The sequence below is a fragment of the Vairimorpha necatrix genome, chromosome 11 (genome assembly GCF_036630325.1).
Source record: "Vairimorpha necatrix chromosome 11, complete sequence".
NCBI lineage: Eukaryota > Fungi > Microsporidia > Nosematidae > Vairimorpha > Vairimorpha necatrix.
In genome coordinates this window covers 690,687-809,322 of record NC_088826.1, presented here as the reverse complement: position 1 = coordinate 809,322, position 118,636 = coordinate 690,687, and the positions used below count along the sequence as shown (strand labels likewise).

The 118,636-nt window shown below is 28.0% G+C and overlaps 27 protein-coding genes and 3 non-coding genes across 31 annotated transcripts; 17 read left to right on the top strand and 13 right to left on the bottom strand.

The window, feature by feature from the left end:
• Positions 1–7,377: 7,377 nt before the first annotated feature.
• On the top strand, positions 7,378–11,535 carry VNE69_11146 (DNA-directed RNA polymerase I subunit RPA190 (RPA1); the record flags this gene model as incomplete). The annotated part of the gene is made up of 1 exon (XM_065475056.1): positions 7,378–11,535. The coding sequence occupies one exon, from the start codon at positions 7,378–7,380 to the stop codon at positions 11,533–11,535; it is 4,158 nt and encodes a 1,385-aa protein (XP_065331128.1).
• A 189-nt stretch (positions 11,536–11,724) lies between these two features.
• VNE69_11145 (putative chromatin-remodeling complex subunit IES6) lies at positions 11,725–12,174 on the top strand (the record flags this gene model as incomplete). Its single annotated transcript, XM_065475055.1, has 1 exon — positions 11,725–12,174. One exon carries the CDS (start codon positions 11,725–11,727, stop codon positions 12,172–12,174), a length of 450 nt encoding a protein of 149 aa, XP_065331127.1.
• Positions 12,175–12,182: 8 nt separating this feature from the next.
• Positions 12,183–13,082, bottom strand: VNE69_11144 (polycomb protein EED; the record flags this gene model as incomplete). The annotated part of the gene is made up of 1 exon (XM_065475054.1): positions 12,183–13,082. The coding sequence occupies one exon, from the start codon at positions 13,080–13,082 to the stop codon at positions 12,183–12,185; it is 900 nt and encodes a 299-aa protein (XP_065331126.1).
• Positions 13,083–13,389: 307 nt separating this feature from the next.
• On the top strand, positions 13,390–14,808 carry VNE69_11143 (histone-lysine N-methyltransferase EZH2; the record flags this gene model as incomplete). The annotated part of the gene is made up of 1 exon (XM_065475053.1): positions 13,390–14,808. One exon carries the CDS (start codon positions 13,390–13,392, stop codon positions 14,806–14,808), a length of 1,419 nt encoding a protein of 472 aa, XP_065331125.1.
• A 303-nt stretch (positions 14,809–15,111) lies between these two features.
• On the top strand, positions 15,112–16,404 carry VNE69_11142 (eukaryotic translation initiation factor 2-alpha kinase 1; the record flags this gene model as incomplete). Its single annotated transcript, XM_065475052.1, has 1 exon — positions 15,112–16,404. One exon carries the CDS (start codon positions 15,112–15,114, stop codon positions 16,402–16,404), a length of 1,293 nt encoding a protein of 430 aa, XP_065331124.1.
• A 40-nt stretch (positions 16,405–16,444) lies between these two features.
• Positions 16,445–17,311, bottom strand: VNE69_11141 (uncharacterized protein; the record flags this gene model as incomplete). Its single annotated transcript, XM_065475051.1, has 1 exon — positions 16,445–17,311. One exon carries the CDS (start codon positions 17,309–17,311, stop codon positions 16,445–16,447), a length of 867 nt encoding a protein of 288 aa, XP_065331123.1.
• Positions 17,312–17,737: 426 nt separating this feature from the next.
• Positions 17,738–18,157, top strand: VNE69_11140 (ribosomal protein eL32; the record flags this gene model as incomplete). Its single annotated transcript, XM_065475050.1, has 1 exon — positions 17,738–18,157. The coding sequence occupies one exon, from the start codon at positions 17,738–17,740 to the stop codon at positions 18,155–18,157; it is 420 nt and encodes a 139-aa protein (XP_065331122.1).
• A 108-nt stretch (positions 18,158–18,265) lies between these two features.
• Positions 18,266–18,565, bottom strand: VNE69_11139 (ribosomal protein eS10; the record flags this gene model as incomplete). The annotated part of the gene is made up of 1 exon (XM_065475049.1): positions 18,266–18,565. One exon carries the CDS (start codon positions 18,563–18,565, stop codon positions 18,266–18,268), a length of 300 nt encoding a protein of 99 aa, XP_065331121.1.
• A 310-nt stretch (positions 18,566–18,875) lies between these two features.
• On the bottom strand, positions 18,876–20,687 carry VNE69_11138 (gamma-glutamyltranspeptidase; the record flags this gene model as incomplete). Its single annotated transcript, XM_065475048.1, has 1 exon — positions 18,876–20,687. The coding sequence occupies one exon, from the start codon at positions 20,685–20,687 to the stop codon at positions 18,876–18,878; it is 1,812 nt and encodes a 603-aa protein (XP_065331120.1).
• Positions 20,688–21,859: 1,172 nt separating this feature from the next.
• VNE69_11137 (WD40 repeat domain-containing protein) lies at positions 21,860–22,549 on the top strand (the record flags this gene model as incomplete). The annotated part of the gene is made up of 1 exon (XM_065475047.1): positions 21,860–22,549. The coding sequence occupies one exon, from the start codon at positions 21,860–21,862 to the stop codon at positions 22,547–22,549; it is 690 nt and encodes a 229-aa protein (XP_065331119.1).
• A 126-nt stretch (positions 22,550–22,675) lies between these two features.
• Positions 22,676–22,748, bottom strand: VNE69_11902. Its single transcript has one exon. It is a non-coding gene; the product is annotated as a tRNA-Val (tRNA).
• A 2,847-nt stretch (positions 22,749–25,595) lies between these two features.
• VNE69_11136 (uncharacterized protein) lies at positions 25,596–26,468 on the bottom strand (the record flags this gene model as incomplete). The annotated part of the gene is made up of 1 exon (XM_065475046.1): positions 25,596–26,468. The coding sequence occupies one exon, from the start codon at positions 26,466–26,468 to the stop codon at positions 25,596–25,598; it is 873 nt and encodes a 290-aa protein (XP_065331118.1).
• A 4,676-nt stretch (positions 26,469–31,144) lies between these two features.
• VNE69_11135 (uncharacterized protein) lies at positions 31,145–32,020 on the bottom strand (the record flags this gene model as incomplete). The annotated part of the gene is made up of 1 exon (XM_065475045.1): positions 31,145–32,020. One exon carries the CDS (start codon positions 32,018–32,020, stop codon positions 31,145–31,147), a length of 876 nt encoding a protein of 291 aa, XP_065331117.1.
• A 6,005-nt stretch (positions 32,021–38,025) lies between these two features.
• Positions 38,026–40,188, top strand: VNE69_11134 (uncharacterized protein; the record flags this gene model as incomplete). The annotated part of the gene is made up of 1 exon (XM_065475044.1): positions 38,026–40,188. One exon carries the CDS (start codon positions 38,026–38,028, stop codon positions 40,186–40,188), a length of 2,163 nt encoding a protein of 720 aa, XP_065331116.1.
• Positions 40,189–42,584: 2,396 nt separating this feature from the next.
• Positions 42,585–44,291, top strand: VNE69_11133 (putative SP-containing protein; the record flags this gene model as incomplete). The annotated part of the gene is made up of 1 exon (XM_065475043.1): positions 42,585–44,291. One exon carries the CDS (start codon positions 42,585–42,587, stop codon positions 44,289–44,291), a length of 1,707 nt encoding a protein of 568 aa, XP_065331115.1.
• Positions 44,292–49,174: 4,883 nt separating this feature from the next.
• Positions 49,175–51,063, bottom strand: VNE69_11132 (SAC3 family protein; the record flags this gene model as incomplete). 2 transcript variants are annotated; one of them, XM_065475042.1, is made up of 3 exons in its annotated part: positions 50,103–50,111; positions 50,153–50,956; positions 50,998–51,063. In XM_065475042.1, 3 exons carry the CDS (start codon positions 51,061–51,063, stop codon positions 50,103–50,105), a joined length of 879 nt encoding a protein of 292 aa, XP_065331114.1. The 2 variants fall into 2 exon arrangements, with proteins under 2 accessions (XP_065331113.1, XP_065331114.1); XM_065475041.1 differs by having other exon boundaries at positions 49,175–50,956.
• A 223-nt stretch (positions 51,064–51,286) lies between these two features.
• VNE69_11131 (ribosomal protein uL13) lies at positions 51,287–51,865 on the top strand (the record flags this gene model as incomplete). Its single annotated transcript, XM_065475040.1, has 1 exon — positions 51,287–51,865. One exon carries the CDS (start codon positions 51,287–51,289, stop codon positions 51,863–51,865), a length of 579 nt encoding a protein of 192 aa, XP_065331112.1.
• Positions 51,866–52,147: 282 nt separating this feature from the next.
• On the top strand, positions 52,148–52,999 carry VNE69_11130 (1-acyl-Sn-glycerol-3-phosphate acyltransferase; the record flags this gene model as incomplete). The annotated part of the gene is made up of 1 exon (XM_065475039.1): positions 52,148–52,999. One exon carries the CDS (start codon positions 52,148–52,150, stop codon positions 52,997–52,999), a length of 852 nt encoding a protein of 283 aa, XP_065331111.1.
• Positions 53,000–53,036: 37 nt separating this feature from the next.
• Positions 53,037–53,768, top strand: VNE69_11129 (RNA-binding domain-containing protein; the record flags this gene model as incomplete). The annotated part of the gene is made up of 1 exon (XM_065475038.1): positions 53,037–53,768. One exon carries the CDS (start codon positions 53,037–53,039, stop codon positions 53,766–53,768), a length of 732 nt encoding a protein of 243 aa, XP_065331110.1.
• Positions 53,769–53,899: 131 nt separating this feature from the next.
• Positions 53,900–55,831, bottom strand: VNE69_11128 (putative SP-containing protein; the record flags this gene model as incomplete). Its single annotated transcript, XM_065475037.1, has 1 exon — positions 53,900–55,831. The coding sequence occupies one exon, from the start codon at positions 55,829–55,831 to the stop codon at positions 53,900–53,902; it is 1,932 nt and encodes a 643-aa protein (XP_065331109.1).
• Positions 55,832–56,725: 894 nt separating this feature from the next.
• VNE69_11127 (ribosome production factor 2 RPF2) lies at positions 56,726–57,412 on the bottom strand (the record flags this gene model as incomplete). The annotated part of the gene is made up of 1 exon (XM_065475036.1): positions 56,726–57,412. One exon carries the CDS (start codon positions 57,410–57,412, stop codon positions 56,726–56,728), a length of 687 nt encoding a protein of 228 aa, XP_065331108.1.
• Positions 57,413–58,173: 761 nt separating this feature from the next.
• On the top strand, positions 58,174–59,241 carry VNE69_11126 (WD40 repeat domain-containing protein; the record flags this gene model as incomplete). Its single annotated transcript, XM_065475035.1, has 1 exon — positions 58,174–59,241. One exon carries the CDS (start codon positions 58,174–58,176, stop codon positions 59,239–59,241), a length of 1,068 nt encoding a protein of 355 aa, XP_065331107.1.
• A 1,645-nt stretch (positions 59,242–60,886) lies between these two features.
• VNE69_11125 (uncharacterized protein) lies at positions 60,887–61,339 on the bottom strand (the record flags this gene model as incomplete). Its single annotated transcript, XM_065475034.1, has 1 exon — positions 60,887–61,339. One exon carries the CDS (start codon positions 61,337–61,339, stop codon positions 60,887–60,889), a length of 453 nt encoding a protein of 150 aa, XP_065331106.1.
• Positions 61,340–65,562: 4,223 nt separating this feature from the next.
• VNE69_11124 (putative SP-containing protein) lies at positions 65,563–66,039 on the top strand (the record flags this gene model as incomplete). The annotated part of the gene is made up of 1 exon (XM_065475033.1): positions 65,563–66,039. One exon carries the CDS (start codon positions 65,563–65,565, stop codon positions 66,037–66,039), a length of 477 nt encoding a protein of 158 aa, XP_065331105.1.
• Positions 66,040–67,916: 1,877 nt separating this feature from the next.
• Positions 67,917–68,366, top strand: VNE69_11123 (putative SP-containing protein; the record flags this gene model as incomplete). The annotated part of the gene is made up of 1 exon (XM_065475032.1): positions 67,917–68,366. One exon carries the CDS (start codon positions 67,917–67,919, stop codon positions 68,364–68,366), a length of 450 nt encoding a protein of 149 aa, XP_065331104.1.
• A 3,228-nt stretch (positions 68,367–71,594) lies between these two features.
• On the top strand, positions 71,595–72,278 carry VNE69_11122 (putative SP-containing protein; the record flags this gene model as incomplete). Its single annotated transcript, XM_065475031.1, has 1 exon — positions 71,595–72,278. One exon carries the CDS (start codon positions 71,595–71,597, stop codon positions 72,276–72,278), a length of 684 nt encoding a protein of 227 aa, XP_065331103.1.
• Positions 72,279–79,686: 7,408 nt separating this feature from the next.
• VNE69_11121 (uncharacterized protein) lies at positions 79,687–79,977 on the top strand (the record flags this gene model as incomplete). The annotated part of the gene is made up of 1 exon (XM_065475030.1): positions 79,687–79,977. The coding sequence occupies one exon, from the start codon at positions 79,687–79,689 to the stop codon at positions 79,975–79,977; it is 291 nt and encodes a 96-aa protein (XP_065331102.1).
• Positions 79,978–84,642: 4,665 nt separating this feature from the next.
• On the top strand, positions 84,643–85,740 carry VNE69_11120 (uncharacterized protein; the record flags this gene model as incomplete). Its single annotated transcript, XM_065475029.1, has 1 exon — positions 84,643–85,740. The coding sequence occupies one exon, from the start codon at positions 84,643–84,645 to the stop codon at positions 85,738–85,740; it is 1,098 nt and encodes a 365-aa protein (XP_065331101.1).
• A 12,269-nt stretch (positions 85,741–98,009) lies between these two features.
• On the bottom strand, positions 98,010–100,495 carry VNE69_11807. Its single transcript, XR_010574023.1, has one exon. It is a non-coding gene; the product is annotated as a 5.8S-23S ribosomal RNA (ribosomal RNA).
• Positions 100,496–100,529: 34 nt separating this feature from the next.
• Positions 100,530–101,774, bottom strand: VNE69_11806. Its single transcript, XR_010574022.1, has one exon. It is a non-coding gene; the product is annotated as an 18S ribosomal RNA (ribosomal RNA).
• Between the last annotated feature and the right edge of the window lie 16,862 nt (positions 101,775–118,636).

The following is a 118,636-nucleotide window of genomic DNA, read 5'->3' as shown; positions in this document are numbered from 1 at the left end:
ATTATATTTCAATTATTAAAGCATTAATTTTATTTTATACCTTTAGCACGTTTTATAACCTTTTTTTTATAATGCAATGCGTGTATTTCGAAATTTATAATTCTTAGAATTTAGGTAAGATGTATTTTTGTCTAAAAAATGAAAAGTAAATAATATTTTAATAAAAATGAATAACTAAAGTAAAAATTTTAATCTGTAATCGGCGAACAATATATATATATATATATATATATATATGAAAGCACTAACAGCATGTAAAGACAGCGGAGTCCTTAGCCAGGTCATAAAATATAACTAAATGAAAATGATTACAAAATATAAAAACCTAAACTTGTAGTAAGAGAATATACACTTACGATTTTATGATTTATATTTATTATAAATTAATTAAGTAATTGCAAAGATCGTGCTATTAGTATTTCCTTGATATTTATTCCTAAACTAATTTAGAGACTTTTATGTTTTTGTTATAAAGTAAATTCGTAAATCACATTAAAAAACATTTTATTAAATAAAAAAAACTTTTTTTTACTATATGATACTCAAATTTTATATAAGTCGTTCGTTAATGTCTGACAGTATGGTAAAGTGAATTTAAAGTAAATCAAAACTAGGTCGGCGTCTTTTGTTGGCCAAATGCATTTGAAGCTATATTATCGAGATTACTACTGTTTTGGTATGTTATTATCTTCTTAATTAATTTTTTGATTTTATTAAAAATATTCTATATTTTTAAGTGAAATGAGAGTGAATACTAGAAGATATGTGTAAAAAAACAGACTATTACAATGAAAATTTGTAATCTATTTAACTGGAAACGAGCAAAGAGAATATTAAAACGCTAAAGTAAGCATATAAAGGCCCAAATCTCAAACTATAACAAAATTAGATCGCATATTATCGTTAAATATATAAAAAAGTTGGTGTTGCATTACATATTGCAAATTGCTATGGCATATTGTGCAAATAAAATATTAACAACACTCTAGAAAATAATATGAAGTAAAAATACCTATTTGACTATGTTAAACACATATTCAAGAGGTTATTATTAAACATGAAATAAAAACTAAAAAAATATATGGCGAATGAAGAATTTGGTGTTACAGGTTGGTCGAGAGAACCAGCATTTAAGAGAACATCTGTCGCAATAGACAAAACAAATGTATAAATTTAGTTCATAATTTTAACACACTGATAACGTTTTTTAATTTCACTGACATTCCGAAAAAATATATTCAAAAAAAAACATCATAAGGATCATAAACTAGTAAAGCATAGGGTTTTGTTTGTAAACTATCGGCTAATTTTATCAAATACATGATTGAATAAAATTAGTGTGCTTTTGGACACAATGACTTATAGGTGCAGGACTTTATCTTCTATTGTCTCTTCTTTATATGATTTGAAAAATCGAAAATGATGCTAGTATATTAAAAATCATACTTTTTATATGGATTTGTTCAGGATAAAAAAAAGTTTCGTACTTAAGAGGTACAATGTATTTATTGCTGAACTATTAAAAGCCTGATAATTTTTTAGCTACCACGTGTGATAAAATGTTTAGAGTCGATCTTGTGAATGAATGAAACAAGATAGTTAGATATTTCTCTTCTAACATTATTATAATATATTTCTGATAGTCAAAAAAAGATACGTATGTAATTAATACCCAAATCCTAGTAAACTAATAAGCAGAACAATATTAGAGACGAATATAAATATCAATATAAAAACTGACCATAATTTGACCGATATTTTTTTATTTAAAAAGAAAGTATAAATATATATATAAAAGGTTTTTAAAATGTCCAGGACGACTTTTTGGGCGGTTAAAGTTTAAGACATGTATCTTTCTAGAAATTACTGAGTTGTTATCATAGATTCTGGAAAGTTGAAGTATCAATATATGATATAAAGTTACTAAATATCACATAAAATAAGTCGAGAATTTGGAAATACGACTCTTGTATGAAATATAAAACCAGTCATTGTTCTGAGAAAACTTAAAATTATGTCACTTTAGACCGAAGAGGAGAATACGTCCCAGAGAACAAAATGAAAAATGTCGAATGGGAAATGACTAGAGCCGTAAGTGCGTTGGCTGTGAATGCAACTGCTAAAATGAGGCATATATAGAAGAAAAAGCTATTAAATCTCGTTTATATGCCTTCCTTACACGGCCGTTTTATGTGTTACGAAACATATAAAAAGATAAAAACAAAATAAATTTCTAATATTCTTATAAAAACTTAAGATCGCTAATGGAGAAATAAAGAAACATCATTTGTTTATTACAATTTTCAAAAATAAAAATTTTATTTCTATATAAACCATTCATTTAATTGAAAAAATGAACAAACTAGAGTGCAAGTTACAATCTGCCATTTGTGAAATTTCGACAAAAGGCGGAATACTCTACAATATTTACTCTACCTGAGAGATTGATGATTTTAGGTAACGGTATTGATTGGATTGTCTTATGATGATTTTTCTTGATTTAGATAAATGAAAATGTCCTATTTTTATGAACTTTAAATATTTAATATCTTACAATTGATTTTCTTTTTTAAAATTTGAGCATAAAAAAAGATAATATCAATGTTGTTTTTATATTCTAATAAATTATACATATATTCATATTTAGTAAATTTCTTCTACATTTCTTAATGTTTCCTCTTAATTGTTTTCGTTAGATGTTATTATGGTTGATTTATATGAATTTTTTCGGTGTATTATTAAATTTTATCAGGGATTTTAATTAATCGTCGTCAATATATTTTTAAAAATATTTATTTCTTTAATTGTTTAATTCTAGCTTTTTTTACTACATATAATGATAGACTTTTAGCACTTGTTTTTTTTTGTCCGCTCACAAATCGAAACTTTTGCTATATATATATATCTATATGCAAATTTACTGCTTGTGATCGGCAGCTCAATTCATTTTTTCACATACGTTCTTATCATTGTTATAAAATCTTTATTATATGTTTTACAATTGTGAGCGGCATAAGATTCTCCATTTTAATGATAAATTAATTTTATCTTAATTATTTATCGGAATCAGAACAAGTTCTTTTTTAAAGGAAAAATTCTGAACAAATATTGGCCATCTTGCTATTATTTCTACATTACTAGTAGATAAATTAAAATGGCTAATTAATAACTGGGTATATAAATTTCAACATTTTACCCATATGAATCTTACATTTCTAATTACGCTCGCGATAGTTGCATGTCAAAAGGAATTAACCAAAATCGTCTTTTCACCACAAAATATATTTGCTATTGTACTTTATGTCTTTGTTTGCTTAATTTTAATATTTATATGCATTACTTATATATATGGGAAAAAATCATTGGGAACAGGAATATAGCAAATAAACCGACTTATTGTAATTAACTTGACTTTAAATTTGTTTTTACAATTTTGACTTCTTCTATCCGCTATTTAAAAAATTTGGTTTTAATTAATATTGTTAACCCTATACTTACTAGCAAAAATTGTGACATAACTTCAAATATATTCTTTTATAGTATTGCATATACATCAATAAGTATATTTTAAATAAGCCGTTGATCTAATCTATGTTTATTCAGTATTACCTTATACAGAACGTCTAAACATTTATTATGAAAAATATACGTAATACAACATCACCGTAAAAAAGAATTTTTGTCTATAGGGAGATTATTTCGTAAGATATAACTGTAAAAGGCATCAGATAATGTTTATACGGGAAACAAGTTGTCGGATTGCCAATTTGTGACTTTCAAACTCAACCATTTATTCTCAAGTACTTTCATATTGTTTCTATGCTAATGGTATAAGGTAATACTGCAACATTTGCGCATCTATAATACTATTCGTGCGAACACAAGCCCTTATGTTTTATTACACTTTTTCAGCCATTGACATAATCTCTATTCATACAAGTTGTTTTCTGAAACGACCTTAGCGGATTTTTGTTTTGAAAATTCCGTATAAATTTATTTTTGTATGAATCTATTTTAGTTATTAATTTTTTTTTTGTATTACACGACAATAATCATACATTAAAAAAAAGTAAATTTTGAACTAATTGTTTCGTATTATTTATATTGCTTTTTATGCCTAAAATTTTCTTATTTAGTAAGCATTTAATAGCTTAAATATTGCCTTTTTCTGTCTATGAAAAAACGAGGTAACGCACTGTTCACTACAAAAAAAACCATATCTAAATAAATCTCATCGTGTTTGTTTTATCAACTATAAGAAAGCAGTTTACCATATGTGAACAAAGTACGATAGAATGATTGCATAATTATATATGAGTTTAACGAGATAAGAAAAAGCATTTATGTTGTTGTTGAAATATCATCAAGAAAAATGTAGGTTACAAGAGGACTATTCAATCCTTAGTATTTGCAAAAAATACGAAGTGGAAAGTTATGACAGCAGAATTACGACTGAAGCAATAAAATATAATATAAGATAGCGTTGTTTAAGATATGAATTACGTTTGTTAAAATGGCAATCATATTGATCGATAAACTTACAGAATGTAAAAAAAATATTATATATTATGTAAGAAATTTGTTTTATGTTTAATCTATAACTGCGAGATTAATAATTTGTCATAATATCTACGCTAGATGATATTTTGCCTTTTATCACAAAAACAACGATAGGTGCTAAGTATCTGATCAAATAGAGGTCTAAATGGTTTAAATATTATTTAAATAAGCTGTCATACGTATTGTGGTGCATTATAGGCGTGTAGTAGATTTGATATAAAAAATAAAAATTACTTGTAACAAACTTTATGCAACCGGTGTGGCTTTTTTGATATTATAAAATCTTATACAAAAACGAATCAAAACAAAATATCGTTTTTAGGCATTTCTTTTTTGCTATATATTTTTTATGTAGTCATACTCATAGAAATATTAAATTAATTTAAGACATTACAGAGAATAGTTTAAAAGATGTCTCTTTTGCCTGGTCTAGGCTTTGAAAAGGATTTTTAATCTTTTATGTTGCCTTAAATTTTTTTTTTCGTACGAATAATTTTTAAATGTTTTTTCTATATAATATGAAGCTTGATTTCAATACATACTATTAATAAGATCGTTTCAAAAATATAAGATACCATTGAAATTTTCGCTTGTAAACAGGTATTGTGCTTTATTAACGTCTAAATTTTTATTTATGTCAAATAACAACATCAATGTAAGTAATGTATCAAGTTAATTACTGAGAATGTTCAGACGTTATATAAATATTTTCTTAGTTATTATAAATATTTTTTTGCAATATCAATCTAAAAAATATTATTTTTTTATTGAAAGTTACAACGATGGCTAACATCTTTTCTGAAAAAACACGTCTTTAAATGTATGACATTAATTTTATATGTTGTGAACTTTAGTCTCGCCGTAATATATATATTCAATAACTTGATTTTAATTACAACGTTTAAGTGATTATAAATATCTTTACAATTTTTGCAACTGATATTATAAAATGAGTTTGTCGTTATTTTATATGTGTAAAATTATGTATAAAAGTTTTCGGCAAAAAATATAACAGTATATAGTAATCAATAAAGTATGATTCTTAAAAATAGGTTATAAGACGGGAATAAAATCATTTTTACATATGATTAGATAATCTCGGATAAAACCGATCCGAGTTTCCAGTCTAAATATCTTACAACATTAAATATTACTTGCATTAGACGTAATTTTCTTAGCTATTATAATGAGGACTTTAATAAACATCTATATTCTGACATTTTTAAGCTTCAAACATCTCATTTTGTATTTAACACATCTTTTATGATCTATTCATATTTTTAATCAAATTTTAGGAATTTATTTTAAACCCAAATGTATTAATTGGTCTTCAAACCAAGGATAAATTGAAAGTGCATCTTATAAATTTCTTTCTGACATAGTAAATATAAAAATTAACTAAGACTTAAATTACAATCGAATTCATCAGGTTTATATTTTCCTGATTATTACTTTGAGAATATTCTCTAAATAAATTAATTTATTAGATGTAAAACATAAATTAATTTTATATATAACACCTGTTATTTTAAATGACTAATATGTAACATTTAAAATATACATAATTCTCATCATAATACATTACATTTGTAATACTAAATCGGTTTATACAGTTATTAATTAAATATTTTAGCCCCAATTTAGAAATGAAAGATGTACAAGAAGTAGATAATTTCTTCTTTAGTAATATTATTAATTATATATACATTATTTGTGTATGTATTTACTTCTCGCTTATGAGTGCTTTGGGAATTAGAGCATATAATAAATATAAAAAATTTAAGAACAGTAAAGAATTATCAGATGAAATCTATAAAACTGCGTCACTTGGCATAGTTTTCACACTTGTGTCAAGTTTTATATTCCTTACAATATATTTTATCAAATTTTTTATCTCTTAAATAAAAAATCTTTTTTTAACCATTTTTCTTATAATTACTTGTTGAAAGCAGTATGACTTGTATAAACTATATCATTCATATTTAAATCTCACTTTGCATCCAAGTTGTTATTTTAAAATTCAAACTATTTTTTTGATGGTCTAGCTTTTCTTATTAGGAGTTCCGATTAAAACAAAAAAAATACTTGGTTCCTTTACATCTTAAATCAGTTTTAATTGAATCATGTAGTTTTATTCCAAACATTTTTTCTATTAAATACTTGCGTTTATGATATTATGGCTACATATTATATTGTTTTCAATATCATTAAACCCCATAAATTAAAATAAAGTCATATTTTAATGCACTGAAAAACTAATTTAACTCGATATCTCATTGTGTCACATCACACAACAAAGACGTGAAAATAAACAAAACAAAGAATTATTAAAAAATACGTTTTTTATTTAATTTACCGTTTTTAATTTTACTGATATTGATATTTGTTTAAGACAACAATTTTATTTCGCCCATATGAAAATAATCATCTTTTGTATTTTGTATAGAATTTTAATGTCTATTGAAAGAAGAGAAATCACCAATAAACACGAAGAACAAGAAGAGGAAAGGGAAGAAGACATGTTTAACTTCTTAAAATTAACATTATTATCAGCCACGGGGCTCATAGGAATATTAGGAGGGACGTATGCCTTCTTAGTGTTTGTTATTATTTTTATGATTTATTCTATCAAATGATCTCAAGATTGATGTATAGTTATTAATCTTAATATAATATTGTAAATAGATATCGAAATATATCAGTTAATCTAGATCGATTTTTGTCCATCTGTAATATTTTTCATATTTTAATAAATTTGTTTTTTGTCCGTTATTTTCTTATTTAGCCGTTAAAAAATTAATATTTTTGACCCCTTTAATGTTCACGAGTTATATCCCAGACAAAATATCCTTTACATTCTATAAAGACGAAGAAATAGTAAAGATGAGTGTCATGGAAATAATACAGCCATTAAGTCTGGACGCCTTTGGGCATCCATTCCCAGATGGTCTATCTGATCCAAGAATGGGTCCCCATAATAACGAATTTTTATGTAAAACTTGTAATCTCTCATATTTGAGTTGTCCTGGTCATTTTGGCTATATAAAATTACGTAGTCCTGTTTTTAATCCTCTGTTATTTAATACTATGTACGCTTTATTAAGAAGTGTATGTCATAAATGTGGTTTATTAAAAATAACGAATAATCAAAGATTAATTCACTATTTAAAACTCAATTTACTGAAAAAAGGATTAAGTATTGATAATTTAGAATATCTTGATAGTTATAAAGACGAGACACAACTTTGTAAAAAAATAGCAGATATTTTACTAGATACTAAAAATACAAAAACAATATCATCAAATTACCACCACCAAGACTATGCTAATAAAATTTTGAAAAGTGCAATTATGAGAATGAAATGTGTCAAATGTAAAAATAAAAACCAAAAAGTAACTTTTAATAAAAATCTGAAAATTAGTCGTGTACAAGAAAATAATAGTCAAAAAATTTTTACAATTGAAGAAATTATAGAAATATTTCAAAAAACATTTAAAAATGAAAAAAATATAATGGAGGGAATGTTTTCAAGTTTAGACTATAAAATGTTTTTTATTTATAATATTTCAGTACCTCCTGTAAAATTTAGACCAGTTTCTTATTATAATGGGAAAGCTTATGAAAATCCACAAAATCTTCATTATATAAGAATATTAAAAATCAATCTAGAATTAGAAACTAATTCCGATTTTTGGCCCGAATTACAAGCTGCTGTTTTGGTATATTTTGATAGTTCAAAATCGTCATATGGTAGAAATGATAACGCGGCAGGTCACAAACAAATTTTAGAGAAAAAAGAAGGATTATTTAGAAGAAATATAATGGGAAAAAGAGTAAATTTTGCAGCTAGGTCTGTTATTTCACCAGATCCAAATTTGCATACTAGAGAAATGGGAATACCAAAAATTTTTGCGCAAAAATTAACATTTCCTGAAAAAGTTAATTCAAATAATTATGATAGACTAAGAAAATCAGTAATAAACGGCAAAGAATATCCTGGCGCAAATGCTATACAAGTTGGTAAAAATTTACAAAGTCTTGAACATATTGGTTATGATAAACGTGTAATTCTAGCAAATCAATTACTTAGCGGCAATAAAGTAGTATGGAGACATTTATCTACAGGTGATGTTGTATTAATAAATAGACAGCCGACACTTCATAAACAAAGTATAATGGGCCACAAAGTCAAAGTATTAGAAGGAGAAAAGACACTTAGAATGCATTATGTTAATTGTAAACCGTATAATGCGGATTTCGACGGAGATGAAATGAATGTTCATTTTCCTCAAAGTTATGTCGCGACTGCCGAAGCTGAAGATTTGGTTCTCAATGATAAAATGTATTTAGTACCTACGAATGGAGAACCGATTAGAGGATTAACACAAGATCATATTGTAGGAGCGTCTATTCTTACCTTAAAAGATTCATTTTATACTAGAGAACATTATATTGATTTATTACAAACAGCTCTACCCGACAGAAGACTTATATTAGATAATCCTTGTATTACAAAACCAGTTAGATTGTATTCAGGAAAGCAAATAGTTTCAGGATTGTTAAAGAATCTCAAATTAAATGTCAATTTATCTAATAAAGGAAAGATTGGACAAAGGACTTGGGTAGGCCACGAAGAAGAAGCTTTTGCAAATTTTTTAGATGGCGAAATGGTCACTGGAATTTTAGATAAAAATGTCATAGGGCCAACACAATTCTCTTTAGTACATGCATGTGGACAATTACATGGGTTTGATATTGCCAATGATCTTCTTACCTATTTTGGCCGAATCGTTAACCGTTATTTATTTATCTTTGGGTTTACTGTCAGAATAGATGATTTATTATTAGACGTAGAAGCTGATAAGATTAGGAATGATATAATCAAAGAAGGATGTGAATCTGCAAAAATAAAACAGAAAAAGTTTATTAATGAAAATGCTGATTATTATATTAATTCTACTAAAACTGCACAATTAGATTCTATTATTAGGGAAGAAATGAATAAAGTAACCACAAGTATTGTGGAGACTAGTGTACCAGAAGGACAATTAAAGAAGTTTCCACTTAATAATATGGGACTTATTATTATAACGGGAGCCAAAGGATCGATGGTCAATCTAAGCCAGATTTCTGGATCATTAGGTCAACAAGAATTAGAAGGAAAAAGAGTCGCGCACATGATCAGCGGAAAAACTTTGCCATGTTTCACTAAATTTGAATCTTCGCCTAATGCAGGCGGTTATGTTTTTCAGAGATTTTTGACAGGTGTAAATCCTCCTGAATTCTTTTTCCATTGTATGGCGGGTAGAGAAGGTTTGATAGACACTGCTGTGAAAACATCAAGATCTGGTTATTTACAAAGATGTTTAATAAAGCATTTAGAAGGATTAAAAGTAGAATATGATCTATCAGTAAGAATGGGCAGTAAAATTGTTCAATATGTTTATGGTGAAGATGGCCTAGATTGTACAAAATCTTCATATCTAAAGCAAATTGATTTTTTGAAAAAAAATAGAAAAAATTTTACAAATAAAAATATGGAAAATTTTTTCAAGTCGCTAAATTTTACAAATAAAGAATGGAGAGATCTAATTTATAATGAGGAAGAAGAAATTAAAAGTATTTGTAAGGAAGATTATGTTGATTCTCTTGTTGATCCTGGTGAAGCAGTTGGTGTTATTGCTGGTCAATCTATAGGAGAACCCTCTACACAGATGACACTAAACACTTTCCACTTGGCTGGGGTAGGTGCAAAGAACGTAACATTGGGTATTCCTAGATTACGAGAAATCGTCATGGTTGCTTCGAAAAAGATACAAACGCCACTTATATCTGTTCCTATCATAAAAGAAGTACCACAGGAAGCTATTGATGCTTTGCAGCGGATTACTTTAGATGAATGTATCAATGAAGTAACAGTGACTGAGAAGCTAATAACTAAACAAGGTACATTTATGAAAGAAATACGAATCAACATTAGTATTCTCAAACATGAAAAATACGCGGTGCCAGTTTTAGACTCACTATTTCTTTTCGAATTAGGTAAGAAAATCAGAAAGTTAAGTAAATTGTCGGGAGGAATAAACATATCAGAAATTACTACAAGAGAGACATCAATAAAAGAAAACCAAGAGGCAGCACCAACGAAGGAAACTGATTCTGATGAAGACGAAGATTCAGAACACGACGACGACAAGGAAACTGAGAAAATAGTAACTGAAAATTTAGTATTAGAAGAAGAAAAAGTAGAAAATGAAATTAACGAGGAAAATGAAGAAGAACAAGGCGAGGGAGAACAAGCTGAAGAAGAAAATGATAATACTGAGCCCGTTTTTAAAACTATAAATTTCAAGAAAGTGTCATCTAAATGTTACGAGTTCGTTTCGTATTATCCAGCCGATTTTAATTTTTTACTTTTGCCAATCATAGAATCAATTTTCCCAAAAATACTTGTGAAAGAACACAAAGACATTTTAAAGGCAACTGTGTCTAAAGAAAATATTTTTATAGAAGGATCAAATTTTTTAAGCTTGCTTTCTTTAATTAAAACGGAAAATGGGGTTATTGATCCACTAGAATATTTTGATATTTACAAATCTTCTAGTAATGACATTTATTCGATTTGTAATACATTTGGTATAGAAGCAGCCAGAGAAGCAATTATAAATGAAATTATAACAGTGTTCGACGTCTACGGCATTGAAATAGATATTCGTCATTTGATGTTAGTAGCCGATTACATGACCAGAACTGGGGAGTATTTGGCCTTTAATAGAATTGGGTTGGGAGTCTGTGACAGTCCATTACAAAAAATGAGTTTTGAGTCTTGTTTTGCAAATCTTAAAAAAGCTTCGGAATTTCATATGACAGATAATTTAGACAATCCTTCTGCGTCACTTACAGTTGGTACACCAGTGAAAGTTGGAACAAGTATATTTGATCTACTTTATGATATGAATGCCTATACAGTCTAGAAAAATAAAAAGCAATTTAATATTATTCAAAAAAAAGCAAAAAAAATTATGTAATGTCATAAAAAGCTAATTCTTAAACAAAAAACATCAAAATTTTCATCCTTAATGTTCTAAACGATTGTTCGTTCGATTCTAAATATTGTACAATTAATTTAAACTTTTGAAAAAAAAAATAAAATTTAGCCCCAAATGGTCAACAAAATCAATAAGAAAGTGCAAACTAGAAGACGTAACAAATCAATAGTCGATTCGTCTAGTACAAGTTCAGAAATAGTAGAAAACAAAACACAAAACAATTTTGATGGTATTAAACATTATGACACAATAAATGTCAAGAAATACGCCACCTATAAACAAAAAAACTACAAAAATAAAAATATGAAAACATTTGCAAAATCTTTAGATATTTTTAGTCTTAAATATACAGAAATAGCCAGTAGATTTTCAGTCAGACCCAAGAAAAAATTGTGCGTTATTACTGGTCTCCCTGCTATGTTTATATGCCCATATACAAGACTACCATATTTCGATTCATCTGTGTACAAACATTTTAAAACATTGACAAGCGAAGGTATAAATTTTATTTATGAAACTAAAGACATGTGTAAAAATTTCAATCCATTTATTAATAACAAATAAAAAATTTATTAATTAATTTGAAATGCCTCTATTAAATTATCTTCATATAAAACAAATATATTTTTTTTGTTTGATGTGACACACAGTCCCAAATCTGATGATTTTTCGATATGTTTTACTTTGACGGTGTCTAATATTGACAATAAATCTATCATAAACAGTCCAATACTTTGACTGAAGCATATTAAAGAATGTTCCATTATATCTATATCAACAATATCCGCATAGTGCAATGTTTTAATCAATAAAAAATTTCTATTAGAACTTTCTTTTCCTGTGTCGTTAATCCTGCAAATAGTTATCATATTGTCTTTAGTCAATGCAATAATTAAAGTACCATAAAAAAAAGTTTTTAGTATCAGTTCTTTGTGTAAATTTTCAATAATGAACATAGGTTCATAGCTGGGACTCTTTTTAATGTCCCAAATTAGGATCTTCTGATCCATGCCTGCACTAACTAAAAGGTCATCTTTCAAATCAAGTTTAAGAACAACTTCGTCGTGTCCTGTAAAAGTGTTTATACATTTGAATGTATTAAAATCCCAGATTTTTATTGATAAGTCAGTACCACAGGACGCTATTAATGTTCCCATGACTTTAATGTCTGTGATTTCTTCGTGTGCATCAATAAAACCATAAAATTTCCCAATGGTGAGATCTAAAATTTTTATAATACCACATTTACCACCAAAAACAACATAAAATTTATCATTATAGTCCAAAAAATCTAGACAAGAATAAAATTCTTTCTCGTTTTCATCTACAAAGCGCATTTTTATAACTAAGTTATTATTTATCATTTGTAGAATTACAATTGTACGTTGGCCCAAAGCAACTAAAATATTTTTTGTGGGATGAGAACGTATGACTTTTAAATTACATTCGGAAATATACAATTTGTTAGTCATCGGGGGTATGAATTTCATATTTTAATCAGAAAATTTATTAAAGTGCTTTGTCGGTTAAAAAACTTTATTTTTTATCAATTTTTCTTGGATAGATTTTAATCTTAAAAAATATTTGGTAGGCAATAATGTATTTTTTCTAAATTTGAAAATTTAGAAAAAATTGTAAAAAAATATTAATAACGGTTAATATTCTGAACTCCCTTAGATATTTGTGAATTAAACAACTTTACAAAAGTATTGATGATTATAATTGACATGTGTAATGTTTAATCTTAACACCAGTATACATATTTTAACTCCCCTCCACATGATCTATGAATTAAAGAAAGCCGTTAGAGAATATAACGACGAATGTAAAAAATCAATAGAAGAAAATAAATCAAAACTCGTCACAAAAATATATGAAGATGACATAAATTTAAGGACAGTCAATGGAATAATTCCATATTTACCATCTTCTTCCAAAAGTAGACATTATTATTTATCACATGTAAATTTACATACTTCCGACAAGAATGTGCTGGAATATACTCCATACGTCAAAGATATGCCCGTCTTAGACATTCAACATTACGAAGAAACCACGATATTTGATCAGCCACATAACCAATATAACGAAATATTTTATAAATTATTAAAAAACAATGATACAAACAAAATAGCAGACTTTCTTAAAGTTAAAACGTCACAATTGGACAAATTGTGCAATATTAAATTTCCAGAACCCAGTCAAGGCTTTTTTCTAGATCTTTGTAAAAATTTTTGCAGTATTTGTAAATTTTTTGGTTGTAAAATACATCCTCTTTATACTGAGACATGTTACAATACCAAGGAAAAAATGTTGTGCTATTGTAATTCTTTACAATTTCCTGTTTTAAAACACACTGATCATAATTTTCTGAAGTGTAAAATTCAAGAAATAAAAAAAATGTTAAAAATGTTCAATAACGACAAATGTATGACGTCATATAATATATTTATAAAATACAACAAGTTTATATCCTGTAAAGATCTAAAAGCAGGACAAATTCGCACTAAAAAGATTTTACAAAGTCAATATAGTCATTTTTTCGAAATATTAGATATTCCTTCTATATGTTTTCATAAGGGACGTTGCTATAACAACAAAGATTGTGTTTGTTTTATGAATGGCACAGGATGCGACACAAGATGCCTGTGCACTAGAAGTGATTTTAATTTTGTAGGTTGTAAATGTAAAAGAACTTGTAATCATCTTTGTAAATGTAAAATATTAGGTAGGCCATGTGGAGATTATTGTAAATATAAAGGCTGCTGTAGTTCCGAAGTAAAAAGTCAAGGCTTGGCGCTCAAAGCCAAATCCACTTTCATTTATGAAAGTCCCAAGGCCGGACTTGGATGCTTTGCTAATGAAACTATTAAGAAAGGTGATTTTGTAATTGAATACATAGGCGAGATAATTTCTGTCAGTGAAGGAGACAGAAGAGGCAATTTTTATGATGCAAACAAGAAATCTTATATATTTGAGTATAGTAGTAAACATTGTATAGATGCTAATAATATAGGAAATAATTCTAGATTTATAAATCATTCTAACAAACCCAACACATATATAAAAAAGGTAGAAATAGATAGAAAAATACGATTATGTTTTTTCGCCCTTCGTGATATAAAAATTGGCGAGGAATTATTTTTTAATTACAATTACACGGAGGAAGCGAAAGTCAAATTTAATTTAGTAGATTAAAATATAATTTGTTGATCGTCAAAGACTTCAAAAATGACACGAAATAAAAACCTTTCATGACCAGTGACCGTTTTTAATTTATTTTTATTTTATTCAGTTAAAATTTATTTAAAATTAATTATTAATTTTAGACTTATTTCATCCTTATTTTTGTTATTTCTTTCCTTTTTAAACTATTTAAAAATTTTCTTGACATTTTTAAAATATTCGTTAACTTTTTGTAATTTATCAGATTTTTAAGAATGTCTCTAAATATTTGTTTTAATTATTTGCTATAAAAAGAATAAATTATTTTTTATCCTTATGTTAGTGTTGAACAAAGAACATGAGAAATATTTCAAAAGATTTCATGTCAAATCTTTACTGGGAAAAGGATCATATGGGACTGTTTACAATGTACAGGATAAATTAACAAATGAAAACTTCGCACTCAAAGAAGTGCATATAAATCTTAAAAATCCAAATAATTTTATCAATGAACTGCTTCCGTTTAATACATCTCATCCTAATATCCTCTACTATTCTCCGCTGATGATATCTAAGAGACCAATAAAACTTAATAAAGAAAAATTGGATATTGAAAAAAAGTGGGAAACAAACAGACAGAATATTGATTTTTATGAACAATTGACAGTAAATAATTTGGAAAATAAAGATAAGAAATATGAACAATTTAGTTCGCCCGATATTCAATGTATTGAAAATATTAAATTAATAGACAAAGAAGATAAAAAATTTAGTAAAATGGATATTAAATGTCTAAATACAGAGGAAACAAGAATTGTTAGTAATCATTTTATATCGCAAAGACATTTAAATATCAAAAGAACGAGAAACTGGGGAATAAAAAAACAACTTGAAGGAAACTTAAAAGTCAAAAGAATCAAATCGGCAAATGATGAATATTTCTTGTATTTGAAAACTAAAATATGCTCGTTTAGCTTGAGAGATTTTTTAGATGTCAGAAATAAAATAATTTTTAATAAAGATACTAAAAATTATAAGAACATGAACATAACCTACGAAGGATTACTTGACACTAAAGTCGAAATACCAATATCATTTTATAATGAGAGCATTAAAAATGACAAAATATCGCGAGCTTTTTCGATGAGAATATTTAGATGTATTTTACTTGGTTTATTATTCCTGCACTCGTTGGGCATTTCTCATAATGATTTGAAATCTAGTAATATCTTCTTAGATGGGAATGATGGATACATTCCTAAAATAGGAGATTTTGGATCGAAAACAATTTGCAAAAAACATAAAGAATATAATAACAAACTATATGGGAATTCAGATTATTTTTACTATGATGATACGGAAAAAATAGAATGCGAACACCAAAATAATAACAAGGTACTCGACTGCAAAGCCCTTGTACCAATCTTGATTGAATTATTATTTCCATTCAAGACACACGCGGAGATGGTCAACGTAATTAGAACTCTAAAAGAAACATATGAAGTCCCGGATTTCATCAGAACAGAATTTCCAGAGGAATCAGAACTGATAGAAAGCATCTTAAAAGATAAAAATATAAGCGTAAAGACTATCTTAACTGCAACATATAAAATTTTAGATGTAATTTAGAATATTTAAGATGTAAATAAATTAATTAAGCTTTAGACATTTATTGTATACACTCGTAACTATCTTCACGATGGAATGTTGGTTTTACTATCACGGTTTTTTTATATTCATTTCTATTACCTTGTAAAATGCAGATCACATTATTACCAAGTTTCTTAATAAGATCTTCAATATGAGAAATGAATTTTCTAGTAGAATTATTAATTATTAAAGTTACTAAAGAAGCAGTTTCTATTCCCAATTCCTTGAAATAATTTTCAATTCTTCTTTCGAAATCACATAATAATTTTTCTATATCTCTAAGTTGATTATGAAGTTTGTCTTCTATTATTTTATTAGCAGCTGCTATTTCTTGTGCAGTAACACGTCTGAATAATCTTTCCAAATCCGTAATCAAATTTAGGACAAACGTATTAACTATTGGATTTCCAATAGTGACATCTATAACAAGTTGAATAGGTGCTACCACAGTTAATGTAGCGGCGGCAGTCAAAGAAGCGATCAACCCTGCGGTAGAAGTAGTCTCTAATTCAATAATTGAATCTTGAAGATCTGCATTGGTATTTGTAACTAGTTCTAATAATTCTCTTTCAATTTCTTCATTGTAGTGGCAGATAATTTTAATAATTCTCTTTTCTAATTCATGTGTGTCACATTTTATTCTTTCAAGTGTATGTTTGTTAGCTTTGCCAACTCCTGCTATTAATCTTTGTCTTATTTCCTCGGCAAACCATCTAGCATATTTTTCTATAGTCAAGTTTGTTTGCAATATTATACCTTGTACTAATTGTAGATATTGTTCTGTGTCTGGTCTATGTTTAGGATGAACTCTCTTTTCATAATGAGATTCATCGGACGATGAAGAAGATCTTGAATCACTACATTCTATGGGAATGCATTTTGGCATTCTCTTAACACACCGGTATTTTTCCTTTTTATAAGCCATAGAAAAGTCTAACATTGCTAAGAATACAACAACCCAATATAACATAATTATGCAACTTTCGTTTCCTTAAATATTTTTTTTTTGGAAAACGATCATGGAACGTTCTTTTAAAATATTTGTTTGTAAAATACCAACAAATTCAATAATTTACACCATGCGCATAAATATCATATAATCTAGTTCATCTGAAAACATAAAATATTGTACGTAAAACTGTTATTAGAAAACTTGGGTTGTTATTCATTGAGTTTATAGTCCAAATGACATTTTTAATGTTTTACTTTTAAGATAAAAATTTTTTAAGATGTTTTAATTTTCAATTATCTACTTAACTTTTATTCTTTGTTTTGCTTGAAATTTATTTTTTTCAAAATATTTTGCCCCAAAATGGAAGAACAGTTTACAGCACCAAATCCTTTGATTGCTATCAAAGAAGAATTCAGAAAAAAGATTAAGTTTGTAAGACACCATTCAGACAGATACAATAGAGTTAAACCATCCTGGAGAAAACCAAGAGGAATTGACTCCAATGTCAGAAAAGGCTTACACGGGCAGAGAAAAATGCCCAAGATCGGGTATAAGAAGCCAGACGTGGTAAGATATTTGCTACCTAATGGATTAAGAAAATTCATCATCCATAATGCCGATGATCTTGAGCCACTTATTTGCTTAAACAGAACTTATTGCGCTGAAATTGCTCACTCTGTAGGAGCTAAAAAAAGAATTGCGATTGTTAACAGGGCCAAGGAACTAGGAATTCACGTAACAAATGAAAAGGCCAGATTGGTAGAAGCCATTCCTGAATAAATTAATTTTATTAAAAAAATGTTTTTTTTAAGTTTAAGTAGCTAAGTGCATAATAAAACAAAAGTTTTGACACATGCAATAAATTTTTTTTTTTAAAAATAAGTTAATTTATTCTTCTTTCTGTTGTACAGCCTCCATTCTTATTCCTTCCTCAATTACATCAGGGATTTCTAACTGGTCATTAAAATATTTCATTCCAGATTCGGTAGCAAAACAGTACAATTGTTGCCAAACATAATGTTCTTCAATATATCCTTGGTCCTTAAGAGATTGAATGTAGCTTCTCAATTTTTTATTATTAATATCTAAAATTTCATTTTTTTCTAATTTTCTATCATATACCAAAAGACTTCCCTTATTTTTAAAATGTTTCATCACTGCGACTTTTTGGCTGTTTGTTAAGGACATTTTTGGGGTCTAAAAAAACAAAGAAATTTCATAAAATAACAAGCAGCTATTTTAAAAAATTTAAAAACTGTTTTTTTAGTTTTTATTTGTGTTTAATTATTTTTTGTTAAACTTTTGCAAGAAAAAAAGCCGTTATTTTAAAATGGATAAAAGTCTGTTTTTTAATATTAAATTTGCAAAAAAAAATTTATATTTAAATTTTAAAATAACAAGCAGCTAATTTTTAACTAAAAAATTCTTATTTAGAAATTAAAAAATTTTAAACAGCTAATTTTAAAATTTTTTGAATGTTTGTCTTAATATTTTATTATTATTTCCCCGCAGTCATTCCACCTTTACGCTTATCTGAAACTGCATGGATTCTTTTTTTATTGTTTTTATAATCAATTTTTATTCCTTGGACAGAAGTGAAAATCGAATTCGTGTTTGAAGTTTCAACTTTATGGCCTAAACTTCTAAGATATTCTTGAACTTTAGCATCTTCAGACCATTCTACATAAAGAACATTTGGATCTAATTGATGATGCAATCGAGGCTTATCAATAGCTTGTTTTAGATCAAAGTCCAATGATAACCAGAACAACACTTCAATAATAGAGGTCGGAATTCTTATTCCACCAGCTGCGCCTAATAGAATCATTTCTTCTTTATTCTCTAATATAACTGGAGCAATGGAGCTTAAAGGAATTTTGTTTGGGCCTGCAATATTCGCAACTCTCGAATTTTCATCGAACGATTTTGGAAAATAAAAGTCGTCTATTTGATTATTGAAAATTATTCCCGTTATCGGATCCATGAACTTTGCACCCCATTCTAAATTGATTGTGCTCGTTAATGCAACAGCAAGGCCGTCTTTATCTACCACATTTATATGTGTCGTCCCGTGGTCTACTACATTAAATTCGTTAACATTGTATTCTTCAAATTTAAGTGTTTTTTCTGTATTCAATTTTTTAAAAATGATATCGAGATTAGTTTTACCAAATAAATCTTCCGTTACCGTATTAAACGCTGGTAAATATTTTGGATCTCCCATTATTCCTCGTTGAGACATGACAAATTTCAATATTTCTACCAGTAAATGTATGTGACGTGCTTTATTATTTTTTTTACTTGTTTTGTATATTTCGACAAGATCATACCTTTCTAAAAGTTTTAAAGCTTTGATAACGAGCGCACCAGACGAAGGTAAAGAAGTAGTATAAACATTGTAATCTTTATATTTTTCTGTAATTACTTTTCTCTCGACAGGTTGAACATTCTCAAAGTCTCTTTCAGTTACATTTCCACCATTAGAATTTATAGATTTTATCATGTGCTTTGAAAGATCGCCGACATAAAATGATTCTGGATCCTTACTAATTATTTCCAAAGTTTTCATATAATTTTTTCTTTCTATGTAATCTCCTTCCGATAGTAATACACCATTTCTAGAATATATTTCACTAAGACCACGATCTTTTAAGATAAATTCTTTATGACGTTCAATTCGTTTTTTTATTTCTTTACTAACTCTAAAATTTTTACACAATTCTATACATTCTGTAAATAATTTTGACCATGGAAGTTTTCCCATTTTATCATGTAAATGTTTCAATCCTCTAACTTCTGATGGTATGGCGACAGCAGCGCCGCCCACAGAAGTTTTTTCGGGATTTTTTATATAATCTGATAATACGAAATTTTCACCAGATTTTTCTCTAAAATCTAACATATAAGCCGGCTCGCTTTCGCCTCTTTTTTTGACTAAAGCAAAGCCACCGCCTCCAATTCCAGAAGAAAATGCATTTTCGATACCTATAGCGATACAAATTCCTATTGCTGCGTCCACTGCATTTCCACCTCTTTCCATGATTTTTACACCAATTTCAGATGCAATAGGAAGTTCTGAACTTACTGCGTAACTTTGATATATCCCATTGTTATGAGCATATGAATGTTCTATTTGTAGTAAAAACAAAATACAGAATGTTAACATGTCTATTATTTTTATTTCAAATTTTCTTATATGAAATTTTTTTTTAAAACAATTCAAAACAATGTTAATTATATTGTTTTTATACAATATCATTTTCTCTTTTAAGTCTAAGGAATTTGGTTTGCACTTGATTTCAGCATTCATATTATGGGATTAAAATATTGTTTTAGTATCCAATTAATTATCAACAAAAAATGTCAATGTTACACAAACAAACATAATATTATTGACAACATATAAACATATGTTTTAGTTTCAATTATAAAATTTCATTTTAAGAAATAATGAGATAATATATTAGATTGATTTATAAGACATTTTAAAAAAAACTTTTAAACAAAATTTATTTTTAAGTGACATTCCATATTAAAAGATCAATTTTTGGAAAAATCTTGATTTAATAAATTTTCACATATATCTGAACAAGCTAACACTGTGTCAAGCTTTAAATGTATATTTCAAGGTTTTTGAAGTATTTTTGTGTTATTAAATTACAATCAGATATTTATAATATCTTTTAAATGCGAGATACGACAAGAAACCAATAGTTTTGTAAAATGTGTCAAGTATTTTGTTGAGTAATCAAATACAGTAATAAGTCATGAAAATTATCTTTTAAACATTTTTTTTAATTGGTGGAACTAATTATTTAAAAAATTCGATTTGATTTTTATTAAATGATATATTGTCAGAATTTAAAAGAAGATTCATAATTATGTGAATAACTAACAAAGCAAAATGTATTTTACTACATGTACAAATGAAAAAACAAATTATAAGTCGTTGATAAAATTTTTAATTACAAAATTTATTTTGTAATTTTTTTTAATTTTAAGGGGTAAAAAAATATTAAAAATGGAGGGTAAGATATTTTTATAGACACAGATAAATAGAACAAATTTAGTTCTAACTTTCTGATCAAGTTAAAAATCATAAATACGCTTTTTATTTTATAAAATTTAATGAAATTATATGTGTTTTGTAAAAATACCTCTTTATATTTTTAAATCTATTTGTATTAATTGATAATTATTTTCAATTGGCCATTTTTCTATAATTTTTAGTTGGCCTACAAATATAATTTGCATTTACTGGGTTTTTACCCTAAAATGATAAATTCGAGATTTGTTTTGTTTATTTCTACTGTTTGTTATTTATATATTTTTTATATCTTAGTTATTAATCCGTTTATAAATGAATCTAGTCAACAAGAAGAAGCGGTTTTATTAATTGCCTGTATTTTGTTTGCTCTTATTTTTTCGCTATTTTATATTCTCAAAAATCAATTTTTTATTTCTACCTAGTCTTGCCCACATATGAATAAACAAATTATAGAAAAAAACGAAGATATAAGAATAATAATGTATAAAGAAGGAGAAATATTAATATTTTCTGATGATTTAATTCTAGTAAAAAATTTTAAACAAGACGTTTTATATTTGTACAAGACATACTTTGTAGACAATTTTAAAAATTTATATAAGATTATAGAAGACAATCCAGTAAAAATTTGCCAATTAAAAAAGCGTGTCAGTAAAATAGTCGAATACAATAATAATATTTTTATTTTGGATGTTTTCGGGGATGTTTATAAACTCGAAGAAGACAAATTGATATTTATCTTTGGTTCGTTATGTTCTATCAAGGATATACATATTTTTAATGATAAATTTTATATTTTGGACAAATATCAAAGATTGCGAATATGTCAACAAGACGGGAAAATCTTAAATTATGAATTTGGTATAAAAGAGAATCTAATCACGACACTGGATAACAAGATAAAATATATGAGAGATAATGATTTAGAACATGAAAAAATTAAAAACAATATAATTTTCGAAAATTATAAAATTTTTATAGGTGAAAAATTTTTACACATTTTTGATTCTCAAAAATATCAGAAGATTTCTAATAATATTGAATATGGTAATATTAATTTTGGTACTAATGGACTTTGTTATGGACTTGAAAATGAAAAATTAATACTTCTTACAAAAAAATAAAACAATTAAATTACAAGAAAATTTAAACTATGAATTTATAACTATAAATTTATGGGATTGTTTTTTTAGTACATTTAAAATAACTAAATGACCTTTTTTTACTTTTTATTTTTAAAAGTAAAAATTTGCTCTTGTCCGGGTTCGAACCGGAGACCTCATCCGTGTAAAGGATGCGTGATAACCACTACACTACAAGAGCTTGAGAATACAAAACATGTATAATAATTATAACTAGTATGAAATGATAATTTGGCTCTTTGACTTTATATATAAGAATTTAAACATCATTTCTTGTATCTCTGATAACTAAATCTGAAGCGACATCTTTTTCTTATTTAGACCTAGTTATCTTTTAAAAAGTTCAGCGAAAATGTTATTTGGTTTAAACTAAAATATTTAATCTTTCCCTCATTCTCGTATTTTTTTATCATATATAAGGTTTTTTTAATAGCCTAATGTTTTTGATCTTACAATTTCACTATAACTTTTAACAAATAAGAGTGTGAATAAATTTTTATTAATTTCGTCAATGTATTCTGAGTAAATCTCCTAGAATTAAAATGTTTTTAAAGTTTGGAAATTTCTGGTAGACCTAATTCCTATGAGAAATGTCAGCAGTCAAGTACGCCTTCTTTCTTTTTTTGAATATCTAAAGAGTAATCAAATGGATGTGGAAAATGTCTTGACGTTTATTTTTTTAGATAGCCTTAAGATAGAAGATGCCTAGATTGGACGCATGGCTCCCACTATAAATTAGGCGGAAGGTTATCTGCCTTGGATGAATACTATTTTATTGACATATGAAATAATATTGATGTGCTATTTCAAATTTGACAATATTTTATATGTGCAAAAATAAACTCTTATGTTATTTATCTGAAGAAGTAGCCAATTACAATCTTTAGGTCTTGTGTTTTTTGTAAGAAAAATCATTCAACTCCTGAATTTGACGAACTTAGCCAATGTTTATAATCACATGGAGTTCGTAGCCTAGTGATCGAAATATTGTGTTTATACATAAAATCCCTGGTTCAATTATCGACGAGCAGCAACATTAATATTGGAAGATGTATAGGCCTTCACGAATGAGAAAATTTGTCCTTGGAATTTTATAAGTCGATTCGTGAAACAAGTGCCCGCTCAGCTACAGGCAAGGTTGCCTCATTTAAAGAGACACCTAAGGCCCAGAAATTAAGAAGGTTTTAATCTTTCCCAATTACGTAAGCGCATCATTGGTTTAGAGTCTTTGCCCAAAGCACTCTGGTGAGATCGTTTGAGTTAAATTGATAATCTGAAATCAGGGTCTTGTAGGTTGTTTTGACTATTCTTTGAAATACGCCGGTCTAAATTCGTAGGAGGCAAATGGTCTGCACAATAAAAATACGCAGAGTGACATGTTGGCGTCTAAAAGGCACGTGTTAATTTCAGATGATAATATTGGCCTTCCGTGTTAGTTCGATGCTATCACCTTAAAGGGAATTCAATTCAGACCAGGAATAATATCTAGTTATATCATTCCTGGGCAATTTGATAAAGATGATTAGCGCTTTTTCTGTGACCAAAGTCAAATGGATACGGCGGAGCTTATTGGGCGGCAAGTTTAATGAAAAGAGGTGGAGTTAGTAAGAATCTAACAGTTTTAGTCGGAAGGAACCAGCCGAAACCTATCGATTTGATCTGCTACTGCCTTTTTATTCCTTCACACTGCAAGGAAATTTAATAGTAGTTAAAAATGAGTGAGTGTGAATTTCAACCATTTTGTAAAAGACTTTAAGAAATTTAAAGAACATGAAAGAATATTTCACAGCGGTAACTTGGTTATAAAACTGATTATCTATAAAAAGACATTAATTATTCAAACAAACTGTTTTTTTAAACAGTACTAATAAAGTACAAACGAAAGAAATAGAATAGTATGTAACAATGAGATCAACACCACATAATACAGTAAACCTATCGCGAGACTATATATATTATGATTTGAGGTCATTTATATAAAATGCATTTAATATGCTAATAGCCCATCAAAATGGTCTATTAAATTATTGTTACGTTTTAATTGTAGGCACATTCTCGATTTTTTGATTGAAAAATAGATTCGTTAAATTCTGTGTTTTTTACAACATATCAAACCTTATCCGTCAATATGATTATATGAAATTTTTTATTTTAGTTAAGCATTGTGCATCTTTAAACCTAATTGGAAACCCAATATCGGCAAAAAATATATTACAGTATTTGTTTTTCCTAAAATTCTGCTTTTTGAAAAAAATTTATTAGATTCTTTTAGTCTTTCTCGCGGCCGATAAAAATAGCACAGATTAAGTAAGAAGACAGCGGAATACTAATTATATCAAACCTAAAAGCAGTAAATATTTCTGTCAATTTATTATAAATGAATAGTAACATTACGACAAAAAATATTCCATGTATAAATGTTAACAATTTAGATCAGTGGTTGAATTTACATTCCTTTGAAATTTATATTGTTTCGGCAATCCCAAAACTATTTCTAAGACTCCTGCCTCTTGTCAAAATACCTACATGTGCGTCTTTTCATCTAATTTTTTTCTTGGTTTGGAAGAATCATATCCCCTGTACATAATCTATGTGATATGTAAACAATACAATACCATGCAATTACTTAAGAGTTGTCTTATTGTTAAATTATGCATAAGTTCTAATGTTTTAGCCGTAATTTGCACTACAAAAAATTTTATTAATATAAATTTGTCTTTTTTTTATTACTTGCAGAAATTTTATGAGTTTTTGAGGTATTTTTAATATAAACATTATTTATTATAGACAGATTTTATACATATCTCACGCTGTTTTAAATTTTTCATAATATTATAGCTATACATTCTTTTAACAACATTTATTGTGTTCTGGGCCATTGATCCACTCACATGTGTTACCAGGCGTTATGTTACAAATTAGAGTAAATTTTGCGCAATTGTTTTATTTGGTGTGTGGTCGAAGTATTTAAATTTATAGTATTTTTGATATATAGTTTGTGTATTTTTTTGTATATAGATTTTTTTTATTATACATTTATTAGTTCAAAACTTAAATTACTTTTTTTCAAACTTTCTTTGGTTAAACTCAAAATTTTTTGTATATTCGCTAAAATTTTATCTGCATTATTATAAAATTTCGAAATATTAAATTTTAAATAACTTATATAAATTACTATCTCTTCGATATCTTTTTTATCTATTTTTGTTTCTCCAAGTATACATTTTTCTGTGTGAAATAATATTAATGGGATTTGAATATTGTTAATAAACATTCTAATAAAATGTTCATATGTCTGATAATGATTAATAAAATAATGATAATGTAATTTAACATGACATTTATGTTTATTATCAGATACAAAATCAAAAAATTCTTCTATAAAATCGAAAATGAATACATAAAAATCAATCTTATTTGACGAAAGTCTTGAATTATTTATAAAGCTTTTGATTATTTCAGTGTATTTTTTACCATTACGTTTTAATGCATAACACTTTTCATAAATTTTTCTTCTGTTTAAGTTAATCTGATCTAAAACATCTTCACCAATTTCCAATTTTTCATACGATTCTTTAGATATGTTTAATAGCTTCTGTTTTACTTCACAAATCTTATCGAAGTTATCTAAAGAATTGTTTAACTCTTTTAGGAGCAAATAATGATCATCATTTTTATTTATTAAATGTTCGTCTATAACATTATAAAGCCTATCTAATTCTTCTGGTTTTAATGTATCTAAATTTTGTTGTAAGTCTTCAAAATCTTGAATATCATTTGGTGTTCTATAAAACATAAAATCCGATATTTGTATATTCGGACTATTATGAACAACAGCTGAACCAATTTGCAAAGTACAATTATAGTCAGAACAAAATATCGCAGAAAGTATTAAAATCATCGAGTAAAGAAAATTAGCGAAAAACATATGGGGCATTCTATAAAACAATTAAATAAGTTATATTTTTGAATTAATATAATGAGTCAACAATATTTTATATTTTAATGAAAATTTTGCAAATTAATAATTCAAAATCTTTCAATATAATTCTACGAGGTTAGTTAAAAATGCTTATAAATTGGTTAATTTTAGATTTAATTCCACTAAACCATATATTTTTATAAACTATCTTATTTTTCATAAGATTTAATCCAATTGTAGAAGTTTCAAATTTAATATTATGATAAAGTATCTTGTTTATGTGTTTAAAAGATATATGATAAAATTATTTATAATTTTAGCTTTTTGATACATTATTAAGCTAATTATACGATTATTAAACTGATTTAATTATATGACGTATATATATTCAGTATATTGAATATTTGCTATAATGCTAACATTTATTTACAAATTATAGTTTATACCTTAAATTATACCTTTTATATAGAAAACATAATGATACCATAATTAATAATAAAACACTCATGTTTTAGTAAAATAAAATTCTTTCATACATATGATGACAAGAAGAAATGTTTTTTTTTTATATTCAAATATTGCAAAATTCTAAAAAAATCACGTGGAACTTGATAATCTAAACAAACAAAACTTTATAAAATATAAAATTATTATCAAGTCCTTTTACGGCAGGTTATTCATAAAAATAACACTTTCGTCAAATTAGGTTTTCTTTTGCTGATAATTTTATATTGCATACATTTTTTCTTTCTCGTTGTATTAGTCTCATATTGTTTAAACATAGCATTTTTATATTGTTGGCTATCTATTTTAATTAACTTACGCACCTTGTAAATTCTATTTCTAATATCGCCTCCATAGCAAGTATACTGTTGACACTAGCCTTCCTCAAATCTATCTATTTTCTAAAAACATATTAGTTCTTTTTCATATATTTATGCTTAATGTTCTCGTTTTATCAGTTCTTTCTAATAAATATAGTAGAAAGTGTCGAAATTATGACTTAACAATTATACAATCATTTACAGTCGGATATTGTGTTATTAATTTAATTAAGGAAAAGATCAAATATAATATAAGACAGACTCTTTGACGATCGAATAAATAAGATCCAAATAACTGTGTATAAATAGTATAAAATTATCAAGCGTTTGATAATAGGCGATATAACATATATCTTCCAATTTCGGGGTTTATAGCTAATTTTGTATAGGAGATTGTATTTAATTAAAATGTAGATTACGAGTTTTATCGGGGTTTATTTTAGATCTTCTTTTTTACCATATTATTTTATATTATTTATAATCTCTGTATTAATAACTATTTATATTTAAATATACAAATCCGTAAACATTTAATTTTTGACTTTTTGCATGAAAAATTGATATTTTAAATTAAGCGAATTAAGAATCATAAAACAAACTACATTATTATTTTTTAATCCTTAAAATATACTATATAAAATACTCTCCTACTTATTCTTCATATAATTCTTCAGTCAGGTTAAAAAACGAAACTTAGACGTATGATCAATATAATAAGCATAATAGATTATCTTTCTGATGTTATTTAAATTACTCGAACATGTTATGTTCAAACATATTTTTTTGATTTCATTTTTGCGTAAGTGAGATATTGCGTCATTAATTATTAGTTTGAAAAAAAATATAAAGTGTGTATTTTGGCAGTATCTATCACAATTGTTAGAAAATAAGCAATTTCAATCTTACAAAACTTATCAAATTACTACTAAATCGTGCAAGTTATTATTGATAATGCAATTTTATGGTCGATTTATTCAATTGAGCTTTTTTACATTGCAATTCAATATCATAACATAATTTATATTTCAAATTGTCGATTTCCCATCTGGTAATTTTTATAAACAAATATTATATTTCTACGTACTTAATTTTCAATATAAATAGCGCAAAAAACTGAAAAAATCGAATTAGATTGTTTAACGCGATTTATTATGATAGTTTAGATTTAAAAAATTTTATTATAGAGGCGTTTTTATAACTTTAGGCTTTTAATAACAGCACACTGATACCGCGCTGCTGTTTGGTACTTCCGATATGACCTTTCCTCTTTAATGAAATCTCTTTCTTTTAGGAAGTAGCCTTCTGTAATGTATCAAAAGGGAATCAAACGTTTTCTACAATGAATATAAATAAAGTCTAATACTAATTATAATAGTTTTATTTTGGAAACCATTATTTGGATATGTTGTGTAACTTCATAACTGGTTAAAAATAGTTCTATATTTTACATAAATAGAAATAGTATTAACGTTTTCTCTTTTTGATAATTTTTTCAACAATAAAAACAGGAAATTAATTTATTAACTACAACGGGAAACGCTAAAAATTACAAATAATATAATAAAAATAATAATAAGTCTTTCTTTTGGCTTTGAAATGAAACAATATCTATCGAAATATAATTTAATACAAACAATTTTTGAATCAATAAATAAATTATACTTTTTAAAAATTTACAGAAAATAATCGTGTCGTTAAAAACATGATGTTTATTGTTAATATGCTAAAAATAGATTTTAATGGTGGTATGCGCCATTAATTATAACCTATACATCATTTAAATTTACATTTGGATACAAATTTACTATTTACAATGCGACTTTTATAATTATAACTAACAAAGCCGTAAAGAGGTGGGATATAATTAAAACCTACACAAAAAGATCTAAAAGTATAGGTTCTTCTCGAGTACATATTATACTTTAAACTGAATAAGAACCATATTTTATATATATTTGCGTTTAAATGAGGAATTTGAGGTCAATTCTGCAATTTAATCAAGTTTAAATAAACCAAACATATAGATTAGAACACGATGTTAACATTCTACAATTTTAAATGAGTCATATTTTATAAGTCTTAAATGATTATACCTACTATCATATGCTTTTCATGGAAAATTATTCGGCCATGATTTACGGATTTTCGTTTTAGATCATGTTTTTATAATTAATTATTTTTTTCTTGTATTAGAAACATCGAAATGGCACTATTTTTGTTTATTTGAATTTTTTTTTATTTAAAAGGGGAATCGATTTAACGGATAATAAAAACGTACATAATAAATTATTGTTTTAAGCGATTATTTGAAACATCTTATATAATTTAGATTAAATTTTTAAGTTGTTGGTATAATAAATCTAAAACTTATTTCATCGGAAAAAAAGTATTTCTATATTGAGTTAACATCAGAAAGATTTAATTGTATTTTGTGTAATAAGCTTAAAAAATTGAACATTAAAAAGATAGAAAAATATTTCTTAGGGTATTATGGTCTTTTTTTAACTTGAAATGTAAATGTTTCTTCATGAATAGTATTGTAGAGATCATTGTAAAAGTCGGTGCATCTTTAGTAACGGGCCAGAAGGTAAGGGTCCCCCTTATAAACAAAAAATTTAGAAAAAATACATAAAAAACATATAAAAAGGCAGTTTTAATTCAATAACTTAGATAATAGATCAAGAAATCCATGATAAAAGCCGTTTATGTCGTCTTCTCAACATTTTCTTTCTAAACATAAACTCGTCTAGCCAAGTATCTATTTCAGACCGTTTTACTCCATGTTCTTTTGTCATCTCTGATTTTAATTGTGACCAGACGTTTTCAATGTTATTTGTATGTATGCCATCAGTTGATAAGAATCCTATAGAATGATTAACGACATGATGATCCAAACATAAGTTCTCGGCAACACGAGGATAACTCGGATGCCCGTCACTGTGTAGCACCGAACCCACGCCAATTTTTCCCTCTAAAGCGGCTGTAAGGCATTCAACCGTTCTATTTTCTACTCTCGTAATGTAAAAATTTGAAGGGTTTTGTGTATCAATTATGCCTACGATCCAAACGGTGTCCCTTATGTAATCATCGGCGCTTGTAGGGGACCGTATTTTACCCCTTCTGCAAATTACGGATTCGTCTACTTGGATAACTTGACCCGGTCCACCTATTACCATTCTATTTCGGATGGTTTCCCTAAAAATACTTCTTAACCTTGCTTTAGCCGATGAAATTGTAGCAGTAGAAATACCTAATCTCGCCATTATCTGAAAGTAAGAGTTCCTACACAGTATCATAAAGATAAGATCGCAAAAAGTAAATAATGGCAGTTTGCAGCCTTTATTAATAGCTTCCCTGACATTGCATTTGTAATTCATGCAACGATACGCTCCTCTAGTAACGACCACTTCTATCCTAGGCCCTAACTTCATTATAGAGCCACACTTGGTGCATGGTTTTTCTTAATTAAGAACTTCTAAATACACTAAAGACTCTAAACAGGCGTCTAAGTCATGAAAAAGTCTTTGTATTAGCACAAGCTGCATTTTGGTGCTTTTCTTTAGTAACGGGCCAGAGTTTTCAAAATTTGTATTCTCCATTTAGGGGGGTAAAAATTATTTTTTAAAACTGTAAAATTCTGGCCCGTTACTAAAGATGCACCTAAAAGTCGGTATTTATAAAAATATAATATGAAAAATTATCCTAAAACAAAACAACCTAAACCTTATCTTGTACCTTAAAATTTACATTTATTTTTTTCATTAAAACGAATATCACAATTATATAAGACTTAGATCAATTCGAATCGTTATTAGAATATAGAAGAAACTTTTAATCATGAAGATTTGGTTTAGCATTACAATTTGATTTATTCATACACTCTTTAATCAAGTTCAAAATTTTTCGTATGCGTAATAAATAATTTTCTATGTTCTCATAAAATCTTCTTATATTTTTAATTAAATATCTTAACTCAATTAAAACATCAATTTTTTTACTTTTATTTACATTAGTTTCTTCACGTAGACATTGTTCGGTATGATATAATATATTAGGAAGTGAAATATCTTCAATTAACATTTGCATACAGTATTCATATGTCTCATATTGATTAATTATATAACAATAATGCAATTTAACATGACAGTTATGAGTATTGTGGACCATAAAATCAAAAATTTCTGTTACAAAATCTAAAACAAACACATAAAATCCAATCTTATTCTCCGACAAATTTGAGTTTTTTAATCTCTTTTTGATTAAATTGATATAATTACCTCCAATACTTTTTAATCTCATGCCCTTATCATAGATATATTTTTTATTATTATTAATTTCATCTAAGACTTCATCACTCATATTCAATTTTTCCCCCGATTTTTTAGATAAAGTCAATAATCTTTTTTTTAACTCTAAAATTTTTTCGAAATTATCAATAGATCTACCTAGTTCTTTAAGCAATAAGTAATGATCATCATTATCTTCAATCAAATGTTTATCTATAACATTATATAGTACATTTAGCTCTTGGGGATGCAACAAATTTAAACTTTGTAACAAATAATTATACTCCATGATGTTTACGTTAGATCTAGATACAACAGAATGATTATTTTGACTTTGACGACTTACATAATTATTAATAGAACCTGTATGAAAACTGTAAAAAGAATATGAACAACATATGTTCGAAATTACAAAAATCATTGGGCTGAAAATTCACAAAATACATTAATCAAAAAACTAATGAATTTGAAAAAGAATCTTTTTTTTATAAAAAAACTCATAAAATAATAAATCAGGTATTTAAATTCTCTAAATTTATTATACGTCTAATCTTTGCTTCAAAACATCGTAAATTTTTATTTTTATGAATAAATTTATCAATTTTTGATATTACATATTCTGTGGTGACGTCAAATAAATACTTTATGGTCATAAAAATGATCGAATAAAAGTTTACACGATTTATGTTTTTATATCGCTGGACTTTTTGTTTCATTATTTTTTGTAAACATTAATATATCAGAATGACTCTGGAATTTATTGAAAACATAAAAACATTATAAGTTATCTATTTTTGAAATTTTGTTCAGATCAATACTATTGTAGATATGTAATTATACAACCTCTCGCTTTTTTCTTAAAAATCCATATTGCAGTTAGAGCTCTATATAAGGCTTGTTGAAAATAACTTGGTTGAAAAGGTTTACAAAACTAAATTATGATAGTTTACTTAAACTAAACAACATATTTGAAAAAAAGAGTAGTACTTATGTATATCATGTTATTTAATAAATTTTAACGAAAATAAAAACATTGTTAGAAGTCGACCTTATTTTTTGTAAATTCATGTCTTAATATATTTTTTAAATCACATAAAAAATAATTTACACTTATTACTATTTTGTACATATTTTCAACAAAAATATCAACTATTTATCCTACGAAAAATCCAAAATGAATATTGTTTCTAATGAATATTTTAATTTTTACTAAAACGGCAAAATGCTCCTTTTTGTACACATATTTTTATATTCGCAATTGTTGATTTTTCGTCAAAATTCCAAAACCATTATTGTTGTGCCTACGTAATAACGATAAAAAAATATTTAATAACGGAAGTTAACAAATTGGTTATTTAAAGGTTTTTACAACCAAACTCTTTGAGTCTATTTTTGGTTATACTTTTTTTTTCTCTCAATAATATCTTTTGTTGAATCTATTATGTTTTTTAAAATTGTCGATATACTAAACCCCACAAGCAAACATGAATGCAAAATAATATTATTTAAATTTATCTTTAATCTCTTTATTAGCTACATTGTTGCTATATTTTCTCGCTTAAGCAAATCTTATAAACATATCAAAAAAATTTAGATGAATTTATTACTTTTAAGTTAAATATTTTGTATCATTTAATAAGTCAAAATGCTAATAACAAATTTTTATATAGAAGATGAAAATATGATAAATAAAGAACCATGTTCACAAAACCTAAAAAGTGCCTTACTTTAAAGAAATCTAAAAACAGTGTATATGTAAAAAGTCATAAGTTACTATATAAATCAAATATTAGTCGGTAATGTATCTAGATCGTCGATTTTTACTACGAAAATATCATTTATAAGCAACGCACGTTTTTGTGATGTCTAATGTGCCAAAAAGTTATAATAACTGCAAAAACAATTCTAAAATTTTAATTAATTTGTTTGATATCTACAGATTTCATAGAACAATTTCGTTAGATTTTTTAACAAAAGAATCTCTATGAAACTGTTTAAAAGCTGAGAAAATACAATACAGGGGGAATTTAACAATCACTTATCATAGGACTTACATAATTTTATTATGTCCTTTACTTAAAAATAATTTATAATTTGTGTAAAAAGTCTTAAAAGTTAATTTTTCTAAAATTTCTTTTTATAGACATTAGCTATGGTAGAAAAATTTGATTATTTTAAAAATGATCAATTGATGATAAAAAACCTCAAGATCAAAATATATTGTTATATAGGCGTAATTAAAGCTAATTTTTTATGTTTTTTAATTAATTTTTTTTAATTATAAATATTTTTACTTTCCTTGAAAGCAAGTCTAATATAAAAATACCACGGTGTATAATTTTTATTCAAACATATTGGCCGTCATATAATCTATATTCATAAAAAGATATTGACATAATTTCGTATTAAATAAAGGATGATAATGGTGCTATGGATATCGCTAAAAAAATTAAAATTGAGTTTAAATGCATTCGAGTTGGCAACCTTGGCGTGATGCTGCGACTAAACAATTAAAATTTGCCATATTCATTAATTTTTAATTTTATGTTTTTATCTTTAAGTAGCTAACATATTGAACAATATTATTATTGCTAATATTTGTACACTTCATAGAATTCTTATGATATGAATACATAATAGTAATAAAGTTATAATTTTTCTCTTTCGGTAATATATACTGGGATTTACTTCAAAATATAAGTAAACAAAGTAAAGGACTATAAATTTTCGACTTTATTCCATAATATTCAAACTGTTTGTTTTAATATAAATGTTGCATGACAACTTTTTTGAATTGAAGAGCGGAACATGACAACAATAAACTTCAACCCCCAAATCCATTTATTTGGTATCTTTAGCAAGCCCATATTGAAACTTTACCGAATGTTTCAGTTGCTTTGAACAGATTATCAAGATATGATGCCTTAAAATGAAAAAAAATTAAAGATTAATTATAATAAGTACGTTAACTATGTTTCTAAAAGTGTGAAAATGCCAGGGATCTATATGAGGCTAAAAATTTATTAAACTTACACATTAATAATTGTGATAAAATTTTTATTTTTAGTTTTTTATAAAAACGTTATTGCGTTATTACGTCAAACAATACGGGGGACAAATCCGACCTGTAACCAATATCTGTATATAAAATAAAACAATTAAAAAATGGCAATGTCAAAATCACATTTCATTTAATTTTGTTCACAAAACACTACGAAATTTGAAAAGGCTTTTTATACTTACTGATTTCCACGAACTAAGTAAGTTCTTACCAATAGATACAATTCGCCTTTCTACATTATATTATATTATATTATGTATTTTTTTTAATTTTCTATAAAGCGGAAAGCAACCTTTTTTATAACAATAATAGTCGATCTATTTACTAATTTCCAAAAAATCATATTAAATAGCACTTTGCCAATTCCGCCGCGTTTTCGTCGAGGCTTCTATTAAATCAAGTCCATGTTCTGATAAACAAATAAACGTAAAAGATAAGACCCAAATACCTTTAGACCAAGTATTATATTTTTTTGACTAATACTAATCATAATAATATATTCTGACTCTATAAACATTTGCAGAACTTAAATAAATACACATGTTTTCATTTGGCTAACTACTCTTTTTTAAACAAGAATTTTTTTTAGGCTACATTTTATTTGGGTTAAAGGGGCCACTTTGGTCAAAAAAATGGTATAAATATTTTATTTTAAAAAAGGCCCTTTTTTTGAAAGTCAAAACGGCAAAAAAAGGAAGAAAAAATAAATTTAATAATATTCGTAAATAAATCACCTTCAAAGTTCCTTCTTAACATATATCTTATCAACGAACCAATAATCAATGTTCTGTGTCTTGCCGAAGTCTCATTTATTAATTCACTCCAATTTCCTTCAATTGTGTTAGTATGACATCTATTGGAATTATTTACAAACTCCAATGAATGATTAACAGTTTTGTGTTCAGCAAAATAGTCTTTTAACTTAAAATAAGACTTGAAGCAGTCACTGTGTATAATTGATTCGGAGTGAACATAATTTTTAATTATTTCTTCTAGTGTTTTGGCTTTCCTATCGTCGACTGAAATCATAACTATCTTTCATTGGATGGTTCTTTCAACCATCCCAAAAACCCATACACCTTCAACCCGATGTCCTCTGTGGTATTTTACTTTACCAAATTTGCTTTCATCTATTTCTACTATTATTTCTGGTCCACTGATTTTACCAGTTCGTTTGTATACTTTATTAATTGTAGAAATTGTTTTTTATGATATGTAGAATACATCTTTTACCAATATCAAGAAATTCTCCTATAGCAGTCTGTTAACCTTACAAGACCATAATTTTATTAGTAACAAAACATCTAAAATATTTGTTTTTTTGTAATAAAATGGAGAGTCTTTTAATAATGACACTTTCCTCCGACATGCTTTCCAACACATTTAGTCATTAATTTATTTTTATTACTTACTTTACAGTAAGCATCGCATTTTGGACACTTTACAGTCTTATTTTGAATTGCTGTTGTAAAGATGTTCAAGAGCTCTTCCTCTCGACTTTTCATTTTTGGGGTAAAAAAAAACAAATTTTCTTAAATACCATTTTTTGACCAAAGTGGCCCCCTGCTCCTTTTATTTGTATAATTACTTTTTAATAATTATAGAAAATGAATGCTCTCAGCTTCACTAAATCTATGTCCTATTACTAATCTAATAAAATCATCAATAATACTATAACATGTACATTTAACTTTTGAAGTGAAATTCTTTATTAATTATACACTATCTTTTATGTATAAGACCTCGCAAAAGCATATTTTTTATTAAAATTACAAATATAATACTTTTTCTCTTGATGATCAGGTTTATATATATTAACAAATAAAGAAGATGTTACCTTTGTAATATATTGTTTACAATTAAGAATCATATCATATCCAATATTTAAATAAATTGGAAATCATTGTGTGAAATATCACAATGATTCACTGCGTTATATGTACCTACAGTTGTGTAAGACATATAGCATTGTACGCTAAAATAATTATAACTACCACAAAAAACGTATATTTAGCAAAAAGATCAAAAAACTGGTCGCTCTAAGAAATAATTAATTTTAAAAAAGATATAATAAACAGAACCTGTTAATCGTAGACAAATTAAAATCAGATTTGCCTTAATATTTAAGGGAAATCAATTATTAATAATATGCTTGCAATAGAGACAAAAAATAAAACAAATAAGACCTGTTAAAACCATTCAGCTTCAATTACATATACTAGCCCTAATTTATCTCGTATGTGATGATCAGAGGATTAATATGTCTATTTATTCTCCGCTAAAACTAAAGAAACGCCTTTAAAGCCCCGAACAAAAGCAAGGCTGCAGAAAAGTATTGCAAGATGGTTTTTGAAAGCTTGGCTGTGTTGAGCAGACCTAGTCTTGATACGGATCCGGAAGATTAATCATAAACCATATAAGTAGGGTTTAAGAACGTCCAGAGTTGAGATTGGAGACTAAGTGTGTATACTTTATACAATATATGCACAAAAAAAGTCCACCTAATCAAATAGACTTTATTATTTACAATTTCAATTTTTATCTTTATGTTTCACAAGCAAGATTTCAGAAAACGGGATTTTCTTTTTACTTTTTCTCCAAAAAAATTGTTTAAATCAATAAAAAAAATATAATTAAAATTCCGAAAAAAACACTTCTAGATTTTGTAATTTTCAGCTTTGTTTTATATACAAATAAAGAAGATTAGTTTTATACTTTTTGAAAAAAGCTAAAAAACGAGAAATATAAACATAATGAGTTTTTACAACGTTTTTATATTCTATTAGGCCAAATAAGGCTTAAATTGTGTAAAAAATAATAAAATGTTTGTAACTTACACTAATCTCACAATATAAAACTAATAATATAATGAAAGATGTTTTTCTGCACAAAGCACTGGTGTATATTCTATACATCGAAACATGTTTTGTTTGGAAGAACGCCAATTATATCGTGCATTATGTGATTCTACAATTAAATATTTTTAAGTCTTTATTATTAAAAAGTTACATTATTACAATTAACACCATCAGAGATCATTCATATGGTTCAAAATTAAAGCTTATATTATCAATTAATTTCAGTGTTTTTAGTAAAAGAATCCAAAAATTTAAATAAAAAATCCGTAAAATAAACATTTTAGGTTTCAATTAAACTTTTTACCATATTTATTTGATAGTTATGAAATTTTTACGTAAAAAACAAACAAATGATTTGTTTTTTATATTTAAAAATTAAATACATATTATTCTAAAAAAAATGTGCAATAACTAATTTAAAAACAAAAAATCTTATTGAGAACCCAATTATACTTTGTTTACAAATTTATATATTTTCTATTTCATCTATATTTATGATGCCCCACTATGATTATCTTTAAAATGATTGCTGTATTTGTATTTGTAAAGGCAAACAAAATATTATTTGGCAATATTTTGAGGAAAATAGAAAATAGAGACTATGTTTCTATTGATACTATGAAAGAAAAAACAAACGTTACCGTATGTGCATCATATTCCGGGCTATCTATAGCTTTTAAAATATTATGTTTTAAAAATGATCTAAATTTTAACATTGAATTAGAGCGTTTTCACGTCTATATAGAAGAAAAAACTAGTTATAGGATTATTGAAGAAATGGAAGATAAGATAAAAGAAGTATTATATGGCATTGAAAACTTTTCAATTGTATTTTTATACAATATTATAGATTATAAAACAAATCTTAAAATTCATATGTTAGTAGAACAACTTAAAAAATTGAATCTCTTTAGAAGAGTAAAAGATAAACTTTTCAAAATTTGTTACGCAAATATTTGTGGAGAAAATGATAAATTACATAGCATTGTTTCAGAAATTAATCAACGAACTTATGAAAGTAAGTCAAATATGTCACGCTCATCAATTCATTATAGTAATAACTTGTTAAATAATAGGTGTTATGTTATTTTGCGGATTGAAATAAGTAATTTTCTTTATTTTTTTGAATTCCATTTTGATGAACTTTATTGCTTAGTTGAAACAGAAATTAATATTCAAAAAAAATTTAATGATCAAATACTAGAGAAATATAGGGTTTTATTTCCGGGGCTATACGAAAATCTTTATTTTCAAAATTTACGTATGCAAAAAATTCCAATCAACAGTACACTTAAAAAAATTAAAATATTCTGTGTTAAACCATTTGTAATTGAAATACAAGAAGAAAAAATAAGTTTTGTTTATGACATTGTAGAATATTGTTATTGTCTAGAAAATGTATCGAAAAAAAATGTAGAAAATATCTATATAAACAAAATTTGCTTGGAAGAATTCCGAACTTTACTTCATAGTCTGCATAATATGGATAATGTAGATAGTATTATTATATTTTACAGACTATTACAAAACAGCAACAAGTTGGGATTTTTCGTCGAAAAAATTATACGGCAACCAGAAACAGCTTTAAACATATTATTTGCACATTTTTTGCTAAGTAATGACACAATTAATAGAGATGCATTTAATATTATAATTGGAAAAAAGAAAGAAGTAGATGTAAAAAAAACAAAACTAACAAAAAAGATAACAAAGAAGTTAGAAAATACTTACCACACAATTGAACAATATTTAATGGGGATTTGTTTACTCTTGGAAGCAGAAAAATATATTGATGAAAACGACACAGAAGATGATTTACTTTTTCAAACATTAAAGGATTTATGGAGTGTAATTGAAAAAAATGATAACGAAAACTGGTCAACAAATAGCTCTAAAAAAAATATTAATTTAGTGAAGTGTCTTGATCTACTCATTAAAATTTATAATAACAAGTCAAATATGTCTGAAAAGATAATATCTGAAAATTTATGTAATCTAGTTGCATTATTTACGGATTTAAGTCTTATTGATATATATAATCATCCATTAAAAAAAAATTATAAAGTAGAAAAAGCTAAAATTATTAAGAATTTTGAGCTAAATGAAATTGAAATTACAGAGTATAATAAAATTATAAGAAAAAAACTAATGAACATTGAAAAAGAAGAGTACAAAAATGTGGCTGATCTAAAAAAATTAATACGAATACTTCAGAAATCTTTATTAGATAAGAAGTTAAATTTTATTGTACTTGAAGCTTTAGTATGTTTTTTAACTAAGGAATATAATTATGAAACAAAAAATAAACTTAAAAAAGAAGCAAGAATCTTGGTAGAAACTACTTTCAATGATTTCCTATTAGAACTTCTATCCGCGAATATAAACATAGATGTAATAAATGGATATATGGGTAGTTTGATGGATGCACTATTACTGGACTTTAATAAATATGATCCAGGCTTTGTAAGAAAAATTTCATTTAAATTTTTTAATCAAGTTATAATAGAAAAATTTAGGAGCGAATTTTGTGATGATATGAACGAGAAATCAAAATGGGATGTAACTTTTCAGAAACTAAAAAAAATGCTGAATTATAAAGGAAATTTGCATAGTGATAAAGATATTCCACAAATAACTAATGATATAATAAAAATTTTAGAAAGTCAGTAAAAACCGCTATAAAAGATTTCGATTAACAACTTTTTTGTTATTATTTAATATTGTATTATGACATATTTTTCTAGAAAAGTAAATTGTGTTTGTCTTAAAATAAACAATTATCGTTATTGGTATTGATAATCTATCTACATACTTAATTAGAGAATCATTTTATATGTTTTTTTTCCTACAAAATTTCAAAACTTTTATGCCTTGCAGATAAATCTTGTCACATTTGGCATTCGCCTAATGGTCGAAGGTATTGTTTTTTTTACTGGGCAAGAATGAGTTCTGAACCCTGGATTCATATTGTTTCTAATTTCTATTACGCAGTTGGAAAATATTTAGATAATAAAAATGTCCACGATAATATCTAAGATAAAAAAATGTAACTTGTGTGTCTCGAGCCATAAGGGTATTGGCATCTAGTGTAAACCCGCGACATAGGGACGATAACAGTTCTACACTTGTAATATTTAACGATACATAAAAGTATTCGCTGGGCAAAGCTCAGTTGGAGCCCGTGGCTAGTACGCCCATAGATGTTTCAAAGCTAATTAAGAGACTAAACGAATTAAAGCAATATAGGGCTTATGGCCTCAATCATACAAATTTCTGTAACACGGTGACAATAACATGTGAGAGACAAGTGGCCAATGCAGTACAATAGAATACTGGGTTGGTGGTGTAGAGGGTTAAAGAGCCGTGTGAGTTACATATGAATTACAGACATTAGCTAGTATAAAAATGTCTTCCCTGGGTTATTGCAGTAATTCCCGCAAAATATATCCACATTGAGGCCATGCTGGACGCAATTTGGGACATTTAATGAATATTGTTTACCTCTAAAGGCCGATGGATATGGCGGAACTTACTGCTCGGTAAGTTATATAAGGGAGATTTAGTGAGTAAAAATCTCACAGTCCCAGTTTTAAAGGATCGCACCCAAATACTTTGGTTAATATGTTAGATTTCTCCCCGCGCTTACTTGCAAAGAAATAAAATAACTATTATAACATTAAATATTTCAGATTAAACTGCCACATCATTAAAAATCATATAATTTATATTAATACAGCCGAGAAATATTTTCTTTTCTTTGTCCTAATGAAAAATTTGCACAGCAACAATAGCAACTCAATTTCTAAACATACCCACGAGATGCTCATTCTTCTTTATTAAAATAAAAAATTTCATTTTCAGAATTCAAATTGTAGTTTGCTCAGAAAGAAGCATCTTTTAAATTATCTATGTTCTGACAATTTATTGCATATAACGCTACGAATATGATCTAAATACAACACTTTTCAGTTATGTTTGCATGTACTGATAATAAGTTAAAAAAGAATAAATATAGTACATTACAAGTTGTAGTTCCTAAAAATAGTTAAATTTGTGTTTAGAATTGTATATCTCCTACTAGATTGCAAATATATACAACACATAAACAAAGAAAATTTTATAACTAGTAATTACCAACGATGAGGAAATGACAAAAAATGAACATTAAAGCTTAAAATGTTTTCATCATACATTAAATCTATACGTTATTCATATTGATCTTATAATACTATTCCTTTGATCATACAAATTCTATTTTTCCTATAAATAAATACAGAATCAAAATAAAGTATAAAAATGTAATTAAATTACATTTTTATAACGCAAAGGTTTTAGTAATTGCTAAAAAACAAACATATGACTGCTTATTATTCTATTTACATAATAGGACTAACCATTATGATATTTAATTGTAGATACGATTCCACGACTGGTTTATTTTGACTAATTCAACAAAAGTGTTTTATTTCTGTGCAATTAATATCCAATTAATGTTGTCTTATGGGTTTAATTATTTTAAGGAGCACGTCAAATGTATAAATATAAATAATCAAAATATTTGACACCGGGTCATCAAAAATTCGGCTTAAAAAATTAATCAATAAAAACTTAGATTCAAAGTGAAAAAATCAAAAAAATACAAAAAACGTTCGATAGATTTTTCAGCATAATAACTATCTAGAATGTTGTATGAAGTTTTTTAAATGCATCATATCAATAATTATGTTATATTTATATTTTCGAAATTTTTTAAAAATATTTTTAATTGCGAACCAGACTTATAAGTGGTTGTAAACATTCTTTATATTTCATATCTAATACAATTTTTACACACTATGCATTTGTTAGATAAATGATTCCATTTTAAGAATAGATATTTGATTTGTCAATAAAATGGAGAAATTAAATGTATAATTATTTTTTAAAATGATAAATCAAAAAAAATTCTACGTTTCATTCTAATAATTCTAACTTTTATTTTTAAAATGGTGGTTTTAAAATGACGTATAAAATCCAATAAAAAACTTAATTTTTGTATTTAAATATGTTTTTGTATTGCCCTTATTATGCATTTCTTGTTTCTGTATTCTTTTATTGTATTTGTGCAGGCGAATGAATTATATGAAAAATTTAAAGAAAAAATTTTTTCCAAAATAAAAAATGGAGATTATGTGTCTTTTGATATTTCTGGGCAAAAGATTGACATATATATTTTTTCATATTATGACGAATGCAATGAGACTATTTCATTTAGTATTTCTGATGATATAAAAGATTTTCATCCTAATCGCAATAAAGATAGATTTACTTTTGTTTTAAAAAACAAAAAAATTAAGAATATTATCAATGAAATGGAAACTAACATCAAAAAAATAACATCTATACATGATCTTTTCTCAATTACGTTTATATATAATAAAATTCACTTACAGAATCAAAGTATCTTGAAAACGTTAATAGAAGAGCTTAAAGAGATTAATCATGAAAGAAGAATAACCCATGACGAGAATGAGATTTACTATGATAATATTTGCGAAATTAATGATCAAGTTCAAAGATTTATATCTGATATTAAAAATAAAGAAAAAGATTGTATTAAAAAAATGCCAAAGTCCTCGATTTATTATTATACAACATCTCTTAATGGTGAATTTTACATTTGTTTGAATTTAACCATAGATAATATTTGTTATTTTTTTAATTTTTGTATTGATGAAATATATTACTTGGCTGACACAGAAGTCAATAAAGAAAAAATATGGGACGAAGAAATACTTCAGAAACTTCTTGATGTATACAAGTTATCGTACAACAATTTCAAACTCTTTCATGTTAAAGATGAAGTATTACCGATACGATGTACAAGTAACAAAATCCAAATGGGTGACACAACTGACCCTTTTTCATTTGAGATACAAGATAAGAAAATAAGTTTTAAATTAAACAATATTAACGATAAATATTGTCTAAAAAGTTATTTAGATAAAATTGGGAATGAAGGATATATTAGCAAAGATGTTTATATTGAATTTAAAAAGATGTTTGATATTATAACCAACACGAAAGATGTTAAGGGCATTATAATGTTTCATAATTTGGTAGTAAATAATAATAGAATAAATTTCTTTGTCGAAAGAATTTTAAACAAACGAGGATCAGCTATAAATATCATGTTTAGCTATCTATTATTTTATAAAATTAAAATGAATCCAAATATTTTATATGATATTATTGAAAATAAAATTCTTAATGACACTATTATGAAAAAAATAATAAAAAAGATATCAGAAAAGTTGAAAACTATTTTTTTCATAAATGATTTATATCTAATAAAATTTTGTTTACTCTTAGAAGCAGAAGAATATATCAATGAGAATGAATTAAAGGACGATATATTATTTAAAACATTAAAAGATATTGGTAGTCTTATAGTAAAAAGAAACAATAAAAGCGAACACAAAACAAATATTTCACAAAAAAATATTAATTTACTTGAAGTTTTCAATGAAATAGTAATTATACATAATGGGATTCATGATCTGTATAGAAATGAAGTTAGAGAGAAAATTTTAAATACTGCGGCGGTTTTTACTGGAAGCAGTACAATTGATATTAATGTTTATACCTTGAATCTCTTACATAAAAATTATAAGGTTCAAAAAGATGACATTATTAAAAAGTTAAATATCGAATCAACTATGGTAGATAAAGATAATAAAGAAATATTGGAAGAACTAAATGAAATTGCTTTAAAATATAATAAAAAACAATAAAATATTAAATAAAACATATATAACAAAAAAAAAAGTTGAAATTTTTTAACACGTTTTAGGTTGCCTTACAAATAATCATCAACAATAAATAGAAATGTCTTGTATAAATCTGCACTTCGAATTATAACATAAATCTGATACATTAGTATAAAAGAGAAAAAAAATTAAGTTCGACTTTAAAAATATACAAAATGTAAGCCATGTTTTTTTAAAAACCTCAAAACCTTAGTGGATTATTCAAAATTATTATATGTATAATTACAAAAAAACCTTTTCGCATGAAAATATAAAAAAACTGATAGTAAATGATAATTTACGATATTTAGAAAAGAATTAGAAGCTACAAAAATTTAAATAAATATTTTTAATCCAATGATTTCGTTGAATGGTATGTAATTTAATCTTATTCGATAAAATTTTATTGTTTTTTTGTCTTTTCTAGAGTAAATGTTAAAATATTTATAATAATTATTTTAAGACATATTCAACTTCTCCAATATTCTTTTCTATATATAATATCAAAACTTTAAAAAGCAATAATTTGCATCAATATTTATTTTGTTGCTTAATGTTGTTACGGCATCGAAACAAACACTATAACAATTTTCTATAACACTTATCTTTATGATATAGTAGGGGTTTCTGTAATTTATTACACTAGCATTGGTCCAGTTCGCCCGGTAAAAAACACCATGCACGTTTTCTTATTGTTAAAAAAATCTTTGTCCTTTTTAGTCACGCATTCTGTTTCTTCCAAGAAAAATTTTGAGACTATTTAAACATGAAATATTTAAAAAAAATCACGACGTTGTTATATCTTTTTAGTACACACAATTTATATATTTTTAAGTTTTAAATGTTTTTCATTGCTTTGATAACATGTTATATACATTTGAGTATTAAAGCCTTTACATTTATTTTACTTAAATGCATGTTTTTTTGGTTTATTGTATTATATGTCGCGTATATTTTTCATATAGCGAACTAAGATTAATGATTGAATCATTTTACAAAAAGAAATATTTATTTTCTGCAATTACACCATTCCACGCAACGATGACATTAGCCAAATAAAGCCTTTTTTTTTATAATCAAATTCGCGTTTTAGTTAACCGTATTGAAACGACTAAGAAAATATTTTGTAAATGATTGATGATACAAAAAATATGTTTTATTAAAATAACAAGACAAATAATAGTATGTGTTTGTTGCATTGTATATGTAAATTACTATTTTTTTTTCTTAAAATCATGATATGAAAAACTTAGAGTTTTTTGTATATCATCACATTGTAAGTATTTAAATACAAGAATAAGAATTAAACAATGCTTCTAATATCGTTTACAAAACCTCAAAATACTTACTACGTATTACAAAACATATCATGTTTTTAATTATATAAAATATTTACATGAAGTTTTTATGATTTTATCCATTTTTTCCTCAGATTTTCATTCAAGTTGTATCAATAATTACAAAACTCTTCAACACCATACAGACCATTCTATCACATCTACAACCGACTCAAATATCAAAGAATTATAAATTTCAAACAAGGTTTAAACGTGTTAGCCCAGATGAACTTAATGTTCTTTAAAACACTATAGACAAACATTTAACTAAGTCCAATGACGACTATTATTTACTTCTCAGAGAATTAATTAAATCTATTGATACTTTTGAAAAAAATTAGAAATAAAAAAAAATTTACATAATTTTCCAAATATTTTCTTCAATAAATTAAATTTAGATAATAAAACTATTGCCGGTATAAATCTAAATAGAAAATTTATTCACGACAGAGGACTTAGATTAAAAAGTTTCAGTGAAAATTATATATTTTCGATTAATAAAAGTCTTAAATATTACAAAATTATTAAAGAATAGATTGGTTTTTACGTTTTTGTGTTTGATTTTTAAACTTTAAGATTTTATAGCTTACAATACACACAATTCGCATGATAAATTACATTTTTGTCATATAAATAAACAGCATCAGACTTATGAGCATTGCGTACGAATGTTATTATTTAACATTTCGCTTTCTACAATGTTATATCATACAAAACAATGTTTTAAAGAAAAAAAAAATAAGTAAGTAAAACTAATTTGGATTTTGTATTGATAGAGTTGAAAAATATAAATAGATTTTATGAAATGTTGATGATATTTAGCTTTAAAGATAAAATAATTAGTTTAATTGAATAATGTATGAAAAAATTAAATAAATAAATTTTTTAATAAATTGAAAAGTATTTACCATATACACGAAACATTCATAGTTTATATAGAAATATTTGTTAAAAATGGAACACTAAGCGTATTTTATTTTTAAAATCGTTATTTTATACACTAATATTTCTACGTGTTTTATTTAGTATGAATCGTCTATTTTTGTTGAAATGCAAAAAAAACAGATTTATTTTATTAATTTTCAATGGAATTTGTTTATATCGTATATTTAGTATTATGTAAACCCCTTGTGTACGACACTTATACAAAAATAATTAATACTCGTGTTTATACTATAAATTAAAATACGGGTTTTAAATGGTTATAATCAGTGAAGGAGGGGGTTTTAGAACAAATATAATCACTTTAATATGCACAATTTCGTTAATATCTTTAGTGAAATCACTAATAAATGTAATATATTAACAATCGATTTTTAGATGTACGGGCATAATTTACCAGGTTTCCTATGTAATGATGTTTATTTACTAGTAGCCATATTATAACATATTGATAAAATGCCATCAAGAAAACGCAAATAAGTTTAAATTTCATGTAAATGAATTGTATCCTGCGAGATTAGCTATATCGATTTATAATTGAGGCCTTAACCCCAATATAAACACCCACAGGCCTGCTATATTTGACTTAATTGTAAACTGCATATGGAGATTATATAATATATGTGGTTTTCTAATTTTGTACTACATTTATAATTTGAGTCCCGTTCTATCTCGTTGTGTGTTATTTCTTGCCAATACAAATTACTTCACTTCGTATTGATATTTAAAAGTTTATTTATCTTTACCTTAGATCATAAACAGTTTTAATTTGTTTTTTTTCGTTGTAGTTTACAGTATGATGTCAAAACTCAGATATCCCTAATTAATTTATTACAATAATGTTTTTTTACATTCTAACATTAATTAATTATTGGTTTCTATTTTACTTTTGATTTTATAAAAGTACAGAATTGTATGTCTTGTCACATCATATGTAGCTTTAGGCTCATATTAGTTAGTTCGATTATTATGTTTCTTTATTTTTTAAACTCGGTTAAAAATCTTATTTATAAATTCTACACTAAATTTCGGCACTTACGTGTCGCTCAAGTTATATTTGTTCTACTATATATATATATATATATTTCGCCTTATAGAGTCATAGAATATTGGACCAATTTTTTTCACCTATATGGAAATTTTTGAATATTAATTTTATAAGAATTTAACAGTTGACTATATAAATAGTATTTAGTTTACTATTGTATAATTTTTTGTATAGATTGTCTCGCTTTTCACATGTAATTTATCCACATTAGTTACTTTTTTGACATTTTAAATCAGTTTCTACAGATTATAATTATATTTTATATAGGCATTATAAAAACATAGTGTGTCGATTATCTGCACATTTTTTTATTGTAAATATCCCATTACATCTCATGGTGTTTGTAGCTCCAGTATTTAAAGGCATTAGGTTTTATATGAAAGCAACTATCTTGATCATATTTTAAAAAAACTTTCAAATATGCTCTATTGCTTATAATAAATAAACATTCAGATTATTTTTTTTAATATTCTTAATTAAATTTACTAATATAAATTTTTTATTCAGGTCTAAGAATACGCCGGCAGTTATACCTATATTATGCATATCTGCTTCCAATATAAATAACCGTTAATATTCGGCTTGTTTTTTCTCAATTATATTACTTCAATTTGTTTAGATACTCCACTACGTCATTAAAATAGAACGAAGGTTATTCTAAGTATAATATTATACCATATCACAGTTTTCAGTATTCTTTTAGTACTGGTTTATAATATAAATATAAATAAAACTTTATACTACTTATAAATCTCCTATCTTTTTTTTTATATTATAAATTATTTTTAAGTTTGATCACGTTCTAAGCGCGACTTTTGATTACAATATAAGTATTACATACTCAAGTATTACTATTGACTTTTTTGTACACAGAACACATATACTCGTAATTTTTTTATTAATATTTTGCATTTTAAAAATTTTTAAATTAGTATTCTAGACATTTTTTTCTTTTTAAAAATTAAGCACTAGAAAGGATGTTCATGTTTTTTACTTCACTTTATCCATCAGGTGCCAAATTATATTATGTTTATTACAGTTTGTCTTCCTTAAATCTGTCAAGTGACTAATTATATCCATTTTACTTCAAGAGTGGAATATCTTCTAAGTAGATATTATTATCTTACTATTATTCGACATCCTCATACAAAAGATCTTACTATGCTCCGCCTTATTTTACTTATAAGCCACATCATCATATCTCATTATTATAATTTGTCTCCTGGGAGTTCGGCCCTCTATATTCCTATAATCCAATCTTCCAGTTTCTTTTCATATTTATGAGATCTCATCGTCATGATCTAATGTTCTATATCTATATAAGATACAATATTACTGGTCTTAAAAATATGATATTCTCAAGTAAATATCTCCATATATCAACTTGACATTAATTTTATAATACATTAGTCACAATATATAAATATTAAATGATTCTTTATTTGTTTGTTACACGTCACCAATACACACATATATTATCAATATAACATTAGTACATAAAATACACTCAATATATATTCCTCTTTACTTCTCTCTCTTTTTTAATATGTCATCTCCCCATCTTCATAATACACTTCTATATTCTCTAGTCTCTGTTTCTTATCTATTTTCTCTATCCACTCATTTCTTATATCTTTATTCCTCCCATTTTCTATCAAGTGTGTCAATATTGATATTTGTTTTATTCTGCTCTTATTCTCAAGTAGATTATTGAGTTTATTTCTTATTATCTTCTTACTTTTCTCTATTAGATTATTTATCTCTTGGATCCTCTTACTACAGTTCTGTGGAGTGTCTATTAGTTTATTAAGCATGTTATATTTCATTTCTGTATCTTTGTGGTATTTCTTGTTCAGGGCGAATACACTGACTCTGTATTTTATAAGTGTATTCAGGGAGATATCCTTGTACTGTAAGAGTAGGGGATTATATTTCATAATATTACTCTTCTTAAGAGTATTAAGGAATATGGCCGAGAATATTGAGTCATCAGTAACAACCGCCAGATTGTCATTATTATTACATGTAGTACTAGATATATTATCTTTTTTACATATTATATTAATTCGATGGTGTATGTATGAAACCAGAATGAAATGACACATTTCTTTCGCTATCTTCTTCTTTTTCTCAAATATATTCACTCTCTTCTTTATGTCTCTACTAAATACCCCCGTACTGATCTTACAGTATATCTTCAGTATAATCCTGAAGATATCCTTCTCTGTCTCTTCTCTACTAGTGAATATATTTATCTTAGTCTTCTTCCTACTTATCACAGGAGCGAGTGTGTACTTCTTACTAATAAATGTCTTCTCTACCCAGAGACCAATGAGGACTCTCTTTATGTGATAGTCCAAGTCACCAAAGTGAATCATCTTAGGGGACATAAGAGAAATCTTCCTATCTTTTACTAAAATATCTTCATTATCAAAGAGATCTTTATTCTTGAAGTCTACTAAAATACCATTAGTATCTCTAATATCTCTAATATTATCTCTAGTATGTCTAGTAGATACATCTTCTTTACTAGTAGTAGTAGATGTTTGGGTTAGTTGTATGTTGGTCTTATTACATAGACTTATTAATTCCCTCTCAGATAAAAAGAGTAACTTGTTGATCAATGACGAGTCTATCTTCTCTATAAAACACTTAGAGTAGATTTCTATCCCTTTGAGTCTCAGCTTGTCATAATACGTGTGTAAGAGACAGAAGCTTAAGAAGTCAGTAGAACGAGACAACAAGAAGAATCTATAAAGATTATTCTGAGTATAAGCCATCTTTATATTATCAAAAAGAGATAACTTACTAGTGAGAGACAAATCAGATGTATTTAGTACATCATCAAAAGTAATTAATTTATAATAACCCATGAACTCTTGATAATTTTTAGATCTATGAGTATTATTAGATAAGCCTTGCTTATTTTTATTATTGTATAACTCTTTAAGTGTCCCTAATATCTTCTTAATTTGTTCTATATTTAAATATTCCTCAAACTCTTTATTATCATATAAAGCATAATTATACAATATTAATAATCTACATATCTTCTCTAATATCATTATAGTCCTATCACACTCTAATTCCTGTATACTAATATCAAGTCTAATAGATCTAGTCCTATTCTCAAGAAACTTATAAGACTCAAGACTGAAGTCACAGAACTGGAGGAGATAATCAAGGACACTAGTCAGGACACTGATGGGTCTGACATCCTCGGGGAAAGCCTTGCTTTTCCCGGCTGATGACCTGTTGTACTTCTTCACTAAAATGTCTCTCTCATATTTATTGACATCTCCCCTTAGAGTCCTTTCTATGTACTCGAAGTGGGGCAGTATTCCTGACATGTGCCTTTTATGACTCCCGAGTACTCAGGCTTCTCTTCTCTTTTCTGTAGGAGATCCCTGTAAATATATTCTAAGTTCATAAAATGGGGGTAAGAAAATGTCCCACTGTAAATAATATTGATGTATTGTATTCATTGTAATATTATGTTGTTATAGAATTGTATTGTGACATACTGTATTACATTGTAATATAATGTTGTTATAGTATTGTAGTGTAACATACTGTACTCATTCATCTTATAATATATGTTCAATCTTATTTTTATCTTTATCCAAAATATATAATTTTTTCTTACCCCTAAAATGCATAAACATATTGTGGTAGATGCTTCAAATCATGTAGCAGGGAAACTCGCTTCTAAAATAGCCAAATTCCTCCTAGAAGGCCACAAAGTCACTGTCCTCTGCACTGAGAGATCTATCCTCACTGGACCCTTAGACAGGAGTATCCTCAAGTTCAAATCATTCATGAACAAGAGATGCCGAGTAAACCCAAGGAAAGGGCCTTTTCATCATGTTCTCCCTAGTATGAGATTCAAGAGAATTATAAGAGGAATGATCCCTTATAAATTCCATAAAGGGAAAGAAGCCCTTAAGAACTTAGAGTGCCATGAAGGGATACCAAGTGAGTTTATAAATTCTGAGAGAGTCATGTTCCCAGAGTGTCTACTGAAGTACTGTAATAAACCAGGAAAGAAGTACTGTCTCTTGGGGGAATTATTAGTGAAATTTGGGTGGAAACATAGTAAGATAGTTAAGGAATTGACAGATTCTATACTTGAGAAGGAGAAATCATGGGAGACTACTAGTGAGATTGAGAAGATAGTGGAGAGTAAGGAATTTCAAGATGAATTAGAGAAGAGACTCTTATCACTTAAATAAATAATATCTTAATTTATCATATTATTTACAATATATTGTATATATTAATGTTGCACACGCCAATAATAAGGACGATCTTTATATATATATCTACATGTATAATATCTTTATACATAATATCTTTATACATAAAAATTTGTTATAATCTTTATACATAATATCTTTATGTAGTTTATGTTCTTTTCTCACTTGAGATATTTTTTTCTCTTTTTGTTTATGCTGTTTTTTTTTCTTTTATGCTTTTTTTTCTGAGTTTGTTTGTTTGTTTCTTATGCCCTTTTTATGATTCATATCCTCGCTGCTAAGATCTTCTGTTTTCTTCTTATTCTTCTTTTATTCACTGTATGTGTCTTCTATATCCCTATAGGATATCTTATAAGTCTTGTCAGTGTCAAGTGGTCTATAAAGATCACTAGTGTCTTTTCATACTGTCTCTGGGAAATATGTGGATGGATATTTAACATGACATATACAGTAATAGAAGAGCCCAATAAAGATACAGATGAAACTAATAAATCTAATATTATTGATAAATACTTGATTATTTCTAATCATCAGGCGGCTTTAGATTTTATGATCTTAAATCATCTCTTTCCATCTCATGGCACTCTAAAATATCTCATAAAATCCCAGACAAAATATTACCCGATCTTCTACCAGATAATAAATCTACTAAAATTCATTATAGTATCACGAGATTATAATAAAGATAAACACAATATAAAAAATATAATAAATCTACTACTAAATAATAAGATAAAGAATAGTATAGTAATATTTCCAGAAGGAACAAGAATGAACAATATAAATCTAAAAAGATCAAGAGAATATATAGCCAATAAGAACAGGAATAATCAGAACATACTATTAAATAATGTACTATACCCAAGGCATAAAGGATTTGAACTAATACATGAAATATTAGTAAAGCATAAATATAAAATAGCAGATCTGACTTTTCATAATATGAATAAAATGAAATTATGGGAAATATTCTTTACATCTAAGAAAGGAATAATAAAATATGATCTGAGGATAGTAGACATAGAAGATGTAAGAGAACCAAAGGAATGGTTAGAGGAGAGTTTTATAAGAAAAGATCGAATAATAGAGAATATGAAACGAGGGAACTAACAAGAACATATCATATGTAAAATAGACCCCTTAATAAATGGAAAGAACCAAAATCAAAAGAGACAAGATCAAGAAAGATCATGAAGATGGAAAGATCAAAGACAAGAAAAGAACACATGACGATAAGATCAAAGCCAAAGAGGAAAGTAAAGACAAGAAAAGAACACATGACAGAGATGATAAAACAAAATACGACAGAGACGACAAAAAAGTAAAATATGAAAAAGATGATAAAAGAACACATGACAAAGACAACAAGATACATATAAATACATATGTAGTAAACAATCTCTCATATAAAGAAACAGAAGAAACAATAAAAGAACGCTTTAAGAAATACGGAACAGTGGAAAATGTAAAACTCTGCTATACAAAAGATCAGAAATTCATAGGGAAGGCAATCATAACATTCAAAAACAGAGTGAAAATAAATGAAGAAATTACACTGGGACATAAAGTACTAAGAATAGAAAAACTAAAAGAGAAAATAGTAAATGATAAAAGAATATTCATATCAAGAATCAATAAGAATATCAGTATCTTAGAAATGAGGAATATATTTAAAAGTCATGGAGTAAAACCAAAAGATATAAGATGTAGATATGAGACAGAAACGAAAAGGAATAATGGGTACTGTCATATAACATATAATACAGCGGAAGAAGCGAAGAAATTTGAAGAAGAATGGACAAGATTCAAGGGAAAACTAGGACAAGAAACATACTACGAATATGCACAAGAAAAGATCAAAAAGCGAAATAAAAATTAAATTATACTTAAAATTAATTCTTTCTATGAATGTAAAAAGTACCAAAAAAATCTACTTAATACTAAAATAATCATTGTATAAATATCCTCCACATTATTATGAAATATCAAAAATTTTAACTATTAGTTTATTTATATTAGCAGATCCCCGTGCACTTCATCACCGAAGACATTTCCAGCCTCTATTCCGAACAGTAACGGACGGAACTCACAACTTCTTCCTTTTAATATGACTGTAATTCCGTCTCCTATTTGCTGTAGAATATGTTCGAAGTCTACTATTAATTTCCTTGCATTCTGGTCGATTATATTTTTAATTAGCACAACTTCGTCTTCAGTTAGTGAAGCGAACTGCTTACAGAGTTCTTCCTCGAATTCTTTGAATAATTTAACTAATTCACGCACTCCATGGTTTTTATTTTCCTTGACGATTCTTTCAATTCCTGTTCTCTCGGCTTGTGCTAACTTCTTAAATGCTTGTGGTGTATTGATGAAGTCTCCTCCGAAGTTTGTATCTACAATGGCCAATACAGACGCCAATGGCTGAATTAATGGAGTGACCACAGTTACAGCGACTAATGCAGCAATATCGGCTAGGAATGAAGTCTGTGCAGAGTTTACTATGTTTATTATATTTTCTAATAACTCATCATTTGTTAAGGCTATAAGTCCATCTACATCCCTTAATATATTCTTATTAATTTCTATAACTACGTCTATTATCCTTTGTTCTAATTTCCTTACGTCTCCTGTTACAGCGCAGGCTTTACTTTTTATAATTAACGAGAGTCCTTCTAATAATTTGCTTTTTACTTCTTCCGCGAAGAATTTAGACGCTTTGTTAATCTCAAATGCACCTTGTTGGATGACTGTGCGTATTAGTCCTATAATTTCACGGAGATCTCTACGAACTACTTTCTTTATTTTGTGGTGCCTCCGCTTTTTTAATAATACTGGATCGCAATGTGGCTCGCATACAGTAGAGCAATTTACTTCTGGCTCACATTCGTATCTAACAGTCTCTGTTCTTTTCTTTACTGGTACACATTTTGGTTTACATGCATTACGCTTGTGTTTTCTATGTCCCATGATTCTATAAGTCCCTACGGGTTCACATACCGGTTTACAGACTGGTCTTACGTGATGTTTATTTTTGTATTCACTACAGCTGCTGCTGCTACTACTACTACTACTGCTGCTATAACTGCTATGTTCACTATGTTCCTTGCTTTCAGATGAATATTCTACTTTTTTCTCGCAGACAGGTTTGCATTTTGGCTCATACCTTACACGTCTCTTTTTAGGAACACAGACAGGTTTGCATTTAGGCTCCCATTTATGTTTATAATTAACTTTGCGGTGGTGTTTCTTTTCTTTATGAACAGGTTCGCATACAGGTTTACATACTGGCCTTACTTTTTTATAATCATTTTTTTTATATCCCATTGCTCTATACTCGCCTTCGTCTGATTCGCTGCATGATCTACACACAGGCTTAGAAGATTCTTTACAATCGACATAATATTTCTTCTCATGATGTCTATACTCATCAGAAGAGGACGATGATCTACTATAGCTGTATTCAGTTTTATGTGATGAACTATCTTCTCGTACTGGTTTACATTTAGGCTCCCAACGTCTTTCTTTATGATGTTTATATTTTGGTCTGCATTCTGGTTCCCATTTTTTATACCATCTTTGTTTACATTCGGGCTCCCATTTATTATACCATTTCTTATTGCATACTGGTTCATATTTAGAATACCATTTGGGTCTACATACTGGTTCACAATTTGGATACCATCTAGGTTTTTCTTTCTCATAAATTCTTCGTTTTACAAATGGATCACACTTTGGTTTGCAATAAGGTTCTTTCTTCCAGCAACGGTTTACTTCTCGATTTTTATATGGCCAATTAGGAAATCCGGCAACCTGATAAATAAAATCTTCAAGTTGTATTTCTGTTACGTCATCTTGTTTCTTATCTACTTCGTTGTCTTGATTTGATTCACATCTGCTGTATTTTATACAAGCACTGCTTAGGAAAAGAAGAGTCTTAATCATATTGATATGCTAAGAAATTTTTTTTATTTATACTTTTAAAATTCATGGAACGTTCTAAAATAGTTTGTTTTTTGTTTAAACAAACAAACTGTATAACTTAAGATAAAGCTTAAATGTCATATGGCATAAATTTAAACTAAATAATTAAAATCTTTAAAAAAGTACTTAAAATATTGTAGGAGATATAACTGTAATATATGTATTTCTATGATATCAATGACCTGTATTATGTATATATTTAATTTATTGCATATATTAACAGTTACACTGCAAAAATAAAATTCCATGTAAATCAATAAAATAATTTTTTTAATTATAAGCGCTAAATTAGAAAGTAACATTTTTTTGAGTTTAATATAATTTAAAAACTTTTTGATGCTGTTTTTAATTTAAAATCTGATATATATACTGAGAAGACGCCCCGTTGCTTAGCATTGACAAAGTGTTAACATTCAATGATTCTCTCTCAAATTACGTGGTTTAAGAAAGAAAAGTTGCGTTTTATAGTCTTTTCAAGACTGCAAATAAAATATGCGATAAAAAATAGTTAAACTGTAAAACGTTTAACAAAATATGCATTACGCTTTGCCATAATTTTCTATGATTCTACTCAGTTGTAAAAGCTTTAATAAATATAGACGTAATTAAAAAAAAATTTCATAAAAGTACTACATACTATTTATATCAGACATCTTACTCTAAATTATTTTATTGTCGTTGAAAATCAAAAATTTAATGTTTAATTTTTACATAATACTTATATCAGACGTCATAATATAAATCTTCTCATCGTGGGTATATTGAAAATTATATGTAAAAATTTTTAAAAAATTAATATTAGACTTTAAATTGCATATTATTTTTCGTTTTATTAGTATATAAATTAATTGTTTTTTATTTTCTATATTTTCTGGTTTTTATATCTCTTAAATCTTGTTTATCAATATGTAAAATACCTATTTCATCATTGAATTCATTCTTAGTTATATTTTTATTAACTTTCTCTTTATTCCCCATGCTTTTTTTATATGTCTCCTCGCTACATAGAAATTTGTCTTCCATTTCCAGTTCAAAACATGGCCCCACATCTTCAAGTTCGTTATTTTCCAGTATTCTACAATATTTAATTATAATTAAGCCGTTATATTCTGCTATAACCCAAGTGTATTTAATATTCTCTATACATATTTTACTACTTTTCATATTAAAAAAATCTATAAAGAAGTTTGATAATCTTTCGTCTTTTATGTTTATCAACATTATAGCGTATTTCATGTTTAATTCTGCGGGTACAATTCCCTCGTAAGATTTCTCATAATTTTTTATTTTAAGTTTTAGCATGTCGATGATTTCGTTATTAAAAGATCTCCCCATGATAATATGCTTACTAGTAAATGTAATAAATAATTTAGTATCATGTTTTTTTAATAGTTGTTCTACAATAGAATACTGTTTAAATGGATCAGATAATCTTTCTCTAGTTAGAGTAGTAGTATTATTTCTTATTTTCCCAAATATCTTTTGGATCTCTTTATGTTTTTTTGTAGTTAAAATTGATAACAGTTCGCTTCTCTTAGACATCTTTGGGGATGAAAAATATTGAATTCAAGAAAAAATTGGATTTCAATTTTTTATAATTTATGGTTTAAATTAATAACGACTATTAGAAAATAACGGTAAATTAATTTTGAGATTTCAAAATTCAAAAAATAAAATTTATAATGACCTTTATTTCTTTAGTTTTATCAAAAACTGCAAGCAAATGACTGCTAATCTTTTTAAAATGCGGCCTTTGGATATTTCTTATTGTAAAAAAAGAAGTTTAGTTTTTGCTAAGTAGGAAGCTTTATCTCCTTATAGTACAATATAAATAAAATATATCTCAAAATTATGAATATAATCGAGATGTTATTAATCTCCCTCCTAATGTTTCTTTTTATGTTTTGACTGCTTCCTCTTGTGAGAGACGCAGAACATAACAGACAATAAATGAATTTAGCTATTAAATCAAAAGGGAGCAGTTCTTTAAGCTCAGACTATAAAATTCTTTCATAGATTTAATAACTCTGATAAATAATGATTATATAAGATTATTATAAATATTTAAAAGATTATTATAAATATTTATTGTTTATATGAATTTTTTATGTGTTGATAAGGTGGCTAAGATTTATTATTAGACAAGTCTTATTGACTTTTATAAGATTACACAATAATAAAAGAGCAATGGTGAATCTACATTTATGTGTCTCAATTATTAAATATTTTCTTTTTTTACAAAATGTTTATTATTTTAACAACAAATATCTTTTTTCATTTTGATTATTTACAATCCCCAAGTTATGAATAATTTTTCTAATATTGAAGATTTATTTAACACAATTCCATCTACTAAAATCTCCATTGTAGGAATAAAAAATCAAGTCTTAAATACCAGTGCTCTAATTACTGAACCAAGATACGATCGAGTAATCAACAGGTTTATAGACACTAAGCCTTTTAAGATCCTTGACGCCCCTGGTATGATAGACGACTACTATCTCAACCTTCTAGACTGGAGTAAACAAGATATTCTTAGTATTGGTCTCTCTAATTCTGTATATACTTTTAATTACTCCAAAAGCGAAGTGTCAGAAGCTTATACTGGTGATGATCTTATTACCAGTATAAAATCTAATAATAATATTTTATCCGTTGGATTAAATAACGGTAGAAATATATTTTATGATATTGAAATGAATAAAGTCGTAATGTGCAGAAAAAATCACGATAGCAGAGTGTGCGCCCAATCTTGGAATGATAATTTATTGTGCACTGGCGACAAATCGGGGAAGATAATCGTCAGCGACGTAAGAACTAATGAATATGACGTATTACTAGGCCATAAACAAGAAGTTTGTGGACTAGAATGGAGCTCAGATAAAAAATATATTGCAAGTGGCAGTAATGACAATGACATACGAATATGGCACAATAATCATATCTATAAAACTCTAAAAGACCACAAATCGGCAGTAAAAGCCTTGGCTTGGTGTCCATGGAAAACAGGAATCTTGGCATCAGGAGGCGGAACTAAAGACAAATGTATAAAAATGTGGGACATTTATGACGGGAAGAAGATCGGAGAGACACAAGTAAATTCGCAAGTCTGTACATTGAACTATATTCATAAATATAAAGAACTAATAAGTTCACATGGATATGTTGACAATAATATCATCTTATGGAAAGCAAGTACAATGAAAGAAATACTATCATTCGGGAAACATGACAACAGAGTCTTACACACAGCACTAAATCCGGATAACACGATATTAGCCAGCGTGGGCGGAGATGAAAATTTAAAATTCTGGAAAATTAGTGACAAAACAAAGAAATTAGTAAAGAGAGCGAGTCTGGGTGTGAGATAAAAAATAAAATATTTAAAATTTAACCTGAAAAATTATATAGAATTTTTCAATTTATATTATGCATGAAAAAGTTGGGATAAATCTATGATAAAAATCAAGTTTACTTGGGAACTAAAAACTCAACCATTGATTCAGTATAATATTCAAACCAAATATACTAAACTTGCCTATGCAGCAAGCTCCGCCGTATTCATAGGACTTTGGCTCCAGGAAAAACAGTTACCATCTTTGTCAAATTGTAAGCAGATAAAACGACAAATATAATCATCTGCACGGTGTAAATAACCTGCGGGGAGTCATCATCGTACTAAAACAAAACCTTTATATTTTTTACATTTCGCACGCGCTACTATGATACCAATTCTGCATTTTCGAGCTACGTCTAAAACTCGTCTCACGCAAAAAATAGCAAGTATTGAAAAAGTTTGTCTAAATAGGAGATACGAGTTCTCCTGCTCTACTTCGTCTAGTCTCTTCATTAGCTTCTAGGACATTTTTCTATAGCGCACTATCAGGCGATTTTATACCTCGTATAATAATTTAGACATCTAAATTAGATTTGCCAAATTGGTCCTGGCATTAGGTGCGATTTTAAATTCCATGCAAATCTAATAAAAATATACGTCACGAGCTAGATATATCGACCTAACGATCCGATGGCATATTTCGTCATTAACGATGTAACACATCTTTAAAATGGAGAACTTTTTTGTTGCTTATTGACAATAAAACTCATTCTTTATGTATCAGGACATTTATTTGCTCATTAAAAGGAACACATATACTGTGTAGTTATTGCGGGGGAGTTGCATTTTTGTAATCCACTTTTTTTTTGAAAAAAACCTTTTATATGCCCAGAAAAGCGAAAGCAACATGCTTACCGGGCTGCAAAATTCTATCATAAAAACGTTTTTCGACAACTAAAAGAATTAGGCATTCTTTTTGTTTTTTTTGCCTTATATTCACCACAGCTTAATAATATTGAAGATTTTTTTTATGATTAAATGAGAGGTTGTGCCTACGAAGTTTAAATAATACAATAGAAACGAATTTCGAACGAGTTCAGAATATGATTTTGGGTTATTGTGCAATTGATTCACCCTATCATGGTATGATGCTAAAAATGGCAAGGCGAAACATAAATTTATCTGATTGAATGAGATTGTATATTATTTTACACGTATTTCTATTGATGGTTCGTTATCAAATTCTATTTTTTTTAAAAGTTGGACAATACAAATGAAACCCCTGTAAATTGAAAATATATATATATATTCTATAATTTTTTTACAAATTAAGAAAATAACATGTCAGTCTTATTTCATACAAAAGAATTTACATTTTTTAAAAGACTAAATATACATTAAATTAAATTTTATTCAATAAAAAAAATTATTAAAAGGTTAGAGTGGTATTTGTGGAGCTTTTTTTTATTTTAAGTTTTGAGAACATTTATAATGTGAAAAATTGGTTTTGTTTTTTTATAAAAGCTGTTATATATCAAATACGTCAGTATATATAATTTTGCATTTTACAAATACAATAATTGTATTATGACTTAGATTAAATTTACGTTAGGAAAAATTTTACGGAACTTAATTTATAGAAAACTTAAAATAACTAAATAATTTCACAAAATCATTTTTTATTTAGCTTTTTTCTTTTGCAATTCTTCTACAAATTCATTAAAGAGGCACAAGGTATCTTCTACGTCTGTTAAAAAACTAATTAAAACCTCCGGAACCTCGAGTTCGAACCTTATTTGCAAATCTTTCATTTCTTTAACTTCTTTTTCATATTCTTCCATGCTAAATTTTTTCCCCATAGAGATTTCTTTTATATGTCTCATAATAAAAACAACCATAGGTGGAATTTTGATAGAGTGATCGATTTTAGCTCTGGTAAAATCATATTCAAATGTAGTGCCATTTTCGTCGTATGTAACACCCATTGCTTTTTCCGGCATAAAAAAACGAATGAGATTTTTTTCGAAACAGATTCTTTCTAAATGCGCTATATGTCTTTTTAACAATTCTTTTCTAAAATTCATTTTATCACTTCCTTTTACAATTAATAAGAATAGGGACAAAACATTCATGGGGTAAATCGATGATTGTCTTATATAATTTTTAATTAAAATTTTAATTTATACAAAACTACATGACTATATTCGTTATATTTATATGTATTATCTATACTATAATTTTTTATAATTAAAATTAATATTCTTGTTGTGACGAAGACAAAAAATGATCAGACATAAGCAACATTATAGATCTAATACTTCTGCCTTATTCTTATTTTCTTTTTATATTTGCCTGCATAATTGTGTTGTTTTTTATATATTCACTAAATGTGGATTAAATATTCCAATCCGTCGTGCTGACGTGTTTTTCCGCTCTGAAATTCGGTATTGTCGAGTTTAATATAATTATTTATGGCTTATAATACAAAGTTAAATTAATATCTCCTTATGTAATAATTACAGAGTTTTTTGAAAAATATAATATACATTAAAAGCATATAAAATTTATAAGAAGAGATATTATCTTTTTTGTGTTTTCAGTTTACATATTAAATAGAAGTAAAATGTTGATCTGCAATCTGACTCTTTTGTGTAATTTTTACTATGATAGATTTTTAAAAAAAAGCATTAATAAAAATAATTATGGAACATGCTAAAAAAACTTACAAAAACATCATCTTAATGTTGTTAAGTCTTTTTGGCATTTACTTCTTTATATATTCTATTTGAAGCTTGAATACGAATACCCTCAGAGGGTGTCATTTTTTAATTATTTCCGAAATTAAGTAAAAAGAGTTAAAGATCAAGAGTTTTACGACAATTTCAATACTAAAAGCGATAAATGACTCAATATGCATGTCAAAAAATTAATTTAAATTACTGTCAATAATATCATTAATCAATAAGCATTTTTTACGATTTCAGTTTTTGTTAATTGGTTGAAATGTCATGTTAATTATGAAGAGAATTCTCCGCAAAACCTATTCTGTATTAACAATAGCAAAAAGTAAGTAATGGCTAATATAGAACAATTTAGCTCATATTACGCATTTTAAAATGTAATGTAGAAAAAATACTATAAATTTAGTCGATAAAAATATATGTTTTTATTGTAAAAAAATTAGAAGCAACATTCAGATGATGCTGAAGAAGACGCTTGAAAAAATTTTAGGACTGCCGAAGGATAGGAGACGGAGCCGATGTGGGAAGGACTATCGAGACTAGAAGCTACCTACATAGGAGACTTTAACGCGGAACCTATCCTTGTTAAACTAGAAATATAAACTACTATAAGCATACCTAATAAAATTCATTTATTTATAAATAGTGAAAGAAAAATCAAAATAACATTTAAATTCCAATTTTTAATTTGTTCTACATGATTAGATAAAGTAAGTATATATTGTCTTAAAGCGTAATGATACAATTTTGAGCAATTGTTGGCTTTGTAATTTCAATGTTACTGTAAAGTTTATTCAAGCATATTTATTTTTTATTATTTTTATTTATTTGTCTTTTAGTTGAAATTTTGCTTAATATATAATTACTGATATTTTGGCTATCATATTGAGTTATATTAATTTTTATAACAAAATTATGGTATTTTACGGTCCCATGTTGCAAAAATATTATTGTATTTTCTTTTTATATTGTCACTTGATATTACTTATAAATTTAAAAAAAAATATTAGCAATGGTAAATAGGTTTTTTTTTGTAGCCGATAATTTTTTTTCAACTTTGATGTATATTGCATGTATAATTAAATTACCATATCGCTCAATACTTATATGATTTTAAAATTGGCTTATGGCAATCGACTTTTGGATTTAGGAAACATAAAAAAATCGTATTATTAGTTAAATTGATCATGGGATTAGAGATACAAAGTATCGTAAAAAGTTTACTGATAGTGTATAATATGATAAATGAATTTTTTACGGGCGAAAAAAATGTAAATTTTGTTTTGAAATAATATTTAGACATGGGAGACTTTACGTTGTTTCGGGCAGCTACTAAAGATACACTCTTGATAGTAAGGGTATATGGGATGATTTAAGCTTTAAAAATATTAAATGTTTATGTATTGGAGGTAAAATTTTCTAACTAGCTAAACAAAAAATGGTACATGACAGTTTAAAACCCGCTTTATAAATTTAAAAGACCCCTTTTAAAAAATGGCAAAATTAAAAAAAGATGGTTTTTAGGCAGATAAACTTTTTCGTGATGAAATGAATTTGAACATGGAAATAAATGAAAGGTTTATTTTGGAAACATTTAGTGCTGAATCGGCGTGCGCCTTGCTCGTTTCTGTAACTAGTAGAAATACTGCTATTTCCTTAAGGTAATACAAGATAATGTATAACCTGTTTCTATTATTATCACTAATCAATGGATAGCATATGAGGCTACATTTGACAGGCAAAGAGATCGAGCACAGTACTGTGAATCACTCCATCAATGCTGTAGCCCCTAGGGATTCTCAGCCACAATACCAAATAATTTAAGTAGTTTTGGCTCATTTTTATAAGAATTATATGATCTAGACATAGAAATAACAGGAAAAACACTGTGAGTATCTTTCAACAGTTCCTCTGAGCTTTCCAAATCCCCAAAATCAACGGATAAAACGTCTTCTTTCATTATTTAATTTAAATCGTTAAGTCATTTTTTTCTCTTTTTTTTAAATTTTCAAAGCGGGTTTCAAACGATAATGTATCCAAAAAATATATCAGTTGTTTAAACTAGATACCTAAAAATATCAAAGAGATCACTATAAAAAATCAAGAAATAGATCAAAGCAAGAAGAAAAAGTAATGCAGCTTTCAATGGGACATGTGGTTTAAATATTGAAAAATATAATAATCTTAAACCATAGAATATACCTTTTGTTAAAATCAAAAAAAAACAAAGACAATCTGCTAATAAAATTTCTATAACCAAAACTGATGCAGGTACAAAAAAAACATCATCGAATGCGACATTATAAAAATGAGAAAATTAGTAAATCGAAAACACAAATACATCTACATCTCATAAACAAGAACTAAAGAAGAAAATAATTTACACGGTACAAATTTTGGCTAAAGTTAGCTTTAGGACGCAAATTTCGATATAGGGTTTTTTTGTTTTTTTTGCCCCTTTTTTAAAAAAATGGAAGAAAGAATAATGACAAGAGCAGAATTAGAAATAGTGTATAAAAATCTAATTACTAAAAGACAAGATCAGATTTGCAGTGTGTGTGATAATAGAATGAGATTCACGAGAAAACAAATTTGTGTTTTATTTTGTACCTGGAAAGATTGTAAGAAGCAAACATCGATGGACGAATACTTTCTTTGAAAACTCCAAACTCGATCATATCACAATTTTGCAGGTACTAAATTTGTGGATTCTTGGCTATTCTCGTAAATTTATTTGCCAAATTCTCTGTTGTTCAAAACCTTCGATATCTTTTTTACTTAAAAAATTAAAGAAATTAAATCTCTATGATAAATATTTATCACCTTTAAACAAGATAGTAGGAGAAAATATCATTGTTGAAATTGATGAAACTAAAATCGGAAAAAATAAATATAACAGAGGAAAATTAGTGAGGGGTTTTGGTGTTTCGGCATGATAGAACGTACTATCGAACGTAAGATTGTGGTTCTATATATTAAGAAAAGAGATAAAAAAACTCTTACAGATCTCTTATTGAAATTCGTTGATGCAAAAAGCACTATACATAGTGATATGTGAAGGCTTATCATTCTTTGGGCACCTTATTTAAAAAACATTATATGGTAAACCACTCATTAAACTTTCGAGATCCAAATACTGGAGTACACACTAATACCATTGAAGGTAATTGGCGTTCACTCAAAAATTCTATACCTAACAGAAACAGGCCCCAAAACAGCGCTAAACTTTATTTACTTAGGTATATGCTCCAGAGAAATTCCTTTAATTCTTTTTCGATGCATAATTAAATTTATTGTTCTAATTTTAATTTTTGTTCCTTCCTCCACATTTTCTTTCTTCCATTTTTTTAAAAAAGGGGCAAAAAAAAACAAAAAAACCCTATATCGAAATTTGCGTCCTAAAGCTAACTTTAGCCCAAATTTTAAAAAAAAAATATGTTGAAAGTCCGAGATGGCAAATGTCATTCAATTATTTAATAAACGGTATTTGACGTTTGGTGTATAAATCGAGTAAATAAAAAACTTATGTTTTCTAATAACAGTTTTGGCACAACAATTTGAAAAATAAAATTATTTTTGAATTTAAAACTATAGAAAAAAATCTTTTTCACCCCATGAACATGTTGTTTTTATTAAACATAATAAGAGGAGAACTAGAGATAACAGATAAATGTGAGGCAGGACGAGTCACGCGCAGTACAGTTAATATTCCAGTTCCAGAACCAATAATCAGGCTTAGACAGGAGGAGCTGGCTCTTCAAACTACAGAAAATAATGGACTTACTATTCAAAATAACGAAAATACTTTACAGAATGATCATACAGGTGATACTGTTGATCCCAATAATCAGACTGGTGAATCTAGTGGATCAGCAAATTTTACTGAAGAAAGTTTTGTTAATTTTCTTGCTAGTGGTCAGACCGGCAGAAATACTGGATTGGATTTTTTGCTTGGTGAAAATTCAGGAATTGATGGACATGTTGAAATAACAACAGGTGACAATACACGTGCTGTTATTCGTATTGTAGAGGACGGGCTTAATGGGCTTAGTTATCAACTAATACAAGAAACAAACGAGACTTCTAATTAAATAAACTATTTAATATTAGCTACATTTTATCTATATATTTTGTTTTATGGCAGACTAAAATGGCTTGATAGATTGAAGCTTTTACTAAACACCATAAACGTCTTTTCAACATCCTTTTGTTCATTAAACAGTGAGATATTTTATGTCTAACCTCATTTTAATTTTATAGTTAAAATAACATATTAAAATGAAGTATTTTTCGTAACTGAAGATCTTCACAGCCCTTAAAAAAATAATAATAATAATAGTATGAAAATATATACTAAATTGCAAGTTCGGTTATATCATTTTACAACCAGCCAAAAAAGTATAATGACTTTATGTACCGAAAAAAACTATCAAATTTTACATTTTGATTTAGTTTTTCTTATAGCGCACGCTTCCCCGTTTTAAACGATCGAATTGAATAAAAATTGCAGTTTATTTTGATTTACAATTTTTGGTCTAAAAAGAAAGGAAAGAAATGTAATTTTAAAGCAGTAGAAATCAAATTTTAGCATAAGTGAAATAAATATGCATAAAAATCTTTTATGAACTTTTAAAAGAAAACTGCATATTTTTTTAAATTCTAATTTTGACAAAAATCACGGATTTTTTGATGACTATATGTGCTGGAATTTTTGTGGGAAGTATAAATAAGTTCAAAAATGAATCGAACGATTCATTTTTTAGAACTAATTTTTTAAATAACAATTTAAATGTATAGAATAATAGTATACGCACTTATAAATATCAGATTCAAATATTAGACTATTATTTAAAGTTTTTTCACCATAATAAGCCCATTAGTTAGTTAAGTAAATAAAATTCACAAAAAAAAGTAAAAAATAAAATTTTTATATAATACAGTAGTTTCTAGTTTTCATTTTTCTATCCTAAAATTAAAATTTTTACAACTTGAATATTTTATTTATACAGAACATTCATCAAGTGTATTTGGGATTTATTTCGTTCAAAAACCTGTTGTAATCATGGCTTAAACTAACAGATATAATGTTGTAATATATTGAACATTATTAGCTAATAATAGTAAAATAGTTGTTTCATCTTGCAATGTTTAAAAAATATAGCTTTAATTAAAAGATTACATAAATATGTAGTTACTTTTTTAAAAGATTTGAACTATAGAAAAGTTCTTCTAATAGTATTAATAGTTAACAGCGAAGCCGACCTATTTTTACTAAATCACGAAAATATTTTTTCTACTGTATTTTTTTACATTTATAAATTCTCTCTTGTTATTACTATTGGAATTCTACATATGGCATCATTTTTTGTTGACAATCTATTATTTTGTTAGCAGTAGATTTTTTTTTTCTTCGTTCTGAACATTGAGATGATCTGCGTATTTGTTTTTGTATTTATCTTGTTATTTTTTTAAAATTCGTTTTTTCTAGAAAAAAGATTCAACTTCTGAATAACAAAAAGAAATGTTTTTTGTACTTTAAAATCGAATAGGACTAATTCCTAGCATCAAACTTAGGTAGTTTTTTGTACAAAAAACTTTTATGGTTTGCAATTTACGACGTCTGACTACATGAGGGTTATGGCCTTTCTAGCTCTATTATTTATCCTCAATTTTGTTTTCTCGCAATCGACAAATATTTCCTTTCTTTTCCCTTTTGTTTAACAAAAATGGATTGTCTGCACAAAGAACAGCATCTGCTATAAGTGGAAAAAATTGAGCCTTTAAATTTTTGCATATGAATTTTTCTTGCAAAAACCTTGGAATATTAGTAACATTTCTGGTTTTTTAAATTATAAAACTGATTTTTTATTTAATTACTTAGATCTGACAATGATCTATACAATATTGAAAAATAAAGTTAATCTTAAAATGATAAATTAAAGTATAAAAATAAAAAATGAGCAAGCCCATGCTCTTTTTGCTAATTTTGAGAATAATAAAAGGAAATATAGGAAATATCATTAAACATGAAGAGGAAAGAGTGAAACAACACACAATTGATATTCCTATTCAAGCAATTATAGACATTTTAATACCTTTTATTAGAAGTATTCAAACAAATGAAAACGATCAGTTGACTTCTCATACAGAAGAAAATGAAGTCCTTACTACGAGGACAAATGAAAATGATGATTTAAATATTCGAACAGAGGAAAATCTTGACTTGGACATTCAGTTGATTGAAAATCAAGACAATTCTGAGAATAATATTCAAATTGGCGAAAATCTAGAAAATGAGGGAATTGTTTCGGTAATAACAGAAAATACCACGCGTTTTATAAATGTTCGTTTTTTATATGATGAATCTAATGGTCTTAGTTATCAACTTACGGAAGAAACAGCAGAGACTATTCTATAACTTAAAATTTTTTATGAAGACAATTTTTTAAGATATATCATCGTTATTAATAAGAGAAAAATTAGCTGCTTCAATGAGATTTTTATCTCGTCCTTATATATTTTTTATGCTCTCTAGTTCTCTTATAATTTTTTAAAATCTTTTAAGAGGTTGTTTGGAATTTTTGATGAATTAAAAAGTTAAATATGTTCAATTTAAAATAGTTATATATTGCAAAAAAAAATATTATATAAAAATATTATTAAAATTTGTTGAAAACTGAATATAAGTGTTGGCTGTTACTTTTTTTTGTGTTAAATGATCGTGGATTAGGTTATTATTTTGTAGAAAGGACATTAATAGCTTTATGTAGGTGCAATAAAATAAAAACATGTTGTAATTTTTCAAAATTGTTATGCTTTATAAAATTGAATGTTTTAGTCTTGTTCTGATTTAAAGTCGCTTGGTGTTATTAAAGTATACTCGTGTATTTCGTTCTTTTTAGACACAGATATTTCGTTAAACATAAGTACAGATTAGATTGTGACTAGCTGAATAATTTATGTAATTAAGCCTTTAAAATCATATATATTGGTAAAGTTATTTAAGATAATCGCTATTAAGTGTCTCGAAGTAATCTCTATTAGCCACTGGTAGTTTGTAGTTTAGTATTGAAGCCACCTTATATCAACTAAGAGGTGGTATCGATACTACTTATTTTATGATAAGATTAAATGAATAAAAAATTTAAAATTGTAAAATTGAGAGGTATAAAAGCTAGGGCGTACGATTAGGCGAATCAAAGCATGAATGTTTCGCGCAAAATTTTAAACGTGGCGGAACATGTAATAGACAAAATATAACGCAACTTATAAAATATCGTGTTTGTAGTAATAAGCGTAAAGGCATGTCTTAGATTTAGAAATAGTAGAATTTTTGTGATAATACGTAGATGTCTCATCTGGAAATATATAAACCATGTCGAATGATTATAACAGCTGTGAAACTTTATGGACGCAATAGGGAATACATAGAGTTTACAATTCTTAGGATCCAAAGTCAGATAAGTATGCGAAGCTCATTGTTCATGTGATATACCTTTGGCTTAATAGTCGAAGGCAGAGCTTTCGTTGAGCATTGCTAGGTTCGAATCTCAATAGACCAAAATGTTTCTACTTTTTAAGATGCAGTTAAAACAACTTAGATGATGAAAATGTCTACAATAATTGTCAAGATGATTCATTGAAACTTCTGTGCTTCAAATTATAGTGAGAAAACGTCTAGGTAAATATACAATAAAAGGCCGAAAAAACAGCATCATCCTCGTGATAACATATTTAAGCATATAACATCTACTAAGTACAGTTAAATATAGCCACATGGCTGGCGCACCCTAGATGTGATTCAGAGCCAACCGGGAGACACATTATGGCAGAGAATAAAAGGTATCGTGGACTCCATCCTGAGAGGTTATGTAACATGGTGTCCGAAATTAGTGAGCATTAGCGGTCAACGCAATCCAATAAAATACGGGCAAGCAATGTGACACTTTAATTGGCCGTGCGTTAAATGTAGATGATTTTAGGAACCTTTGAGATAGTATGATGAAGTCTCTCCAGGAGTTATAAAATTTGTCCATTAGAGATACCATCTGTGAGGTCCGTAGAATCGAATTGATGTATGAATGAAAAGAAATACCTTGTGCTAAAGTCCAATGGATACGGCGGAGCTTGCAACACATGCAAAATATTTGGAGTTTTAGTGAGTGAGAATCTCAAATAACTAAATAAAAAAAAACCACACTTGAATTCTATCGGTATCTATGAAAAAATTCTTTTTACCTTTTACTTGCAATGAAAAAAGTCGAGTTTTAAGTTTGAGTAAAAAAAATTTACAAGCTATGTTAGAAGAGGAGTCGGCCTATAATTTTTTGAACCCTGGGTGGGGTTCTCCTTTAACTATTTTTGCGTAAAAAATTAATATTTATATTTTAGTTAATGTAATTTTATAAATTATATATAAAAATATGTCACAAATCTTATTCACAAGACTTGAAATTCTCAAGAATGTAGAAGCGTACACCCAGATGATCACGCTAAAGAAGACACTAGAAAGCATTTCTCTGGACTACCGAAGATGAGGAGACGAAGCCAATGTGGAAGGACTATGGTGCCGGAAACTACCTTCAGCAGGAGACGCTAACGCGTAACATATCCTTGTTAAATTAGAAGTATAAACTACACTAAGCATACCCTAATTAAATTAACACATTTAAAATATGTTCATTTTTGCATTTTGATTTATATTTACGATGAAATAATATTTGGAACTACTCCACGTCTACAATATTCACATACTCGACATTTTTATGCAATCTAATCCCTTCACTCACCATTTTTTGTCTCGTGTAGATTTTAGATCATTCTTTAATCAAAAAAAATGAATTTTTCATTTTTCCCACTCGCGTTAAATTTTTTTTAAATACTAAAAAATCTTTAAATATTAAATTTAAGCTAAAAATAATCCTCGATTGCTCTAAAATTTCTGCAACGCGATGCATATAAAAATATAAACCATTTTACGCCATAATACGTTATAAGATAAAAAATAAAATAATTTGGTGTTTCCAGTTGGCCGTAAAATCTAATGTATATATGTTTTTCAAAAAAACATTATCTACTGTTAAATTTTAAGGCGATTTTGCCTAAAATATATATGAATACAATATAGTTATACGTTTGTCACAGTATAATTATAGTTTTATGAAAACACTTAAAGGTGTCATGAAATACTGAAAGGTAAAACATGCCGGCCATAGTTATAGTTTAATTCATAAAAAGAGTGTTTACATTAAATTTTATTGAATGAAAAAAAAACAAATCATCTTATAAATGAACAAGTTGTTGTATTATTTTTTTATAAATTTCTTTTATGAGAAGTAACTATGACTATCATAATACCTGTCGGCTAGTGCCCAAACGGGGAAATGATTGATTTCCCTTTTTTTATTATGACCTATTTTTATTTTATATATATATTTGGCTCATATTAGCATTGGTGTAACAAACAGATGCTGTAAACCCGCATTTGTTTAAATTTACTTAAATAAATAAAAAATGACATTCATCATGTATTTACATTTGAACTAGTACAAAAACACCAAGCATTTTCGTTTTATGATAAATTAGTTCCCGATCATCTAGCTAATTAAAATTTATATAAATCATATTTCAATTATCAACCCATAATATGTTTCTAGTTTTCGTATTAACCATTTTAAATGTACAAAAAGTCGTTGGTTCTGGATTAAATACGAAGTTTTTAACCAAAGAAGGTAGAGAAATTTATTCGGACTTTGAAAAATGCAATGAATTACTTTATTTGGAAAATCCTCTTTATATCTATCACAGATTTGATATAAATGAAGCGAATGGAATAACAGAAATTTTTTGGAATTTACTTTTAGACAATCTGAAATTTCCAATAAAAAGTGGCTTTAATTGGCCCAAATCCGGCACTACATTGCAAACTTATGAAATTACAAGAAAAGACTTGAGCTTCAAGATATTTTCTAATATATTAAACGATATTGTTTTTTTTATAAAGAAAAAAGGTAAATATAAAGCTTGTAATGATTTAGTTATTTCTCTTGCTAGACAATCTAAAAAATTATACAAAACGATCCTATGTTATAATTTTAAAAACAGAAAAATCGATATGGAGAAACTTGAGGCGATTGTTTCATTTTTTATAGATATTCAGATGGATCCAAATGAGAGTTTTAAAGTTTCGAAAGTGTTTGATATCGAAGATTATTATTATATTATTAGAATACTAAATATACTAACAAGATACAAAATCAACGACAAAATATTAACACCGTATTTTCTATGTCTCAAATACACAATAAGAGTGCTACATATATTCCATTAACACCAAGATTGGGATAAGATGTAATAAAAATTAAAATGTGCTTTTTTTCTCAAGTTATATTTATCTTCTATACGTCGTTCTATATTTTTTCTTTCTTGTTTTGTTAACATTTTTACAATATATTTATCGAAAGATAATAGTAATTCATTTATGAAAATTTTGGGTCAATGAAATAGATTTCTTATGTATAAATTTTTTTAATTTATTAGATATAAAACCAATATTAAAAAAAAATTTGAAATTTTTATCCTAAATAATACAATTTTTTATATTTCACAAAAATAGCAAAAGTATAGGAACATTAGATATAATTTTATAAAAAATAACATTTTTTGCACCAATTTTTTATGCTAGCCTTTTTCGTCGTATAACAAATTACTAAAATATCTTTTCTTAATAAATTTATAATAGTACCCATTATTAATGAGAATATACCTCTTTGAAACAATTTAATCGTACTTAACAAGAACAGTAAGACTTTTATAAAACTTTTTTAAAAGTGTATTGCATACTATTAATATATACAAACACCCTTCATCGATAAGTCCAAATTTGTTTGGATTTTTTTCCTATTAAAACCCCTAAATTGAGAAATTTCAACATGGTCTATATATCAGCCGTAAATCTAGAATAATATATTTAAATTTTTTAAAGCAACGTTATGAATTATGTAAATAGCCATATGTAAACAGAAGTTATATTGTAATATAAAGATGTAAGTATAATTTCGCGAAAAATTTATATTTTTTTTTTCCTTGCATGTAAGAGGTAGAGAGAAACCTTACTTAAGGACCAGAGGGATTTGGGTGTGATCCTCATCCAACTGGTACTGTGAGATTCTTACTCACTAAAACTCCCTCCATGCAACTTGCCGGTGCAGCAAGCTCCGCCGTATCCATTGGACTTTGGCTCCAAAAGAATACTTTCCATTTATACCTCAAATCGCGTCCAGAGTGACCTCACAGCGGATATGCTTAACGGGCATGGTTATCTATAACCCGAGGAGAGACATCATCGTACTGACTTAAAGGTCCCTACAATCATCTGTATTACACACACGGCTCCTTACACGACCATATCATCAGCCCGGCATTTTTATTGGGCTGAGTTGACCACCAGTCTCCCACTATTTTCTGCCACCGCGTTACAGAATCTTGTAGGATAGGGTTCACGAGACCTTCTATTGCCCCACTTCTTCTTCTCTCTTAGTTAGCTCTAGGATCCCACTCTAGAGTGCACAAGCCATAGGCTTCAACTAGGCCGTACCCACTAGATACTTTTATGTATCATTAAGTCACCACAAGGGTGATACTGTTTTTTGGCTTTTTAGTGCGTTTCTACACTAGACGATAATCCCCCCGTGGCTGGACACACACAAGTTTCATTGAATCAACTTAATGATTATCGTGGATATTTTCATCATCTGAGTTGTTCCAACTGCATCATAGAAAACAGAAAAAATTTTGGTGCCCTGGGAATCGAACCCAGCCATTGCTCAATGGAAGCATCGCCTTGTGCCACAGGGCTAAAAAAAATTTTATATGATCTTGTAAATGACATTTTTATTCAAAATTAGCTGTCACAACTACGATGTTAATACATCATTGTCTATTAAAATAAACTTTGTTGCGGGTTACACCATTTGCTGTCTTAATTGATACTTTACTCTTATTTATATTTTTTAAATTTTTGATGTATAAACCTATATTAAATTGTCAAAAATGTCGTTTTTCTTTTGTTTCCGTAAAAATGAAATTGTATAATAAAGCTTATAATAAAAATCTCTTTTTAATTGATTTTTAAATATAGATAAATTATAAAGAAAGGTTTTTTTTATAAACGTTTTTATTGCTACATATTTATGCATCACAGTTTAGATTTTAAATTCTAAGAACAACAGCGATTTAAAAAAATATAAAATCCAAATTGAAAAGCGCTATTGAATAATTAATCCTAAATCTAAATATTCATATAAAAATTAAACCCATATAGTCCATTTTATAATTATAAAAAAATCAAATGTTGTGCAAGGCGATAAGCATTTGAGAAATATTTCGAATTTCATCAATAAATTTTAGCGGCATCCCTAAGATCAATAAACAATAAGACCAAAGAAAACTATTTCAATATTTTTATTTTGTATTCATTATAAGATTTAAATGGAAGCATCATAACAAACGAAACCATTTTTGAGACCAAAATGATGCTTTGATGTTATACTTGCAATTTGCACATGTTGATACATTAAAATTTTAATAAAGTATGTACATCCCCATTAGCTTGTTTCATGCATTATAATAAGTTATTCTTAACTTATACGATTAGATGTTCTAGAACGAAAAAAGCAAAATAGATATCGAAATTTATTACTGTGTACAATTTACAAATAATACGCGAAAAGTAAATAGCCCCACGTCTTGCTTTTGAAAGTTAATACTTACAAACACAAAAACTTGGAAGAGCTAAAAAACAATTGTCGTTATAAGAAGAGTATGTACGGTAGGTTACGCATATATTAAACGTAAATATACTACTTAATTTTAGTCAGGATACGACGAGTTTCATAAAATATTACTTTTGGAGCCGACAAAAAATGCTAGAAATATTATGTTATACGATATAAATAGACTTTTTGAAGAAAATTATAGGGCAAACTTTCTAGTTTCTTATTTAATTTTAGTTGTATAAATATACATATTCTGGACATTCGTAAATAAAAATTATGATAGAAAATGAAATTTTATGTATTAGCAAATTAAATTATGAAATAAAGTAATTTGTAAGATAGAATATATGAACTCACGCTCGCTAAGTTATTCATATAATTAAACTAAGTCAGAGAGTGTTTTTGTTATTTATGTTTGTCTAAATTTCTCTTAATTTTGAAAGGTTGAAACAAGATCTCAACTTAAATTGGTACCGCATTTCCTTGCAGTTAATGCAAGGAAATTTCTTTTGTACTTTTTGATTTTTATACGAACTGTACTATATTCAAAGATCTCTTTGAATTGATTTCTTATGCATGGTATCCTGGTTGTAATACTTTGTGTTTTTTATCAAGTACAATTAAAAACCAGATGTTTTTTGTAAAAGAAAAAAATTTTTTGACCAAAATGACGAAAATATACGAATACAACTCTATTGATCACTTTTTAAAATTACGGCACTGTTGAAAAGGTCTCTAAGAAACCCCCTATAGTAATGATGTTAATATAATTTAAATTTTATTCAATTCTTAATTTTTAGATTGAAAATTATTCATTACAAGGTCAGCAGGGGTAATCATACTTTTGTATTTTTCAATGGATTATTTAGTATAAATAAATCTAATTAAATTTCTTTTTTTCTAAATGTGGGTTTAATTTTGATATTTGCATTATAATATGTCATTAAATTATTTTTATGAATCCAAAAACATCGTATTTCCTCATATAATACTGTAAAATCTATCTTAACAATTTTAATTGTATTGATAAATCATGTATTCGTGTATTGCTGGCTTATATTAATTTCGCTTTATATTTTGTAATTGATGATAACACATGTTCTGACAGATGTTATTATTCTTTTATTTTGGATATTGCAAAATATTATTATTTTTGAAGTATAATATTGAAATTTGTGAACTTTGTATTCGATTTTTAGCAGAAGAAGTTTATTTTAAACATCAAATGGTTCTCTCTAAAGATTTAGAATTATTATCGAAAATTTATACAGATGGTTGTTCTTTATATGAAGTTATGAAAGATTTTCCCGACAATAGCGTTTCTTTGGATGATCTTGATGTGCTAGATCGGAAAAATAAGAAAATTAGCATGTGCGATCAATAATAAAGAATTTTACAATGAATTTATTAATTGTATAGAGTATCATAAATGTTTCTTTGATTTAAGATACCACCAGAAATTTTTTCTTAATAAACTTTCTCGTCATTTTCAGCAAGAACATCTTACTTGGGAACATACGCAAATATTTCAATCTAAATCCTAAAATATTTGTGCGAGATTAGAATTTTTTAATAAGAAGGATGAAGAAATATATTATTAGAGGGAAATGTTTCTAAACACTTAGACGAATGGCATTATATAGGACCTTCAGATATCAATACTGAAAATACCAATACAAATCAGGGACCCGATCAAAATTTGACGAATGAAGATAATCCAAAAAATATAGTTGCCACGAAAGAAACAGAAAGAGAAAAAACACTGTCGTCTCAAAGGAAAACAAACATACTGTTGATAAAAAACTCGATCCGACTCTTTTATTAAAGATTTCGAGAATGTGGGCTAAAGAATATACAAGAGGCCAAAATATTTGTTTTATGACAATGAAAACTAAGTGCTAAACGATAGGTTTTAATGTTTCTTTTTAATTTACGCATCTGCTAAATAGCGGTTTGATTTTATTTTTTTGTATTTTTACTAAAACAATGCCTAAATTTTATGGTATAAAACCAAAAACAAATACTAATTTTTGTACAACATAGTGTCTATATCAACATACATGGATTAAATTTACTATATTATTTTATACAATCCGTTTTATAATCGTAAATTATGCCTTTTTCCACCTTTAAATATTCTATAGTTTTTTTTAATGAAGTACAACTTTTACTATTGTATCGTTAATATTTTTTCGACATGTTTTCCTTAAGAAGATCAGCCGCAAAAGTATTAGAAGATTTAAGATATTTAAATTATAGAAAATCATATACCTCGAGGATTGTTGGCCTTTCGAAAAATACACCATGTTATGATACACAAAATGGATACATAAAATTTACAGGGAAATTACAGACTGCAAGGATGTTTTATATTGTTTAATACTTTTTTACTTTTATCTTTATAGTACAAGCATTGTTGGTTTATTCAAAAAAATGCTCTTAGAAGTTAGATAGGATCTACGTGAGATGGCCAAATTGGAAATACTATAAAGATAATGTACTTTGAGAATGTGGTTTTTTTTAATAATGCTTTTTATATTAAGAACTTGATAGCCTGCGTGCTTTTTTGCTCGACCGTTGCTCTTGTTTAGCAGGTTTCAATTCAAAACTAATTTACTTAAACGCTGTATGAGTTCAAGTAGTATACTTTTAGAGTTACTTTGTATGAAATAACCAAACAAGTGACATTTTAATAAACAAAAGTTGGTAAGGTATAGTTTTTAGATCTTCTACTATATAGCAGATTTTTGATATCAGCGTGAAGATATACATTCAATAATTATTATAGTGCTAAAAATGACACTAAACTTACGTTCTGTTGAGGTTAAGTAGTGTAAGAATTAAATTTTGAACCTTACATAGATAATGATATTATTACTCGTCGATAATAGTTGTATAAATGCTAGATACAAATGTATTTCTTTATGTTCGTGAACACTTTATGTCACAATAAAATATTTATTTAAAAAAAGTGTTTTATGCATCATGATTGGAATAACTATAGCTCACAAGATCTTATATCGTTTGTAAAAGGCTAATGTTTATTTTTTACGCATGATATTCAAAAGCGGAAATGCCACATCCACTTTAATTTAGTACCTATAACATGTTGAGAAGGCCAGTATAAAGGTCATTCTACCCTTTTGACATATAGGAATAGTTATATCTAAATAGATACTTTCTTTTACGAGTATCTTCATGGAAAAATGGCAATTATAAGTATCAGGCGAGATTCTGGGTTTGATGACTTTTCTTAATCCAAAGTCATGCAAAAAAAACAAAAAAAGTTATCAGTATTGTTAAAGACAATTGTAAGTTAAGGGTTAAATTTATTAAATCTATATTCTTAACATCCCCGCGATAAATTTAGAATTGGGCGATGAAATTATCTACATATTTCTACGCCTACTACTGGGCTCTCAAAATAAAAGTGCATTTTTATGTTAACTGACCATGGGCTGCGCTTTACTCTACCGCGTCTTACAATCCCTTCTAGTATTGGTCTTCGAGGTACTTTCTTTCCCTGTTTTAATACATGTAGTCTATGGGCATGTGATTATTCTTTACACATGTCTTCCCAACAATGAAATCGAATTTTTTCCGTCTATCTCATCCTTCGACTATAACACAGTTTCTTTTTGATTTTCTTCTCTTTTAAAATCTCTCTGGATTTTTGAACACCATTGGTTCAACTATCTTGCCACGATAGCTTTAATGTGAATAGTGGGATTACCACTACACCCAATCTCGACAACTCTTATGCCAGATCTTATTACAGTCAATACTTTTCTCCATAGCTCTTTATAGCTACTTTACGTCTTCACCTATCCGGGTCTTCGACTGATGCAAGCCATCACCTTCTCTTCTGTTAGAAAACCAACCATCCCCATTCTAACCTAGACTGCATTTTTTTTTACGTATCATGCTTCGACGGAACTTACGACCTCTTCTTTTGTTTTTGTTTGGGTTCAATAATTTTATTCTCCACCATATTAAACAATTGTAAGTTAAGAAATTTATTAAATCTATATTCTCAACAAGTATTGATAGATGTCAGGGAATTATCAGCAGAATATAATAAATACGTATAAATGAACCCCTGATGTTTTATGATTTTTTCTTCGAATATTAACGAAGATTTACAGCAATGAAGAGTGCTCTTAAATATGATATTAAAATCTCTTATTTTTTACATTTCCATTACATACAATCTTTTTTGTTCTTTGTATACTAAATTGAAATAAAAAAAATATATTTAATCCTTAACTATTATCTAAATCATGTCGATAAAATTTATAATATTATCATCTATTATAACCTATTTTTTCTTGTACGTATATTATATTAAAGTTAAGTAAAAATATACAAGTCAAAAAACGTACAAAAATCAAGAAAGTATTTAGAACTATATGGCATTGTTTACCCCATGTCGTTTCTTAGAATACATAGGGAATTTGTTTGTTTAATGAATGCCATCCAATTTCTTATTGATAATTCTAAATAGGTTTGTAAATGTATTATATTCTTTAAAATATTCATCCAATTTTTTTTATATCTGTTTAAAGCACTAAAAAAATTATACTAACTATCTCATGATAATATTTAGTTACAAATTTGTTTTCTGGTAAACAATTGCTTCTAAATTAAGTTGATTTTAGGTAATATGAATTACAGACAGATAATAAAGACATTAGCCTTTGTCTAATAATGAAATTTCTAGTTTTCATGACTTTCAATTTTTTTAATATAAAATTATTTTTAGGAGAAATTGTCAATATGGATTGTTTTCATTGATTAATTTTAAATGGTTATTAATCTAGATCTCCTAGTGTAGTTGTTAATTTTTTATTTATATGACATGCTGGTCTTACAATAACGTGTTTTTTGTTTTTAATAAAACCAATGTTTAAATCGCATTTATAGTAAAAAAAAATAGTAAAATACCCTCACTAAAATACCCCAATGAATCTTTTTTATCTTTTGTGTCTTGGAATGAGAGGAAATACAATTAATAAAAAGAAAAATCACAAAGAAAACAATAGAATTAATCGAATAATCGATCAAACGAGTACACAAGAATTTCCTCAATATAATCTCCAGCTAATAATTCGTCGCCTTGGTGATAAAACATTAAGTAATCATATATATATAAATCAAGATAATAGGGATTTAGACAATCAACAACGAGATGTAGAAAGAGGTAGAGAAATGCAATTAATGATAGATTATTATATGAACACACTGAATGGATGAACATAATAAATTAAGTATAATATACAAAGTTTTTAAAGTAAACATCATTTTTATAACAGAATTTCAATAATATGCTTGTTTAATGTGTATATAAAATTTAAGAATATGGTCAACAAATGTTACAAATATTACTAAAATCATATCACATTTTTTGTTTGTCATATTTGAAAATAAAAAATTGACACAATGTTCCAAATGAATAATAATTTTTTTGATCGCTTATCTATCACAAAAAATTGATGTTTTCTATTGATTTTGAAGATTCTAAAAAAATTATAGAATAATTTATAACAAAACAACCCTCGTGTCGCAAACAAGTTAAATTATAGTAGATAATTGCATTAACAAGTCTGCTTTTAACCTCTCTCATTTATAAAAAGATGCTTTTTTTAATGTCTGTTTCTTAAGTTATTAATAATAAGTTTCTTATAACATAGTCTTTTTGTTAAATAAAATTATCTTGAGTTTACATTTTTTCTAAACCATGGTGGAGAAATAAACTTTGAAGTTAAAAAATTATTGTATGCTATTTTTGATCTGTGGATGTAAAACATATGTTGATTGGTGTGGTTGATTAACAGATTAGTACATTAATTTAGGTGGAAAATCAGAATCAAAAAATAAAAGGAAGACTTATGTGCGTGTTAGTAATAATATAAAAACATTAATTGAAATATATCTTATACAGAAGCAGAAAAAATGTGATATACAAAAATGTTAATAACTATTTTACAATACGGTAAACAGCGAGACTGAAAGTATTGCAAAAGTTTAAATTTCTGTCTGCGGCGAAGAATAGTAAATAAATGAAAACACAGGATTTATAAAGACAGATCGCTTTTGTGATTCCGCTTATCCATTTGCTTGAGTTCATTAACGAATTAAAATTAGTATGGTGCAAAATTTTATTAGCTTCCAGCATTTTTACCTTGTTGGTTGGATTATCGATGTAGTGTATATAATTGAATAAATATAAAAAAAATTATTATAGCTTTTTTGTTATGTTTTCTTTGGTTTATTCCACTTCCGCGCATTCTATCTTGTCACCCCCTTCTAGTTACCTATACTATGTTCTTGGTTCCAGATCCCCCTCGGGGTCTCTGCCGATGTTCAAAGGCTTGAATAAATATAAATTTTTATACCTTTAATCATATATTAATTAGTAATAAAAATCTGAAAATTGGCCGTATAAACGCTTTCGAAATTTATTACACACCAGCTTTTAGGTCCTATATTAATTGTTTACCTTTTTGTCGATGTCTCATCAACTAAAGATATAGTTCGGACGATGAACAAAGCGGCGATCTTTACATTACTATACTAAAAGATAAAAATCTATGAGTTTTTTTGGAATCTTTCTGCAAAAATTCTCTGATATGATAGGTTGGTATGGGAATTTTTTTTATATTTATTCTTTTCTTTACTATACGTAAAAATTTTCACTTCACTTATTGTGTAGAAATTAAAACATAAAACTTTGGAGAAAAAATCCAGCTTTTAAGGGATTATCAATGTGCCTGTGGCTTTTTATGATATGGAGCATACTTAAAAATTGTTTAAAAGGCATCTTTCTTTATTATATAAATTGCCCCGAAGAACGAAGAAAAAAAAATTGTTATGAGTTATTGAATAACGATTTTACGATTTAATGTTTTTTATAGCTGGCCATATTAACCAGGATTTTAGTATTTTTTAGATGAATATTATAGCATTGTAGTCATAATAATATATACATGGTACTTATTACACATTTTTTGTTATCTAGGAAGACTAAATACGTTTTTTCATCGTTGGTATTATTTTTTTTCAGTTTTTTTGCGGATAAGCTTGTTTATGTTTTGTGTATTGAATCTCATTTATGGTTTTTTGTTCGCAGGTAACATGTACTAGTATTCGTAAACATACAAAAAGAAGCTTGATAATGTGCTAATACAATTTTGAGTTATGAAAATGTCTAATTTAGTTAGAATGTAAAATTTTTGTATTTTGCCTACATATGCTATTAAAGGCTTTTTTAGTTACAGAAAATGCCAACAACACTTATTGTGTAAAGGCTTGTATAATTGTAAGAATTATGCAACGAAAAGATACTTATTGTAGAAGACATATAATTACGAGTATTATTGAAAGAGACATTACAATAAAAAATGATGTGCGGGAATACTGTGAGTGACAACCCCCAATATTAATGATATTGTCTCAAAAATCACACAGAAATGACAAGATAGCTCGATACACAAGTTAGAATTTATAAAAACTCAGCATTCTGCATCATGCCGTCTCTATGTTCTAATTTTGATCTTATTATGAAGTCGTTAATCGTACTGATGGTTAGATGAAGGATATGTACTGCACAACGATTAAACCTGGGCTAAAGTGCAACATAGGAATATTTTTTGAACTAGGGTTTTTTTTGCCCCTTTTTTTTTGAAAAATAAAGGAAGAAAATAAACACAAAAAACCTAGTTCAAAAAATATTCCTATAGTGCACTTTGGTCTAAACCTGTAATCGTTTGAGTTCTTAAAATATTAAATCGATAAAACGTGAAGAAAAAAGGCATGTTACTTCTTAAGTTTTTGTTTGCACAGTACAAGTAATATGAAACTATAGAAATAGTCAATTTATTGATCTACAATAAATGTCTTGTAAGTATATAATTTTATCATTAATTCATAAGAGTATATCGGGAAATTAAAAATTATGAGATTTATAATTGTCCTAAAAGCAAGTACATTGATAAACAGTTGATCTTAAATTATTGCGATGTAGATAATTTAAATAAACAATGTCAAACGTTTGCGTTTGCACGGAAAATTTTACTTAATTTTGTTATTGTTCTATAGATTGTAACTTAAAAAAATTTAGCATATAATTTTAACCATTAAAAAAAATATTAGGAATTTTTTATATATTAATCACATTATAATACCCACATGACTGACAATATTGCTAAAATAATGAAGACAAAATTAAAATTCATAAAATACCTATTTACTTGTTGACAATTGCAGCAATTAAATGTTCAAAGAAGCATAATAAATCATAAAAATGTTACTTACAACATTATTAAAAATGGAAACATAAAGAAAGTATTTAAATCTAAAAATTGTCACGATATACAATAATAATTAAATCGACGGCTTTGTGACCAGCAAAAAAGCTTTATAATTGTAAAAAATATTTATGATATAAATTCCTCCGTATAACACGTTAATTACTTTTTTATTAATATCTTTTCACGAGTCTTGCCCACACCTAAGGCAGAAAATAGTGTTTAATTTACTTTCTACTGTCTTATATCAACTAGTAATGATCATCTTTCGTCGCCTTAAATTTTGTTGTATAAATAAAAATTTTAATTGAAAAGAAATATTAAAAATAATGTGAGATGTAACAAATATAATCCAAGAAAAAATAAATTTGCAAATTTTAGTGTGGTAATTAAAATTAAAATACCTATTGCATTCGGATTGAAAAAAATATCGTTACATATCATCGACATAGCAATAGGTCTGCAAATTACTAGATGGTTTCATGTTTAGACAGTATCGATGTTTTTATGTTGTGCTATTTATAAATAATAATCAAATACTGCTCTTCTTTTTTTGCAAATAATAGGTAAAAAGAATTCTATATGAGAAATACGAGGAGTTAGGTATGATCGTTATACAACTGGTACTGTAAGATTCTTACTAAAAAAACCCATCCAAAAATTTAGGGAGCAATAGCCATTATGTATTGCGGCTTTGGTATCAGGATAATTTATTTCGATCTATACCTCAAATCGCATCTAGAGCGATTCCACGCGAATATACCAAAGGACATGGTCTAAACATATAGGAGAAATATTATTGTATTAAAATCAAGTATTTACTATTATCTGCGTCTCTAAATCGAATATACAAAAATATTGTTTTAATAAGTTGAAGAGAGTCTTCATAGTATTAGCTTAAAGGTCAATAATATTATCTATTTCCAACGCGTGGTCTTACTTCATATTCCGTCCAAATATTTATTGGGCTGTGTTGATAACTGGCTTCTCATTCCTATCAATCGCCGTGATCTGGAATCCTGTAAATATGTTCAATACGCTTTCTATTGCTCTAGTTGTCTAGTTTTTTCATTTGTTTGGAATCCCACCCAATAATGTGCTGGCCGTGAGCCCAACTACGCTGTACCAGAATATTGTTTGGATATACATAGCTCAAAAAGACGATATTGTTTTGGTCTTAAGCTCCGTTTCTACACTAGATGCTTTATATACTTATGGCTGGATGCACACAAGTTTCATTAGATCAATTTTCCTATTGTCGTAAAGATTTTCATAATCTGTGTTTTCCCAATGCATCATAAAAATAAAAAAATCTTGCCTCTGGGATTCGAACCAGAAACGTACGCCAAAGAATTTTGCCTTTTTTCACTAGGATGTTGGAATTTGTGAAAACTGAAATTGCTTTCTAAAAGCTACTATCGACCTTTATTGTAAAACAGGATGCAAATTAAAAATAAATCTACAATGAATAATTAGATGATGTCTAAATCAAGTAAATTTAATTTCTTAGTTTTAATAAATTTCATTTGAAATTTCGTTTAATATTTAAAATGCTTATTGAAAAAAGAAAAATTCGTTATTTATATAAGAAGAATTTTCTAAGCCCCTCTAAATGGGAAAAGTTATTAAAGAAATTACTTTTGATGTTTTAAAATCTACAGAAGTAGATTTGAAAAAAACTGTAACAGAGAAAAAAAGAAGAAGAAGTAAATTGGACGAATATGATTATGAAGACGACTTTATAGAAGCATTTGAAGGCGAAAATGAACAAGTAGAACTTGAATGTTCACTAAATAACTTTTTTGTATTCCAAGGCCCTCTTCCTTATTCAACTAGAAAAGTTATAAATTTTTTTAAAACCAAGCCAAATTTTTCTACAGAAAATGATAATGAAATAAAAACATTTGAAGAGTCACTTTACAATGTAAGAAGAAAAAGAAAAGCAAGCGATACGAAATTACCACCAAAAACTGAAATTATTGAGCCTGATATAATACTTAAAAAACGAACTCGTCCCGTTAAAGAATATTTATATAAAGATCCAATTATCACTTATTTATACGGCAAGTTTATAAAATTTCATGAAAGATATAAAGAAATAGAAACTAATGAAAAAATATGGTGTGTTATATCGAATTACATACTTTATAAAGGAAACGAAGAACTGTACGAGAAAAACATGAAAATATATATAAAAGAAAAAATTACACGGAAATTTGAAGGAAATGACTCAAAAATCAAATCTCAAGAAGATATTTTAAAAAACAATAATCTTTCTAATTCTCATATACAATCATCAACAATTCATTTATCTACGCCGCCTATTGACGCTCATCTTTACTCTTGTGTTTCAGAATTTTTTACTGACCAAGAAATACAAATATTTGTTTCTAATCTAATTGAAAAAATAGACAGTGCTTGCATAAAAATAACTGTCTTCGTTGGAGAGGAAAAAAGATATCTATTACATCCTCGTAAATTTTTGGGATTTTCAGAATTATCTTTTAAAACAGACTGCATAATTTATTTCACTAATTATGTGGTAAAACACTACGCCAGCGATACAAGAAACGATATAATGTATTATTACCAAGAAGCTAAGAAGAGCATTACGGATGCCATTTTAGAGTGTAATAACAAAGTCAAGCTTATGTATTATATAAATCAACATTATAAAAGCCTGATTGATAGTAATAATTATGAAAATTGATGAATTAAATTATTTTATTATTGTGTTTTTAGTTATATCCCGTAGAAAACCAACGCTGGCACATTCAATACTAAATAAAAAAAATCAACTAAAGCTTAAAAAATACATTAAAAATAAAAATAAAATTGTTTATTGTAAAAAGACAGAATCAGCAAAACGAAGAAAAGCCACTAAGCCACCAAAAACTCCACCAATAAGAAAAACATCAATAATCGCGTTTACACGCCAGCATACCTTAACGGCCTCGCTTGTAGGAGAAAAGTTTGTCCGCATAGGATACATCCTTAGTCATAATATGACTAGAGACCCACTTTCATGGGTCTGATGAAAAACGAAAACGCCTGGCTCAATACACCATTTAAGAACACGACTCAGTTCAGCTGAACAATACAGCATCAGTATCATGCCCGGCCTCTCCCAGGTCAAATATAATTAAATATAAGTCTTTTTGTTAATAATATAACACTTCTTTCTTCTAATTCTAGATTTTCATTTTTTTTAATTAAGCTATATTAATTATTTTGTTTCGTTATCTCCTTCAGTTTGTTATTAAATATAATTCTTCTAGAGACAACCATTCTATCTAAGAACTCTATAGTGCAACAAAGTTCTTTTATCTTATCTGGGTTATTTTTTAGTCCGATTTTATTACCAAGGAGTTGCTTGGTTTTATCTCGGATATTTGTTTTTGAACAAGTCAGTAGGGGCAGTTTATTTTCAAAGGATGTTCTAATGTCAGTTAAACAGACGCACTCTAACAGAAAATGTTCTAAATTTTCTTGTGGTCCATCACACAGAAAGCATTTATTTCTATAACTCATAGATATTCTTTTTGAATTGGCTATTGCTGAGGATTACTTTACTAGATTACATCTCAATCTAGCATATGTTCTAATTTTCCTATTATTTATTTTGTTCATGACATATTTTATTTGTGAATTTCTTATGTCATATTGGTTTGCTATTGATGCAGCTAAAGAAGTATTTAGAGTTCTTCGACTTCTTAGTACATCAATTATTTTTGTAGTGATAAATCTACTATCAGTTGATTCATAATCGTTGCCGACAAATCGTTTTAACCATCTTTGTGTTCTTGAACACCAGGTAGTTTTTCTTTCTTTCGGATTGATTGAGATTATATCCGATATGATTGTCTTATTGTGTTTCCACTTGTTGTATGCTCTAAATCTACTTAAAGCTGCTTGTATATGAATTCGTTCGATATTGAACTCGTCCATTACTCTATCTAGTGGAACTAATACTCTTTTGAATATCATTCTGATAGATTTTTTAAGATCCTGTTAATCTTACCTGCTCTTGTACTTGACATTCCCCACAATTCACTGCCATACATTAGTGTGGGTACTAGTACACATTTTATTAAGATCGCCTTGAAGTAGAGATTGATGCTGCTATTCATCAACTTGGGCATCAAGGCGTCCAAGGCTTTCTTGCCACGCATTGCTGCGTCTTTGACCAAGTGTTCTTCTAGCGTGTTTCTTTTAATTAAGACACCTAGATATCTGTATTCAGTGACTTCCTCAATCACACCAAAGTCTGTACTGAGAGAATACAAACTTCGGAATTCTTGTATGTTAGAATGAGCAGCCCATTCTAATACTCCGCTTTTTGAGCAGTTAATCTTCATTCTGTTATTAACTGCCCAATTAGAAATTCTATTGATCTTATTATTAAGATCATCAATGTTGTTTCCGAAGACAACAATATCATCTGCGAACATCAGTCCCGGAACTCTCGTATTTGATCTTGGGATCAAAACACCATTTATGCCGTCAAAAATATCATTGATGAATATATTGAACAGCATTGGAGAACAAGGGCACCCTTGTCTCACTCCTTTTCTGTAGCTATAGCCACTCGACGTGTCACCACCAATTTTCACACGCATGGTGGTATATTTATAAATATCCTTTATTGTAATGATTAAATACAATGGGATATTAAGTTTTGTAAGCTTCTCAAATAATAAGTCATGACTTACATTATCATAAGCTTTTTCAAAGTCAATGAAACACATTATTGTGTTCAGGCCTCTGAATTCTCTTCTTCTCACTATTTCTAGTAGAGATGTAATCTGATTCATACACTCTTCACCTGCTCGGAATCCTGCTTGGTATCTAGAGAGTATATCTTGTTCTTCGACAAATTGAGTTAACCTGTCATTTATTATCTTGAGATAGATCTTACTAATTGTGTTAATTAAGGAGATTCCCCATATAATTATTCAGATCTGTCTCATTTCCTTTTTTGTGGGGGCAAATCATGTTTGCCATGCTCCAGTATTCAGGAGGACTATTTCCACAAATATATTTATTAAATTCATTTAGCATGAATTTAAAGAATTTATCTTTTACTGCTCTAGTCAGTAAGTGTTTGTATAGCTCGGTTGGAATCTCATCAGGACCGGCTGCTTTGTTATTTCCGCATTTCTTCAGTGCGGATAAAAATTCTTCATCTGTTATCTCTAGAGGAAGATCAACAAGATCTACTTTATCATAGGCATTGACATCTATATCATTCTCTGACGCCAATTCGCGTAAAATTTATTCGCTATTTCTAGCTTCTTTGCTCGACAAGTCTGAAGTATCTTATTGTGGTCAATTAGAGCCACTTGATCCAAACGAATGGAAACACTTCTATTTTTCAGCCATTGCCAGAATTCTCGGGATCTGTTACTTTTAAAGAGCTTTATTCCTCATAAAGCCCAAAGTTTCGATCTATCTTTGCGAATCAACTTTTTAGTTTCGTCTACTCTCTTTTTGAGATATTCGAATCTAATTGAGTTGATTTCATTGTAATTTTTCATAACAGCTCTTGCTGCTAGACGTTTTTCTTTGAAGACTTTTAAATATCTCCATCTCATTGTAAGTCCAGTATGGACACTTCTCTTTTTGTAAATCTTCAAAGATGTACAAACTTTTTGAATAATCTCAGGGAGATTATTCATGTTTAATTGTTGATTACACAACTTCTTTTTAAGCTTTTTAATCACTTTTGGATTTTCCAGCATCTTCTTATCATAAACTAGTTGATCTGAGATCTTATCAACGGCAAGTTTAATTTTTCTTTTGAGCACTAAGTGATCACTTAATACCCAAGACTTGGATATAATGATCTTCTCATTATCATTACTTTTTAGTCGAAAGATGGTATCAATTTTTCTCTTAGATCTTTTACCATCTTTGAGAATCCTTGTACCATCGTTGCTGTTATATTTTATTGTAACTGGCAAACCAACTACATTTAGTTTTTTCTTGAGACTAGAACTCTGCATGTTCATATCTCCCATCACTATGATCTCACTATAGTTATTTCTGAATTTCTCTTTTTCTAAGAGAAATAATAATCTGGCCAAGACTTCTCTCTTGAGATCCTTGTCTTGTGGTATGTAGACATTCAAGATCAAATACTTAATCCAATTGCCTGCTGATCTAAACTCAACCACTGTTTGCAGAATGTTTGAGTCAGTTCCCTTTTTGCTACATCTAATTGCCCCATTATTTCTCACCAGAGTTATTAATCCTGGTTTATTTTTCCCACCACTAGGTGTTTCAACTGTAGTGTATTTTTCAAGTTTCAAAGGTCTTGTAGATTGTCTCCAAGTTTCTTGTAAACACATAATTTCTGGTTTCTCCTTCTTAAGAAGCCACTCGAGTTCTTCTCTCTTGTTAGAGAGATGGTTAATGTATAGACTTAAGAGTTTTATGTTCTCTTTGGTCTTTTTATTTACTTTACTAGATTTCTCTAGTTCTTTTCTATTATCATTTAAAACTTTAAAGCCTTTAGCTTTAACTGTCTTAATCAATAAATTTGCGTATAGTTTTTCAACTATTATTTTTGTAAAAGAAGTGTCTCTTCGTCTATACTTTCTTGCTGTAATGATGGAATTCTCCAAAAGGGAGTTCTTCTTACATAAGTCTTTGAGGAGATCTTTCACTCCATAAGGAATTCTTTGTATCTTGACAATACAATATTGTTCTTGTACTTTCTTCCACCACATATTCTTTCTAATAGAAAAATATTTGAGACTATTCAGTCTCCTTGGTGTTTTGAAAGTATTTTTTATTTTATTATATCCAATTGGATTAAAAAAAAATAAAAATAAAATTGTTTATTGTAAAAAAGACAGAATCAGCAAAACGAAGAAAAGCCTCCAAGCCACCAAAAACTCCACTAATAAAGAAAAAATCATCAATAATTGCGTTTACACGCCAGCATACCTTAACGGCCTCGCTTGTAGGAGAAAAGTTTGTTCCCATAGGACACATCCTTAGTCATAATATGACTAGAGACCCACTTTCACGGGTCTAATGAAAAACGAAAACGCCTGGCTCAATACACCATTTAAGAACACGACTCAGTTCAGCGGAACAATACAGCATCAGTATCATGCCCGACCTCTCCCAGGTCAAATATAATTAAATATAAGTCTTTTTGTTAATAATATAACACTTCTTTCTTCTAATTCTAGATTTTCATTTTTTTTAATTAAGCTATATTAATTATTTTGTTTCGTTATCTCCTTCAGTTTGTTATTAATCATAATTCTTCTAGAGACAACCATTCTATCTAAGAACTCTATAGTGCAACAAAGTTCTTTTATCTTATCTGGGTTATTTTTTAGTCCGATTTTATTACCAAGGAGTTGCTTGGTTTTATCTCGGATATTTGTTTTTGAACAAGTCAGTAGAGGCAGTTTATTTTCAAAAGATGATCTAATGTCAGTTAAACAGACGCACTCCAGCAGAAAGTGTTCTAAATTTTCTTGTGGTCCATCACACAAAAAGCATTCGTTTCTATAACTCATAGATATTCTTTTTGAATTGGCTATTGCTGAGGATTACTTTACTAGATTACATCTCAATCTAGCATATGTTCTAATTTTCCTATTATTTATTTTGTTCATGACATATTTTATTTGTGAATTTCTTATGTCATATTGGTTTGCTATTGATGCAGCTAAAGAAGTATTTAGAGTTCTTCGACTTCTTAGTACATCAATTATTTTTGTAGTGATAAATCTACTATCAGTTGATTCATAATCGTTGCCGACAAATCGTTTTAACCATCTTTGTGTTCTTGAACACCAGGTAGTTTTTCTTTCTTTCGGATTGATTGAGATTATATCCGATATGATTGTCTTATTGTGTTTCCACTTGTTGTATGCTCTAAATCTACTTAAAGCTGCTTGTATATGAATTCGTTCGATACTGAACTCGTCCATTACTCTATCTAGTGGAACTAATACTCTTTTGAATATCATTCTGATAGATTTTCTTAAGATCCTGTTAATCTTACCTGCTCTTGTACTTGACATTCCCCACAGTTCACTACCATACATTAGTGTGGGTACTAGTACACATTTGATTAAGATCGCCTTGAAGTAAAGGTTGATGCTATTATTCATCAACTTGGGCATCAAGGCGTCCAAGGCTTTCTTGCCACGCATTGCTGCGTCTTTGACCAAGTGTTCTTCTAGCGTGTTTCTTTTAATTAAGACACCTAGATATCTGTATTCAGTGACTTCCTCAATCACACCAAAGTCTGTACTGAGAGAATACAAACTTCGGAATTCTTGTATTTTAGAATGAGCAGCCCATTCTAATATTCCGCTTTTTGTGCAGTTAATCCTCATTCTGTTATTAACCGCCCAATTAGAAATTCTATTGATCTTATTATTAAGATCATCAATGTTGTTTCCGAAGACAACAATATCATCTGCGAACATCAGTCCCGGAACTCTCGTATTTGATCTTGGGATCAAAACTCCTTCTATGCCGTCAAAAATATCATTGATGAATATATTGAACAGCATTGGAGAACAAGGGCACCCTTGTCTCACTCCTTTTCTGTAGCTATAGCCACTTGACGTGTCACCACCAATTTTCACACGCATGGTGGTATATTTATAAATACCCTTTATTGTATTGATTAAATACAATGGGATATTAAGTTTTGTAAGCTTCTCAAATAATAAGTCATGACTTACATTATCATAAGCTTTTTCAAAGTCAATGAAACACATTATTGTGTTCAGGCCTCTGAATTCTCTTCTTCTCACTATTTCTAGTAGAGATGTAATCTGATTCATACACTCTTCACCTGCTCGGAATCCTGCTTGGTATCTAGAGAGTATATCTTGTTCTTCGACAAATTGAGTTAACCTGTCATTTATTATCTTGAGATAGATCTTACTAATTGTGTTAATTAAGGAGATTCCCCTATAATTATTCAGATCTGTCTCATCTCCTTTTTTGTGAAGGCAAATCATGTTTGCCATGCTCCAGTATTCAGGAGGACTATTTCCACAAATATATTTATTAAATTCATGTAGCATGAATTTAAAGAATTTATCTTCTACTGCTCTAGTCAGTAAGTGTTTGTATAGCTCGGTTGGAATCTCATCAGGACCGGCTGCTTTGTTATTTCCACATTTCTTCAGTGCGGATAGAAATTCTTCATCTGTTATCTCTGGGGGAAGATCAACAAGATCTACTTTATCATAGACATTGACATCTATATCATTCTCTGACGCCAAATCAGCGTAAAATTTATTCGCTATTTCTAGCTTCTTTCTCGGCAAGTCTGAAGAATCTTATTGTGGTCAATTAGAGCCACTTGATCCAAACGAATGGAGACACTTCTATTTTTCAGCCATTGCCAGAATTCTCGGGATCTGTTACTTTTAAAGAGCTTTATTCCTCTTAAAGCCCAAAGTTTCGATCTATCTTTGCGAATCAACTTTTTAGTTTCGTCTACTCTCTTTTTGAGATATTCGAATCTAATTGAGTTGATTTCATTATAATTTTTCATAACAGCTCTTGCTGCTAGACGTTTTTCTTTGAAGACTTTTAAATATCTCCATCTCATTGTAAGTCCAGTATGGCCTCCTCTCTTTTTGTAAATCTTCAAAGATGTACAAACTTTTTGAATAATCTCAGGAAGATTATTCATGTTTAATTGTTGATTACACAACTTCTTTTTAAGCTTTTTAATCACTTTTGGATTTTCCAGCATCTTCTTATCATAAACTAGTTGATCTGAGGTCTTATCAACAGTAAGTTTAATATTTCTTTTGAGCACTAAGTGATCACTTAATACCCAAGACTTGGATATAATGATCTTCTCATTATCATTACTTTTTAGTCGAAAGATGGTATCAATTTTTCTCTTAGATCTTTTACCATCTTTGAGAATCCTTGTACCATCGTTGCTGTTATATTTTATTGTAACTGGCAAACCAACTACCTTTAGTTTTTTCTTGAGACTAGAACTCTGCATATTCATATCTCCCATCACTATGATCTCACTATAGTTATTTCTGAAATTCTCTTTTTCTAAAAGAGAAAATAATCTGGCCAAGGTCTCCCTTTTGAGATCCTTGTTTTGTGGTATGTAGACATTTAAGACTAAATACTTAATCCATTTGCCTGCTGAACTAAACTCAACTACAGTTTGCAGAATGTTTGAGTCGGTTCCTTTTTTGGAACATCTGATCGCTCCATTATTTCTAACCAGAGTTATTAATCCTGGTTTATTTTTTCCACTACTAAGTGTTTCAACTGTAGTGTATTTTTCAAGTTTTAAAGGTCTTGTAGATTGTCTCCAAGTTTCCTGTAAACACATAATTTCTGGTTCCTCCTTCTTTAGAAGCCACTCGAGTTCTTCTCTCTTGTTAGAGAGATGGTTAATGTTTAGACTTAAGAGTTTTATGTTCTCTTTGGTCTTTTTATTTACTTTACTAGATTTCTCTAGTTTTTTTCTATTATCATTTAAAACTTTAAAGCCTTTAGCTTTAACTGTCTTAATCAATAAATTTGCGTATAGTTTTTCAACTATTATTTTTGTAAAAGACGTGTCTCTTCGTCTATACTTTCTTGCTGTAATAATGGAATTCTCCAAAAGAGAGTTCTTCTTACATAAGTCTTTGAGGAGATCTTTCACTCCATAAGGAATTCTTTGTATCTTGACAATACAATATTGTTCTTGTACTTTCTTCCACCACATATTCTTTCTAATAGAAAAATATTTGAGACTATTCAATCTCGTTGTCGTTTGGAAAGTATTTTTAATCTGAGTAAATCCAATTGGATTATGCGTTTTTTTATTTAGAGATTTGAAAATATCACTCTTGTTATAGGAAAATAATTTCCTATAATAACAGGACTTTAACAAAGATACTTTATTCATTGTTAAAGTCCTTAGATTCTCGGGCAGGCTCACCCATCATATTTTCTAAATAAATGAAGGAACCATGGTTTGGCTTTTCTTTATTTAATTCTTTAGTTATGTACCAACATGCTTTTACAAGCGGTACAAAATTTTTATGCGTTCCAGAGAGTCTTTGCAGCTCTCCTAGAACAGTTGTTTTTGTTAAAGACAAAAAGTCGATGAAGAAATTAACTTCATCGCAGATATTAGAACCTCCGAACTTTTCTTTAATCTTGCTTAGTACCTTTTGGCACACGTGTTCTCTAATCATCAGAAGTACTACTTCCGAGTCTTTAAATTGTTTTATAAGTGGTATATCTTTATTTTCCACATCAGCTAAGGCTGCCCAAGCGTCTCTAGATTGAGGTTTCCCTTTCAATCCGAGTCCAGAAGCAAGAGCTAGCCTAAACTTACATTTGGAAATAATTCTACCATCCTTTATAATTTTCATAAGAGCTTCTTCAGTTAGCTCTTTGGCCCAGTTTTTCTTTGGTAAAACTGGCCTTCTTTTTTGTTGACATTTCTCATTTTTTCTGTCCTTCGTTTTTTTTGTAAAATTTATTTTCTGATTTAGTAATCTTCTTTTTTCATGATCTCTTTTAGGAATGATATCTTTTCTCTTTACAGCTTCATGATTAATCTTTTTAGGCACTTTTACATTGCCACTAGTTTCTACTTTAAGTGATTTAAATCTATTAAAGTTGGTTTTATCTGTGGTTTTACCACTTCTGTTTTTCTTCAAGTCTATCTGGACTTTAGGCTTGAATGTGTGTTTGACAGATGTCCATCCGTCTTCGTTTATATGGAAAAGCTTGACTCCATTCTTAGGAGCTTTTCTTTTACCAGCTATAATAGCAGAGATAGTTGACAGATGTCTAACTACTGCTTTTTTGTTGATGGAAGCTATATCTAGCTTACCATCTTTTGGTTTAATATTTTTATTAATTATAATATCTGTAGATGCCTTTGAAACATCTATACATTTTCTTTTGCCATCTTCTGACAATTTATCTTGTTCTTCTACTTTGACAGCAGTGTCGAGATTTATGACAGCAGATGGGAGATTTTTGACATTAATTAAAACATCTTCATTGATGATTTCTAATTTAGAAATATCATTGTTTCCAGTAGCTAACTGAAGGGTTTCGCTACTGGTATCATTTGGAACATCGGAGTTATTATCCTTTTGTTCTACACATTCTTTTGAGTGATTCTCTATCATCATCTCAATTTTATTTTTTGTTGATTCTGTAATTTGATTACTGTCATCCATCAGATTATTTTTTTTCAAATTTTTTAATTTGATATTTTGTTTTTCTAGCTTATCATGGAAGAGCTCCAAATATGTCTGCTGAATCAATACTAATTCAGTAGTGCTAGATATGTATCTTTTAATATCAAGAAGATCTTTGTTATTTTCTTTTTTTGACGTGTCAAAAATATCGTTTTTATTAATTCTTTCTGAAAGAATTTTGATTTTCTTGAGAAAATATTTCATTTCTCCATCATTTTTGAAAGTAACACTTGGGAAACTTTTATTAGCATATACATGCTTAGTTTGTTGTTTTAAATACATTTCTGTATCTAAATTGTTGTTTGGACCACCAAAGTGGTCACTTTTTGCTCTACTGAGCTTGCTCCTGGTTTGTTGCGCTTTACCCTTCATTATCCAATTGGATTATGAGTTTTTTTATTTAGAGATTTAAAAATATCACTTTTGTTATAGGAAAATAATTTCCTATAAAAACAGAACTTTAACAAGGATACTTTATTCATTATTAAAGTCCTTAGATTCTCGGGCAGGCTCACCCATCATATTTTCTAAATAAATGAAATATCCATGGTTTGGCTTTTCTTTATTTAATTCTTTAGTTATGTACCTACATGCTTTAACAAGTGGTACAAAGTTTTTATGCGTTCCAGAGAGTCTTTGTAGTTCTCCTAGAACAGTTGTTTTTGTTAAAGACAAAAAGTCGATGAAGAAATTAACTTCCTCACAGATATTAGAACCTACGAACTTTTCTTTAATTTTGCCTAGTACCTTAGGGCACACGTTTTCTCTAATCATCAAAAGTACTACTTCCGAATCTTTAAATTGTTTTATAAGTGGTATATCTTTATTTTCAACATCCGTTAGGGCTGCCCATGCGTCTCTAGATTGAGGTTTCCCTTGTAATCCGAGTCCAGAAGCAAGAGCTAGCCTAAACTTACATTTGGAAATAATTCTACCATCCTTTATAATTTTCATAAGAGCTTCTTCCGTTAGCTCTTTGGCCCAGTTTTTCACTGGAAAAACTGGACTTCTTTTTTGTTGACATTTCTCATTGTTTCTATTTTTCATTTTTTGAGTAAAATTTATTTTATGATATTGTAATCTTTTTTTTTTATAGTCTTTAGTAGATAATTTGTTTTTCTCATGTAAAGCTGCATGAATAGAATTTTTGGGCACTTTTACATTGCCAGCGGATTCCACTTTAAGTGATTTAAATCTATTAAAGTTGGATTTATACGTGGTTTTACCCCTTCTGTTTTTCTTCAAGTCTATCTGGACTTTAGGCTTGAATGTGTGTTTGACAGATGTCCATCCGTCTTCATTTGTATGGTAAAGTTTGACTTCATTCTTAGGAGCTTTTCTTTTACCAGCTATAATAGCAGAGATAGTTGACAGATGTCTAACTACTGCTTTTTTGTTAATGGAGGCTATATCTAGCTTACCATCTTGTGTTTTACTATTCTTGTTAATTATAATATTTGTAGACGCATTTGAGACACCTATACATTTTCTTTTGCCATCTTCTGACAATCGATCTTCTTCTTCTACTTTGACAGCAGACACGATATTTTTGACATTAATTAAAACATCTTCATTTATGATTTCTAATTTAGAAATATCATTGTTTCCAGTAGCTAACTGAAGGGTTTCGCTACTGGTATCATTTGGAACATCGGAGTTATTATCCTTTTGTTCTACACATTCTTTTGAGTGATTCTCAATCATTATCTCAAATTTATTTTTTGATGAATCAGTAATTTGATCACTGTCATCCATCACATTATTTTTAATCAAATTTTTTAGTTTGATGTTTTGTTTTTCTAGCTTTTCATGAAAGAGCTCCAGATATGTCTGCTGAATCAATACTAATTCAGTAGTGCTAGATATGTATCTTTTAAGATCAATAAGATCTTTATTGTTATCTTTTTTTGATGTGTCAAAAATATCATTTTTATTAATTCTTTTTGAAAGAATTTTGATTTTCTTGAGAAAATATTTCATTTCTCCATCATTTTTAAAAGTAACACTTGGGAAACTTTTACTAGCATATACATGCTTAGTTTGTTGTTTTAAATACATTTCTGTATCTAAATTGTTGTTTGGACCACCAAAGTGGTCACTTTTTGCTCTACTGAGCTCGCTCCTGCTTTCTCTTACTTTACCCTTCATAGAGATCTGCACCTAGTTAAAAAACATAATAAAAAAAAAAAATAAAATTGTTTATTGTAAAAAAGACAGAATCAGCAAAACGAAGAAAAGCCACCAAGCCACCAAAAACTCCACCAACCAGAAAAACATCAATAATTGCGATTACACGCCAGCATACCTCAACGGCCTCGCTTGTAGGAGAAAAATTTGTTCCCGTAGGTAACAGATCCTTAGTCATCTCTGACTACATATTTCGCGGACCTGACGAAAACACAACGCCTGGTTCAATACACCATTTAAGAACACGACTCAGTTCAGCGGAACAATACAGCTTCAGTATCATGCCCAACCTCTCCCAGGTTAAAAATATGAAGAATTACTCGAAAGTTAACGGTGTCCTTCTCACCAGCAATGGGTCTCCCACCCCTAGAGTATAGCTGACCCTACTTACCAACCAGCAGCCGAAGGTTGGTAAGACTTAGAGATCTGCACCTAGTTAAAAAACATCGGTCCCACCCTCCGCGACGTGGACGCTCTCTTGTGGAGGGTAGGGTACCAAATCTAGACATAAAGTACGCTCTCTTATAGTATACAACACCTACTATACATACAAAAAAAGCAGTAACCTCAAAATGTCGGCATACACCTTCATTCTTACAGTTCTGCTTAAAAGAGTAGTATTCTCCTAAATGTATCTTTGAGCTACGCTTCAGGCTTAAGAGGCTTTCAGCCTTAATCGAAACGACGTAGCTAAGCAACATAACTTAATAGTTAATCGCACTACCAGTGGTCATCACTTAGAGTTCCTCTCGTACTATCAAAGTTCACTCAAAAATACTTACAGTAGGGTAAAACTAACCTGTCTCACGACGGTCTAAACCCATCTCACGTTCCTCATTACCGGGTGAACAATCCAACACTTCGTAACATATACACTACGATGATCAGAAGAGACGACATCGAAGAATCAAAAAGCAGAATCGCTATGATCGCTTGCCTGCTACAAGCCAGTTATCCCTGTGGTAACTTTTCAATCACCCAATACATAATGAATGTAATTGGGATCGCTAGGCCAAGGTTTCCCTACTAAATACAGTCATATGCATAAAGTAAAGCAGATTTATTCCCTTATAATAAACTGATGGTTACCATCCATCATTCATCTACCTTAGGACAGCTGTGTTACTTTTTAACAGCTGTACCGCCCCAGCCAAACTCCCCATATATTCTAATAAATAAATATTCAAACATACTAGTGGTTTCACAATACTTCTCCCACCTCTCTACAATATACCGAATATTTATTAAAACATACTAAAGTCAAGCTCAACAGGGTCTTCTTTCCCCGCTGATAAATAACAAGCCCGTTCCCTTGTCTCGTGGTTTCACAAAATTGTAAGTAGGGACAGTAGGAATCTCGTTGCTCCATTCATGCGCGTCACCAATTAAATGACGAGGCATTTGGCTACCTTAAGAGAGTCATAGTTACTCCCGCCGTTTACATTCGCTTACACAACTTTAACAATAAATGCACTGGGCAGAATTCACTTCTTGTAAATACAAAAAGCTATGTTTTTAATAAACAGTCAGATTCCTTACATAGTAAAAGTTCTAGCATGCTAGAGCCAATCTTTATCCCAAAGTTACAGATCTAATTTGCCGAATTCCCTTACTTACTTTAATTTAAAATATTTGTTATGATACAAAGACACCTGATGCGGTGTATAGGTACGGTTAAAATTATTTTATTTTTATCAAGTATATATAATTAACTATTTCTTATCATGACAATCCATAGTTAAAATAAAATTTAATTCATTTATCTTAAATTTATTGAAATATACTGTCATTATCAAGTTACCTTATAATAATTTAATAAAGAATTATTAATCTTTTTTGTTTTTATAAATAACACCGATTCACTTCAATAATAATTGAAAACCCTAGTCTATATCTATACAAATATATTGTTACTGCCTCCAAGATCGGCTCATTTGTTTCTTCTATATATACTCACATATATACTTCAATACAAACAAATTGCACAGCTACCTAAATATTTATTAGAAACATCTCATAAAAGTAGTAATCTTCTTCCATTTTATACAATAATACATTCGGTAGGTACGTTGTAACACGTTTCTTAGCGGATTTCTACTTCCATAACAACCGCCCTACTGTCTCAATGTATTCATCATATTTATGGTATAATATCTACTATTTAGAATATTTAATATTTCATAAGGTTCATCCCTTTTTGCACATCATTCTTACAATCATGTGCCCACTAGTTATACAATAGATTCATTATATAAATTTAATTTATATAATTCCATAGAATTAAAGATTTCTCATAGTAAAAAAACTATAACAGTGTCCTACATCTATGTCCTATATAATAATAACTGCTGTCCTGAGAGACATTTCGCTGTGAACCAGCTACCACACAGTTCGATTGGTCTTTCGCCACTATACACATCTTAAATCATCGATTTGCACGTCAGAATGATTATGGTCCTCCAATAAACTGTTGCTTATCTTCAACCAGAACATGTATAGTTCACTGTGTTTCGGGTCTTATAATTATAACTAATCAAGTTAATAAAGATTAAAAAATTTAATTTTTATCTTGCTATAATTATAATCTCCTTGGTCCGTGTTTCAAGACGGGTCCTTAAAAATAAGGCTAAACTCCACACATTTTCACAAGTTCCTTCGCAGTACTTATTTTCTATCGGTATACCATTATATTTAACCTTAGATATTTCATTCTACCTTTATTCAAACTGCACTACCAAGCAGCTCTACTCAAGTACATTATTCTATTCTATTAATAACGAATATAATATTCTCTATAAATATAATTAATAGAATAAACCATTTACAACTCCAATTAAGGATTACAATGGAGGGTTATTTCTTGTTCACTCGCTGCTACTAAAGAAATCCTAGTTAGTTTCTTTTCCTCCTTTTAATGATATGCTTAAGTTCAAAGGGTTATCAATACATTATAAATATATTAATTAGGTAAATAATATACTTTCGTATTCTATTACGACCTTCATCGTTATGGTATCCTATTGATCCCATGTGTGGGTAAATTTAATAATTACTAATTAATTTAAATTTAACTTATTATGATCCTGCTAATGGTTCTCCAACAGCAACCATGTTACGACTTATATCAGATCTAATACATATTGTTCAAGTAGTTTTCACTAATTTCACAACACATATCATCTTAGATAGCGACGGGCGGTGTGTACAAAGAACAGGGACACATTCAATTCTACTTATTTAATAAAATTTACTAGCAATTCCAAGTTCAAATATCTCTTACAAAATATTATCCCATAAAGATTATATATCTATTGTATTGCGCGTGCAGCCCAAAATGTCTGAGGGCATAACGGACCTGTTTTAATCCTTTCCTTCCTACACTGATTGTGTCTGTCTATTAATAAAAGGGTCTCACGTCTTGTTGAAATTAATCAAAACTTCACAGCATCCATTAAAAACGGCCATGCACCACTATTATCATTCTCAGATTATAAATCTTCTCTGAATAATAAAATATTGGTAAGTTACCTCGCGTTGAGTCAAATTAAGCCGCACAATCCACTCCTTGTGGTATTCTTCCGTCAATTTCTTTAATTTTCAATCTTGCGATCATACTATCCCCAGAGCCAAAAAACTCAAATTTCTATCATCTAATACAATTAATATCATATCACATCGTCGGCATAGTTTACTGCTGGAACTACAATGGTATCTAATCATCTTCGCTCCTCCAGCTTACGTCCTTGTTCAAAAAATACATACAAGTGTACAGCTTTCGCTTCTGTTCGTCCAGTCAGGGTCGTCACATTTCATCTCTCTCCCAACTATACAGTACACCTCATATTGCTTCTTAAATATAAACTACGGACTTTTTAACTGCATCAATCATCATACACACTCTTGGAACAAGTATTACCGCGGCTGCTGGCACTTGATTTGCCCTCCAATTAATCACCTCATATACTTTTACAATATGAAACAATAGAATATTACTTCCCATAACTGCCTCAGATAAAATCCATAGGTCAAGTTTCGCCCCTGCTGCAATCCTTAGACTTAGTAGCCGTCTCTCAGGCTCCTTCTCCGGAATATTACAAAGTAATACCGTTACCCGTCATTGCCTTGTTAAGCCATTACCTTAACAACTAGCTGATAGGTCTCACTCTTACTGTATATGTCTTATGCTACACTTTAACGCAGTTATACTAATTTAATACATTAAATAAAGTGAGTATTACTGAGCAGTCCATTTTTCCATATCAAAAACATGCATGGGTTAATCTTAGGGAATAGCGTCTACGTCAGGCAGAATCAACCTGGTGTTGTGTATTAAAAATCAATATATTTGATTTTAATCAGTATTTATGAAAATATTAGAAATAAATATATTTCTTAATACAAATTCTTATAATATAAAATATGAAAACTATAATTGTTTAAAAATACTTAATAAATGATATAATATCAGATTGGATGAAATAAAATTTTACAAGGGTAAAAAATTATTTTAATAAATCAGCAAATGATTGATTAATCACTGATTCACTGATCAAAATTGTAATCTGAGATTAGCAACATTTATAATTGTGTAAATAATGTATAAAAAACAAAATGGATTCTACATGATGCTTCATGAACAACTGAGACTATATGATACTGCAGTATTATACATAACACAACTTATATATTTATCTTAAATTATGATTATTCTAATAATTAAATGATCTATTATCTAATTCTCAGATATAAAATTATTTTGTCTAATACACATTTGTTTTGTTTATTTGTTGACTTAAACAAATAAACAAGAAACTTGACATTTTTAAGATGTGAGATGACACTTTGACTTTGATACTCACATAAAAATATATTATATCTTTTCCATGGTGAGTTTGTGATGTATAATACAAATAAATGCATCATGTATAATTGTATATTAATTTATGTAGTATAAAGTACATATGCTCTTAAAATATATTTTTATTTCTTCACTTACTGATAGCTTCATTGGCCTTGTTCCTATTTGATTACATGCACTTCTTTTTTTATTTTTAATGTATGTTTAACAAGAATACTAATTGTTTGTATCGTACATGAAAATATATCTCTATAAATATTTTTTGTTGATTTTTTGACGTTTATCGGTCAATGATAAGTTGTTTGACAGATTTATTTTATGTGATATGTCATTATGACATGAAAGTAGCCCTACAAAAATATAAAATTATACAGGTATATTTTGTTAGCTTTTGATAAATACAAACAAAAGTAGTGGATTTTCTAAAATATAAACATTGAGCCACAAAATTAATATATGAAACGATGAAACACCTAAAAAAAATGATAAAGCAACATACCATCATGACCAGGCCCTTTATTTGGCCGCGACAGAAAAAATAATATATTTTTTGAGAGGTAATTTTGAAACATTTACATATAACTTTAGTTAGAGGAGGAGTTGTAACTGTATATAACCAACGTGGGAAATCGATGTAGCTGTTACAAGAATTGTAAATATTTTAGTGTAATATCTCAACCCTTCTTTTAAAATGTTTTTAAAGCTTATGCAGGCAAACAAATCTCTACTTGTAAAAATATGTTTCGTCAATATTTGATCGGATACTACAGCAAGAATATATAAAAAAACATATATTTCTAAAATATTTAGTTTCTCATTTATATATATGTTTTAAAACTATTTAAAAACTTAAATATAACATTCAATTATTTGAACTCTCGTGGATCTATTTAATTTGACTGTAATTAACAATATTTACAAGTAACCCCCTTTTAGTGAAAACTTCAATTTAAATTTATAAGATTATGTTTCTGAATTTGTAAAACGTCTTTGTGTCTCTCGGGATATATTGTCTCCAACAAAAAATTAGAAAATATTAACAAAATGCATTTTAATGTCTAAAAAAAGAAAACAATAATTTTTTAGAAATAGGCCCTTGATTTAATAAAGAAAATTTTTTTATCAAAAACAGTCGTATAAATATAAAATAAATAGATTCCGATTATAAATTAAAAATATGAAAATAATTTTTGCATTAGATTAGTGAAATAAAAAAAATATACAATTGAGAATTGTCTCATGGCTTTAAGTTTTTTGCGAAGCGACCCAAAAAACTCTAGAATTGGGCTATAATGGCTTATTCCTTTGCATATTTTGATATCTAATTTTTTGTCTGGATTCCAAATTCATTTTGTGTAATTTTGTCCGTATTTGTCTCAGTACAGTCTTCTAGCTCTAGCCTAATTGCATATATACTGTGGCTGTTTGAACAATAACATATGTTGTATTTTACAGTTCATACGTTTTCTTTAAGCTTTATTTATTTTTACCATAAACAATGACTACTAAATATGGTTTCAATATTTAAAGAAATCATTGTATCGTTAATCTTAAAGTCGCAATGTATGAGATACAGAACTTACAACTGAGTTTTGATTTCTAATAAAACACTAGTAGAATCTGATTCTATTTTCATTTAAATTAAAACCAATCCAAAATGTTTTTAGGTCTTTATTATCGTAAAAAATCTAATACTTCATTTTAAACTATAATTAATTTCATTTATGCGAAATCATTATACGCCATATAAAATGTGTAAACTTCGTGCTCTTCAAAATTTATACGTCAATATGTTACAGTATAGTAGAATTTGAATTATGGATTTTTATATTATAAATTATAATTATTTCTGGATTATTTTTATATTAGCGATAATTATATTATAGATATTTGGCTTTTGTGTAACATATCAATACATTGAAATACGAAGAAGTGAGAAACAATGACAGAATGTACATAGTTGTTTGTCTAAACACCCTAACGGTTTCAGGCATTTAATAGGATGCTTAAACTTCCTATTTGAGTTCAGATTTATGTGGTTCGAGTTAAAAATCTTTCCGAAATAAAAATTACTGCAATATCTTTTTTATCTAAATTTTTTTTTAGACATAAAGAGCCGATTCGATTATTTTTAAAAAAATATTTGTTTTAGAAACAGGATCAATTTACATTGTATTGTTCAGACAAACATAAACACTTTATGTTGGACTTCCAATATCTATTTACATATAACATTTATGCATTTTCTCATATTATAAAGTTTTTCTTGAATAAAGTAGTCATTATTCATAATATAAAAACAATAATCGTGTAAGACACTCCCGTTACTAGTATTTTAATTCCCTTTGTACAACTCGACTTTCATCATCTTCAATAAGACCTTTGCATTTTTTTAAAAAATTTGAAATATCCTGGATAAATTTTCAATTTGTTATTTTCATATTTTTTTATATAAGTATTATTGTTTTAATTTTTAATTATTGTTTTTTCTTAATATTTTAAAAGTACACTAGCGTATGCATTCTTTTTTTTTATAACGCTATCAACTTGATTCGTTCTTCTTCTTGTTTTTTATTTAAACTTCTACCTGTGCTGGGTGAATTTAAAAAAAAAAGATCATGGTTTCTAAAAAATTAGAAATTACATCTAAGCAAAACTTAAATAGAAAATTAAATCATACCAACCTAATAACAATAATAAAGTATCTTCTAAATGTTTTAGGTTCAATTGTTTTATACTAATTATACACATTTTTATGAGTAATATGTTTTCGTTTTTTTTTTTGTGGAAATGTTAAAAAACCCTAAAAAATGTCTTTATGATATATTGGATTTAAGTTTTACAAAAACATAATTCGTTTAAAGATGTAATTAATATAATAAATGCTCTTCGAAAAATCAGTTTGAGAATCTCAACTAGATTAAATCTTAATGACACAATAAGTATGAAGTTATAAAATTGGTGTGTTTTAAAACACGAAAAAAATAAAAACCATTTAACATTATTGGTGTAATATAGTAGAAGTAGATATATAAAAAATATAATGCCATCATTGACTTTATAGCCACAAAAATGGGTTTGTATAAAAATAGAAAGTTTAATCGGAGTTTGTTAATCTGACACAGAAGTGACTTATAGTAATAATGATCTAAAGGTGAAATGAATCCAAATGTATTATATCCCAATTTGTAAGTACAAAAAACTATACTCTAATTCCGATGCTTTTAAGTCTCATGATATGATGTATGCCCTGGTCTCTACGAAATATATCATAAAATATATCGTAGAACTCATTCAAAACGAATTAAAACATAAAATTTAAATTTAATTGATATATTAGCGTACATAACGAATTGTCAATTACAAAATACAATTTGATGATTTAAAATAAATATATCATTTCTAAATCTTTCTAAACTCATTAAATTTTACGTCTAGTAATACGTAGACCTTTTACAACAAAAAAATGATTTTATAAGTATATAAGCCATGAAAAAAAAATATGATTAAGATAAATTTTAGTAAAAATATGCTAAACGATGTTTTTATGTAGATTAGTATTATTGTGTTTGTTCGAGCAAATATCAATTAGAAATAAACTCTATTAATAATGATTTTCATAAAAAATAAATAATGCATCTTTCACGCTTGTAAATGACATGAGTCTTTACAAAGGCACATTATTATAAGATTCAAATTCAAACTTTTAAGTCATAACTTTAATAGTAATATATCAGAAAAAAAAAGAAGTGTTAAAGAAAAGTGTTTTTTTTTTGTGTATTGAGAAAATATGTTACACTAAGTATTTATTTAATTTCTAAATCTTATGAGATGCAATTGAAGCATTTCCCTATCTTTATTACATACTTCTTCAAGTACTAACTTTCCACATGTTATGTCAACGTGATACATCTTATGATTTATCATCACAAATAATAAATCATCGTCAGTGATATATAGACACACGGGCATACGATGCTTGGAACTGAGTTTACTAGTAATTTGATAGAGTAGGAATGGATCATATAATTTTCTAGGAATTTTCAACAGTTTACCATCACATTTGTCAATTACTATTTCTTTTTTTGTGTGTTGATATGTGTGTTCATTTTCTGCTAAAGAAATATTTCCATCTTCGACTGTCTTAAATTCAAAAGATTTTGATTTTATTGTCGTCGTTTTATTTTTTCTTTCTTCATCGGCATAAAAAAATTCTTGAAAATATTCATTATGTTCGATAGTAGGAGGTACTAAGCAATTATCTATTTTCACGTCACAATATTCTTCCGAGCTCTGAATATAAATGTCTGAAGAAGACTCGCTTTCTTGTCTTGATCCATGAGATTCTTCGTAGTGTTCATTATTACAAAGGCGTCGCTTATGATTATTATCATTGTATGAGTTTTTATCAATACAACATCTTTTTGTTTTAAAACAATGCTGTTTATAATCATAACTGCAGCACGGTCTTTTATTTAAATGACATCTACAATTATTTTTACGATCATTACTGCAAGCTCTCGGTCGTGTCTGTTTACAGCACGATCTCTTGTCAATGTAACAACATGAACCTTTATATCTTTCAAATTGACGGGGCGCTGATTCTTGAGTTAGAAAACTCTTTTTGGATTCTGTCATTTTACCTTCATGATCTTTAATGTTACAGAATGATGTTGTTTCTTGCGTATTACAACACGACACGCGAGGTTGGCTTTTCATTGTAAAACCAGATTTGTTAACTAGCATCTGATTACACGAGCATAGACTTTCGGCCCTTTTATCTGTACTACAACAGGTCTTGGATTCTACATTCTTTGCTCCGCAACATGATTTAGGTCTCTCTTCCTTAATAGCACAACATTCTTTAGTAGATTCACCTAGTATTTTAGGTCTACATGGACAATCACCTATGCACATTGCGTATTTACTACTGATTCTGTCTTTGATGTATGGGACAAGAGCTCCATTAGAATACAATACCATGGTCTCGGGGCAATCTTCCCACCCAAATACATAGGCCTTTTCAATGTTCATTTTATTCAATAAGTTTACCATGGCATTGATATTTGTAGAATTAGCTACAACCCCTCGTCTACCTACAGCCTTACAAATATCTTCGGGTATTTGTTCGCATGTTCCTTCTGCAATGACAGCAGTAAATGGTCTTATTGTTTTAATGAAAACAATGAGCAAGTTCACGAAAAACATATTGGGGTTAAATTTTTTTCTTTATTTATAGTTTTATTTGTTTGTTTAAATAACTTTTTAATCAACAAACTTAAACAATTTTACATATAAACTCAATCAATTTTACAATATTACAAACAAACTCAAACAATATTGCAAACAAACTTAAACAATTTTACAATGGAACTTAAACAATATCGCACACAAACATAAACAATGAAACAAATTTATTAATACAAAAGGTTATAATGTAGATATAAATATAACAGGACAAATATGACAAGTCATGTTTTTTAACATGATAACAAAAGTAAAATAAGTGATGTTATGAAAAAAGATGCCTGCCACCAAGTTGATATTGTCGGTATTTATCCTTAATTCTATTTAAAGAAATTATTGTGCTAGTTTACAACAGATATTTTAGTTAATTATTGAGTTCTGTACGTCTATGATATTTTAAGAATAAATTCCTGATGAATCTCCATTGTTGTAACTATATGTATGTTATTTTTGTACCATACAACACACAATGAATGTTTATTGTTTATTTCGCATTATTTTTTAATTTTTTAAAAGAATTAAAACAAAGAAATGATAGCTATAGATCTGTGTACATATAATTATACGAGTTAGAATTTAAATTAAATTAAACAAGAAAGATACTACAAAATTAAATATTGATTCGATATTAAAATCCAACATTGTAGAATCTCTAAATATACTTTAATCGGTACATGACCGTCTGAAACCTGCATTTTAAATTTAAAAAAGTAAATATAAAAAAAAAATATATAAAGAGACTTTAAAATTTATTTTAAATCAAAAAAAAGATGATTATTTATACATCGGTTTGGGGTATTTTATAAGACAAAGGAACTATAAAAGGTACTCAGAGTGTTGTCCTATTAATTCCATTCTTACTAAATATATCTCTTGAAACGAAAACAAATTCTTTATTGTTTGGTATTGTGTCTCGAGATCGTATAAGTAAACGAAATTGACGACGTGGTTCATAGTCCTGTGCTTATCAGCGCGATTTGTCTGTACAGCAAAATATGTTCTCCATTGATCAGTAACCACAATAGAACATGATGATATATTATATTGCATTACTTCAAGTAGAAAAGCCGCATTTATACAGCAAACAAAACAAGTAAGACAACCGTCATTTATGCATTATTCAATTTTTTAAATGAACTTTAATTTATTTCCATATAAAAAAAACTCATCTGTTTTTCAAATTTTGGTTTTTTTTTGTATAAAGGGTCTTTTCAAATTTTCAATGCGGGTTCCAAACGGTAATGTACTAATTTTTCTTCTCCTTGTGTCTTTTGTTGATTACATTGACAAGGTTTACGACGTTTAAGATATTGAACAATTGATTCGTTTTATTTGGGCCATTGATAGTTTCTTTTTTTATCATGAAGCATTGTATCTCTTCCACCATAGTTTGTAAGCTTTTTATATGCATCCTCAGGAAGCGCTGGCCTATCTTCGACTGGCGATAAGTTCTTTGTTTTTGTGTTATTTACTTAATAATACTGTGTATCTTTAGAATCGATGAGCTCATCTTTTGAGCACTTCAAATCGTTAGTTCGGTTTGACGGTTCATAAGTTCTATTTAATACATCAGCCTCAATGATTTTTGTGCCTTTCTTGTAGTGTATCGGGGAACCAAAGCTTTAAAGTTGTTACCCTATGTTCTAGTTTCATATTATAAAATATATGTTTAGTTTAGGAACTGTGTGGGCAGTGTATTTAATTATTAGTTTAAAACCAAGTCCAAGGATATAGTTTATAGTGCTATATCCCCAAGCCATTGCTAGATATTTTTCACAGTTAATAGGTATTTTATTTGCTTAGGGCAGTTTTTTTATCCCCAATCAATAGCATAAGTTCACCAACTTTTAATTCTTAAAGGCCACACTTGATTCCGTTATTAGAAGTAATTATTGTAAGAACAATAAGTTTTGTAAAGTCTGTTACGTTTGTTGCTATGACAGAATTTATCTATAGTTTTATGTTGCAAAATGCGTCTCACATTCTTCATTCCTTTAAAATTAATCTTTGTTTTAAAGACCATCAAGTGCATCATTTAATGGTTGCGAAATTGTTGCTAGCCGCGCGATATATTTTTTATAGTAATTAGCAAATCCTAGTTTTTTTGTAGGGGTTTCTTATTTTTGGTTCTTTTAAATTTAAAATCTTTCTCTGATGTTCTCTTTTTGGTCTTTGAGTTGACTCGTTGATCTTAGATGGCAAAAGTTTTTTTTTGTACATTTATAATGCATTTTTTTTCTATAACTTATTGTAGAACTTCTAAAAAGCTCTGATCAGCTCTTTTCGGAATCGCCATATACAATTATGCCGTCTATATAGGCCTTTAATTTATTTTTCATGATATCGCATAAGATGTTGTCCATTATCTTATGAAAAATTGCAGGTAAATTCTTAAAACCTTATGGCATTTTAGTACTTTGATACAAATTGTTCTTAAATAAAGGGATGTTTTAAATTTATCCTTAGGATCAATTTTAATTTGGAAAAATTTTATCCGTTAGGTTTTATACTGTGAAAATCTTTTTGCTCTGTGTCATATCGATAGTTTCATTTATTTTTGGGACCGAGTAATTATTGTCCTCTACGATTTTATTTAACCATCTGTTGTAACAGATATTCTATATTTTCATCGGGGGGGTTTTTACTGGGGGCATGATTGTATCATGGCTAGGTTGTCTTTTTATATAACTTGAATTTAATAGCTTTGTTTTTGCTTTTCAGTTACCTTTTATGCCCCATTTGGTATATTTATTTTTTTAACATTGACTCAGGTTGCTTCTTTTGTATTTATTGTGCCTAATATTTTATTAGAACCTTCTGATGGCTTACTTTAAATACTTTACAACCCTTCTTCTCAAGTTCACCTATCTCATGTCTCAATTTTTTTAATTTACATAATTTAGGGGTTCAATCAAAAGATGAACTGATTATTGGTCATAATGTTGAAGTTGGTCGTTATTTGGATGTTATATAAGGTGCAGTTATTTCTACGTACTCTGTTAAAGTGTTTTCTTGTTCAAAGATATTAGTTTTAGTAGTCACTTTTATTTTGTTGTTAAGAAATCTCTTTTCTTCTACCAGCTTCCAACTAATTAAATTACAAATACTTCTAATATCTACTACTGCATATATTTTATCGCCCGCAATACATACTACCGTTGTCTTGACTTCTCCTAATGGTGTTTGTAGATTGTTAATTATAATTTTTAAGTACATATTTTGTTCTCTTCCGGAACATATTTGTTGATTCTTTTTTGCTTAATGCTAACCCTATGGATTTTTTATTTCCAAATTTTCCTTTTTTTTTCATTAAGTATTCTCTCCTCCTTAATAATTCTATCTTATTTAAGCAATCCTCGAATAGATACTGGTTGAAAAAGTAGCCTCTAAATGTTACAAATCCTTCTATAATAAAATGTCCTTAAAATTATTTAATTGCCGATTTCTTCCTAATGCCCGAATCATAAGCAATAGTTATAACTCTTGCTAGTCATTCTCTCACTGGTTCATTTAAATTTTGTCTAGCTTCTAGTAATTTAAAAAGTGTATTTTTTCTGTCATTTTTTTCAATTCCCCTTTTAGTTGCTTCATATTACATTTATAGATTTTTCTATTTGTGTAAGTAGAATTTGGGCCTCCCTCTCAAAAATCATAAGGAAAATTGATATCTTCGCCTTGTCTTGGATAATGTTATGGGGGTTGAACTGTAACTATAAATATTCCAAGTCTGCCTTGGCCTTAGAAATTCTGAATGTTAATCCTTTCATTTTCAGTTCCGCACCAGCTGCCACGTCGAAAGAGTTAACAAGCAAAAGGGTTATTTTTTTATATAGTATATAGACACAAACCTAATATACAAAGCTCCACTATTTTAATACATTTGTAAATTTTTTTTAATTTTGAAAAAGATTTAAATAATTCATATAATTGTGCATTTTTCCTAGATGTTAGATGTTGATAGCACTTATATTTAGGAGCGCTTATATATTTTGAATTTCAATTTCAAATACTAATATGATAAATGCTTATAAAATCTTTTGATATACTACTATTCTCATACACATACCACTTCTTTAGCAAATATATTCTCGGCCAGTGCACTTAGAGTCTTCCCACGTATTCCTCTCTAGCATCTTTAGTGATCGTAATTCTAGTCTTTGTTTCAAATGGAGATACACCAACGCCTTTGTAGCGAAAAATATTGGATGTATGCTTCGAAAAAAAAATTAATTTTTAGTTTTTTTATCGTTCTTTAGTAGTAACTTGACCTTTTTTCATCCTGTGTCTTCTCTAAAACTATTACACGATCATATTTATTTCCTAAAGTAAAAGAATAATATTTCTTAACTCTTCATTCACAACTATGGTAAGTCTATCCCGATTGAAATTTCAGCTTCGCCAATGTCCTTTCTTTTTTCTTCTTGTCAAATTAGAAATACCTGGTATCGGGGTATTTTAAAATATTTAGATATTTTTGTCTCGACTTTATTTCTGATCAATTAAAATAAGATCTTCTATACTTAGTCACGTATATATTTTTTACTTCGTGAAAGTAGATTATAACATGTTAAATGTTATACATGTTAACCACATCTTTTTGTCTTTTCATATAATCAAACTTCCATATTCGACCACATTTGTTGGATAATTCTCTAAGCATCTTTATGAGATTTACAGTTAGGTTTTTTATTCAAAAATATTAGAGTATATATTATTTTTACAAGATTTCTAAAGATACTTTATGTACTTTTTTATCAATTTTTTTATAGAAGTTCTATTTCTTTATAAAGAATGTAATACTATAATGATTTTTACTCTTTCATATGTTTATATTACTCGCCGATCTTGCTATTTACAGTTTTTAAGAAATGTATTGAAGTTCCGCCAATTCGGATGTTAACAAATCCTTTCGGAAATTTATTTAGTATAGAAAAATTTGGGCTTATATGTTTGATTATGACAATATGAAACACCAACAAATAAATTTTTTTTTTAATGTGATTTTTTCAAAGAGTAAAATAAAAAAGCAAATATAGGTTATAATAATAAAAATCTCTTCAAATTATATTATATATGTCAAACTCGTCTCTATTACAGTATTTTAACTAGAGAATTCATTATTTTTATGTGTATAAATTTTAACGCAAAAAAATCGTTTCCCGCCAAATTAAAAAATTTTGTATCGATAGAATCACAACGTAAGAATTAAATTTAGACATTATAATGTTATTTGTAAAAAGCAAACCGAATATAAATGACATTATATTTTTTTGACCCTTATAGTATGAATTATTGGTTTGCAACAAATAGATGGAAGTAATATATTCATTACATGATGTCGTAGAATTTAGCCGTAGGCGGATTTAAATTTTTTTGATTCATGTTGAAATTTCAGTATAATATTTTGATTACAGATATATGATCTATATTTCGTGCTGTATGCTCAATGAACGTTCATTGAGTATTTACTCATCATAGGTCTGTTAATGAAAATACGAACTCTATATATATATATATATTGATTAATATGCTAACTTATGTTTTGCAAAAACGTGGGGTTATCCGATCACATTAGTTTTTGTTATTATAAGTTATTTTCTGCTTTTTATTTCAAATACATATGGTATAGATGATTAAATTGCTTTTTATAATTTATGATGTCCAGTTAATACCTGAAAAAAGTATTTTTGATGCTCTATCTTAGGTTTTATTTAATTTTAACTCCCTATGCAACCTTGCTAATCGAAAGAATTATTGATTACTTTTTTCCATATTACAACATGTCTATTTTCTACAAACTATAATTGGATTTACACATTTATCTTTGTTGGCTATACGAATTACTTTTAATAGATTTGATAATCAAAAAAACTTTATAATTATAAGTGTAGGAAGTGTAACACATGTCAAATCCGGCATTGGCCTTTCTGAGACATTTGACATGTTGTTCTTTAAATATTTTATAATAAATAAACCTATGGTTTCATTCCAACAATAGGATTTATATGACATGGAAAATCGACTTTGAACATTCTAATTTTTTCTTATAAGTAAAAAGCAATCAAAGTTATCAAAATATTTTTTTGATACTCGTATGTTTGTTTTAAGAAATTTGTTTATTCAATTGTTTAAGTTTGTTTATTCACAGTGTTTTCTTGTAGTGTAAATAAACATGTAAAATATAAATAAAATTTTTATGGGGGTAAATAAAAATGGACCTGCAACTTCTAGTATTCATATTCAACAATGTTAGTCTTAAAGAACAGCCAGACATACACGTTGAAGAATTGGTCAATCTAAAAGACAATGTGGCCTATTCTATAAAGACTGATGGTCGAGGAGGAATAGAAATAAAATCAAAAGGGCCAAATGATAATGAATGGAGTATGCCTAAGAAAATTGCTGTACATGAAAACGCCGGAGAATTACTTGATAGTGGAGCTCTTATTGTCAAGACTGAAGGTAACAAATACATTCTTGCATATGCCCCAACACCGAATGATTTTCAGTTAAAACCAGAAAAATTTAATTATAATATACAAGAATACAATGAAATGGCTAATGACGAAAAAACAATCAAAGCTGTTTATAATTCCAAACCTAGGTTTATAGAAGGAATACAGACCGACAAAAGGTCTACATTTTATGAGTATAAACCAACCTCTCAACAAAAGAATGCAGCTTCTAGCCCGCAAACGAAAAAAAAAAATACGAAAGTAAAAAACGACGATAAAAACGTTGATGAAGAATCTGTAAGTAGCAATTCAGACAAAGTATTGGTGTCTATTTCTGTCATTGGATTTTCATTAGTACTAATCGCGTTATAAATAAATTCTTACAAGTGATTTTTCTATTTGTATATATTTTATTTATTCTACAATTTTCATAAGACTATTATTTTTTTTTAAGAAATAAATATTATATAATGTTTTTCAGTTCTTATACATTTAATAATATTTTTGGAACAAAAATCTTCCATTGTAAAAAGTCAAATAGTTTTGGTGCAATGAGTCGGCATTGTTTTATGATGTTATGTGATGTTTTTGTATTGAACAATTATAGGCAAACTAAATTTAATCTATAAGTTACTGCATGCAGATTCACATTTTTTATAAATAAAAAACAGAAATTTTTTTTAGTGCAAAATGTCCTACATTCATCTGATAAAATTAGAGCGGAAATTTGACCAAAATTAATATTTTTACTTTTCATAATGGTTCAGATTTTGTAATTACAAAAAATGTTATCGAATGTATTTGTTCTCCATAATGGGGTTCAAAAATATAAGAATATATAACATCCCCCCTCCAAGACGGTTAGTCTCCTACGTCATCATCAACCCTAAGCAGATCTTTTAAGTCATAGTGCCTCTTCTTAACTAATCGTCCATTCATTAATTTTACTACATAAGAATCCATTGGACACACAATCTTAATCGTCCCAATATCCAAAAACCTACCTTTTTCATACTTATTAGACCCTTTAAATTTTCACTCTTCGCAACTCGCACTCTCGACGAACTTGTCTGTATATCTCTTTTTAAATCGACTACTATAATCTCCTTCTGGTCCATTTCTTAGCATTACATTGCCCGTATTATCTTTAACTGCCTCAAATGGTGTGCATCTTAGACCTTCAAGGTAACTATTATTATAAATCTCAAAGGCCTTCATAACTCTTTCTTCAAAGCTATTTTTGGGATTCATTTTCAAAACAGATTCTCTCAACGTTACAATAACTCTTTCAACTCTCCCATTGCTTTTATGTGATTCAATACTGGTCTTTCTGTGAGTTATATCCAACTTTCTGTATAACTCATGAAATTCCTCATTTGCAAATTATCTTCCATTGTCCGATATGATTTCTTCTGGTCTTTTACCATTTCTACTCAAATTTTCTATAAATCCAGTTATCGAGCTAGCACGCTTATCTTTCAACACGCAACCCCATGCGACTCTCGTATAGTAATCAATGACGAACAAGACAAATTTACCCAATTCTCTATAATCGATTAAATATATTGCCATCTTTTCTAGGTATCTACTTGTCGCAATAAAATCACATCCTCCTGATTTTTTCCTATTGTATTTTTGGCATTTTTCACATTTTTTTATCATCATCTTTATATCTTCCTTAATTCCTGGCCAATAATAGTCAAACTTCATAGCATAATAGACACTTCCTAGTCCTCTGTGGGCCTGTTCTTCGTGGTACCTCTTCATTTACTCTAACCTATCACCTACTGCAGGTATTTTCGCTCTACGACCAGAATCAAAATTCCAGTACTCCTTTTCTCCGACTTTCTCAACATGCTTTAACCATTTTCCCGCTATCTGTTTCTCTGTTCTTTGTCTAATCATTTCTCTCTTCGGTTCATTTACCTCATGAATTCTGCTCAATGCATCAGCAACAACCATCTGATCGGGTTGCCTGTACTCGATTTCAAAATCAAACTCTTAAATCATCTCTATCCACCTGTTAATCCTATTATTATTAAAACATGGCTTTCTTCTTATTTCTGCTAAAGCCTTATGATCAGTTTCAACCTTAAACTTTCTTCCTCTCAATTCATACTCAAACTTCTTTATGCCCCAATATACGGCATACATCTCTTTCTCGCTAATTCCGTATCTAGTTTCAGTCGGAGTAAATTTCTTTGATGCCCATTGTACCGGCACCCATTCCTCTTTTTCATTTTTCTGCAAAAGTACAGCTCCCATACCAATTTTACTCGCATCCGTTCTTAATAAAAATTCTTTCTCGTAATTAACAATCCTCAATTTTCCTAAATTCTTAAGCACTTTTTTCATATTTCTAAATTCAATATCCAACTCCTCAGTCCAATTCCAACTTTTGTTTTTCCCTCTTAAGCAATCTGTCATGTGCATCGTTTTCTCTGCGTAGTTCTTTATAAATCCTCTGAACCAACCACTTAATCCTAAAAATCTTCTTACGTCGGTTACATTTTGCAACTTCGGAAATTCTAATGCTTCATTCTTTTTTATCTCGGATGGCATCATATCCTGCTCATTCAATGTTACTCCTAATAATTTAACTTCAGATTGACGATAATGTATCTTCTTTGAGTTTAATCTCATGTTATTCTCTTCTAACAGTCTAATTGCCTCTAAAAACAATTTGTCGTGTCATAACTTCTCTTATTAAGGTCTTTAACAATTCCAGTTCGTTTCCATAGTATACCTGGCCCAACTTCTATCTGTTTCTTTTGCCTTTTACCGGCCCACGTATTCCTGTAATATTTTCCGTCGCTGCTGCTACTGTCCTCTTGATATATCTTCTCACATTCTTGTCTATTTCTCTCCTCTCTGTATCTATTATAAAATATATTACTTTTATGTCCTAACCTTTCACAATAAAAACATCTCATTGTCCTCAAATACCGTTTCCTACGCTCTATCTCCTCTGTATATATTTCTTTTGTCAATTTCTTTGTGACCTCTTCAATCATTCTAAATCTCTCTTCTCCATCTTCATAATCTTTTACAATCTCTTTTAGTCGTATTCCTATCATGTCATGATGATTCTCTAAACTTATATTCATAACCATAAAAATTTTAGCTCCAAACTTCCCTTTTCAAAAATAATTTTCTTCAAATCTTCATTGCTCTACACTCAATAACTTTGATCTCATACATAATAATCTTATATTCTTGCAGTAGTTTTCTGGCCTCTTGACCACAGCCAACACTTGTTAACTCACGATTTGTATCCCACCATTTATTTATTCTCCATAATGGGGTTCATAAATATAAGAATATATAACATCGAATATCTTCCACCAATACACTAACATATAACATCAAGTGATACCTAAAGGTCTAAAACTTTTAAACCGGAAATATGAGATCGTTGTAAATCAATTTATTCAAAAATCTGTCTCTAAAACAGTACAGTTTTACATAAAAATTATAGATTGGCTTTGTTTCGCATTAACATTACAAAAAATTAATCGTATTATATCACTAAGTTGAATCCAATCGTCACAAACAATCCAAAAAATACATAGAAATATTAGTGAAATAATAACACAAAACAATGCAGGCATTGATAATTTTAACAGAAAAGGTAAAATATCAAATCTATTGGTCTCTGATATTTTTCTTTCAAGCATTTAGTACAGATTAAACAAATATTAAAGTTATTTTTAATTAGTAATTTATAATTTTATATGATGATATATGGTCAATAATACAGCGTTTTTGAAAGTATGTGAATGCACAGTTCACAATACAATTATGTGTATTTTTTTCGGCCGTTAATGACAAATTTTATCAAATTTAGGAAACGACTTTAAATATCAATTTCCAACATAACATCAGTAAAACCTCATTCTTGTTTTATATTTTTAACCTTTTTCCATATTCGCATGATGAAATTTGAATTCCTAAACGTCGCACCTACTTAATTGCTGACTTGTAACAGGATAAATTGATACAATTGCTTAAACTAATTATGCGTTTATGATGTTAACACCAAAAATTTCATTTGACCATTATATTATGTATTTCTTAAAGGTTTGTGTTAGTATTATTTTTTATATGTATATATATGTCAAAGGCCAAAAAATATGTTCTAAACTTTGTTCTCGTTTAGAATATGAATAATGTCCTGATAATAGTGTTCGTCCCGAAAACCAGGTACCGATATATATATATATATATATATATATAGATTAATAACTACCCGGATTAGGACATATTTTAAAAATTTGAACTCAAATCTCTTATTAAATATTATGACATTTCCCAAGGGCGATTATAATATCGAAACCACATAGTAATGGGCGCGGATATAGTTTTTTTGAAACGAATAATTTAGTTTAAGAAAATATATCAAAATTAAAATCTTACTTATTAATTTACATCCTGATTATATAAGAAAATTTATGAAGAAATATATCAAAAGATTTAACATCTATTTAGAGCACTAACTGAAATAAATAGGACAAATTTGTGAATTTAAAAAAAATTTACCTTTATAAAACATCATAAAGTTAATTTGGGGCTGTATTGTGTACTGCCTAAGAATAGAAGGCATCAATTTCGACAAGAACAATG